This window comes from Manis javanica, chromosome 12 (assembly GCF_040802235.1).
Source record: "Manis javanica isolate MJ-LG chromosome 12, MJ_LKY, whole genome shotgun sequence".
Taxonomy (NCBI): Eukaryota; Metazoa; Chordata; class Mammalia; order Pholidota; family Manidae; genus Manis; species Manis javanica.
The window spans coordinates 57,275,276-57,419,454 of record NC_133167.1 but is presented as its reverse complement, the minus strand read 5'-3'; the positions used below and the strand labels follow the sequence as shown (position 1 = coordinate 57,419,454).

General features: G+C 41.0%; 1 long non-coding RNA gene and 1 pseudogene across 1 annotated transcript; both read right to left on the bottom strand.

Annotated features, from left to right (window-relative positions):
- Nucleotides 1–48,895: 48,895 nt before the first annotated feature.
- On the bottom strand, nt 48,896–65,743 carry LOC140844832 (uncharacterized). The gene is made up of 3 exons (XR_012123329.1): nt 65,355–65,743; nt 58,613–58,754; nt 48,896–48,981 (listed from the first exon to the last, which is right to left on the bottom strand). It is a non-coding gene; the product is annotated as an uncharacterized lncRNA (long non-coding RNA).
- A 7,395-nt stretch (nt 65,744–73,138) lies between these two features.
- Nucleotides 73,139–104,334, bottom strand: LOC108401356 (tissue alpha-L-fucosidase pseudogene; annotated as a pseudogene).
- Between the last annotated feature and the right edge of the window lie 39,845 nt (nt 104,335–144,179).

The following is a 144,179-nucleotide window of genomic DNA, read 5'->3' as shown; positions in this document are numbered from 1 at the left end:
CACCATGGTTCCCATACATTAGCGTGGTGCCCCAGGGGTCATCTGGAGGGCTCCTTCAAAAGGCACATTCCTGGGCTCCATCCCCAGGATTTCTGGTCCATTAAGTCTATGGTGGGGCCCAAGAACTTGTATTTCTTGCTAGTCCCCAGGCCACACTGGCCTGGAACCCCACTTTGTGAATCAGTGCACTACATCAGGCACCAGCAACTGCTGCTCAGGCATGGACAGCTCATCGATGCTTTCAAAATGGGTCACTAGCAGCCACTCCTGTGGGCATGTTCCAAAGCTGGATCAAGCAGCTTTTATGATCTGTAAGATCTTCATTTTCAACTTCTTTAAGTGACAGTTTGGTGACCAAAAAAAGGAAGTCCTGTTGCAATGAGTGTTTCTTCTCAGCACCATAAATTATTTCCATTCCCCATAGGCCTGCAGCTACTATTTGAAATTGTCATCATCAATTCATTCCTCTCCCTTAAGCACAGTCACCTAGAAGAGACAGATCTGCCTGCTACTTTACAAGAATTCCCCCAAAGCTGTGTCTGGGCTACCACCATCCAGGCTTCTGGGGAACATTCCTCTTGCCTCTGCCTTCACCACGTAGTCTAGATCAGAGGGATCAAGCCCTCACTACACTTTGATCACCAGAACTGGATGTTGGGTGGACACGGGACCCAAATGAACCCATCTAAATCCTCCCCAGGACTTCTGTTTGGAGCTGAGAGATAAGAGCCCTTTCCTCCCTGGGAATGAGAACATGAGCTTCTGTGCAGTGAAGAACCTATAGGCAGTGGGGGAAATCAAGACCCCCTTTGTAGGGGAAGAGAGAAGAGATGAGAGGCAGTCGTCCCCAGTTACCTCTGCCCTTCTTGATCACAGGAGCCTTAAATTCCCCTCTGCCTTAGCTAGCTCAAGCAGGTTGCTGCCACTTGGAATCAAACGAGTCTTGTCTAATGCTCCCTTTAGGTGCAAATGCTGTGGGAAACAGAGAGCATGGGCACAATTCTAACAACTTCACTGAGGAGAACAGAGTAGATGGAGGACCCTGTGAGAAGCCCTGGCAGTAGGAACCCTTGGGAGCTAAGTTCACTCAGGGAACAGTGAGGAGTGAGATGGGAGGCCCGGATAGCCCAGTGAACGCTCACCGTATACCAGGTGCTTTGCTGTGTGATGAAGCGTTCCATTCAGTCTGGCATGATTAGGTAACATAGATAAGGAAAATGAGGTACAGAGAGGTGAAATGCATTTCCCAAGGTCACATAACTTGTGAATAAGTGGCAAAGCCATGATTCAAACAAACTTCTTTCTGATTCTAAGTTGTTCATTCCTCACCACTGCCCTATGGCATGGATGTCATATGTGACGTGCATGACCTGGCCCAGAAGCAGAGGCCGCAACAGAGAAGGGTGAGGTTATAGGGGCAAGCAAGCAAACATTTCCCAGCTTTGCCAAGGAGGATCCCAGGGACTGAGATCACAGGCTCTTTCAGTGATCCAGGAGCAATTTTGAGGGGTCAGGTAAGTTTCTTAAAACTCGTATAATTCAGGAATCCAAGTTCAGTTCTGAAGAATATCAGAAATAAAGCATACCACAGTGAGGCTCTGTTTATATATAGAAATTTACATTTATATTCTTTCAAGTGGTTCACCCAGAGGTGGAATAATGAACTTCCTTGTTTTTGCTGTTTATGTTATCAATGTGTCCCACATGTCCGTGGTCAAGATACCCTACATAACTCTTTCAATCAAACATCAATAATTCTCGCTCCATTAATTTGAGTTCTTCCTATAACAGACAATATCTGTTTAATCTTTATTTAGCAAAAAGTATGACATTTCTTATTTTGTCAATTACTGGGTCTTCCTCTCAAGTAAAGAGAAAGTAGTTTAAAGAAGTATAGCTTTTTCAAACAAAGACTCAGAAATTAAGGATTTCTTCATGACACTTTCACCGCTGTACCCAGCAACCAAGTCTTGTGTGTTAAACAAGTTTATGTTTAAGAGACATTAATATGTGGGAAAGCCTCATGTGAATAAAACCTTTTTCATGAATGTCCTCATTTAATCTATTAATACTCATTTATGTCTTCATTTATAATATAAACAGCACTTAAAAATAATAAAACTCCATTTCTTTGAAAAGCATTCTGTAACTGAAACTTTTTTCCAAGTGGTGACTTTTCCCTGTCAGTAAATATGTCAGGCTTCACTCTATATCACTTTATATATATAATGCTGTATTGAAATCAATCAGATGGTTTGGAAATAAGTCTTGCCTAAATTAATTAGACATGTGCTTCCCTAACTTGCCTCTGAGCTGATTCAGCAGGTCTTGTTTCAAACCTTGGAAGCTGTACCCAGGGGATTGTAATATGAACAGTCCACACTTCGAGAAAAGCAGAATTAGATGATGCCGAATTCCTTATTTCCTTTGGCATGAGTCTGAATTAGGTCTAAATAATATAACATGGGTAAAAGTGTGTATTTACATCAACCCATATGTGAACATATGTGTAGTTGGCAGGTACCATGTACTATAATTAGAGGCTTAGAGAAAAATTTCTTTGTAAAGAGGTACAATTCCTTCATACAGAGAGAATTTATGATGATTTTTCTCATTCTTACTCATTTTTTTCAAGGTGAGATTTAATTTTCCATGACAATCATTTCATCAAATGGCACACACTCACAAACACTTAATTTTCCTTTGAAAAATCCAATATGCTGTTCACCTCCAGGGTCTTTTCTCTGCAGTGGAATGATTTGTATAATTTCACACTTTAGCTGCATTCTTTGAATTCTTATTGATGATTGTGCATGATTTGTTATGAGGACAAACACACATCAATAGGTGCGTTGAGTGCTACAAATTATAAATATAAACAAAATAAAACAACCGTCTGTCTCTGCTAGTGTGTCTAGCAAGCACATTTTATAGACACTTTTCTGACCTTGAAAATGAAGCTAAGTTTTAATCAGTTATTCAATCATTTTGAGACAGATTTGAATATAGCCTTTGTTTAACTTATTAATTTTGAGAGCATAATATTCCAATTACATAAAAACATTTTAAAAGACCACTGCATCTTGCTCTCTGATTTTCAAAGTGTACAACTGCTACAGTAGGAGGTTATTAATACCTCTTTGCTAATTCACAAACTTGCTCATTTTCCCCTGACGGCCAATAACCTCTTGGTTTTTAACAAAGCTTTAATGAACAAATTTGGGAGCACTGTGGTATTCTAAGAGGAAAGGTTTACAAAATGCACCACAAGACATTTACTAGTAGGCAGTATATATTATCATTAGTAATTAAAATTACATTACTTTTGTCAAAGTGAATGAAAAAGTGAGTCGTGTGGTGTGGTACTCTTGTCTTTTATCATGTTTGTTTCTCAGCTGCCTATCACAGTGTTCCATGGGGTCTCCCACTGCACTTTCTGCTGGTCTAGTAGCAGTGTTAGAGAGCAACATAAAAGAGTATGATAAATTCATCCCTTGTTTTATGCACCAGGGATCCACTGTGCAAATTCTTGTAAACTTCAGTGGGTCTCTCCATTGTCATTAGTGAATATGCAGAGTTAGGCTTTCCTTATCACTTTAGAAAGATGTTTTAATTTCTACTCTTTACTTCTCCTTTCCATTTCTGATACACATACACCTCCATGGTTCACAAAATTTTCTTCCTGAAATAGATGGTAATGAAAGGGGGCAAAGAATGTGTTAACCAGTCTTTGCATTCTGTAATCACACTGTTACATTTATTCAACCAACACCTATTGAGGTACCTACCATGTGCAAAATGCTGTGCAGGCCATAAGAAGAGAAGATTTAAATCAATAAGGTAGTTCTTACCCTCTAGGAATTCACATTCTATTTGCAGAAACCAATGCATAAACAAATTAATTAAAACAGAATGTGGCAAATACCATGATATACACACATGGCCCGTACACAGAACCCACACAGGATACTCACAGGACATGCACAGGACACATACAGGACACACACAGGATGCACAGAGGACACATAGAGGACCCACACAAGACATTCACAGGACATGCACAGGACCCACACAGGACATGCACAAGATCCACCCAGGCCATGCACAGGACACACACAGGATATACACACAGGACACACACAGGACACTCACAGGATGCACACAGGATACACACATAGGACAAGCACAGGACACACACAGGACCCATACAGGACCCACACAGGACCCACACAAGACACGCACAGGACACACACATAGGACACTCACAGGATACACACACAGGACAAGCACAGGACACACACAGGACCCACACAAGACATGCACAGGACACACACACAGGACACTCACAGGATACATGCACAGGACACACACAGGACACTCATAGGACATGCACAGGACACACACAGGACAAGCCCAGAACACACACACAGGATACACACACAGGAAAAGCACAGGACACACACAGGACATACAGGACCCATACAGGACAATACAGGACCCACACAAGACACGCACAGGACACACACACAGGACACTCACAGGATACACACACAGGGTACACACACAGGACACGCACAGGACATGCACAGGATATGCACAGGACATGCACAGGGCCTACACAAGACCCACACAGGACATGCACAGGACACACACAGGACATGCACAGGATACACCCAGGACATGCACAGGACACACACAGGACACACACAGGATACACACAGGACATGCACAGGAGACACACACAGGACAAGCCCAGAACACACACAGGACCCGTACAGGACACACACAGGACACACACAGGCACACACAGGACACACACAGGACATGCACAAGACACATATAGGACACACACAGGACACATACAGGACATTCACAGGACACGCACAGGCACACACAGGACACACATAGGACATGCACAGGACATGCACAAGACATGCACAGGATATGCACAGGACATACACACAGGACCTACATGGGACCCGCACAAGACACACACAGGACACACACAGGATACACACAGGACACACAGTGCTAAGGGGGCATGGGGAGCAGCTGACTCAGAGGATGTCTGTCCTCAGGGCCCAACAGCCACTGAGTTGAGACTTGAAGCACAAGCAGAGAACAAAGAACAGAGGGCATTCCAAGGGGAGGGGAGCATGGCATGTGGCATCGGGGTGAGCCGGATCCAGAGGCTGCGTGTGAAAGGAGAGGGAGAGAGACTGTGTTTGAGTGTGGGGAAAGCTCCATGTTATGGACTGAACTGTGTTCCCCCCAAATTCACTTGTTGAAGCTCCAGTCCCCAGTGTGACTGGTTTTGGAGGTAGGGTCCTTATGTAGGTAATTAAGGTTAAATGAGGTCATAAAGATGGGGCCCTAATCTGATAGAGCTAGTGTCTTTATAAGAAGAGGAAGCAATGCCCGAATTCCCTCTCCTCAAACACACAAAGAATATGTCACGTGAGGGCGCAGTGAGATGCCCACCACCTCCTGGCCATGAGAAGAGGCCACAGAATGAGACCTGACCTGCTGTCACCTTGAACTCGGACTTCCCAACAACCAGCACTGTGAGAAAATTGACTTCTACTGCTCCAGCCCCCCAGTCGATGGTATTTTGTTACAGCATCCCAAGCTGACACAGTTAAAAGGGCTTTGCCTGCAGTGCTGTGGAGTTTGGAGTAAAAGTGATAGATGGCTGCTTAGCAGAGGGCGTCATGATCAAGATCTGAGCTTTTGGAAGACTTTCTGTGTTGGCAGTAGGGAGGGCAGGTGAGAGGGAAGATAGATTGAGGCCATGAAGTATGTGAGGAGCAGAAGCAGGACAGATCAAAGAGCCCTCCCCCAGGAGCCAGGAGGGGCCTGCGCTTTAGTCCAGCTCTTCCACTCTCAGCTCCTTGGCCTTGGGGTGGCCACCTCACCCTTCTGGGTCCCTGCTTCCACTCCATAAGATGCGGAGAGTTGACTCAAGGGTGGTCCCTGTGGCCTCCAGCAGACACCTTTCTGTGCAAGCCCTCTTTCCTTCGTGGCACGGTTCGGATCTCACAGTCCTGTGTCACAGCTAGAGCCAAGCGGACCAACGCGGTCACCTCGCTCAGATGGGCCAAGTCTGGCTTCTTCTGGGTATTAGAACCACGTAATACTGGTAGCTGAGGAAATTTTTAAATTCTACTCCTGCTTCCCCAGAGTAGCCCTGTCCTCCCTCTTTCTGACACTGGATCATTCTATTTTTCCTTGGTTCTTCTTGAGTTCTTGCCCAAATGGGTCTACATTTTCTTTCCTTAGGCTATCTTAAGTCGATTCCCATTACTGATCATCCAAACTGAGTGAACATTCGAAGAGTCTGAGGCAACGGCGTGTCGCACGCTTGTCGGAGGTCTCGGGCCAGCCGCGTGGGCCAGGGGCTGGTCGGTGCGGGAGCGAGGCCGGGGCACTGTGCGGTGCTGAGGCCCCCTGCAGGACTTCTCCACCATCCGCTGACGTGGCCTCTGTTTCCATGATAGCAGTCAGGCCTGCGGATAGGAATGTCTCCACAGGGTCACTGTCAGAAATGGTCTCTGATTAGCAGAATCACTAGTTATTCATCTATTGGAAGCTACAGATACTTTTGAACGGGGAAGATTTTGAGGAAAGAGAGAGTTGAGAAATACCTGGATCAAAAAAATCAACAGGCCAGAAGTGAGAGTCCAGGGCTGGCGAGAGTGGTGGGGTCCTCGTGACGCGGGCGTCCGGGAAGGCTGCCCCGCAGGGGGACGTCCGAGGCCCACTGCAGCGTCGCACTGCAGGTCAGCCTGGGGCCTGTACGAAGTTCTGCGAGAGTCCCGGTGGGCTCTCCCTCAGGCTCTCCATGTCCTTCCCAGGCAGAAGGGGCAGGGGAGCCCTCTAGAAAACCCAGCTGAGCAGATGTAGGAGGGGCCCGGGAACGTCAGAGACTCAGTTCCTAATGGGGCTCTGCCACTTACCGCCTCGAGGGCTTTAGCCAAGCTCCTTAACCTCCTGAACTCCAATTCTATTTCTCACAGGGTGGCTGTGAGCAGAAATTAAGTAAGATGCTGTATAAAAAGATGTTTTAAGATTAATGATACCAAAAAAAGAAAAAAGATGTTTTAGTAAATGTTCACATTAAAAGAGAAGAAAAATATCTATAGCTACCAAACTGAAATATTTTTCACTGGCAAAAACCTTCATTAAGATGCTGTTAAGTGCATGTGAATTAAGATGTTTATATAACACAGATTTTTTACATTTTATGTTTGGCTCCAAAATGTAATTTCAAGAATGCATCTGGAAATAGGCATGATTTCTCAGAAAAGCCTTTGTACTCCTACACTATCATTTTATGTCTCTGCCTATTGGCATTTTATTGGTTTTTTAAGCAAGGTGCTTCTGGAAACCCAGAGCATGTGTTAGAATTCATCACCTGCTGTGTGCTCTGAAGCAGATGGTGACCTCTCTGTGCTGCAGTCGTCATGTCTGAAAATGACCTCAAGGCTACTGCCTTATCTTCTGGGTTCTCTGTGGGAAATAATTAATAAAAGTGATAATTAAACATTCTTCTGTCAATCAAGTACTAAGCAGTTCTATTATATATACATATTAACATTATGGTTTTATATATATATGGTACAATTAAAATTTATATACATGGTACATTTTACATATATATAGTATAATTAAAATTTTGAATCACCTGAGAAATAGACACCTCCTTATCTGAGCTGATTAAAAATGTATGCCAACAGAAGAGAGAAGCACGCTGCATGTTACTCATTAACTTGGTTCCAGGAGCAGGAGAATGGACTGTTTACACACATGTGTGAGTTCATGTGAGATACAGACACCTATTTTCATTTAAAGATTATACTGTATGCAGTAGATGACCTTAAAATCACGGTCAATCTAATGCTTTTGACTTACAATTTTCTATAGTTTGTAGATGTTTAAGGAGAAGTTCCCTGACAAAAATAGGAATTACTTATTTGTAAAGAGCAGTTGCATGCTGGAGCTGTTGCCAGATGCCCGTCAGGACCCCAGTGCTCTTGGTCAGTTGGCAAGCCACATCCACCCAGGGCCTCAAAGCTTTGCCTGGCATTGTGTTGGTCAGAAACACTAATGGCAACAGCCATCCAGGCCCTGCAAGGCTGCTGGTTGGGCCTGTGGTGCCTGCACCACTCCTTACCAAATCCTAGAACACACCCTCCACCTTTCTCTGATGTTCACATTCACAGAGGTGGGCATCGGCCATGGGCAGCACTTCATATGCACTCTTTAGAACAAAGAGACAGTCTTGAGTAACTCAAAGCATGTCAGGATACAGAGGCATTGCTGAGTCAGTAATTCCATGTCTCTGTTCATCTAATAAAGGCCGTAGAGTCTAGTAGAAAAAGCTAGGCTTCACTTTTCAAATGGACCTCAGTGCACATCCTAACATGGTCACTAACTCCACTCATTTGCTCTGTGATTGGGAGCAAACTGCTAAGTCTTTCTGAGCCTCAGTTTCTTAACCAAGAAGACAGATAGTTGGAAACACAGTTGTATTAAATAAAATGCCTGGCCTAACTTAAGGGATTTAAATGTTTGCTTTCTCCTTCATTATAAAACCTTGGTTTTTTTTCAGGGTTAGGTAAATTTGTTTAAGTTAGTTCTTTCCATGAAACAAGTGACATTAACCACAATAAAACATTCTCCTTTATTCACTGGACAGAGACTCACCGAAAGACAATGAAAGCATATTTGGGGGATGATACTTGCCAAGACACTTTGATGTTTTTGTTGTGCAAGAGCAAAGCCAGATGGAAGCGATGAAATGGCTAAGCTGGGCGCAAAAATATGAGATGGAGGTATGTTTTCCACTAGTTTTTACCCACTGAAATATTCTGCATCCTCCCCAAATTGCAGAAGAAGAGTGCTTCTACTCAAAGTCTACAGATCACAGACCCCAAAAGGCCTTTAGCAAAACCTGATTTAGAATAAAAGGTAGAAATGGGTCAGAGCATCTGCTTTGGAGGCCTCGGATAACACTCTTGCTTATCGAGACTTGATTAGATGTGATGCCAGAAACACATGAAAAGGGCTCTCCCCTCTGACCTTCCCACCATAATATTTGGAAAAGAGAGGACTTAGGGCACTTTAGGAGGGGTCTGGAAGAGAGGTTAATGCACCTAAGTTCAGTTCCACACACATTTATCAAACCCATCCCTAGCACCAGACATGCTGGGAGCCAGGGTGGAATTAGGAACATCACAGAGACCAGAAGGCTCTTAGCCTCTGGAGCCAGAACTGCTCCAGAGTACCAGGCACTGGGTAAATTCACATTCACATGTTTGATGTGCACATTACTTTCTCTTTAAATGTTGCAAAATGTAACCACAAACAATATAGGTATTTTAATTTTTTTGTTTTTATATGCACGAGCTCATGGTGCTCTAGAGATTGTATAAAACATAATAGCAAATTTGAATTCAGTATTGCATCAGATCTGAGACCTCAGTTGTCCAATTTTAAAATAGTCCAGGGTATGTGATAAATCATGCTGCAGAGGATGATACATAATAGAAATGCCTAATATCTAAATCAAGAGACTGATTTGAAGATTAAATGGAACAATTCATGGGAAACACCCATCAGTGCCTGGCCCATTGTGGGTTCTTGATTCACATTGGGTGTCATCAAGATTTGTATCAAATCAGTGTATGGTTGTTCCAAACAGGCCAGCAAGATCATAAATATAATTAGGCAACAATTGATAAAATTTTGGAAACACTTGGCTGGAAGGGATTTTGAAAGTGCATCCAGTCTCTCCTTATAGCTAACCTAAATTTGTCTGCCTTACTCGTAAGCCCAGTTTTCTTGCCCTGTATAAGCATGTTCAGGGCAAATCAACTTTTGATTTTGTTCTTAATACGTGCTTAAAATCAGAGTTACACAGAGTATTATTTCTTTATTTTTTAAATAAGCTGCACGTGTTATCCAGGGAGAGATGTTTTTCCTTCAACTTCACAGTCAAACTTCAAACAGAAAGTGTTCTTATTGAAAGACTGGCCAGATGCAGGTATATATCTCTGGGAGTTGTCCTGGTTTCTTTTTAAATTAAGCAATGAATATACTTCTTGACGTGCACACACAAGATTTGTGGCAAAAACACCTTTCTTTCATGTAACTGATTTTCCTTTAATCCCAAACTTAATGTATATCATTCTTGATGCATAATCTCAAATGGGCTTTGAACTAGTGAATGCTAACTTTGAATAATGAAGAAAGAAATGACAGTTTGTAGCTGGGTTCAGGATACATGGGGTTGAGGGGCAATGGCACTATAACTATTCACCTTTCACCTTGGCTCAAGCAGGTAAAGTACTAAAGGGAAGTGATTAGTAAGAGGTGACAATAAGTTAAAACCCAGAGGTCCAGTATTCCCAACGCATTAGCATTCCTTGGTTTGCAAAGCAGTGTTTAATATAAAAAACCATCACCAAGACAGAAAAACTGCTATAGTTATATCACAGCACACTGAGTTGCAAACCTTTTAATGAAAGACATAATTCTTGGATTGTCTACATCATACTATATTCTCATGCAAAAACACTTTAATGCCTGGTATAAATTACTTCAGACTTTCTTAGCATGTATTGCATTTTTTAATCATGGGTGTTTGATGCTATTTTCCATTTGGAGTCCAGGAGAGCAATAGCCAAATAAAGCCAGATGAGTTCCACACCTGCAGCCTCCCCTTCTCTCCTGCTCCAACCCTGCCCCCATCTCTTCCTCCTCACCTCTCCACTACCTGCCCCACCACGGCCCCCAGTTCTAAGACAACTATAGTTCCTCCTGGTGCATCCTTCGTTAGAAGGTACAATCTGTGCTCCATCAGAAAAGTGAACAAATGCAGCTTTTCCCTGGACAGGACGTCAGAGAGGGGTCATCAGAATGTTCCAGCCCACCCTGGCAGGATTCGTTAGGATGCTCACAAAGAGCCTCTCCATACCCATCCACCTTCTGAGAAAGTCATCACTAAAGGATTTCTAAAATATTCAGTTAAAATGCCGGGCCCAGAGTACCTGCACAGAATGTGTGAGCTGCCCACCAGCCCCAACTCTGTGGCTGTGGCCATCCCGCTAAAACACCAGTGAGAGCAAGCTTTTTTTGGCATGTGCCCCCTATCTTCCACTTCTCCCTCTAGGGCCGAATTAGTCATCACATATACGCCTGTACCCCTGTCCATATACCTTTACTATAACAAGGGTTGCAGTGGCCATAGTTGGTGCACAGTGTCTTCTTTGACAACCTGCAGCGCATCTAGGGCCCAGACTCATCCCCTGAGACCCCCAAGGCATAACATGGGGCTGGTGTGTAGTAGCAGGTGCCCAAAGTTTGCTGAATAAATAAATGATATGTTTTATGGAAAAAGATGTCAGACTTCTACACTGCCATTTAAGTCATACATATTTCCATTCACAGTTTCCAAATTGTGTAATGAAAGTAGGAAATACTCTGTGATGGTGACAGAATTCTGTATTCTGCAATCTGGAAAATATGTAATGATAGCAAAAACAACAACTGTGTTTATACATTTTTAATTCAGGAGTTTGGTGACATGGCTGCATTTGAGGGTTTTTGGGGGGGAGGGGAGTAAAAATGTAATATATCCTCTGCAGGATTTCCCTCTTCTCTCTGATGGAAAATAAATGCAACTTTTACTTAGTTATCCATAACCTTTGCAGGACTCTGTTTTCAGCTGGTTCTTCCTATCTAGGTTCATGGTCTAAACAGGGGGTTGGTCCAAGGTTAGCTAAAGCACTGGATGAGATGAGTGTTGGCATCTGTTCCTGTGACTATTGATTCTGGGCTCATGCCAGGTCCCTGGAGACTGGAAAGATTCCCTGTCTGAGGCTACTTGGCTACACAAACCCTTCCTCCAGCCCTTGCCAACTAAAACACAGTAGGAGCAAATGTTGTGTGGCAACTGGCTATAAACACAACAGTTGGAATGCTTCAGAAAGAAGTTTGGATTTCCTGGTTAAGTGTATTCAATGTTAAAACAACAATAACTGTGTTAAAAACCCATTTGGGGGTTGTTAGAATGCCTTACCCGCTGATTCTCATTATTGCTCCTAGCGGCTCATTGGATGCTCTAATGTCTCTGAGTAGTGTTTCCTTAGGGATTATCTGAGAAGCTATGTCTACACAGACTGGGTAAAGTGAAAAAAATGGGTTTAAAAATAGACCCTCAAATAAGGCAAATGCAATGTTTGTTAAACCAATATCTTACCCGTCAGAGTAGAATAGTGAAAGGGGGTAAAAGGTAAAATAGTGCGAAGGGAGAAAAGATGCAGGCTCCTCTTTGGCTGTGACTCTCACAAGCTCTGAGACCACAGGTCAGTTGTGCCCCTGGCCCCTGGTTTTTTCATCTGTAGAGTGGGTAGGTCACTCTTGGAAATCCCTGAACTGTCTTCTAGCATTGAAGTGAGTGGGCATTGTTGCTCTCTGATATTTACCAAACATCCTTAGCTCAGCATGTTTGCTGTTTGAGTAAAGAGCAAACACTCTTAGTTTTTAAGTCACGTCATTGGTGTTCACATGAGGACAGAGAACCTCATGAACTGTTACCCAGGCACTACCTAGTAGGGAAGGACACCTGCTACGAGTTGAACTGGGTCCCCTCAAAAGAGATGTTGAAGTTCTAACCTCCATTCTGAGGAATATTACCTATTTGGAAATAGGGTCTTTACAGATGTAAGCAAGTTAAGATGAGGTCATAAGGGTGCACCCTAACTCACTGTACTAGTGTCCTCATAAAATGGGGAAGTTTGGATGCAGATATAAAAGAGGATATGTGAAGAGAGCAAATGGAACACTGTGTGAAGACGGAGGCAGAAACTACGCTGCCACATCCGGGGCGCCCAGATGCTGGAAGGGACAGAGAGAGACCCTTCCCCCACAGGTTTCAGAGGCCATGTCCCCTGCCAACACTTTGATCTCAGACTTCCAGCCTCCAGAGCTGTGAGACAATAAATCTCTGTTGTTCCATGCCACCCAGTTGAGGTGCTTTATTATAGCAACCCTAGGAAACAAATACAGACCCCCATCAAATCTCCTGAGCCCTGGCTTGGTCTGACTTCTTTACAGGGGGAAATGGATATTTTGCCTAGTGTGTGCATTATTTGGCATCTGGCAGATGAAACAGTAGACGAGAAATAAGAAGAGAAGAGGAGAAAAAGAGGAAGAAGAAATAAATATTAAAGTGTAACTTGTTACAAAAGTGGAGATGGCTGGATCCAGGCTGATTCTTTACTCATACACACAGGTACAGCCTAAGGGCTAAAGAATTTCTGTGAGAAAAGCCTTTGCTCTGACCGCCCTGGCAGGGTAAGGCCAGTTGTGCACAGACACAGCTGAATGAGACTGGCCAGGACCTGACTTCAAACTTGCCCACTGGGCCAGGACAGATGTCAGGGCAAAAGGCCACCTGTCGATGCTGCCCGTGGAGGCTCGGGAGGCTGGCAAACTTGGATCTGGGAGACTCTCATGTTAGTCAGTCTAGGGGGCAGGGGTGGGTACAGGCAGCGCTCACATCAGCAGTAACCCTTTCACCAACCTACATGCCTCAACTCACTTTTCTCACAAGATCTCTAAAAACAGGTATGATGATTAATTCTCACCTTACAAGAGAACAATTTACCTAAAAATTAAAGTTAAACAATTTACCTAAAGACCTGTGGCCAGTAAGGAATGGAGCTAAGATTCAAATTCTGGTTTATTTGCCTCCAACTCCTGGGCCCTTAGCCACTAGGTCATGGGCCTCCCTAGAGAGGTTATCTGGTCACACGTAGTTCAGAGGCCACTGAAATCTAAGGGTGCATCATATGTGCCATCATTGATCAAACCTCCAACCGAAATCTTTTGACTAAATCAAGATGACTCATGTAGAGATAAAACCTCATAATAGTGAACAGTATGGATTGTTTTCCATACTGTCAGAGACTTCTGTCCTTATGTACTTATTAAATACTTTAATGTTTAATGCTTATTAAATGTCCATTGTGAACATAGGATACACCATGACCACACACTAGCATTCCTCAGGGTTTCTGTACTGGGGAACAAAATAGGAACAATTCTCTGTGGTCAAGCAGTGATCTTGAAAGATTAGATATTATTCTTATTCTACTCTTATCCATACACCATTGGATATGAAGGAGCATTTCCCAGATACAATTCAGATTTATGGGTAACATAAATCCAATTATTTCAAAATAAGATTTGCCTTTATCAGCTGGCTGGCTCTTTAGCATTCTTAACTCTTTATCTATGTTTACCCTATCAACCCCATTTGGTAAACACTATCCAAGCACACTCTCAAACACACTGCCCTTTAGAAATCAATGTAAATGTAATTCTACCAACCTCAACTAAGCTAATAAGATCTGAAAGGTCATAATGATACCAGACATGCTATGAATAACAGCTGTAAATGCAGCTCATGATTGATTCAACCAATGACAATGAAGGTCTTGGGGAAAATGAGCACTTCAACTTTCTCATCTATCCTAGTATGTTCTAAAGCATGTTTATCATCTATCCTAGTATGTTTAAATTTGGGATTGGCTCTTAGGCTCATTGTGTTATCACTAAATGTACTAGTGGAGTCAGCAGAAGGAAAAGAAATGATAAAAGTAGAGGAATTGATTTCATTGCTGAATCCAGGACGATCTCATTCTTCTGTCACAGAAAAACCCTAAATCATCAGTGTGCATGTTTTACCTACTCCCTTCAAACACGTCTGTATTACTTTCATAGGGCTGCCATAACAGAGTTCTGCAAACTGAGTGGCTTAAAGCAGAGGAAATGTACTGTCTCGCTGTTGTAGAGGCCAGAAATCCAAAGCCAAGGTGTTGGTAGAATTGATTCCCTCTGAAGAACCTAAGACAGGATCTGTTCTATGCCTGTCTCCTAGAATCAGGCAGATCCTGGTGTTCCTTGTCGTGTAGATGCATCTTACCAATCCTATGTCTCTGTCTTCACACAGCCGTATTCTTCTAAGAACATGAGTCATGCTGGATTGGGGTCCACCCTACAACAACATGACCTCACCTTAACTAGTTGCATCTGCAATGACCTGATTTCTAAATAAAGTCACATTCTGTGGTGCTGGGGGTTAGAACGCAACATATCTTTTGAAGGGAGCACAGTTCAACCCATTGTATCATCAGGTGGTAACATTAGAGTTCATAGCACTACAGCTGTCAGGTTATATATCAGACCAATTGTTCACCAAAACTATATTACAGAATACAAAGGTTTTAATGATAAACACATAATTTAACTTTCTTGTATTTTTACTTTTTAAGTTATAAAATAAACATAAAAAAGAATACATATAATGTAGGTATAAAGTAAAAAAGAGTAATAAAATGACTATCAGTGTACCTGTCAAAGAAACAGGATATTGCCAATAAAATTGAAGCCCTCATTTGTCTCCACCTAATCTTACTGCACTTCTTTCTTGGTGAGCAAGATGGACTAGGTCCTGCCCTCATGCAATGTACATTTCAGTTGAGGAAGACAGACAACACAAAAATGAAAAACAAAATAACTGATAAGGAAAATGCTATGCAAAGCAGTAATGTATGGTGATGTGACAGAAAGTAACTAAATGGCTACTTGGGAGTGGAAGGTTAGGCAGGGCTTCCTTGGTGTGGTGACATTTAAGCTGATATCTGGTTGAAAAGGAGTCAGTCACATGATGATAAGGAAGAAAAGCACCCAGGAGACGGCATGAGAAAGTACAATGGCCAGGAGGTAAAATAATCTTGGCAAGTGAAAAGCCAGGTGACTGGGACTTAGTAGGCAAAGACGTGATAGTCACAGTTAAGGATGTGCTTTAAAACAGGGAGTGAAGAATTTAGATTTTGTTCTCAGCAGTGAGATACTACCTGGAGATTTTAAGCAAGGATGTAGTATAACCTGATTTATATTTCAAAAGGTAATTATGGGCACTACATGACAGGGGCAGAGTAGCAGTAGGGAAACTATCAGGATGAGACTGGTAGCAGTAGAGATGGACACAGGACTGATTGGGAGGTTGCTTCGGGCTTAATGCACTGGATGTGGGGGATGAGGGAAAGAGAAAATGATGCTAATGTATTTGACTTGAGCAACTGAATGGATTGTGGTGCTTTTTAATGAGCTAGGAAAGCTTTGTGGAGAAGCAAATTTGGGGATGTTTAAATCACAAGTTTTCTTATGTTAAGTTTGAAAGACAATCATCTGAAGATTTTACTGGGCAGTTTGCTATACAAGTCCTTGAATCTTTGTTAAAAACTAGTTACATTCCTCATGAAATACAATCAACTCTACATTAGTCAGGGCACATTCTCTCTTTGGTAAATTTCCTCAGCCATTTACTTGTAGCCTTCTTTCCCTTTGTTTCCTGCTCATTAAGTACTCTATCATTCACCAAATATTTTCTAATATTTATTGTGTGCATGAGCACAATGCTGGCATCTAACATACTGTACACATAAGTGACTCTCTGCAAATGTGTATACAAGAATGAATGAATGAATGAAATGAATGAATGAGTGAGTGAATGAATGAATGAGTAAATGGATAAATATAATGCTCAGGTTATCTTGATGCTTATGTCTTCAAGGACTGGCTAGTCTGCTACAGAAAATAATATGTATACTTTTAATAACCAAAATATAAAGTAAAAAGTGATGAGCTGACATGGAAGTTGCTAATAAAAAATTGTGGGAGTTCAGAAGAAGATATGGAATTCAGAAAATGTGGTATATTTACAGGATAGAATGCTATTCAGTAATGAGAATGAAGAAATTAAAACTATATGCAACAATGTCAATAAATTCCACAAATATGATAATGAGCAAAATAAGCCCTACAAAAGAATGTGCACTGTATGATTCCATTTATGTAGTTTAAGAAAGACAAAAGTCGTCTATGGTGTCATAAATCAGGATAAATGTTTGGCTACCCTGTGCAAGAGGGTTGTGACTAGTAGGCAGCGTGAAGGGAATTCTGAGATTCTGGTTCATTCTGTTTCTTGGGTTTTACTTATATTTGTTCTCTTCACAAAAATTCACCTGCATGTACACTTAGGATTTGTGCATATTTTTACTGTACTGTATGTCAAGAACTGTGAAGGCTATGAGATTTACCCTTTTTGCAATCCCTCCACAGTTTTATAGATGCTAGCAGAAGACACGATATTCCTGGATCAGAGACAAAGGAACTGATTACTCATAGCACAGCAAGCAGCATCAGCTTTATGTTTATTCTGGTTTTCCTTGCTCCCCTTCCTCAAAGTTACATAGGGGAGGCTCAGATGGATACTGCACATTTGATGGGTTTATGTCAACTGAGTCATGCCAAGCTTGCAGAACTCCAACCTTACATAATAGGACACAAGCAAACCTGCCTCCTGTTAGCCATAGAAAAACAATCTTTGTTATACTGGACAGCAGACAAAACTGTCCTCTGCCTTGGGAGGGAGACATTATCTTTCAAGACTGCTCTCTACACAATCATCCCTGAAACGAGAGGCAGGAACAAGAGCTATCAGTGCTGCTCTGCCCATAAGACGTGCAGAAACATGAGAGACCCCAGAGGGTTCTCACACATGCAGCATACTTCAACAAAAGGCTGACATTTACAAGTATGTGGTCTTTTAGCTAGGTCTTATTTGGGCACGATGAGATTGAGGGAAAATGACTTTTATGTCAGGAACAGAGGACAGCTGAGTTTGAGTAGAGCACAGGCTTGTCCCTACTTAAAAGTTCTTTCAACTTGGGAAGGTAAGTAAAATGAAACTCAAATAGCCAGTTTTACTCTTTTTTACTGCCCGGATAAAGGTTTATAGAAGGGAAGAAAATCACATTGAAGAATGAAACAAGACTTTAAGGAGTCATCTATGGATCTCATTTATCCTTTTCCCTCCCCCTCACCATGCGAGAGTTTGGATTATTTAGAGTTGAGATTTAGAAAATATTTCCATCATGATATGTGAACAGTTCAGTAGATTTTATTTTGAAAATGAAATAAGAAATACAGAAAATAATAAACTCAAATGCCTTCAAAAGTTTTTTATTTCCATAATTGAAAATTTTAAACCAAAATTATATTGGTCCTAATTAACTTTACTTTGAGAGACAAATCTCTACATTTCTCCTGTCTTATTTACAATAAATCTAGATGACCCAATAGCATTTTAGCAGAAATGTAATATACTTAATGTTTAACGTTTTCTTAACATTATCTCTCTGAAACATCCATTTTTATGCTCCCTAGGTAAGCGCGTGGAAGTGAATATTAAAATCCCATAATCATATTTTGGTGCTGATGCTGCATTTTCACATTTTATGATCTATCTTGAGCTATTTGATTGAACAGCAGTCTGCTGTTTAATCAAGAGCCATGTGTTATTCTATATAAATGTACGGTATTATAAAAGCAAATGTAAAATTAATTTCAGGATATATATGTTTAATTACATAGCCTCATGTTACATATCTGAATCAAATTGTGCATTACCTCTTAATAGCTTGAAAAAGTTTGGAATTAATTTAAGCAATGAAGTTGAGATCTTTTTAAGGAGCCTTTTCTCAGATCCTAACTCAGTTCATGAAGTTGGGTCCTTTGTAGTTTTTCCAATTTAGCCCTTCAGATGGGGAAGTAAAGGATATGGCATTTATTGAATGTTTGTTTTGCACCAAACAATGGAATAGATGGTTTACATATATCACCTCATTTTAAAGCCTAACAAAATTTTATGAGGTGAGTGTAATTGTTCCCATTTTATACACGAACAAACAAATCAAGAGGAATTACTTGAGGTCCTACCATGAGTGGTCTAGAATCAGGGTCTGAATCCATAGCTGTATGTCTCCATAGTAAAACTATTTTTTTAACAGAGACTTGCATGTGGGTAGGGGGAAAAAAGAGACTAGAAGGATGAATGTGTACTGTTATGTTAGCAGTGGTGGGATTCTTTATTTCACTATCCTGTATTTTCTGAATTTCTGGTAATGTATAAGTATATATACTTATTTAAAAGTAGTATAAGACTTCAAATGGCTTTGAGAAGTCCTTCAGATTGAAACTACCAATGACAAGGGCTCCCATGAGCAGTAGTCACATAATGTCTCCGGACGAGGGAAGGGTGAGTCAGGTGCTCTTCTGAAAGCCTGAGCTCTGAGGCTAGTGCTGGGCCCCTGATGATCACAGGGTGACAGTGTGCCTTCCACAGAGACCTCAAGGGCCAAGTTCGGTCTTACAGATAACCAATTCAGGGTGATTTCCATTCCAGGAAATATTCTAGTGGGTGAACCTTGGATGGCTTGATCATCACAAGGTCATGTAAGCAAAAGTTAATTCCTGCCTACTTACCACCACTTAAAAAAAATTGCTCTAATAGCTTATGGGAATCATGGAGTTGTTTCACTTACCTCTCTAATAAAGGAGGGCCTTAATGTTTATTTAATAATGAGCCCTTTACTTTGTATGCAGCCTTTCAGCAGTTTGGATCAAGAATTGAGTCGACATTCCACCTCCCCCAAATGTATCATTTTCTTTAAGATTTCTGAAGCCAATTGTCCATCTGAAGGTATTGGAATGGAATGATCAGCTAGCAGGGTCCAGTAGACTCTGTGCTGCGCCACCCAGATTCCTCCTTTGGACCCAGGCGTCATTACCCACAGCTGCTGGGAGTGTGACCAGCCGGCAGCTCAAGGTTGAGACCCTCCTCAGGAATTGCCCTTGGCCAAAGAAGCTGCCCTGCCCAAGTTTACCTGCATTTCTAGGGACACCCCACATCTAATGCCTGGACTATAAGTGGGTACAAAGCCCAGCACCCTTGCTCCCTACCTTAGGGCATCTTTGAAAGGCCATCCCATCTCCACATCTCCCTATAGGATCATCTGAGACTCCTGTTGCAAGCTCATCACAGTTCAGCATCCCCTTCAATCCAATCCTCCTGCAGCCGACGCCTTGTAGTGCGGCTCTTCACAGCACTCACCAATGAGCCCTCTTCATATGAATGCTGTCTCTGACTCTGGTTCTCGGAGAACCGGACCTAAGACCCACTTCCATTTTCTGTGGCCTCCACACCACCATTCTCCCCCAGGTAAGTTCTAGAAGAAGTAACATCCAAAGGTGAATGTCAGAATACCTATACCAGGTAGATCCCAGGGTAGATCTTGCTCCTTGGAGGAACCAAGGAAGGAGTCTCAGAGACTAACCCAGCAAGTTTGCTCAGGAAGGATCTCTGAACCTTGCTTTCCAAACCCTGGGGTCAAGAGCTGTACTGCCTGTTAGCTACTCACTGCCAAGTCTCTGTAGGGTACAAATGAAGTGAGCACCGGTGTTAACCTTAGCTCCAACACCGCTGACCTCTGGCCTTCAGAGGCCATGGGGTACACTGACAGATAAGAGTTGCGAGTCCTCTGTGCTCATCATAAACTGCAACAGCAGTGGTAAAAGAGAGAGAGGTCTCTATGAGGGAGCTTTGGTGGCCCTCTGTGATCCAACACCTGACTTTCAGGCTGGGGTTCACCATGAATCCCAAACAAGGAATTATGCAAATGAAGTAGACCCTCCCTGCTCTGGGTTTGGTGACTAGATAACTTGGCATCCTCTCTTGGATTTACAAACACTACCATGAAGCCCACAAAAGCTGACAAAGTCAGGAGGATAAGACAGACTCAGAGGACACCACAGAAAAATTGTGTTATCTCTTTGTAACAACTCTTTATGAAAAACACACTGGAACAGTTGCAGCAGGACAACTTGACCAACAGAGACTGAGGGATTTAATCATCCACATGGGGAAACGTTTTCTTTACCATCAGAGTGAGCTATTTACCTCAGTATTACAATGATTGTTACACCTTTTGTAGATGCTCCGCCCACCCCAGAACTCTGCCTAGATGAGATCAGCCAACCACCAGCCACAATAATGCCAATGATTGATTGACTTAAGTGGAAAAAGACTACAGGAGAAAAATCTTTAATTATCATATGAATGGTGGGTTCCTACCCTGCTAAACTTGTTCTATTTCTCAGATATAATTTCCTCACTTCAGCATTCAAAAAGAATCTACAGTATGAAATAATTTTATTTCAACCAGTAAATTAATCTAGTTTCATAGAGATAAACTGTATATTGAACTTCTCTGTTAGGCAGGATGTAGTACTGCTCAAAATTCAACCATTAAAATAATATGTTTAATGATCTAAGTAGTCGACCAGTAAGTAACCCTTGCTGTTAACATTATTTTGTTAAAATTGAAGTAAAATTGTAAAACTCCCTAGGTTGCCCTCTTGCCTTGACTCAAAGCCAAATTTAATGTTTAATTACAATAACAATTCTTGGCTTATATTTTCTGATACAATCCCTCTTCCTTTCCACCCCATCTTCATCCTATCTCCCCAATACACAGCAACTGCATAATTTTTTGAAAATGTTTTTTGAGGGTTTACTCTGGTAAAAAACAGAAAACCAAGAAATATTCTGGAAACCATAACTGCTTCTGCTTATTGGTCCAATATTTTTTAAGGCTGACATGGGAGAGGCAGATCTTTCAAAACCAAGAAGATGTCCAAAATTATGATTCACAATTATTACCAAGAATTTGATGATGAGTGGTTAAATATGGATTATATACTCATCATCGAAGGAAAACAGTCTCATCAATATGGAATCCATTTTCCCAAACTGAACAGATCTCTGCTCAGACAGTTCCATCAGAAAAATAGTGTCTTAAATCTTCTTTGAACTACTGAGCTTAAATCAAATTTAGATATACAAGATTTCATTTTACATAACCTATATTTAAAGCTTCTATTGAGTCTTCAAAATGATTTGCTACAATGTGTGTGTTTTTGGTGTGAGTCCAACTTTTTAAGCTGTCTAGAGTTTCAGTGATAGAAGTTCACATTAACTTAAATAATATGCCAGCACTGAGCACTCTCAGGCTAGTTATCGATGTTCTCTATGTCTTCAATATATTCAGATAGGCTGAACTGAATCTTTATAAAAACTGACATTAATTGGTATGATTCCCTATATCAATACCTCAATCAGTTCTAAAATATCCTTCCATAGTCTGTGTAGGTTAGAATCTGAGATGGAATGTATATGTCAAGATAGCAGGAGCTCTGATGTGGCAAAATTATAACCCTGGAGTCCCAGTTACTTAGTTAATAAAGTCTCATTTATCACTCATGCTAAGTCTCAAAGCAAGTCAGCTAATTCTTCAGGGTAGCTGCCCTCAATGCTACGCACAGAGATTCAGCTTTTTCGTATCTTATAGCTTCATTATCTCAATGCATACCTTCCTATGTATCATAGCAGGAGAAAAGATGGCCTGAGAGTTACACACTGACACTCGAATGCTTCAGCCCAAGAGTGACTCTTGTTCATGGCCCATTGCCCAGATCTAATCACAATGGGAGCACATGGATATTCAGTGAACAGCATATGCCTCTGATTCTGGGAGTGTTCAGCATTCGAGGGAGTGTGTAAACTTGTTACATCTGATTATGCGAAAATGTAGTTTCTATCAATGTCACTGTTTTTAAATAAGGTCTTGTTTAATGAGACGTATTTGAATGAATATATAGTATCCATGAATATAACTATATATATAAAAGCAGAACATAACTTTATAAGTGATTCTTGTTTGATTATTAAGATCACTTTTTAGTAAAAGCATTGTTATATTGTTTGAGTGATAAGGGTCAAAGACACACCCTAAGTAGGTAAGAAGTAGGGTTTCCCTTGAAGAAGAGGTTATTCAAGGTGCCAGATGCCAGGATTCTAGCAGTCTTCTGAGGGGGAAGTAAACCTCTCCCCTCCAAAGGGAAGCTAGGTTTGAAAGGCATAGCTCAGGGAGGCGATAGGTGAGAATGTTCTCAAGGTAGGTGAGGCGATCAGGAGACTATCTCCAGCATGTCAGGAGGAAGGATGGGCAATACGCACACTAAGGGGTAGGAAGCAAGGTTTTTGGGCAAAGGACCATTCGAGAGTACTGACTGACCCTTTAGAATATAAGAACATAAGAATGAGGGGTAGGACTAGAATAGGGCCTGGGACTTTGCTCACTACCTCAGTGCTTGGAGAAGTCAGTCTCAGAAATCTTGGGGGAACCAAGGACTTTGTTTGCCTTTGAGCTGACTTTTAGAAAGGAAGCAGAAAATCTTGTCCATCTAGATGAAGACTGAAATGAAGGAAGTAAGAAGACCTCAGTGGAAGGTTATACTCTGGTAGACAAAGTCAGGGTTCAAGTTATTGGGTGTTATGTTTGATACCCCAGCAGGGCAGAAGGAGGGAAGATGAGTCAGGGGAAATGGACAGTAGCTGGATCATAGAGTCAATGTAGAGTCACTGTGGGATTCATGTCAGGACAACACATGAATAGATTTTCATCTTTGAAACATCAGCTGGGAAACTACTGCAGTCTAGAGTGAATGATTTGAGAAATTGTGCCAGTGGTGGGAATAGAGAGGAAATATTTGGAGATAGGAGCTACAGGACTTGGTGGGATACAGAAGGTTGGAGAGTTGTAAGTGAATCACAATGACTTCCAGCTTCCAGGCTTGGGACACTGGGTGTGACAGGGCCATATCACTGGGAGAGAGAAGCAGGCTGAGTGTGAAGAAGGTAACAGGACACTTCTGTGTGTGGTAAATTTGAGCTATTTATGGCATAGGACAGATACTCAGTAATTATCCTCTGGATATGTGAAGTCCTTATTCCTTCAGAAAGACAAGTAATGACTATTTCCCAATGTATGTACCCCACAGAGAAAGATGGCATAAGGTCTTTTGAGTAGTGTCATTTATCTATTAGAAATTAAGATAATAAGGGCTCAACTTTTATTCAAAGTTGTCCTCCACTAAAAGTTAGAGGCATTCATCATTACTCAGATCTTGATGCAATGTTCTGCCCATTGGGTTAGACTTCTTGGTTCTGCTTGAATCATTGCTGAGTTTCCTAGATCCTGTGGACTGTGTGCCTATACCAGCATCTAGAAGCTGGCTTTAACAACTACGACACCCCTCCAGTGAAAAGGTCTTCTGCTTGTTCTCAGCCAGCTTCTCATCTACCCCACCTAAGTCTTGCAGCCGTGATAGTCATCTGATTGGCTTCCTGCAGCAATGATAGAGCCACCGCCTCTGGGTGTTCATAGGCAATTACTGCGTGGTTGCAAATCACTCTTACTATGGTAATGTTCTTCAATTACACTAGGACTAAAAATAGATATTCTCCTCCCCCAAATTTTAATGAGATACTTAATTTAGTGCTTGACATATGAAAATTATTCAGTCAAGATTTGTTGAATGAATACATATATTATAAATAAAATGAATGGGAAGCCATTAGAAAAATAAACCTCTTAATACTCTGTAGATTCACCTTGTGCTCACACACTTGTGATTTCTCAATAGCCCCCACACCAATGACACATACATCTTACCACAAATTCAGTGGTGAATACAATTTTCACTAATAACTGACTAGAAAAATACTAGACTCACCACATACCTACAGCCTGAGAGTTCCACATACACTTTTCAAAGCAAAGGGGCAGGCAAATCCATGGTCTTTGTGACTCAGTTTCCCAAAAGTATAATAAAACACCTTTTTGCAGACATGGAAAGCATAGCATGAAAAGGACCAGCATGTTTTTAATTGGAAACATTCAGATTTACTCTTAATTTAATTCAGCTGCCCAGCAGCCATCATTAGATATGTATCATGATGTATCTTCAATACTATCTATTTTCATAAATGCAAACTTTCCTGGATGTATCCTGACATTTTAAAATATGTCCTATTGTCCTTTTCTGTGCAGTAGACCAAGCATAGAGTGTTCACTCCTATATCATTGTCACCGTACTATCATACCAGATGGCTACTTCATCACAGAATCAAGAATCAGGGATAATTTATGCTGTTTCTTGCTATAGAATGTGAAAATAGGAAGCATTTGCTGCACATATACTCATAAAGAGCAGCCTGACCCAGCAGTAGCTGCCTCATCGAGAGCATTTGGCGCAATGGCTCCACTGTTTTGAAGAACGAGATTTCGTTCCACAGAGCCCAGAGCTCCCAGGTCACAGAGCTGATGTTTCATCTAGTAACCAGATTAAGCCTAGAGTGCCTCTTTGTTAAGGAAAACAAGTTGCCATAAAACAGTTCTAAAATGGGAAAGATTGTATCCGAATCCTCTATTGTTTCGTATTCAAGGATTTCTCCCCTTCATAGGAAAAAAATGACCAATGTTGGCTTAATATTCAGAGCGGTTGTTTTTGTGTCTGTGACCATTACATGTTAGAAACAGAAGTGCTATTTATCCTCAGCCTGCTGAAGAGAACAGTGGAAATTTCTCTTTATTGGTCTATAAATAAGCAAAGTCTGAACACCCCGTTTATTGGGAGAAGAGCCACAGCAAGTCATTGCACTTACCAACGGGCCATTGGGATTCCGTCATTCAGTATTTCCATAAGCATGCAGATGAAGACAAAGACAAAAGATTGTCCTCTCAAACTATCAAACATATTTAACCTGAGGACCAACTAGTATTCCCTAGGTGAAGGAAAAATGCAAATACAGTCATACCATTTCTGGCTAACAGGTGTTATTGTTCAGGAGAAGCTAGGTGAATCAGTAAAGTACCATTTGACACAAGCTTGGAACTGACAAATTAAATGGCCATGGTTCCTTTGTTGTACAATCACATATTATCAACAAAGAAATGTAGGGCTTTGGGGCTTTATCCACATAGTACCGAAATCGACTGGTTAATTCAGTAAAACAAAAATGAATACTCTAGACCAAAGATCTGGTTGCATTAATTTTTTTAAATGTCAATTATTTGTGGCTGTGAACATGCAGGAAGACATTGAAAATGTCTCAATTATATGGGTAATATAATCCATCCTTTGTATTTGGATCTGTTTGATTCGTTCATGTGTATTAACTGTTTCAAATTAGATATCCTCTGAAAACAGCTACACTAGTTGTGCAGGCAAAATTAAAAGGCTGTCAGTATGAAAACCGAGAGCCAACAGAAAGCTTAACAAATTGGAAACAACAACAGGCAATACTCATGCCCCCTTTCCAAGAAGGGAACAGTATCTGCTTGTTCTCTGTACATGTTTGATGCTTATACTCATATTAATGAGATACCTCTTCCATCAATATCTTGGGTTATTACCAGTGTCTGGGAGAAATTTTATTGGCTGCTGCAGCTCATTGAGAATTAATTGATATGACACACTCTACATGAACTTGGAAAAAAGTCTATCCTGTGAGTGATTTAATTCATTTTATGTTAATTATAAATTATGCCAGAAAATAGTATTATGAGTGGACTTGTTTCTAACTCTGGGACCACATGTGTGAGCATTTTGTACTTCAGACATCCTGGATACCCTGACTTTGGCTGACTGGTTAACACCTTAGGAAAGGCATTAATTTGGCATCCTCACCACTATTTGCAATGTGGCATGTTCTTAAACAAATTAGGCCAGGAGGAGGCAGCAAAATGGCCCACTTGTCTTTGTTTGTAATTTAACCAACATTATGAGAGACAACCTCCAAATTAGATAATTAAAAATTTAACTCACACTTTGTCTCTGTTAAATAATCTCCTAAGTGTTTAATAAAATTGAAAAGGAAGAGGATGGGGGGACCTTCTGCCAAATCAAACAGAAAATGAAAGATGACTTTAGAAAGAGAATCTACAGAGTTACTGGCTGCACATTAAGGCTGCATCCTGAAGAATTCTTTATTTTCATTTCCTGTTCAATACCGCTGATGAGTAGATTCCTCTTGATTCTCCCTCTCAGTGAGCGTGCACTAGTACTTTTATTAAAAGAAGTCCGTCAGAACGTGGTTGTTGGTATGCAGGAGCAGTGTCTCACATAATGGGGGATGGCATTTCTTTCCACTCGTGCTGCTCTGCTGGTTCTAATAGCAACCTGGAGCTCAATTCCCTCCTCAAGAACATTGCATTTCATGTGGAATGTCAATTATTAAAATGCAGTGTCCCGTGTCTTAACTTCTCACTAGATGAATTCATTTGCAAAACTTGCTAATTTATGCAAACGATCCTTAACCTGTAACTGCCTGGAAACTATTTTATCCTCTCTGGCTTCTGGCAGCATAGAACCTAGCTTCAGGAAGGAAATCCATTAATGCAGAATTTTCCAGTTCTGTTATCATTATACTGGTTATTGAGTTGTTAAAAAGAAAACAAAACTCCACCACCCACAGATAAAAATGTGTTATTAAGTGGAAGCCAGCAGAGAGCTGGAGCTCAAAAATCCAGAGTTTAAATTAAAGAGAGACCAGGATGAGAGGCTCTGTACTGCTTATACCAGCACCCTGAGTAATGTTAGAAGCTAATGACCTCTTGTCTGGAAGAAACTAACTGGCTAATAACCCACGAAGGGTCTATAAGCTACTGACTGAGACAGATACAGACAGTAGTCAGAAGAGAGATTTCTTCCTGAGAGTAAAAACCAAACTGGCCTGGGTTTTAGTAAATAGAAAGTACAAAAGGAACTGTACACAATTTTTAAATTATGGCCATGGTCTTATGTAAGACAAGGCAGCAAAAAAGGGATGTTTGTTAAGAAGAGGATTGCTCTGGGTGTGTGTGTGTGTGTGTGTGCGCGCGCGCGCGCACATGTTCAAATATGGGGGACACAAGTAGGCTGAGATTTTCTGTGTCTGCATGTGTTGTCCCACAGCTACTCTATACATCAGACCTGGAGGTGTACCTCTGAATGGGTTGGAGTTTGTACATTCTTATACCAATGGCACCATATTTTCATCAAGTCTTCTGAAAAGAGATGACAGTTTTTGCCACCACCAACCCCACTGCACAGTCTCTTTTTAGGACCAGTGTTAAAAAGGAGCTTTTGCAAACTTCAGAGCTGCTTTGTCTTTTCCTTTTTTTGAAGTCAGGAGAAGGATTCAGATTCCTGATTCCTGGCCTGGCTTCTGGATCCACACGAAACAAATACATCACATAGTTTTTAGTTAGTGTTCTTTGTTCTGGCAAATTTCCAAAAGCCATTGGATGGTTGAGCAGACTGGACTGGATTAACCAGAGAGATTTGACCAGGAAAGCAAACAGTCACTGTGTGTGTGTGTGTGTGTGTGTGTGTGTGTGTGTGTGTGAGAGAGAGAGAGAGAGAGAGAGAGAGAGAGAGAGAGAGAGAGAGAGAGAGAGAGAGAGAGAGAGAGAGAGAGAGAGAGAGAGAGAGAGAGAGAGAGAGAGAGAGATGCACAGGGGAGCTCTAGTCTGCACACCCAGCCCAGACTATTGATCCAGAACCTACCCAGCCAGGAGCCCTTCTGGACTCCACATCACACAGACCACCCTCCCCTGTCCTCTGGGCTTTCTTCCTCTTGGCCTCTGACATACCTGAATCTGTGCTACGTATGCCTTGTCACAAGCTGTCCTTGTAAGCTACTCTTCTGACAGCTGGGGGTTTTTTTCCTCTTTCAAGTAGACCAATAGTTGCAGAGTTGGTAGGGGGCATTTGTTGTGGATATTGAAATGGATTCCTTCAAATCCACAATGGATTCCCAAATTAAAGAGAAAAGAAAAATCTGCCATTGGAAAAATGGACAATTACCACTTCAAGGACTTGGTCCAAACTCCAGAAGGATGACACAAGCATATGTGCTTAAGCACTCACCTTGCTCCTGTTCTTTTCAGAACCATGTCTCTTTAAATCTACTGAGAAAGCTATTCCTTCTGGCCCACAGGATGCCAAAATGACTTGATGATTTATTTATGCAGCACTTGGCAGCCCATGGTCCAGACTGTGATTGAAGCTGAATTTTATGAGCCTTCCCCTAGTGAGTATATTTTAAATTATATTAAAAATATATTTTTTGAAAGCCTCAGTCACGTTTGGCCCAGCCTCACGCCCTTCAGAATGACAGTGATAGCAATAAGAAATTAATACTGCTAAGGACCGAGCTGGTGAAATTTTTATTGTGAGAGATTAGAAAAGTGTTATGTTTTCATTTGGAAAAGGAAAAAAAGGTATTCAGACCTAAATGCTTTAGTGACATCGGTGTGACCTGTTCTATTTGTGCCGATTCATCTCTTCACTCAACAGTTTATTGGGCTTCTGTTTTGTTCCAGGAAGTATTCAAGGCCTTAGGGATGGTGGTGAAACAGACAAACAGTGCCCCCGCTCTCCTGGGGCAGACATACCAGAGGAGGGATGGATGATAAACAGGTAAATAAGTACTGTAGGTGAACAAAATGGTTTCAAATCACAATAATAATAAGTCCCAGGTAATAAAGAGGGACTCTGAGCTGAGACTTGCATGAGGTGCAGTAGTTTACCTGTCCGTGTGAGAGGGTAGTGTCTCTAATGTCAAATCAGAACAGTAGGGGATCTGGCAAAACAATATCCTGAACAATTTAAATCTGCAAAATTCAGGGCAAAAGAGAAATGTATTGTCAAACTCCAGTGAAGGCTGTAGACCAAGAAACAGGAGTTGGAAGAGACAAAAGTGGTCAGGCAGCACAGTTCTAGAAGTGGCTTTGTAGTCTGGCACTGTGGATTTAAACTCTTCATAATCAGTGTTTAAGTGTGGTAAGGAGGCTCAAGTTTACAAGGTCTGAAATAAAGCTGGGGGTGGGGGCAGGGTTTTTATCAATAAGTAATAAAAAGTGACATGGCAAGAATAAGAGCTTAAAATCATCATCAGTCCTTACTGGGAATTATTAATAGTAATGTCTCATACTTGCATGCCATTTTAGTATTTTAGAGTATGAATCATATTTTTTATGTCCTTTGATTTCCATGACAATACCATAGGTATTACAATCTTCACTGAAGAACTAAGTCACAGAAAAGTCAGCTTAAAAATTTAGATACTTTTCTCTCTACCATTACTCATAAATGTATTCACTCATAAATGCACATACTTCACAGTTTCAAAGGAGGCATTCTTTGAGATTATATTGCACACTGCCCCTGCAGCTAGCTGCAGATGAAAACTTCCAATAATGTATTGTTTTGTTCCTAGTTTTATCCATTTCTATATGGAGTTTTTAAACTGAAGTTATATCTTCTAAGTGTAAAACCAACCACTTAAATAAGCAAATTGGTAGGGAAAATGCTCAAGTTGGTCCTCTCTACCAAACAGGCTCTTTGAAGCCATGATTTGCCGTGGAGTCAAGTAGACTGGGACTCAAGTTCAAAAACTTCATCTGTCAGCAATAGCTGACACAGTGGAGATAGCTTTTTCTTCACTTAATACTGAAAAGTGGAGGTCAAAGGGAAGCCTAGGATTTTGTCTAAGTCTAGTACAGAAAGTAGCAGAAGCCTTGTTAATCTTTAAAACCATAGCCAAAAACAGTCACTAAAGCCAAGACTCATGCATGAACACTTACAGGGAAGACTTTTACTTTAGAACTATTGGCTAAGGAATGAAAAATTAATAATTCAAATTAAAGTCACTAAATCATATTAACATCTCTTTTTGGTAAATAAAGATCTTCTCTCAAAACAAAATTTCAAGGAATTTGTCACTTATAAAGGAATAGATGTATTATTAGCATGTCACATTGAGTACCAAAGCATTATAATTAATTTATTGGGTACTAATAATGTACAGTATCACATAGAACATGAAATTAGACACTTTCCTGCCCACTGAGTGCCCAATTAGACACACCTCAACACTCTCAAGCTCAAGTGAATCTATCACCAGTAAACCTCCTAGTGATCACCTTTAAAAAAAGAATTCATTATTTTAACTTCTCCACAAAATAGCCTTCAGTGCCCAAGCCTATTAAGTGAGATTGCTTTATGAGAGAACTATGGTGTGTCAGTGTGTATTTCTTTTAAGTTACTCAAGCATAAATTTGAATTAGGATTACAATAATTTTGTTGTCCAAAAGTGTTGAGGGAGAAAGTTTGAGCTAAGAGGTGTCCCTTCCTAACTGTCATGTACCCACCTACACGCTCTATTGAGCTGACTGTTGGGGAAAATGTGGGTATGGTCAGACCTCATTTCTTGAGAATGTGGAAGAACACTCCTGCTCTGTTCCAGTCAGGGCCCTCCTGCTGCTCCTTCAGGTGGTGACAAATAGATTCTGGATTCCATGTTTGCCATAACTCACACTCAGGAGCAATCTTGGGTGGGCAGGTTCATCTACAATCCAGAGGAGAGCTCCTCTGTTGGTGAGTGTCTGGATCTCCCAGGACATCATAAAAGATGATCTCATAGAGCCAATCCTTTGGTTCTTCTTCTGGCCTCTGGGACTATACTGAACCTTTCTCATCCCTCTCCTACGAAATGGCTAGCTTCCTTGGTTGTTCTAGAAGATTCTAAGTCAAAGCTCCAGGGGAACTGTGAGTCTTAAGCAGGTGATAGTATAGTATTGATGGGACAGTCTCCCTTGAAATCAGCTAGAACTGGATTTGAATCTGTCTTAACCACTCTCTGTGTGAATTTAGGCAGTGATTACTCTTTGAGCTTCAATCTCTTTATTTATAAAATGAGAATGGCTATGCCCACTTTACAAGACATTGGAGGATTCAGTGAGGAAAGAGCCCAGCACTGAGCCATCTAGTAAGTCCTCAAAATTGTGAGCTCCCTTTCCCCGCAACTCTCAAGTACATCGCCTTATAAATATACCTCAATCTCATATATCATATCAAGTCACAGATGTATAAAGTGGATTTTATGCCTCAGTTTCATCTGGCTGCACATTTCATCTGAAATTTCTAAGTACTTCACTGGGAGAGTGAAATCTTCTAATGTCACCCTTGGATTTCTTACTCTAGAGCCATTATACAAATGGAACAATGTAGAACAGTATTAACTTCTATAGGATTGAATAGGATTTAAATAGGATTTAAAGATGACCTCATCTAATCACAGGGCATATGGCATAATGGGGGATGGGGCCACCATGTATTACCCTCCAAAGTGATACTAAATTCCATTTTACAGTTAGGACTTAGGATCTTTGTCATGCTAAAGTGAGTTTAAAAAGTAAAACATTAAGACAGTTGCTGAGATCTGTTGCTAACACTAAGGAAGGTAATCAAGTTGATTTGATTCTTTTTTTTTTTTTCCATCAAGGGCAGCCTTGTCACTGTCACAGGGACAAGAATTTGGTCCTTTTTCATTAATGTGATTTCTTAGGGGCAGGACTCTGGATGGACTCTGGAGTTCCTGTAATGCAGTCTATTTCCCTAACAGTTATCCAGAGTGTTGTTACTTCAAGAGTCATACAGTGGTGTGGAGGGAGTTACAGGTAATCCCTTCTTCTGAACTAGCTTGAAATAAAAATTAAATGGGCCTCGCGCATTTGTGAATTGCAGTGTTTCACTGGGGCCATGGAACACTAAGCGAGGCCCAGAAACAGGGTGTTAATTCAACCCTAATCATTTAATTCCACTCTGTTATGCGCCGTATTTATCGCCCTCCTGGATCTGTTTTCTATGGCCTGATAAAGAGACAGTGGTGCTCTGAAGCTCAGTCAGGGACCATTTTATTTATATCATTAGTTAGTCCAATAAAAGCACTGGCTTCAGATTCCTGCTGTTATTTTCTGTTTTGTAGCCTGTCATTAACTATGAAAATGCTGATGGGGTTCTCAGCTTCTGGGCTAGAGCTGCTATGCAGTTGAATGGGGGGCTTGTAAGGAGAGGGGATGGTCAGGACCAGACTGACTGTAGAAAAGTCAAGTTTGCTGTAACCAGATATAAACTGACTGGGAGTGAACTCAGGTTTTAGCAGAAAATGTGCACTTTCCTTTGTTAAGTGTGTCCGTGTTGTGAAAACGATTGATAGACATTTTAAAGGTGTGATTTAGACCCTTTTAAGCCGTGATTCTATTTGTGAACTGGACAAGTTTTTAAAAAATTTATTAATCCCAAACTGGCTGCAGTTCTCTCCAAAATGAAAATAGTTCTAATTTCACACAAAAGGAAATGGAATGCAGCCCTACAATTGTGCACATCAAGCAAAGAAGTGATGAAAACAAATAAAAAATGCAATAGGATCACACTCCAGATGCTCTTTCTAAAAATAATTTTAACTGCATAGGTTAACTGATTAATTGATTATTTTCCTAACAGACTGTAAAGTCTGTAAAGAGGCGCAGAATGAAATGATAGTGGGAAACAGATTTATAGAGGTCACCTGAATTAATGATATGGCAGTCAGAAGATAACACAGGTGCACTGACGCAACATGCTGTGTAATTACCAGTATTTCCCATGGAGTTTGTGTGTAGTTAGCCATGTAATAACAGACATTATTTCATAGTAGATATGCAATTAGCTCATGCCATCGGTGTGCAGTACCCAAATGAAGCAAATTATTATTGTTGTTTTAACACTAAAAGATGAGGACATTTTGAGAAACTCTTTATTAGATAGACCACTTTTTAAAGTCTGTCTAAAGCATACATTCAGCAATTAAATGTGAAAAGTATTAATAGTCATGGCTTTTGTATCTATGCAGGTAGGTACATGTTTGGAGCAATTAGCACTGAAGAAAGTTGTTTTTGAGGAATGTGACTGAAATTACATGAGCAAATCTGTTTGGAAGGGTAAAAATCAATAACCAAAAGTTATCTCACCCTCATTGAAAGATAAGAAATGAATATTCATTTATTTTGCCAACAAGATTTGCTGGTCACTTTCTATGAGAGATAAATAGCACAAGATTTGGGTCACAGCTCTAAGCACTGAGGAGGGCCTAATGAACCCCCAAATCTTGCCAGTTCTGACATGGAAGAAGGAGGTGGCAGAAATTTCCACAACCCCAAAAGCCATGTGAAGTGAATGAAATGAACTATCTGCCTAATTCTCCTCTATCTCTCAAGATATACCCTTGAATAGAGGACCATCATTATTAGAGTATTTGCTAAGTCCTCATCTGCTCTGCCGTAAAGAGTGACCTTCAGCACTGGGAGGACAGATAGGAGGACTGTGCTGATGTATGGGGACATCTGATCAACAGTAACAACACTCAATACTTTAGAATTTCTGAATCACTTTCGTACACATTTCAGCTTTGACATTCATAACAAACTTGTGGAGTAGGTAGGCCAGGTATCTATCTCCATTTTACAGATGTGGTAACTGAGTTTTCAAAGAGCTCATGTGGCTGGCCTAAGGTCACTTGTTGAGAAAATGGTAGAGTGAAGTGTTTCCATAGGCAAACGATGTACTGAAAATGACTTTCATGAGCATCAGTCTAGTAGTATGCAAGAAAAAGTAGCTATTGTTGGCAAAGACACAGTTATGAGACCACAGCAATTGTCCAAACTTAAGGAAGAAATTAATATTGCTCAAGAGAGTATACACCACAAGGATTTAATAATTCTCTGGCGAACTAGAAAACCATGTTCAAATGTTCTGAAGTATTTAAATAATCAGTCACAGCTGCTCCTGTTCTTAGCAATAGCTCCAAATTAAGCTTGGCTCTCAATGCATGTGAAAAGCAAAATTAGACAATTGTCTAAAATCTGGGACAATGCCCTAACTTAATAGGTGTTCAATAAATTTTTCTTAGAATTTTGATGGAAATATTATCCATATCAATCAAGAAAAATCATGTTTCTCTAGGCATCTAGCTTTTTCAGATATCAATACTTTCACTAAAAGATGATTTATAGATGTAGAGTAAATGAATGCTAAATTTGGAGGCAAATAGGTGATTTTTTTTCTTATGAGCTGAGTGACCTCAAATAGGATAATAGGAGTAAAAGAATAAGTTCAGTGTTTTGAACTAAGTGTAGAATTTTTATTATTGAGAATTCCATAAAACTTTGGTGTTCACTAAGGGTCACAATTTCAATTAACTGAACCACATGGCCTTAAGATTAAGTAAGTTCTCTTAGTCCTGGATGACTTTAGACTAATCATGAACTAAGATAAATGAGCTTTTAGAGATCCCTGATTCATCAGTGTGCATGCTGCATTAGCTGGTAAACCTGGTGAGCAGGTGCCTTAACATCTCTGGGCCTTGGTTTTCTCATCTGGGAAAAGGGGATGATAGTAGAAGGGCACGCTCTCCCAGATAAATACACAATTGTTAGTCATGATTCATTCCTAAATCTGCTGTGTGTCGCTGCACCCTGTAGTGCCAAGAACCCCCCGATGCCTCCTGGGCCACCTTCCAGTCTTTGCTCAGTGCACTAAAGGTTAACTGTCCAGAGTTCCACCTAATCCTACTCAGTGCCCTAATTCTGGCTACGTGAATAGCCTGTTGCAGGCCAAGGTGGTAATGAATGTTAATGTATTTATTTACCATCCTTTCCAGACACCTTGTTTGCATCTTAACAGGACATAAAAGCCTTAAGCCAAACAGTGAAATTGGTATTGATTTTAGGTTCTTCAGTTGGATAGTGAGGAAGATTCTGGAGGAGAGAGAAGCAAGGGGGGCCCATCACCCCTACACGTCAGGCCGACTTTGGGGAGAGCCTAACTTCCTGGCAGTCCCTCAGAAGCTCCACAATCAACACCCAATGTTGTGGCTGCTCCAGCCATAAGCCCATTTCCCTGCCAAGGCTGCTCCTATATACCAGGAACAGTTTTCTAGTTGATAAAATGTGCTGCTGTCCTTTTCACATTCAGCAAATGTGAAGAATGCCTTCACTGGGTTCAGCTTCTATGCCTCCTATGCATTTTACAGCAAAGGGCTGCATCCTGACAGTCTCACGTTCCAGCTGCAATGAAAGCCTGCTGGGTCCTTCTCCTGCAGATTAAACACAGGCATCTGGTCCACAGCCACGCTGCTTCCCATTGCTGGAGAAGAGAGCTGCTCTGCAACCCTGCAAGATGGGAGCTTTCCACTCAAACCAACTGTGGCACTCTCATTTCCTTCAGCCCTGGCGCCTACCTACAGCTGTGCTTACTGAAGTGGGACTGTAATTTGCTACAGCATGCCAGAGTATTAATAGACAATTATTTATTGCAAATATGAACCATTTATACTGTTTACTGGCTGACACAATGTAAAATTTTGATCCAAATGTTAATGTGTCCATGACATTGCATAATTCTGTTCCATGCCACGGTTTTTCTCTTCTAAATGAATCGAATTTGCAGTACAAGGAAATGGCATTTTTAATGGATGAATGATTTACAGCCTCAAACTTATAAGGCTATTATTTGTGTAACTAAGGGAGAATTGACTAATTGCAATAACACAGCAAATTAGACAAATTTAAGGTTGTACTAGGAATAAATTCATAGGGAGAATATGAAAATAACTCAGAGTTCTTAAAGGGTAACTGAATAAATCTCACTTTAGCTGTACAGGACAATTGTATTCTGGGGGGAGATCAGGTAAAGTTGAGGCCAAACAGACTTATAAATATTCAATTGAGTAGAACAGATAAAAATTACCTCTTCATAAAGAACCATATGTGTATAGGAGAGCATACTTCCAATTCTCCAAATGTTTACTGAAATCACCTACACAAATGTTTTCAGCAGTTGGGTGAAAACAAAGAGCTTTATAGCTATGTGGTTTTCATGAAAAAGACACCAATTTTAGTATATTTACCTTCTATTTGTTGAGCATGCAACACAAGGCCAGGGAAGAATGATTTCCTAATGGGGATCTTCATGATTTTTCAAAATAAAAGTGTGTATCAGCGAAAATAGTATGTATTTCTTTCTGGGGTATTTCTCTTAGGTTGTTTATATCGATTCCTGTTATTCTGTTACCTCTGCCTGCAGAGAGATTGTTAAGATAAAAAGTGCCTCAAGGCAGCTCTAATTAAATCCCTGAGAACCACACTGGGCTACCTGAACACAAGGGCATCCAAAGTGAAGACTCCTCAGTGCTTTAGTCCGGGTAGCTCCCAAAATCAATGATGAGAAAAAACGGATTTTGGGGGTGCTCTAAGAATAACAGTAACATATTGTGTGTCCTTCCAAATTACATATAAAACGGCCCTCTCTTCTCCAGAAAAGAGACCCTCGCTCTCCCTGGCTGAGGCAATCTCGGCCTTGGGTTTCTTGCCTGTCGCTGCCACCAGTCTCGCTCCCTGCCAGGGTGCCCTCCACAACCTTAGATCATTTTTCTAAGCTCTGTGCTTGTCTTACTTCTCCTGCTGAAAACCGTCGCCAGAATGGTCGGGACGAAGTACAGACACGGGAGCACGGTGCTCTTGGTCCTCCTGATCCCTACAGCCCAGGCCTCTCCGCCATCTCTCCCGCTGGCCTGTGTCTGCCCCCACATCCCGAAGCAGCCCCCTTACCCTCCATGTGAACCCTAAGCTCCAGATGACTTGTGATCCTTGGAACAGCCCCGTGCTCATCTCTAACTGGGGGCCCTGCCCGCTCTCTGCTTGGCACTCACTGACACCCCAGGCGTGGTTTCCCGTGACATCTCCTGGAGCCTTGGTTGAGCCCTGAGCTGGCCAGCTGCCCCTGCTTCCCCATCACAGCATTTCCACTCTCAGGTGGGAGCCCCGGGGCTTTAACCACCCTCACTGGATGGGAAGCTCCTGGAGAGCATGACTTGCCTTCTTTACTGGACTTGGCCACAGAGTAAACACTCAGCAAATATACGAGGAATGAATGAAATGCCTACTGAATATCTACTTTGTCTCAGGCACTGAACACAAACATGGCTTGCCCGTGCCCCCTCCTCAAATAGACTGACTTACGATTAAGTAGGGGCGGCATGAGAAACCCCGAAATAACAAAGCAGAATATGACAAGGGCCAAGAAAGGCAAGAATGACTTAGGGTTGCTGAAAATTGAGATTCATGCTTTAAAAATCATTATCTTCTCTTTTTTCTCTTTCACTCACTCTGAAATCAAATAGGCCTGAAATTACATCTTCATTCACCCACTTTGTAATGATGTGACCTTGGACGACTGACTTCACCAAAGCCTCAATTTCCTCATCTGTAAAATGTACATAATAATGTTTACCTTACTGGGTGTTATGAAGATTAAGTGAGGTTGTGCAAAGGGCCAGTGCACCGAAAAGACTCAGCAAATAGTGCTGGGAATACTATTTCAAAAGGATGTGCTCCTTGTCCTCAGAGGCCTGCTCCACTGTACTTGAGGTTGCATTATTCAGCATCTCATATTTCACCTATTGGGAGGATATCTTACAGTAGGAGCTTTATCTACATAGGGCCAACAGCTTGTTTTCAAAGTAAAACACAATATACTCAGTTCCTTCCAATACTGAATGCCAGGTAATACTTGGAAGGGCTGCCTTGCCACTAAAAGACTTTAATTCCAGTCTCTTTAAAATGTGTGAAGTACTCCAGGACAGAATCCATTGCTTACATTCTGCAGGTAGTCAAAGCCCTTTTGTTGAATCTGAATTGGAGAACTCAAAAAATATGATTTATTTATTCAGCACTTATTTACTGAGTTCCTGCATGGACCTCCTAGCTGTGTCCATATTGCCTTCCACAGACTTCTCTCTAGAGTAGAGAAATATCAGGAGGAAATAGAGGGCAGTAACCAATTGCAGCCATGTAGACAATGGTGGTGTAACCATTAACTGTAACTGGATCAGACTTCAGTTTTAATTGTTCTGCCCTGTCAAGTTGAAGGAGCAAACACCACCCCTGGGACTTACATGGAAATGAAAGCCAGACTCCCGTCTGCCATGTTAGTAGTGAAATCAGAGGTACACAGTGGTCAAGAATATGGATTGCAAAACTAGACAGACCTATACAGCTGTGTGGTTATGTACAAATCACTTAATCTTTTTAAACTCCAGATTCTTCAGCCATTTCATGGGGATTAAAAACCTACTCTGGGAGATTGCTTTGTGGGTCAATTGAGATAATGCACATAAAACACTTAACACAGTAAGAACTCAATGCTTGGATATTTTTTGTTGTCATTTTGAACATAAGTCATGGAATCTGTGGCATTTTAAAGTACATCAAGTTAAGGACACTTGTTTGAGAGAGAAGATTTTTACATTATTTTTACCATTTGAATGCTCCACCCATAATCAGCGGGAACTATAACCTTGTCTTTTTCCAAACTGCCAAAAAACGGGGCAGTTGAACACACATGAAACAAGACCAATAGACCTCAGGGTCCTTACTACATCAATGCAGATAGAAATTTCACATTACTTATAATCAGCTACCATCTTCAGTACATGTGACATTACTTAGTCTTGTTTTCTTTGTGATCAAGCAAAATTGGAATGCAGAAATATTTTTTTTAAAAAGAAACATTTTTTAGGCTCCTTCTCAGAGAAGCTAGGAGAGCAGCTGGGCTCAGGCCTCTGCCTTCAGAAAGAGCCTCAAATTTGTTTTTGAGAATTTTTTCTAACCTGCAACCACAAAGACACATTGACAGGTTCGAAGGAAAACACATCAGACAGATTTCAACCTGGGTCCCCATATAGGATCACAAGGCTTGCAGCACACTATTAAGAAGTGTTATTTATACATCATTTAAATATCTTTGGACTAACACAATCATCTTGTTCAAGGCTTTATATTTGTTAATTTTATTAATTGAAAATATGACCCAAGTTTTGTAACTGTTTAGATATGTGTTCACTTTTTAATACTCAGAACCTCTAAAAACAGAAGTAGCCTGAAGTCACTGCCTTGATAGGTAGGGATTACACCCTTTCTAAGTCACTCCTCTGTTAATGTTTGATCAACAGAGAGAAACTACCCCCTTTTCCTATTAAGCATATTTATTTTACTTTCATATCTCATTCAAGAGAAGCCATAAGCAGGAATATATTGGTTAAGAGCCAGTTTTTAATTGTGTCCAATGGAAGAATTCCTTGGGAGTTGTATAGGGCTGTATCACTGATTAACATCAAGAGGAATTCAGATTTTATACTATTTGTTCTAAACTAGAACATTTTACTTATTATTCATAATACATGTTGAAAGTAGACTCCAAAATGGCTCATTTGGAGCCTTTTTGTGTTTGCCCGCTAATGCACATTAATGCCGGTACACATTCTGCATTACATATCCATAAAATGCATTTGCATAATATTGAAATTATAATCCCAAATGTGTAGTAAAAACCTTTATGAAAAATTGTTACTGCTCAGCTACTATACAGTGACTAATTTTTAATCTTTAGCATCTCTGCTGCGAGTAAAGATGGGGTATTCTTTAAATAAAAATCTCAGAAGTAGGAGCCTGAAAATTAACTCTCTCTTCTTTTCTAAACAGGGTATTTTAGGTGGAGGAATATAATACCTGAAGTGTTCAACCGTTGCCTTCATGGTGATTCTGGCCTTTGTGAACTGTCTTGACTTTTCAGATTAGGTTGAGAAGTGTCTCTAATTTACCTGCCTTTTATCAGCTGTGGGAGGAGGGTCTCTTCCTAGTCAGTGAAGAAGCCTTCTAGAAAAGAATGAAGTATCTGAGGTGGCAAATATTTCAGCAGAGAACACCACTGGCAAATATTATAACAAAGAACCCTCATAATAATTCAGTGAGGGGCTATATATCCCTTATGATGAAACAGACTAGAGAGGTTAAACACTTGCTGGGGTCTCTCATCTCACAGAGGTAGACCCATATCGGTTAACTCCCATAGTCCAATGGCTGCACCCAACAATAATTTAATTATGGATGTTTGAGTCTTCAAATGGTTCTACAACTATGTTCTCAAACAATTTTCAGAGAATTCTAGATGAGACTTTTCCAAATCAATATCACTGAGTTACATTTCTACCAGGCTTTATTAACACTGATCTTACTAAAGGGAACCCCAAAGGTTGGGCCAAATGCTCACCTTGTGCCCAGTGGGGCCCAGAGAGTGGCCCTGCATTTCCTCTATGGAACTGGTCCTCTCTTGGCCGTTGGCTCCTCTGACCTTTTCCCATGGTCCTTGGCAGAAGCTTTCCTCCTGGGCAACCTCAAGGAGTTCTACTCAATTCACATTTGCACAGTGACCACATTGTGAAGCAAGGACGTGTTCTCTGCTGCCCTTACAGCAGCTCTCCCTCCTTCATCCTCATTCTCTTTTCTGAAATTTAAAACTGCAGGAAGAAGAGAAAGCCAAAGTCCCACAGCCCTGTCTCTGCTGGGTGGCCACCTTCTACTAGTGGCTTCCTGACAAGGGCAAGGGAGAACCAGAATTAAAACAGAATAAACCCCTTACTGTAGTTGGGGCATTCGGGTCTGGAGAAAAGGTCTCTTACTTTCCTAGTCATTTATTTTAGTTTAGTTTATTTAATTCCAATAGATAGTACATAGAAATTCAAAATACTAATAGTTTAAAGTTATTCTTTATACTGTGGAAAGTAAGTAAGTCTCTCTTTTATTTCTTAAAACAAACAGTAGCATATTATACATATTCTGCACCTCATGTTTTTCATTCATTAGGCTCTTAGAGATCCTTTTTAGAGGGACATCTAGAGCTGCCTCTTTTAACACATATATGCTTTAACTTATTTACTCAGTCTTCTTTTGATGGATATTTGTTTCCAGTCATTTGCTATTACAAACACTGATGGACTAAATCACTAATTCATAGACCATTTTGAAACATGTGACTAGATCTGTAAGATAAAGTCCCAGAAATGTAATTGCAGGAACACATGGTATGTGTGCTTTTAATTTTGGTAGATTTTGAAAATTTCCACTATAGAGATTGCACCCATTTGCACACTCCCCTCTCCTGCAACCCACCACCAACAATGCATGAGGGTGCCTTAGCTTGTTAACCTTTTTGATCAGGAGTTTCTGGTAAGCAATCTGAGAGGTGATGGATTCAGAGGAGGGCTGGACAGAGGCCTGGCTTGGAACGTGGCAGCTGGACTGATAGCCTTTCCCAGGTAAATCAGAGAATGAGAAAGACTGGAAATCTCTTGATGAGCCCATTCTACTCATTTCAAACTACTCTGAAATAAAGTCAAACATATGGGTCTCCCGTCTGTTGCTAAAAATTTCCAGGAGGTAAATTCCACAGCCTTCTTGAGTAAACTATTTGTACTTCTCACAACTCTGTGAAAGTCAGGACATTTTTCCTTATGTCTAATATAAATCTTCCCCGCATACATCCACTTGTGAAAAAGATGTGCTAACATTTCCCCAAAGCAGTGCAAGTTTGGCCAGCTAGACAACATCATGCTATCATTTCATGTCTAAAGTATGTATCTTCCTTTTTCTTTTCATAGCATACGTCCCCTAAATCATTTTAGAAACCTTTGATGCATACACAAGGGATAGCATGAGTGTTTTTTTAATCCCCTATTTAACTTAGCTGTGGTGTTTATGGAGACTCTGTGTGAGATACGTGTGTGTGTACTTTAAAATTTTGCTTTGCTCTCTTGTTTTCTTCCTCTCCTATATACTAATCATAAAATTATGATGTTGCTTAACATATAGCTTTCTTAACACTTCTGATATCACTTCTGAACAAGACAATGTTGCTGTGACTAAAAGGCACATAGGTTATTTCTGAGTGCATCACTCTTCTGTGTAGATACAATAACTATTTTAGAAACATTTGGCATCCAAAAAATCCCAGCATTGTGCAAATTAAAACATCTGCTTATACTTTGACACCCTCATTCTTCAAAGGTTAGCTGGATTTGTGGTTCCTTTGTTCAACAAGACTGCTTTTGGAGCCCGAAGATGCACATTTAATTATTGGGAAGATATGTTCGACAGAGCTGTGGGGGCAGGGCAGGGGCAATTACCCTTCATATTCAGACCAGCATTAACATTTTTATAGAATGAGATTGCCTGAGAGTCAAAGAAGGGGGAAACTCCAGGAAAATAAATATGAATCTATTTGGTCACTGGTCTTCTTTTACTGATTTACAAGACACCAACCACCAACTCCTTGCTCTGCTGCCAGGAACTCATCAGTTTGCTCTCCAACTGGCCTTTCTGATTTCTGCTGAGGTTAAAGACAGCAAAGTAAACTCTGCTTCCAACAATAAATAACAGAGGGAGTTATTCTTTCCATTCAAACAGACTTTAGATCACAGCAGACAACTGCAACCAGGTGCATTCAGCTACATTTGTCATTGCCACCAATGCAAAACATGTAAAGCATCTGCAGCACACGGGTCTCTATCCAGCCTTTTTTCACCTTAAATACTCTTCCATCCCCATCTGTAGGTGAGCCCTTGTCATCTAACACCGTAAGGAAGGGCGGCGGTGCCTGGAGCAATAACGGCAGCTCCTGATTGGTTTGTTTATTTACACAGGTCATCGGTCCCAGGTAGCAGATTGTACACGGGGCGTCTTTCCATATCTGAGGCCAAAGACTGGTAATCTCGCTGGGCAATGCCTAGGAATACATGTGAGGGGGCAGCGGTGGCCAGGAAGCCAGCTCATCACCAGCCTACCCCTCCGCCACTCCCGGCCCCCTCTTGCCTTTTCCCAACGGATCTGCGTTGGGCTGGGAAGGAAGGGAGAGGAGGTGGGGGGGTGGGGTGCGGGGATGCAACACGAGCCCAAGAGGGATTCTGGTGAGGCAGGAACCAGCAGGTGAACAATGACTCCTTTGGAAACCTGCAGCAGGGTGTGTGTTATTCGCGTGTCAGGGACCCTTTGTTAGAGTGGCTCTCCCAGCTGTGTGGGCACAGTGGAGGGGAGGCTGGTCTGAGGCAGTAGATGAATTCCCACAGAGAGCAGAGTTACTTCCTCTCTAATTTGTGCCCAAGTTGAGGGAAGGCGCCCTCTCCGGGGACCTACTGCAGAAAAGCTGCATGGTTCTGAGATTTATTTTCCTTCTGCCAAGTATATTATTTCTAAATTTGCCTTTTCAAGATCTTGCAAATTCCCTTGAAAAATGAAGTAACAATTTAATGAAAACAACAGCGAAACAAAAGCCGCATTGATGAGGGACAGAGGTAAGGTTGGGTTTGAAATGAGTGGCAAACCTCCTAATGAGGTGTGCAGCTCTCTATATTAAGCAATTTCTCTGTGGTACTTTTCCAGATGTGATGGAATACATTTATTTTTGTGCTCATCTGAAATGAAATAATACAAATGAGATACTAAAAAAATATCATTACGTGCAGAAGTAGGCGAAGAATTTAGAATCCCAATTCTGCAAGTTAACAGCTGTGTGTGAAGCAATTGAAAACGGCTCCGAGTCGGCAGGTTGCCCGGGAACCTCTGTCAAGCACGTATGGACCAGTGATGGTCCACGTGTGAATCCTGAATGTTGATAGTTCAAGTCTACTTTATTTTAGGCAAAAATAAATAGCTCGTAGTAAGAAGTCTGCTCTACCGAAAGTGTGCAGTACGGCTGAATACAGCCAGTGCGGTAGTGCAATAAAATGGGATGAGTTTTAAACTACCAGATGGTACCCTGTACAGTGCCTGAAATAAAATGGAGAATTAGGGTGCCCTAAGGTGTGCACAGGAAAGACAATTACATGAAATAAATGGTCCTCAGGCCTACAGGATGCTCAAGTATGCTACACAGGAGACAAATAGTACATCTGGTGAACAGATTTTATCACACACTGGAAAGCCATAAAGCACGCCATTGAATATTGGATCTCCATCTCACAGTGACATTTTACCTGTGTTGGTATTCAGTGCTGTTTATTTTAAAAGGTGCTGTAATCTCAATGATGTGTTTTAAAAGCCTCCTTAACATTGTTTTCTACTTTGTACCATTTTTGCGGGGACAGATTGATGCAACACAATGAGATTTTGTGGACAAACAGTCGCTCTGGTCACAGGAGATCACATTTTTATTTCATTTATCTCATTGCTGATGTGATTTTAGTAAAAGGATTATACTTGTCAGCACTCCCTGTTTGGGAAAATGCCAACATATTTTTAATGCTAGTTCCCACATCTCCATTTCATTGTCTGTAACCTCACTACACTTTCCCTTCCCCCACCCCACCCTGTTTCTTAATGTTCAAAGAAAAAGCAATTTTAGGTGGTCAGAGTTTGGGAGGAGACTTGGTGGTATGGAGCCCTTTCCTATTTCTTCCTCCACAAATGCAAATTTGCTTTCTGTTTGAAAATTGTGTGTTCCTTTTCTATTGTAAAAAAGACTGAGGAACACGTAACATTCATTATTGTTTTAAGAGTTGCTATAATAAAATCCTCTCAGTACTTAAAGCTAGTTTTAGTGTCCCTCCTAGGATTCATTCTAGCTTTGATAATTGGGTAATTGCATCCCCTCCCCCACCAATAAATATTTTCACCCAATTAAGTTTAAAACTCTAATAAATTTTAAGGAATTATAGTCTAAAAATTCATATCCTAGAACCCATATTAAGTATGAATATTTATCTTAAACCATGGAGCAGAGCAGCCTGCTTATATGCTTCTACAGCTTCTGCACAGCATCCTAGCTCCCGAGAGCTGCCACTGGCAGCATGGCTTCCCTGAGTGCCTGGTGTGAGTTCCAGGACCTGGGGAAAACTGGTGCCCCTCACGGCCTGTGTGGATTTCAGACGAGCCATCTTCCATTTCCATGTGCCAGTCCTTCTTTGTTTGCAGACAATATCATTCAACCATTCACTCATTCATTCATTTATTCATTTGTTCATTTATTCATTTGCTTATTCTTTCATTCTTTTGTTCTAAGTTCTAACCGCAGTGTTAGGAGCGACTCCAGGCTTGGAGTGGAGGCTGAGGCTGGAGGAGCCCCCAGGACTGCCCGCGTGGCTGTTTACACAGAGCTCACCGTCCACTCTCTCCCATTTGCTCCACAAACCAATGTGTCCTGCTCAGCTTTCCAGGGCTTTATCACAAGTCAAGCCCTCTGTTGCACAAGAGCATATACTCAGTGCTAAAGGGCAGCCAAGTGACACAGTGCACTGACGACACTGTTCAGACTTCAGATGTGTGATAAATGCACAGGAGTTCCTAGTCCAGGAATTCACATTGCAGGCTCCAGCCCACTAGAGACACACAAAACTCCTGTTCTCTTCTTAACAAAACAGGAATCCAATCACAGCCCCCAAAGCCAGGAGTTTTTGGTAACAGTAAAGCCTGGGGCCTTAGAGCCAGCAGCAAGGATGAAAGGGCAAAGAAGGGGAGAAGGGAAAGGGCAGGAGAGACTTAGTGCGGCTGCAGCCAGAGGGGGCTGCGGGACACCGACCACGAGGGGCAGAGAGAGCCAGAGGAGAAACGCAGGAGGCCCAGCTGGCGGTGAGGCAGGGACGGACCCTGGACTCGGGGGACACGTGAACCCTGGGACACGGCTGGGCATCCACCTCGTCTTCCCACCACTGCCACTTTCCTCAGACCTGCTGCCTCCTTTCGTCTACTCCTCCTAAGCCAGCCGGGTTCTGTCATGCCACCCCAAAAGCCCAGTGTATCTCCTGCTCCACTTCCGTCAAGGCTTAGCCATCTCTGTCCCATTCCTGCTGAAGTGCACGGTGGCACTGGGTGCCCAGGCAGCTGTACTTCAGATCAAAAGCAGTAAAAGAACAATGACTTCCTAACACAAAGGCAGTGCTGCTGAATCTCCAGGGTACCTGGTTTTAGGTGCTAAATTCTATTAAGGAAGACTCTGCCGGTGATAATACAAACTTGGTGGAAAAGTTGTAAGATATTTAGAAAAACTTTAGTTTCTAAAGCTATATATAAATTTCACAAATTTCTGAGGACATCAATAGGGAAGTTGTTTTTAAAAATTCAGGATTCTGATGCCTTAAAAAATCAGAATCTAGTAACCTTTGCTCTTCAAATACCTTTTCAGGCAAGCAATCTTCTAGGTGGAAGATTGGTAGTAGAAATTGAGGTTTACAAAGGAAACACCCTTAATTATGAATTTCAGCAGCTGAGCTGGAGCTAAAACCAGCCTGATATTTGGCTTGTTACAGATATCCTATGCAGCACTGACCAAGATGAGGGTGATAATACTTCATGTTTTACTCACTCTCAAAGATTTCATTTGGGGAAATAAAAGCAATGCATTTATGAAAACAGTCTATTTAAGGAAAGGACAGGAAAAAAAGTCAGAGAACAATTTGCAGGGGATCTCTTTTATGTCTGGATTCCACTTTTACCGTATTCAGATTTTTAATCAGCTTCATGTAAGCAGTAGTTAACTTGCAGGCAAGGATAAGGAGATGATGTGGATGGTTATACGTTTCCGGGAAGCTAGGAGGGAAAAGTGAGCAGAGGTAGGACTTGTCATAAAGTACGTATGTTTGTTTCAGGGCTGTTTCTCCAAGGGCAGATTGAGCTACTTGCTCCCGCCCATTAGCGTGTCACCTGCCTGAGCGCGGGGTTAGTTGAAGGGATCAGACCTTGATTAGCCAAGGTTGCAGGAAAACTCCCCTACCTCACCCCCCAGCAGATGGCAGTAGCCTGAGCAGGTGTGGAGAAAGGTTGTTTCCGTGGCCTCCATCGCTAGAAGCTCTGTCAGGGAGGCTGTCTGGGACTCAGTGGACTAGATGCAAGACGTCGGCATCTCTGTCCTGCACTGCTGCCCCAGCCCTCGGTGAGCGCACCCGGCCTCACAGCACGAGGCTGTGCCCTGTGTCACATACACCCGAGGGCAGCCGTCTGATGCCTGCTGCAGCCATTCTCTAGCCGTGTAACCTGGGCCAAGTCATTTCACCTCTTCAAACCTCAGTTCTCCACTGTATAAAGTGGCACGAAATTAGTACTACTTTCCTCATAAAACTATAATGAGGAATAGGTGAGATAATCCAGATAAAGTGCAAATGGCCTGGCTCATAGTAAGAGCTCAATACTTCTTAGCTATTCTTAAAAATAATTCTGTATATAAAGATAAATAAATTAGAGGTGTGGAGAGAAGAAAAGGGAAATGATGCTTTTTTGGGGGCAATGTAGGACAGCATCTGAAAACAAATACAAGAAAAAAAATCTTAGAGGATGGCACAGTAGGGGTGGGGAACACGAGGGTGGCGAGGAATAGAATTAGATTGGACCCACTCTTCACCTGATGTTGCAGAGCTCTCCTTCATTAAGGAGCCTCATCCAAAGAGTGGGAGAGGAGATCAGAACCCACTCTGGAAGCTGGCTTGGAGACAATAAGCAATAAGAACTGCAGGCAATTTACCCGGTAGTTGTTGGATGTGGCAAGAGCTGGGTCACAGCTACCATGGTAGGTGCGGATATAAAGACAGAGGAAGTGGGGAGATGGGTCCTGAGAGTAAATGTTGGCTATTAGGAAGGAAACCAAAGTGAGCACAACTTCAGGCTGTCAGCACAGGGATGTTGCCAATGCTGTGTTGCAGGTCGTAGAGACGAGGGGATCTGCAGGGCTCAGCACAAGCATGACAGTGGTACAAATGGAAGGCTTTATACTTGTAAGAAATCGGTGACACTGAGGAGCAGGAGGAATCTCTTCAGAAGGGCTGGAATGAATATAAATGGCAACAGATGCTAGCATTCAGGGTTTTTTTTAAGGTGACAGAATAGAATGCATTTTAATTTGCAGGGAAAATAAGAAACACAAAAATGAAAATGAAAACATGAGACTTGCATTGACCCAGAGACGATTCCAAAATGCTCTAAAGAAAGAAAGAATTGAAAAGAGAGCTGATGTGCCAGAATGCACCAACAGTAATGTTAGACAAAGCAGAAATGAAATCAGACTGAAGAAGCATTTTGATGCCAATCCCATTAACAACCAAATCTTACATTTATAAGGCTTTGAGATCAGCTAACTTTTCAATGCTGGATAGAAGAATGATAAGAAATGGAATTTCTTTATGTATAAAAGAGAGAAACTAGCAATGCATGAGAACAATCTCCATAAATAAAACACACATGCATATTTTCATAATTTCATGTTGAAAAAGACTTCTCTTTTCTCACCACCCTTTCTCACCTTACTGTCTTGAGTTCTGTCCTTTTGACTCCATTAACTCTCCTCTTTCAAAGATCAATTGCCAAATCCATGTACCTGAGTCCATATACTCATTTATTCAGTGCATGTTTACCCAGCATCAGCTACATATAGGGCCCTGTGCCAGACATTGGGTGACTTGATCGCTGCCTTCATGGAGTTGACCATCTGGGGAAAAGGCAGATGCACACAGATAAGCAATATAAAATAAGACAGAAGATAAATAGAATGAGTTCTGTAAAAACAATACTGTGAGGATATGGCATAGGAATCAGGAGCTATGAATTTTCATTGGGTGGACTGAAGGGACTTCATGGAGTTTAGGGTCTCAACAATAAGATCAGGAAGAATACTCTCAGCAGAGACCAGGAGTGAACTGAGATGTTTCCAGGAAATGACAGGAAGTGGGGAGGCCAGGAGAGTGGAAGAAGCATCTTCCAAATGTGGGAGGCTGAGTGTGCCATATGGTCAGCTTTACATATTACAAAGACGTTGTTCCCAACAATGTGGGCAGACAGACAGACAAATGGTCCCAGGGAGAGATGATGACGGCCAGAGCTGAGGCTGTGGCAAAAGGAATGGAAAGGAGGGCATCGGGTTTGAGAGACACTGTGGAGATAGAATCAATAAGACCGAATGACCTGCTGGGTGTGGGAGGTGAGGGAGAGGTTGAAACCCAGGATTCTTGTCACAGTTCTCATCCTCTTTAACCTTTCTTTCCCACATGACACGGCCTACTACTCCTAGCTTCTTGAGGCTTTCTTCTGTTTCTTTTAATGAGGCAGCACTACCCTGCATCTCCTTCAGGTCATGAGCAAAAATTTAATAAATGACCTTCAGTAAGAAATTCAGCTTTTCATTCTAACACTCATTTTTCTAAAAAAATTGATTTATGAGACTCAGGTCAAGTTTGAGTTAAGTGATAGGTCCAGACAATGAGACTTATCTGCGAAACTGAGTTCCATCCTCCAGGGAGAAGAAAAGGGGGAAGAGACTGGATTGCAGGTGTGTACAGATGTGAGCCTAGAGAACTGAAATACTCCTAAGGCTGTCTTGGCTGGAGAACTTAATGTGTCATACCAGCAGGCAAAAATAGTTTAAAGTTCATTTCCAAGATAGTGAGTTTTAAATAGAGATATGATTTGGAATGGTTGACATATAAATCTTCTTCCCAAGCTTCAACATGAAACATGAGTTTGATCCAACAGACAGCAATGAGTCTTTAACAGCTGTAATGACCCATCACGTCAGTGGGAATTTATGGATTTACAGAGTCTTCAGATATCTGGATCTTGTACAAGCATGATAAAAGCCCTCTGAATTTTTTGCACAAATAAATGAATGCTTAGTTAGCTGTGTTTCTTAAATTAAATGACTCAGCCATTGTTCACTTGTTGTTAAATACCCAGGGGTCCTAGTCCACATTTTGGAATAATGTGAGGTAGAATTTATGTTGGAAGAACAAAGTAGTTTGAGAGCTGTAGGAAATCACTAACTTCTATTTTTGTTTTGTACACTGCTAAGTTAATAAGAAATATGCTGCTGAATAGAAGGTTTTATGACAGGCATTTCTCAGGTTATATCTCTAATAATAAACAGGAGTGATAGGAGCAAAATAGCCTTGTATTTAAAAAACTGATTTGGGACATAGTTCAATAATCTGAGGAACTAAACATTTGGTAGTTTCCTTTTAGTTAAAAGGACTTACAGGCTAATGATTTTCTACATGAATATCTTGCCTGTACAACCATTGACCCAAGTAGTTCAAGGATGTGATTGCCTTCTCATAAGCCCTCTTTGTAAGAAGAAAAATTAGTAGTTATTCTCTGTATCTTCATGAAATGCATGTGTAATGATAAGGTGTTAAAGTACTCCCTTCCATTCAATGTTTGAAGCACAGTATTTCACAAATAAATTGTTGTAAATACAGCTTTTTGACAAGCAGCTTGTCCTAGAACAGTCAGCTCTGCCAGAGGACATGCAGGCTCCCCGCCCCTTCTGTGTGCCAGAGGTCAAGGTGCTTTGGCTCAACTCAACACCAGAGGGATGAGGTTTTCTGATTTGCAGGTAAATCTTGGCCCAAAGGGATCATTTCTTTAAACAAACAAACAAAAAGAAATGCTTTCCCAGTCTACACTTTTTGTGAGATCCATATTGAGAAAGGGTTGGATATAATGTTTCTTTCCTGGTTCTGAGTCTTGACTTGGGAACATGTCATGTAATTGTGGCCCCGTCCAGAGCAGAGGCAGAGGGCCTGAAGAGGGCAGCCACACCATTGCCGCTGCTGTCGGCTTCCGTGCCGCCTCCCAGATCCTCAAGGGGGACGCAGACTTCTCCAGTGCGTGATATGGGGACTAGGAGATTTAAAAAAGGATGAGAGGAACAGAAGGGGCTTTACCTTCCACCTCTGACAAAGTGACTGGCTGTCAAGTCAAGCCCTCCTATATTTGAAGAGGAAGTCCTTGCTTTCCCTGTCAAGTAAAAACTCACTTTTTCTAAAGAACCTGAAGATGAGCAGCCTCAACTTCTATTTATACATGATTTAAGTGACTATTTAGAGAACAACAAAGTTCCGTATGTAATGGAGGGTCTCTTAGGAACCATATAGAATGCCCACCAGATAGCACGAGCAAGCATCCAGAGAGAAGTGGAAGGCTGGACATTAGAGGCTCTGGGGCCTTGGAGATGATGATTCGGTTCAAAAGGAAAAGGGAATCAATCGAAAAAGTTGAGACCCAAGTCTCTTTGGGAAGTTGCAGAATCAACTTTAGGGATTGAACAACTTTCAGGCATATAAATCCATAAACATTTTCTTGATGGTAAACACATTTGATCTCCAGGAAAGAGGGGAAGCTCATGTATTTCCTTCCTCAAGCTTTCTCCAATCCAGATCATGGGGTGCACTCTTAGAGGGTGTGGGGAAAAGTCCTCCCTGAGTTTCCCAGCCTCTTCGTAGCACTGCCTCTAGTGTGGGACCACCAACTACACCTGGATTCAGGGCTCAAGGGATGGGCAATGGCGTGCCTAGGTCTCAGGGTTCCCCTTTTGGTTCTGACCACTAGGCTTACTTGGATAAGCAATGGCACCGGCAGAGACCACTGAGCAGAGAAGGAGCATGTAAACAGAGATATGTTTTAGGAAGATCATTCTGGCAACAGTGTGGAGGAATGAATTACAGCAGGAAAACGATGATTGCAGGGAACATAGTTGTAATTTTTCATATACTTCAAGTGAGAATTTGGAGGACAGTGGTAATTACACCAGCCCACTCATGACTGCAGTTAGTGGTACTGAGAGCAACCGTGGGCCCCACAAACCTCCACAGGACCCCAGACCATGTCACACCTGCCTCAGTGGCCTCTGTATCTATGCCTAATTTCTCCCAGGAGATCCTCCACATTTTCCTCAGACATGAGTCTACATGTCATAAGCATGTCTGCTTCTATAGGTTTTAATGTACATTCCTTACTATGAGACACTTGTGGTGAATTTATGGTTTTTGCACAGGGCCATTTCCTCATCCTACTCAATAACTAAACCCAGCAAGATTTTCTCTACTTCTATCACCGTTAACTTCTGATCACAAGCAAGGTGGTGCTGGGACAGGCCCATAGTAACAGCGCAGCAAACAGCTTCTTTCTTTCATGGTGAAAAGGGGACACTACAGCAAAGATCAGTGTGGACTCACATGTTAATAATAATAATAAAATCATTAGTACAGTTTTTGTACTTTGTCCTGAGTGCTTACTGTATATTAGACTCTGGGCTGTGCTTTTTATGTTTTTTGTCATTTGATTTTCACAACAACCCTATGAAGTGGATACTGTTAGTATTCTTATTAAGCAAGGAGAAAACCAAGGCTTAAATAGAGTTTAGGAAACCTTAAATATAACTTAAGCATATACAGTATTATATGTTACTTATATATCAATAATACTGTGAAACATGCAGTATACTACACACACACACACACACACAAAGAAACCTTAAAGTTCCACAGGCAGTCAGTGGCAGAACAGGGGTTCAAATCCTTGTCTGTCTTGGTCCTGAGCTCAAGCTCAGTGACCTTGTGCCATGAAGAATATTGGTACCTCCTCTTTTTCTGCACAGATGCTAAATCTATTTCTCTTACAACCCCATGAGGTAAAGTCAAACTAAACCAAACTGCAGGCATTTCTTCCAGTCTAATTTCATACAGAAAGAGTCTGGACCAAATTACAAGAGACTCTCTTAGATTTAATCCAGCACCTGGGATCTGGATCTTGGCAGAAAGGGATTTATCGAAGGACCCAGACCAGAGGAGACCCACTACAGCATGGGACCGACCCAGGTCCTGTGAGGAAGGGTCAGAGGGAGGAGTGTCCCTCCTTCCAGGGCTGGTGACTAGACTTGTCCTAGTCTTCCTGGCCCAGATAAGTTTTGTCCCTATTTAATAAAACTTGTGAGGTAGCAAACAGTCTTGGCTCAGGAGGTTTTATACCTGGACAACAATGATGTCATATAAACTCCAAGACCACTGGGTGGTCATACCTGCTAAGGGAACTGGTCAATCAGCCAGGGCTCCAAGATTAAGGCTTTCCTTGCCACAGGGAATTGTCAGCAAAAAAACCCTACTCATTCCCAAATGGAGAAGCTATTTCTGGTCATCAGTTAAGAGTGCATAACAAAGAACCTCTAAAAAGTCTGATGGCATAGAGAAAGTAAACAAAAGATTAATATCCAACATTTATATGCAAGCAATATATCATTAATGATCATTATAGAGAGCTTGCTCAGTTCAAATGAGGTTCCAGAAGACTGGAAGCATTTCACTGTAGCACCAGTATTTATAATAGCCACCCTGGGGAACAGCAGGCCCATCAGCTTGACAGAGCTAATATGCAAGGTAATGGGAATAAGTAGAGGTGAAATGGAGCCACACGGACACTGAATTGTCTTGGGAGCCAAACTCTGTGCAAATAATTAGAGACTGCCTGTTATTTAGCAGAATGGAGAGGACATTCCTCAGACACCTTAGGTCACATTTTAACTTCCCATTTGAAACTGGCACATCATGTTGCCCTGCTGCTTAAAATCACAGCAAAGAACACTCATTGCAATTGACAGAGGACAGATTCTGTTGAGAATTGAGGATTACGTTCACTTGAGACAAACCTTAATAGGGTGAATGTGCCAGAAGCAGTAGGAGCTTGGAGAAGAAGAGGGTGGTCTGGCTTGTCGTCCCAGTCCCAAGAGAGTAGCTTAACCTACCCTTTTATTACAAAATGTGGAGAACACTGCTGAACCTCCTGTCTTACAGTTTGGGTAAAATAGAACAGAAGAGCCTATTTGAAAGTGCTTTGTAGCATGTAAGACAGGAGAGGGAAAGCAAATGGCTCAGCGAGCCAAGTGGCAGGCCTGGAGGCCAGAAGGGCACAGTGGAGATTTATAAACTGGCCCTTTGGCTCTAGCCCAGCGTTTCCTTGAAGCAATGCAGGCCCCCATTGCAGATACTCTCATTTTAAAGCAAAATTCAAAATAGCTTTTTTTTTTTAATGTGTGAGAAATTTCTCAATTTTAAAATACAGCAAAACAAGTGTCTAAAACTCTTTACATGCAGACTGCACCTTGTTTATGGGCTATTAGTCTACAACCACTCCCAAATGGATCATATGGTATAAAAGCAATTAGAAATGTTATTAGTTGGTAATAATAATTGTTAACACCTATACAATACTTACTACATACCAGATACTCTTATAAAAGCTCTAGAAAGTAGTCCTGAGAAGACAAGATGAGCCATTATTTCATAATCTTAATTTTACCCAATGTAGAAACTGGGTGAGGTTATCACTGACTAAAGCTAACTGAATTTTATGAAAGTCTTATGTTTTTTCAATTCAGCAGAAAGTGTGATGTAGAAGCCCCCTGCTGTCAACTTTTCTTAACAAAACCCTTTGTTAAGACCATTCCAAGCAAGTATTTTTCTCAGAGCATGGTTAATTGTAGATATTGTCTGTAAAAAAGAACGGAGAATTTGTCCACACTTCCTACATTTAAATTTAAGTTTAAGTAAATTTGTCCTACATGTATTTTCTTTAGCTAACCCCGACCCATGGAGTTAAAGAACTGAATAAGGTTGACAATTCACTTTTATTTAACTGGACAAAGCAGGGAGTGGCCAGGGAAGGCAAGTTCTTAGCTTGACTTAGAGATCAGAACTAAATGTGAAGTGGAAAAGCTAAGCTGTACAATGTCAGTCCTGGGCCAACTTCAAACACAAAGACACTGAGTACCGAGGTGGCACAAATACAAAGTCACTGAGTACCGAGGTGGCACAATAATGTTTCATCTCCTTATTACTGTGAATTAAAGTCTCCACCAGAAGTCTTTTGTCCTGATAAATACTATCTAGAGGGGCTCTTCAAAGTTTAAGAAAGGTATTTCTAGGAAGATCTATTAAGAGAGAGGAGAGGACCTCTATTGGAGAGAAGGCCTCTCAGTCTATGAGTAGTCAAATGACCAGGTGACTATCTGAATGATGGATGAAATATGGCTTGTTTGTCCCTGTCTCCTTCTCCCTTAGTCGACCTTTGTCAATATTTTTGCTTATTAACATGACTGCCAGAGAGTACATGAAGAGAATTGAAAAGCCATGTTACTTTTGGGACAATTAGCAGAAAATGATCATTTGTTGTGATTATTAGAAAAGGACTGATGATGGAAGAAATTTCCAATAATCTAAGATCCCTTTGAATGTGGGAAATATTGTTTCCCAGTCTGAGTTTGTGTTCCTACCCCTCCCAGCACTCCCATTTCCCATACTGATGTTTGCCCAGCCCAGCCTTTTCCAGCATTCTCTTGAAGTGCAGAGACGAAGGCCTCCCAGGCGATAGAAGGCAGTTAAAAATATCAGAAGGCTGGCAAAGGAAGAGCATAGTGAAGGGAAGTGAGAAATGGAATCTTACCAAGGGTCAGTGTGTGGTGCTTCAATGATTCCGGTGCACGCCAGTGATGTACTTGGGCAGCAGAGAAAACAAAGTGGGCAGCCAGACCCAGAGGAGCCTCAGTTCACCTCCCCCCAGTCCCACGTGAAGCATGGGGTCTGTGTCCCTTCTCTTCCCGTCACAGGCCAAGTGTTTCCCTAAGGAACCAGGGAATTAGAACAGGATGTGTGTAACCCCCAAGGGAATCTGAAACAAAAGCAAAACAAGAAAAGAAACTTCCCTTCACGTGCCCTTCACCTAAAGGGCATTCATTCTGAGAAGCAGAGAGAGTTCTCTTTAAATGGCGTTTCCGTGGCCTGTGAGAGGGAACTGTTCAGTGAATTCTCAGAAGCAATGACAAAAGAAGAGTCTTGGGATTATGACAGCTTGTAGGTATCTGTGATATTAATCATGAAAAAGGATATGGGTACCATTAGAAAATTCCCAAGAATAGGTTGTACTGGGACAGAGAGGCAAATGGTATTGATTTCCTGAAAAGGAGCCACATGCCTCTCCTCTGCATCCCTCAAAATGTACTGTAGGTCTTCAACCCTTTATAACACATTCAACTGTGCGAGTATTCACAGAGCTTTGGTATGTGCCTAGCACTGTGCTAGATGTTTCTCTGAGTGGCAAGAGAAGGTTGTTGTTTTTTAAATTAAGCAAAGGCATCATGTTGGGAATGGAGCTAGTGGGATCAGTAGTGATTTGCATGATGCTCAATCTTCAAGGGGGATTTATGTTCTGGTCCTCAACTTGAGACAGGAGAATCATCTTCTGTGCACATTCCAGAAGTGGGTATCTCAGAGAGTGAGGGTGTTGAAGGCATCCCAGGTCTCACAGAAGTGACAGGGCTTTCAGACAACTTGAAACCCATTGCAGGCACAAACCTGATGCTCTGTGGAGAACTAGACCCAAGCGAACTTGGAACTGTTTTGCAAGTACCAAGTTTCATGCAACTTCCAGTGGATCTGGAATGAGGAATAGAGGTGGACCAAGAGCAAAATGAGCTGAGTCGGGAAAGGGGAAAATAGATTCAGAATGAAAAAGCAGAGTTCTTTGATGGGCTGAGGAACTGACACATGGAAAATGTAATGCATTATTGACAAACACGTATGCTGGCTGCAAAAATAATTAACACAAGCAGAAAAGAAATAGGAATGAAATGGAGCAGAAAGACTTTGAAAGATCGTGAAGTGGCCGCTGAAATTGCCAAGCTAATGTCAGAGAGATGATTAAAATTTTCCAATAGAACAGGTGAATAGGTAGTTAGGAGAGTGTGATGCAAACCAAGAGAGAGTGGATCATTATATGAATCTGCACTGAGGTGCTAATCAGCATTTTATGTACAACTTTGCAGTGCACAGTTTAGCAGATGGAAGAAGCTCTTAAAAGCTGATAGCTAAACCGAGTCGGACTGCCTTTCTATTCCATAATAACCATCCTGGAATGGATACTTGCTCCAAGTGAGCACTGCAGGACCAGTTCTCAGAATAGAATTCCAGACATATCGATATGCTCACAACATGAAGATATCTGCAAGAATCTCCAGCCAAGGGAGAGAAAGAGGAAGAAACAGGAGGTTTCTGTCTGCCTCAACAGAGGCTCCTGGATGAGCAGGCTCTAAACAGATAAGCTAGAGGTTCAGTCATCAGAATCCAAAGTCTCAAAGTAAAGATGGAATGGCAACAAGGAGAAATGCTTCTGCAGGCCAAACTGTATGCATGCACGCAGTCACGCACACACACATTCTTGCAGAAACTGTATTGCTGCAATAACAAAAAACAATTAGATGGTGGATTGTGGGTATGTTAAAAGTGAATAATTCTTCATGATCAGAATGACTTTTTCGCTCATTCAACAGAAAAAGACTCTTACTTTTTATTTGTTGGCAAAGCCAAATTAGAAAAAATATATATCTTTACGACCATAGGAGACAAATGAGTGATACCAAATATCACTAAAAATGCTATTAATCTACAGTGATATAAAATTACCATCTCAGCACAAAGAAAGCCTATATAATCTGAATTTCTCTAGCATCATAAAAACGAATGAGAAGCGAAATTGAGAGTAAGTATGCTTTTGAGATGCTGTTAAGAGTTACATGCATTGTTAACAAATGTGGCTAGACAGGCTGGTGATTTACCTTGAGAAACAAATTTACAGAGACAGAAAATTTCCAAATGGGACTAACTCATTGCTCTTCTCCTAGGTTGATGACACCATTGAGGCTGTTATTCTCTTTTCTTAGATATTTAAGTGTGGCCGATTAGCCATTGGTTTTATGGGTTATTTCCCTCTGTTTTCATCTGCTGGTTTTCTGCACATTACAGAAATCAAAAGTACCTTTGGGTGGGGTGAGGGTGCAGCAAAGGAGAGAATACACGTCAGGGGTTTCTTCTTCCTGTACAGAAGAGGACAAGTGACCCCACTGGGTGACCCATGAGGAACATCAAGCACTGCTGCCCCCCGTTGCTTGGGGATCCTCCCCTGATCTGAGCAAGACCAGTCCTCTGTGAGTCTCCCATCAGCTCTTGCCCCGCCTGGGGGAACATCAGACCAGTTCCTGGGTGGGAGAGCTGGGAGAGGATGCTGGCCAGGTCGGTATCTGCCAGGAACTAGAGGGCAGCAGCACTGGGCTATGGACCAGGTAGGAGGACCTAATGAGGACATGGAGGGAAGACTAGCTAAGGTAAAAAGATAGAGAACTGGGAATAGGAAGGAAGAGTGTTTCTACTCCTTCCATGCATAAAGAAGAGAAAAGGAGACTCACCCCACCACCACCAACACCGCTGTGGGAAATTTAGAAAGGGACACATGACAGTTCTCACCTGGGCTCACGGGTGGTGTGGGAACAGCGTATAAAGGCAGCAAAGCTTTACCAGGATGCTACCAGGAACCTCGGTTTGCTGAGAGCCAGAGGGAAGTGCAAGGAGTGATAATGACGGCTTTTCCCTTTTTGTCGGCCACCTCCTGCAAAGGTTTTAACATCTATATTGTAATATTATATACAGGACATCCTGTGAAAAGAGGAGGGGCTCTTATTTAGAATTCCATTTTACTGATGGGAAAATAGGATCACAGAGCACTACAGCCTCCTGCCCAGGGGCACATAATTAGAACAAGGTTAATCTAGAAATAAAAATCATTCCAGTCCATTTTCTTCTTTCCATGAAATTGAACCAGGTTCTGATTCCTAACATCCCCATCAGCAGAGACACCAGCCAGGAGAACACAGGGATGCTAGGCATGGCCTTTTGTGTCCCAGCAGAAGTTCCAGGGACAGATCCTAGATTGTGGCTTTTGAAGCTTAACTCAGGGGACAATTTTTAAGAAAAAGATGATTGCAAAATCAGGCATGAACACGAAAATTAGTTTGAATGAGTAAAAAAACTGCATCAAATCAGAAATTTTATAAAACTGACAATATCACAAATTTCAAAAAAAATTCCATAAAAATAGCTATATTTTTATTAATTATCTGATACAGTTCTATAATGCTGTGTTTTATATATTTTTGGCCTTCATACTCTTCAATCACCTCTTTCTATGATAACAGTTTGTAATATTTTCTAGAATGAGGATAGACAAGTAATTCAGTTGCTGATGATTCCAACATGCAACTTTCACTTCACCCTCAAACAGGCAATGCCAAATTTATAAGTTCTTCATCTGCTTCCTGCTTGAGAGGTGTTACTTACCAGAAACCACAACATTTGGAGACGGTAGACCTCTGATCCTTCTGGGGAGCCCACCACCCCATACCCAGTCCCAGGTCCTCCCCTGCCCGTCCCTTACCAGGCCTGATCTGGGGAAAGGGGTCAAGATGCCCCAGGGGGCCAAGAAGCCCAGGTCAAAGTGGTAATAAGCAATGCCTGGTTCAGACACTTCTCATTGAAAGCAAAGATGGGTCAGGATGCTAAAGGTGACCACAAAAAGAAGCTGTCATTAGGGGCCACGTGGATGGAAAGGTTGTGCCCAGCCAGCAGCCCAGGCCTGCCGCAGCAAGGACAGTGATGACCTCAGGCTGAGGCAACTCTCTTTGGCTCTGAGCTCCGACAACTGCTTTCTCCTGTGGACAGCATCTGAGCTTTGGAAAACACCTTGAATTTTCATCTTCTCCAGCCACACTGTGACTCTGTCTCTAGCTGGCTCTGGCCACATTATGAAAGAGAAGGCTCCTCTTCAGGACATCACTTCTCCCTGGAGCATTTCCTGTTCTTGGAATGAAAGTGCCATGGAAAATCACAGGTAGGGTATTTATGGTAATAAGTCTTGAAGTTCAAAGGAGACTACAAATATCTAAATATTAAAGGAGACTATCCATCATAAGCTGCCAAATTTTGATCCATCTTGTTAGAAGACTGAATTATCTTCCTATTCTCTCTATAGCTAATATCACAAAATTGTTATATGAGAGTCAATCAAAGAGTATGCAGCCAGGAAAGTGTAGAAAAAAAGTAGTGGTGTGGCCCCCTCACCAGCCCTGGAGCCAGAGGAGATGCCCCATCACTGATGTGCCGGACCCTGTGGGGACTTGCTCTTGGCTTCTGGGTAGAGCTCATGAAAAAATGTTTCCCTTTTGTATAAATGCCTGGAAACTGCTTAAGGTGCCCCATACCTTAGGTGAATGAGTTTAGATCAGAAATATTTAAAACAAAATTCCTCAAGATTTTAAGGAAACTACCTGCCACTGTGGGATTCCATGAATAGAGCAGGAAAGATGTGATGTTGGAGAATTTCTCTTCAGTTAAGCCGAGAAATAGACATATCCATTACATGTCTGTCTAAAGTCAACACCAGTTCTGAGCTTAGGAGGTTTTGATCATCTACAAGCTGTATGACCCATAACAAATTTCATAACCTTTTTATTAGTCCTAGTTTCTTCACCAGTCAGAATGGGGATGATGCTATAGTTATACTTAGCTCAAAGGACGTGAAAGCACCTATCACAGTGCCCTACATATGGTGCTTAATAAATGTTATTTCTTTCCTATGGCTTTACAATACAGGCTCATGAATTTTTACAGGCAGTTTTCTATGGTGTCTTTCATCTTTACCAAATGCTCCATGTATGCAGCTTGAGTTCCTGCTGGAACCCAAGAGACCCCATTGTTTTTAAGGCCTCACTAATTCCTTTGCTTTATCTTCTTCACCCAAAGACCAGACCCTGAACTCTTGCTTTCACCATATAGTGCCTGTTTTGTGTGATGTTGACACTAATTCTTAGAACAAATGAACTGAGAATGTTAGATCATTTTGTCATATGGCTTTTGTTGTTCAGTCTTCCTAGAAAGACTGGTTACACATCTCAGAGGGCAGTATGAAGCATCATGATATGTACCTACAACTTTTTCTCCTACTCAGACTTCTAGGCTGCACATATTAGAAATGCCTCTTAGAAGTGCCTGTAAGCAGAAGTCGTGCAGTTACATATTCAGTGGTCTGCGCTAGAGGGGCCCATGTCTGAGCAAGATAGCACATGATCAGTAACTCTGAAGCCTTTCTTCTGAAATGGATGCTTCAGTACTTCTAAGTTTTCTGAAATCCAGTGATGTACTTTTTTGAACCTCTTCCTAAAGTGTGTTGATTGTAGGGTCTACAGTAGAGCTTTTATCTGCTCTTCGCTGCTAAATGTACCTGTTTTGTTTTTTTGTTTTTTGTTTTAATTCTCTATCTGCTTTAACAGGGACAGGGGGCTGGGGAGAAGGCAGGTAAGTTAGGATTCTTGCTCAAAACAAGCTGATTAAAAAGTAATCATTGGAAAGTGCTTCTCAGATCCTTGGCCTCACCCTCAATCTTGAGAAAGTTGTTTTCAAAGGTGAAAAGAGTTGACTAGAAATCAATGGGCAGGCCTATTGTGATATAAAAGTGATCGACATGGGCACAGTCCATATCAGCAGTGCCTTCTGAGTGCAACGGGAAAGGGCACTAAGTCATGGCTTCCTTCAAATTGATCTGTGTTCCCAAACTCAGAGGAACAAAGAAAATGCTTTCAGGGATTTTTAACTTGAGCAAACAGGCTATGGCATTAGCACAGCACCTTGAATTCGATAGGATCAAGGCACTAGCTCAATTTCCCTGGATAATAAATGTTTTGGTCATAAAGCCATATCTAATTCCATTATCTGTGTAAGACATACAAGTAACTCTGGTTTGTAGCAAGACCATTTTGTATTAAGGTTATTCAAAAATCTCTTGTCAATCACTAAGATGTATCCTCATAATAAATAAATAAATCCTTCTCTTGGCAATAGAATAAATGAACTGTTAAAAATAATTTGCAATTGGACCTTAGAAATAATTTAATCTAATCCAGTCATTTTACATGGGAGAAGTGAGGCCCAAGTTGCCCACATAATTTGGTCAAAAAAAGTAAATAGCAAACCAGCATTAATGTCCAGGCATTCTGATGTCTACCTGCAATCAGGACATGAAAGGAAAATAATTGTACACCACATTGGAAGGGAACTTAAGGACATCTACACGCTAGGTGAAAACATTTATTATATTTTCTTTATATTTCATTACTATGATAATAAAAATGCAGAGCATTAGAGATGTGTAGTAAATATTGAATTTGTATAAAGACTCAAAATATAAGCTTTTCCAAAAATTTTAATGAGAAAGTTGAGCTTACTTCCATGCACATAACTGTTTTATGCAAAGTTTTATGTTTGAAATGGCTACAAGCAAGTCCTGATCAAGTCTTTTTAATGATCTCTTCAAATTCTTGATAGTCACCATTGATGAGAAACTTTGTTTGCACAATTAGGTGATAAAAAATTTAATGCCATTTTTTACAGCCATTCAAAAATTTACAACAGTTGAAATTATCTTTAAGGAATCTAAGAGCTCTTCTTTTTTATTTTCTTTGACTGATATAAATGTTAAAATTTCTTTTGATAATGGAAATGGATTTTAAATCCAGCCAAATTTTTTATTCCAAGTGTTTCAAACAAAAGATGCTTGGACAAGAATGTGCACCCAGTGCTTGAGCCATTGCCCTGTCACTTGCATGGACTCCATTAAAAGGAGTCCTGTGCAAACAGGCATAAGTAGCCAGTTGATCTGAAGAGCTACAGGGCTGCCTTCTGAGCTCTGTCTTGCAGGAGTCCCATCTGGGCTCCCCACCTCCCTCTCTCCTTCTTTCAACCCCTGCTTGGACTGCACAGCCAGTTCCTCGGGCCCCTGGAACAAGGAGTCTTTAGTGCCTCTGCAGCCCTTTGCCCACAGTGGGCAGCACTGTGCTCTGAGGCAGCCTGCTAAGATAGATAACTGAAGAGCAGCTTCTTGACAGTGTTCTGCATTGCAGACAAACTCATAGTATTGACCATCCATGGGGAGTGTGAGGCATGTCCACAGAGCTCCTCAGGCTGTTCTTGACAAGTCCTGGACTGACAACCAGCTCAGGACCTCAGTTACTCCAAGCCCCAGGGGCTAAGAGCTCAATAGTTCACAACACACCTGTAACCTCTTTAGCATTTAGTACAGTCACCAGGAATCCCAGACAGACAAAAATGACTGTCCTAGGTTACAGGCCAGGACCAGAGCAAGATTGCCCACCATTTAGTCTGCATTCTCTCATCTTTCCATGGTGCTTCTCCATTAATAATCTGGCCAACATACCATTCTCAAGGATGAAGATCATGTGTTCTCAGTTTTACTAATGCACCAGCAAATGTGGTAGTTTTACTTCTTGTGTCTAATAAATGGTGGTTCCAGAAATTCATGTAATTAGTATCCAACTAAAACTTTATTTTGCAAATAAGTTAATAATACTAAACCCTATTATACCCACAGTGAGAGCACAGAGGTACTATTGCTCTCTTACTACAAATGGTAAAAAGGAGTGAGACTAGCACTACAGACCACTCTAAAAGCAAACATCACTATTAAAAAGTAAAATCAAGCAAGTTCTTTTATCAGTTTTTCACCCAAACTCCACTCATTAGCTGACTTTGCATATGCTTCATGAATTTCAATTCCCCTGGGCCGAGCAGTTTATGTTATAAAGAGAGCTGCAGCCTATACTAAAAATGCCCTTCTTCTATCTTTCTTTTAAAAGAGAAAAATGTGTTTTTCAGTGCCTGGTAAGAAGTGCTGAATGGACAGCCCTGGTGGCCTGTTTATACTGTGAGCAACTGTGGCACAAGTCAGCACCGAAGTTCTGATTTCTGCCTGAAACAATGTTGTGCTGCAGAGATTCCCTCTGGGGGTCACGGGGTGATGTTTCCTTGCCTTGATGTACATGCCCAAGAGCAGCTTTAGTGCCTCCAGTGCTGCCAAGGAGAGTGGATAGTGAGGTGGAGGGATGGGTACGATGCCATCATACCTTGTCCTAACCTATTAATAGCCCACATTAGAGTCTTGCCTATGAACAAAGCCACTTGTTAAGTACTATCTGCTAAGTTTATGAACTAAGGACTAGGTACTAAGTCTATGTACTAAGCTCAGGATAGAATAATAATAAATACTTGAACATTTCCTATATGCCAGGCATGAAGTCAAATGTGTTACATGCTTTATCTAATTAAGCCTTACCATGATCCAATTGAAGACCCCTAGTTACCATATTTAATGCAAGTACCTTTTTTCTTCATCTCAGCTTCTTGTTTGCTTTCTCATAATACTCATACTTTTTTATTTCATTGTTCATTTTCTTTTTTTTTCATTTTCATTTTCAATTTCTTTATTCATTTTTGGACTTTTTTCTCTTTTTTGGCTGCCTCCCTCACTAGAATGTTATGCTCCATGAGGCTAGAGGTTTTGCATCTTTTGTTTCCCTGCCTTGCAGAGTACCTGGACACACAGTATCATTTCAGTAAGTGTTAGATGAATGAATGAATGAATGAATGAGCAAATGCATAAAATCAAGATGAAGATATTAAGTGCTTTGCCCAAGGTCACAGAGCTAATGAGTGACAGAGCTGGGATTGAGTGTCCACGCACTTCAGTACATCTGTAGTCTCCTAAATATTGATAATGCTGTTGGGAATTTGAGATGTAGACACAGAAAGCTATCCAGAGGATTTGGAGGTTCTGCCTCTGAGAGAAAAACTATTTTCTCAGGGGAAGTCTGGAAGATACACTTCCTATTTGAGAACTTGGTAGATTCTTAGTTGAGTGTTTCTTGGGATTTCTGTTAGATATACTGATCACTAACCACACTACCCTTCTTACTCATCTTTTTATTTTTCTTTGTGTTATTATTATCCTAAAGTGATGCAGTGGAATTTCCACAGAGGCAGTATCTTAGTGACACTTTTCTTCAGTACAACTGGGTCGTCTGTCTGTGCAAATACACAATTGAAGAGAGAACCTCCACTACCCCAGCATCACCAAGATAATTTTGTGGATATTGACAATGGGAACTGGGCCAACTAGACCTTTCAACCACATGTATAACATAGCTGGAATGTCTCTGAGGCCACATGTGCATTTAAACGAGATCCCATTAATATTATTAACTCAAAGTTCTTTTTCTTAGCCCTACCCTGTTCTTATCTCCCTGCTAAGTTCTCCCAGTATAGTCCTTGGAGCCCCAGGGAGTGTTTCTCCTAGCTCACCCACCTGTCAGGAAGGTTCCCCAAGCAGCGCCACACCTTCCCCTCCTGCTCTGGATCCTCGACGCATGACATCATGACGTGGCTGGAAGGAACCTCACGGCGCCAACAGTGGACGGGGCCCGTGATGTGAGCGCGGCATCTGTGACACGGGCAACACCTCCCTGACCCACCGGTCTGCAGGGGGCCAGGGCTGTCCGGCTTCTCGGACGAGGGGGCCAGATGGCCCTCACCCTGCTTCTATGCTGCACTTCCGTGTGCACAAGGGGGCCGCTCTGGGGTCCAGATGGCCAAATCTTTCATGAAAGCAGCTCCTTCAGTTTCTCTCCATCAGGTAATAGTCCAGACTAGGAAATCAGTTGCAGACAAGAGCCAGACCATGTCTTCCATTCTCCATGTCCATGTACCCCCCTCTCCAAGTAATGTAAAACAAAGCAAAACACATAAGGAAGCTGCCACCACCACCAGCCCCACCCACACACTCCAAAACCCAGCGCTTTCATGGATATCAGCTCACAAAAGTTGTACCCAGACTAGCCACTGGGGCATATATATATACATATATATATATCTAGGAGACCCAGAATAGTGTCCCCTGTTCCATAGGCAGCCACATTCTGATCCTTGATCTGTATTCGACAAGAGCATCATGCTATCATGCACCACAGGTGTGCTCTGTATGGTAGCCCCCATCATTCACACAGGATAGCTCTATACCAGCCTGCTAGGGACTCCACCGTTCTGCTCCCACTGTGCCCTGTAAACACTGTACAATGCACATTCCTTGCCTTAAGCCTCTACTTGCTTTGTCAGCAGTTCTGCTAGTGTCAGTTAGCTACAGTCACAATCATGTTATACAACAAGCCACCCCCAATATCAGTGAAAAGAACAATCATTTATCCTCACTCACACATTTGCATTTGGCTGGTCCAGCCTTGGTTCAGCCGGCCTTGATTTCAAGTACAGATTGGGTCCAGATCTGTTCTGCATGTTTTTGTTTTTTTCACCCTCTTTAGACCACCAGGCTAGCCTCAGCATTTCCTTCTCATGGCAAAAGTCCAGGAAGGGCCAGCTCAACTGCACAAACACGTTTACAATCTCTGTCATGTTTGCTAGTACCGCATTGGGCAAAACAAGTCATATGGCCAATTCCAATGGGCAGGAATTGGGGGCAGGATGAATATTGCTGAATAATCATCTAATATGCCCCACACCAAATAGAAATTTACAGGGACAGTAAACCTTCAATCAGGATATAATCAAGATTTTGCTTGAGACAGTCTGCTCTTAGAAGTTTATGTAAAAGAATACATACAGGTCTCACATTGTACAAGTATTTCACATCAAAGCATTACTACTTGGCTTCTTGGTCCATTACCAACTGATCTTTTTTGAAACAGTCATGATTTGCCCAGTGAGAGACCCTGGTTTCCAGAACCAATGCAGCCTTGTTTAAAGAAATCATTCCTTTCTCTGAATTATTCCATGCTGTTTGAATTGCCTAGACTCCAGAACATTGTGTTTACTTTCTCTCCCTACCCCACCCCATTTCCAACTCTTCTGTGTTCAGACTACTCTCTGCCCCAGAATACTTCTGGAGAAGTCTGTGATGGCTTTGCAGACTCAAAGGAAGAAGAAACAGAGGTCCTTTCCTAACACCCTCCTCCTTCCAGCTCAGATTATTTGAGTGTGTGTGTGTGTGTGTGTGTGTACAAATATATAATGTGTGTTTGTGATATACCATGTTCTTGTAATTGGTGCTGTTCCAGCACTATGCCTGGGCCCCCCTTGCCTCTACTGTTTGGCATTGGCTTTGGTCTGAAATAGTCACATAGAAACTTTCTTTCACAGAGACAAAGACATAGTGTTTAATCACATGTTTAATTCTTCTTCAAAGTCAATATTTGCAGAAAACATAAGCACAGCATGATATTGCCTTGGAGTTGTTAATTAATCCCTTCCAAGGCTTCCTTTCTTTAAGGTCCTTTTTCATTTTCAGCTCGTCATTAGTTCTGTAGTGGGCTGCGTGCCTGTTTGTGTGAGTGTATTATCTTATTGCTCCAGAGCCTGGTAAGGACTATGGTGAGTCTTTTATTCTGGATTAAGTCATACAGACCTCCACTGTTCCCTCCTGTTCCATAATAAGTAAGAATGGTAAGAGCGACTTAACTCAGTGTCCCTGGGAAACAGAGACCACCCACAGCTGCCTGAGAAAAGCAAGGATGGCGCCTACGGAAACTCCAACTTAGAGGATAGGATGTTTGTCCCTGTTTAGAAAGCTAAAACATCACTAGGAAGTAAATAGGTCTTTGATACCCCTTTCACATATGAATGCAAAGAAGGCACATAGAGAGATGAAATGGCAAATACGAGTTGCACTGTGAATTGGTGGGAGCCCTGAGGACCCTGAGTCTCTCCTGCTCAACTAATTGAAATCCTCTGAGACTCGGCATCATAGATCTTTCATTATGCAATCCCCCGTTTAGATGGCTTTTAGACGGAAGGAGTAGAACTGAGAAAATATCAGAAAAGTTGTTCTGTAAGGGAAAGGTGAGTCACTTGCAGTCTCCTAACAACTTTCCATTCCTCCTTCCTAGAGGTTTCAGCAATTTTAACCACAAATCCTCTGGGCCATTGATTTTCCAACCCACCCACTGCAGCATGGGCCCGAGAATTTCCTTTTTTGTGTGTCTGTTTATAAGATTGCCTCTGCAGTCTGCGGACCTCCGAAAAATGTAACATTGCATTCCTTCAAATATTAGGGCTTTACTTTATTTTATTTATATTTCCAAATAAGTAAAGTCCGAGTATCTTAGCATGGAGTCATTAAGTGCCAAAATATTAACCGAGTAAAGTGGCTCATGGAACTTGGGACAATTATGACTTCTTGAAAAGCTGAAAAAAAGAACTTTTGAGTCAAGGCCATTCAGTAAGCTCATGTTAAATGAGAATTAGATTAAATTTAATAAAACCTTCTTGCTGGTCAAAGTAAAAAACAATTTAGAACCCAATGAAAATTACCTAAAAGTCATTCAAACGGGCTTCTCTGGTCAAAGGTCTTAGTAGGTCTCTGCCTATGACTGGAAGTCAAAGCATCTAATGTCCATTACCTCTTGAGTCCTCTTTATTCCCCATCCTCACAGCCTGCCTGCTTCCAGTTTCTCTGTGCCAACACATCTGTTAATGTCCCAAGCGGCTTCCTTTACAGCCGCGTGATCATCTATGTATTATTAACTAACCACAAATTAAAGTCATTACTTGGTGCTTAATTTTATGTAACATTTCTTTGTAATGTGTACAAAAGAAATTTGTTTTTACAGGAGTTTGGTAAATAGCATGTGCCATGATTCATTGGAGAATATAATAGGTCTGCTGGTTTGAAATTGAATTTGGTGCAACAATTTTCCCTAAAAACAATTTCTTAAATGACATTTCAAGGTGGGTGAGCCTTTAAAATAAAAGCAAGCATTCTGCATCCTGCCCTGTGTCAGATTGATCTGTGGGTTTTCCTTGCTAACAGACTCACTTTTCTGTTTCTTAAATCTATAGGCACTCTAAGGAACTGCAAAGTTCGAAGAGCTATTTTACATCCTTTTTGAAACACGGCAGAGTGAAATGAATACACTAACAAAGACATCCTGAAGTACTTAGAGGCCAGTTACAGTTTGGTGCGGTTCACCAGCCTCCAGCTACAGGCAGTCTTTCTCTTTTCCATACACACCAAGTACCCTCCTGCGGCAAGGTCTGGGCACTGTTCCTTCTGCCTGGACATCTCCCTGCATGGGCCTTCATGTGGCCCAAATCTTTCCAAAGACTTTTCTGACCATCCAAGCTGAGGAATCTCCCTGCTCAGTCCCTATCACGTGACTGCCCAGGCCCATATCTTAGTCACAGGACAAATCACTCTCTGCTACTATCTGGCTCTGCACTTGCTAATTGTTTTTCCTCTATCTCCTCCTATAGAAGGTAAATCCTTGAGAGCAAAAACTTGTCTGCCTTGTCCTCACTGTTTCTTCAACACCTAGAACAATGCCTGGCACATTGGTAGGTGCTTAATAAATCTTTAGGATAGGAATGAATGAATTTCACTGCCCTCACAAGCACTTACAAATAATCATGCTCCCAATAGAGAGAGAGCATAATTGGGTTTTGTTTTTGTTTTAAGAGGTGGGCAACCAACAAAAACAAAATTTGTTATAAAAGTTTTCTTGAAGAAAGAGAAATTCAGTATTTATTAGCAAGGCATGAGATGCATTGAAGAAAATGAATAATTAAAATGTGAACAAAGTAAATTCTGGGAAGGACAGGAATAAAGGTTGTAACTATTTGCTTAGTTTGCACAAACACCAAATACCAGCTGAGCAGTCAGACCTTCAATCAGTTGGTACCTTCTGTTGTTTAATCCCAACAACCAGTTTGAACAGTTCCTGTTAAAATGACTTAATCAACTCACTGTCTGTGCTAATAATAAATGAAAAGATTCTTCAACTTTTCATATACTTAAACCAGGATTCATAGGGCTGATAGTGTTTCACTGTATGGAGATATGAGGGAGAGACACAAGAGTGTGCAGTAATATAACAGAGTTTCTGACAGAGAATAAAAATGGAAGAGATATAAATTTCCATGTTAAGAGTCACACTATATTTAAGTTTTATCCTCAAAATACACCAAAGTCTCTCTTTCTCTCCAGATTCCTGTGTATTTTAAAGCTCTGTTGCAATTCAGTGTGAAGTCATATCAAACCAATGGTACTGGCCTCGAAATAATAATTAGATTTGTTAGTGTGTTCTCAAAATGTTTATTTTCTGATTTTCTCAATGTGCTTAGAGTGAACAGAGTCTAGGTGGCTTGGTGTAAAATGAATTACAACTTCCTTAGGTTCAAATCCTATCTCTGCCATTTACTAACTGTGAACTTCTAGGGGTGCACATTGCCATTAGGTTAGCCATTGCTTATAGGCTTTTTCAGTGGACGTAACTAGAAGATGGGTATTTCTAAACATAAAATATGTTATGAATTAGTATTGCTACCTTAGATTTATTTTCAGAACTATAGGAGTTTTACTTAATCTCATTGATGTTACATTTCTATCTGCTCTCACCCAAGCTGGAAATCCCAGTTTTCGATGACACCAATATATATACATTTTTGCTGTATTCCATACTTCATACACAACAGTTTCAGAACACCAACACCAATCAATAGTTACAAATAAAAACCAGTTAGAAGATATAATGAAAGAAAAGGTTACATGTCTAATGGCTAAAATCAAAATAAAATACTCTGTAAATTTAATAAGAAATGTTCAAAATTTATATGAGGAAAATTATAAACACTCATGGAGATACAAAATTAAACAGTTGGAAAGATGATCTATGTTCATAGGAAAACTCAACATTATAAAGATCTTAGTTCTTTCTATGTTTATTTAAACATGTAATGCAAGTTCAGTAAAAATGCCATCAAGTTTTTTCCTAGAGCTAGGTGAATTGATTAGATAGTATGTTCGGAAGAATAAACATGCAAGATAGCCAGGAAACTTCTCGAAAAGAAGATAAATGATGTAATATTAAGACATATCATAAACCTTTATAATTAAACACTTTGGTATTAATTAATGAATAGACAAATGGAAAAACTGGAAAGAACAGAAATAGACCTAAATGCATATAGAAATTAAGTGTATGATAAAAGTGGCATCCCTAATTAATGAGGAAAAGATGGACTTTTTAGTAAGTTCAGATATGCAAAGAGGTAAAATTGAAGCCATTCTTTGTGCCGTATACCAGGACAAATTTTAAATGGGTGGGAAACTTACATGTAAAAGATAACATATAAAATATTAGGGAAAAATTTGGGGTGAAATACTCTATAACCTGGCATGGGGGTAACTCTTTAAATTACAACTTAAAACCCAGAAGTAGTAAGTAAAAAGATTAATATGTAGTGCTTTCCATTTAATTCACCTGACCAGATTTGTTGATGTGAAAACAGACTCAGAGAAAGAAATTAAGTAGATACTTAAAATTAAGCATCTTGAGATGAGATTTGTGCTCATTTGTGCAGGTCAGATAGCTTGAGATATTTGAGGTAAGGAGGGAGGACCCTTCTTGGTCCTCCCAAACTATACTGCGCCATCCTGAGCCAAGTGGTAGTATCAACTCTGTCTCCATGTGCCCTGGGGGTGTGCCATAGGGAGGAAGAATGGGGCAGGGAGGAGTGTGTGTATGCAGCACCTCTAACTGCACTCCACACCCGCCTCATCTCTGGGATGCCTACCATTCTTCTCGTCCCAGACCCAATGCTACCTCCTCCATGGGGCCCAGTTCAGCCCAGTAAAAGCATGGTCAGCTGGTCGGCTTGGAGGAACCCTGATTGTGTCTCCATAGACTATTTCCCAACAAAAGACACTAACCCTCTTAGAAAGATGGCTGATTCCAGGTCTAAGGCAGGAAGTGTATTAAGTCTGGAATATCTTATCATACCAGGTAACAAGGAAGCTATAAAATAGTACCAAAATTCTGTCCAAAGGATTTAGCCAAAGATGGGGTCATTTGAGCATCAATAGGACGATAAATGGAACGGACTGAAACATACCAAGTATCTTTAAATCTGTTCAGTTCAGTATGATACCGAAAAAACAAACTCACTAATCACCTTTAGAAGATACTAGGGAACCAAACCATTGTGTTAAAAAACTGATCTCAGAGTAACCAAAGAGTCAAGAGGAAGTTTCTCTTTACAGAACTTTTCCAGCTAATAAATGAATAAAGAATGTTAGAATTAGGACATCAACATTTTGCAACCTCCTAACGAATTAATGGGTCTGGACAATGACCACCAATGGCTGCTCTCATCGCCGCCAAAGAGATACAATCAGATATTATGTACCTACTAAAAATAGTGCAAAACACTACACAGGAAATACTCTTGACAAAATGATTGAAACCGAATCTAATCAAGCCTCTAGATCTAACAACCAGTTTACAACTTGTACTAGCAGAGGAACACATCAAACAGGGATACAATCAGCACGATCCAGACTGTCCCAGACAACAGCCAGTTTCTTCAACAATAAGAATAATAAAAAATTTGCAAGGGGGAACAAAAAGAGTGAGAAAGAAATGGTAGAAGAACCTATAAATTTTTTGGCATGCAAATTTATTTATTTGATCATATTTCAAAAGACAGGGTAGAATCACTGTAAACAGACTAAACTTCAGAGCTCATTGGTTTGCTTTAGAACTTGTGAAGAGTTGAACGTTAGCAGCCGAACAAGTCTTTTCCTTCCCCTCCAGGATTTCCTGCACTTGGCTGTGTGTGTGCTCGTGCATTGTGGGGGTGCAGATGGCTTGAGGGATGGGAGGGGAGGTTGGTGACAACTGATGCTAAATAAATAGCACATGGTTGAGCTTGCCAAACTCTTTCCACTACCTCCCATAGGCAACAGGGTGACTTGGCTCATTCTCTCCCTAGAATCTTTGAGTAAGCAACTGAGCTGATCAAACAGAGAATGGACATAAATTTTCACTGTAGTTGATTTCCAAGGGTAGGAATGGATGAACTCAGAGCTTAATTGTTCAGTTTCTTCTTTTGCTGACTAGAAGGAGATATGCTAGCAATGGAGCTCAGATACTTGGTCTACTGATATACCCACGTAATGCACTCAGTCCTGTGATTAAAATGTGTTGGAAAAACCATCTCTGTGTTTATTACAATGACAGTACGACACATGGAAAATCAAAGTAACAAACAAGAGAGTGGCCCTTTTCTCTTGAACTTCAATAATCAGCTTACAGTCCAAGCAAACTCAACTGGGGGAGCTGAGGACGAGGTCAGAGAAATGAGACCTTTCTCTGGATCTGTGGACCAGTTCAGACCTTCCTGGATTCTCAGCATCTTTACTTTTGTAGTCAGGTCAGTTACGGGGGATTGAAGGTCTAAGATGCCATGTTGTGACCAGGACAGTAAAATAGCATAAGTAGCCGATCCTTCTGAGGTATACCGTAGATCCTGTGCTCTTTTCCAATTGCACCCTCTATGGTTCAGATGCACAGATAGCCTTTGCTCTAATGACCAGCCCCTTCCCAGTAGCAAGAAGCCTTTATTGGAAGATGGGAACAGTCAGTTCATCTTTAGTTGATCCAATGTTGAGAAGATAGTTGTCTCCCAAACTTACTGTCTGAACCAGTTTGAAATGATTTTATATTCATTTACAACGTCAGACAGGGCCTTGTCCCAATCATAGTCACAGGATTCCTGTTGATGGTGACCCCGTATCCCATTTGTGATCTAGCAACCTGCCTGTCTTGAATATATTCTGATGGTTGTAGTATCTACCATAGTAACAGCAATGGAAGTTCTGATCCCACTGGTCGTTTGCTACTACTTCATCCTTGACAGGATTATCATTGTAGAGTCAGGAAAGAAAACTTGTGGAGTTACAATAACTATCAGGACATTCTTATTCCCCATCAGACCAAATCAGAACAGAGTCTGATTGTTAGCAGGGTCATATAGCTCTGGCATCATTTTCACAATGACGAAATGGTGTGTTTTGAAGCCATTTTTTCCTATCAAGTGGGTGGAGTACATGGACTACTTCTAAGAGTGAGTGATAGAGTCTATAGTATATGCTCCTCTTCCAGAAACTGTTCACAATTCAACTCATCCAAACACGGTGGGGCCTCAGGTCCTTGGAGTCCCAGCTCCAGGGCACAGGACTCAGCCAGTTTGTGAAGCCTTCTCCGGACTTCCTATTAGCCCCACAGCCTGAAGGAGGTCAGCCCACTTGAACGGACAGAAGCGGTGTGCAGTAAACTATGGCCCCAAGTCAGTGCTGCTGAAACCTGGTAGGTAGTTGTCACTCCTGAAGTGTTGGTACTGGGCCAGCTGCTCACCCTTCCAGTGTCACCAGAACCACTCCCTGTCTCAGGCAGGCACCGAGAACATGCCCCAGGGCACTAATGTCCCGAACTTTGCCTCATCAAACTAGTCCAAAATTGAGACTTGGCCTTTCTGGGGTGAGGCAGTGCCCACTCGGCTGCTCCCAGCACCAGCTGTTCACCCATGACCCCATCTCAGGAGCCCCAACATCTGTCAATTAAAGGAGACTTTTAACTCACCCATTCTAATGAACGGACCTTATTTGGAACCTGACTCAAACAAAGCATTTTTTTATGTTTTGTTTGGTTTTAAGGGAAAAGGACCAGTAGAGTGTTGATGTGAGTAGCTGAGATCTTCTGCAGCAATCAGAAAGAACTGTGAGCTTTAGGGTGGAGCAACTGGGGAGGGGAAAGTACAGGCCAGGCAGCCGGGGATGCAGAGCCTTCCCCACGGTGGTAGTTGGCACAATGTCCTTTATCTTTTGTCTCCAGTTTGCCCCTCAGAGAAATAGTTTGGTTTGAATAGAATCTTAGGGGTCCAGAAGAAGATTAGCTATATTAAACAGTGCCCTCCAATTCAACTGGAGATAAAATAACAACAGAAAAAGGAGACATATCTCCAAATCCATCTCCTATTTTCAGTTATGTTTTATGGAGAACTTATGTCATTCACAAAAGAGATGTAGTTTCCCCAGGGGAGACAGCAGGTATACATTTTCTCTCAAGGTTATTTAACTGCTGTCAGGAAGATTAACAAAACAAAATGCTGGCAATATGAAGTATAGATAATTTTAAAGTTGTTTATATAGTTGATTACACTATATAATACAATGTGTTTACTTGCCATAAACCTTCCTATCACAGACTGTTTCCACACCTGTGTATCTGCACTAAACAGCCCACCACTTAGCTGTGCATAAATTCCTGGCTGAGAGAATGGCCAACATCCTGCAGAAAGTAGTTTTTCTTGGTGGCTTCTCAGTCAATGCACCAGCTTCACACTATTGAAGCTGGGGCCTGAGGCCTGCTGACCTTTAACATCCCCTGCTTTGATGAAAGCCCTTTGAAATTCATTTAAAAAACAGAAACAAAAAACAGTATGGAATGACAGGCCTTGAGGTTCCTTACTGTCCCTTACAACATTGCACTCAAAGTGAGGCCCGTTATCTATAATCTGTTGGTTATTGTTCAGAGATGAGACAAGTACAGAATTGAGAGGAAGCATTTAGAACTATTAAGAGCCATTTGGCAGCAAAGTTTATGTCTGTTGAATCTAATAAAAAATGGGATTTGAATTTTGTGTGTTGGTTTTTTATTCCATTTTAAGTTATTTTTATTGCACTTTACAAAATATCAGCTGTGACAGATAGGAAGTAGAGAATGGGTCCTGATCCTTCACCACACCTAGTTTAAGCACTGCTTTAGAGTGATGACCCCCCATGCATTCTACATTCCAAGGCTTCACCCTAACACTCTGACAGTTCCCAAGGGGTGGCCAATGGCAAAATGTGAACCTACAAAGATGGTCTCCCAAAAAGGTCAGTTATAGATTAGGAGCAAACATCTAATCTACCCACATGCGTTAGTTAGGCCTGTGACAGCAGTGGGTAGATCTCATGAAACCAGCCTAGCTGACCCCTGGTCACAGCACAACCCTTAGGCTTCTCAATAGTAGTAGTAGTAGAAGCAGCTAAGACCTACACAGGACTTACAACGCAGATACTGTCCTAATGCTTGACTTACACCAAGTAACAAATGACTTTTCTCTCTTTGGAGTGATACATGTACATCTATTCATACCTATACATGTACACAGAGAAGTGGTAGCATCTAGTCTGTTTGCAGTGATTCCTTGTATAGACATGAAATGTACTAATGACTGATTTCTCTCATTCTGGTATTTCAAGACATTATGTCAAATATACTAGAGACAAAAATTAAAGAATGGAAATATAATACCCAGGAAATGAGAGTTTTGTGTTCATATATTGGTCATAGAGCATAGCTGAAAAATATTTAATACCTAGTTTGAGCACTGTTTTAGAGTGATGAAACAGTATTCAATTTGGGAAAATACGGATACTTTGAACCATGTTTTCATTTTTTTTGTTGTTGCATTTGAAAATTTTCAGGCATGGCACAGAGATTTAAAAAATATATGGAAGAGGCAAAGACAACATAACAAAATTTGTGCCTAGCATGGAGACATTATCCAGGACCAACTCTTCCATCTACTAGTTTTCTCCCACCAAATAGGTTGTAAGACTGAGGAGAATTTCAGATATTTCTGTACTCCTTGCCCAAATATCAAGGTTTAATAAATGTTCAAATTTTATGAAGTTTGTATCTAAGAAGCACAGTCTATTTGCCATCTAAGAATGAACCTTCTAAGACGAACGTAAGGGCAGCTGTTTTCTGCCCCTCCAGTGTCTCTATAGTAACCAGAGCTACCCCATGGCTATTGGCAGCCAGATTCCCTACTTGGCTTTGGAGTGATCAAAGAAGGTTAATTACACACAGAGTTTCTGTAGAGGGGCATTAAGGAATTCACCCAAGAGAAACATCAATAGGGGGAAAACTAGCTCCTGTCTGGTCTTTCTGTAGCATTTGTCCCTGGGGGGACAAGCTGGGGCTCCATCCTGTGGGGGCAATAGATGGTCCTTGCAGGCAGGGAGGTGTTTTCTCCCAACTAACTAAAATCTCTTCTTCCCACCCATTTAAAATCCAGTAGTAAATGGTAGTGCTAAAGCCCAATCAATTGATATTCACTGGAAGCCCATAGCATTCCAGAGCTGACTCCTGCCCCTCATTAACCATGAATATCGAGAGACTTTTCTCCACATTGACTCTGTGTGCCCTTCAAAGTGAAGCCTGCTGTCGGCCTCCTCCTAGAGGTGAGCCTGAGAAGGAGAGGGAGGCCAAGGCAACCCGGCCCAAAGCGCCAGGTGGGGTAGTGGGAAGTCAAGAGAAGGACATCTGCTACCTAGTGGGGAAGTTTTCAGGAGAGAAAGTCCAACTAGTTTCTAGTCCAACTAGTATTATTTCTAATGTCTCAGTAATAATGAGAAGTAGAGTAATTCCTCATAAAATGCCTTCAAAAAATTGTTATTTGCCTTCCCAACAAAGTTCTGAGATAGCTATTAATATCTCCATTTTACAGATGGGGATATCAAAATTCAGGAAAAATAAGTCCTTGGCCACTGTGGTCATACCTGTCAGAGGAGAGTCGCACCTTGATTGTCCTGTGCCTTTGAGCTCAGTGCTCTCTGACTACCACAGCTGCCTTTATGGACTTTCCTTGGACTTTTTTCTTCAGTGTTCACAGGCATCTCAAATTAAATACACCCCAAACTGAACTACTGATTATTCCTCCAAATATTTTCTTTCTCTCAACTTCTGTCTAAAAAGTCTGGGACTGATCTTTAATATCCTGTTTTCTCTCTTTCCCAAACCCAGTCCATCGCCAAGTCACAGCAATTTTACCTCCAAAACACCCTTCTTGCTACTTCTAGCTCCACTGTCTGGTTTAAGTGCTCCAGAAATTTACTTGTTAAATGCATGTTGAAGTAGAATGTGTCCATGTGAAGTGAGCTAGATATCCTCTTAAAAATAAGATTTTGAGAGGTTTCCTCAAAAGAAAATAAGGAAAACTCGAAGCTTTTGGGTTAACCATATTTGCTTGGATATATTGGTTAATATTAGTTGTAGTCATGGTAGTATCTCAAATTTGTATTTTAACTCCTCTAAATACAACTGAAATCCTTTCTGGAACAAAGCAGTGTTTAAATTAAATGCATTGTAGTTGAACGACAAAAGGAACTAGATGGTTTATCTAGTTGCTTTAGATGGATTATCTAGTTTTCTTCTCACAATCAGACTCTTAAAGATAGGCAAACAAAGGTTCTTATAACTTTACAGATTGAAAACTGAGTATAGAGAGGCAAAGTGATTTGTCCAGGGTCACACAACCAACACTAAACGCCGGAATACCCATGCCCACATAGGTATTTTTTCCCAGCAGGCTTTGCTTAACCTCTCTGATGCATCCTGTCCTCATATTTTAATGCTAAGACAACCCAAACAATGAAAAGCAAATCTAGGAAATTCACTGATTTGCAGAACCCTGTGACACACACACTACGGCCCAGGGACCACAGCTCCTCTTCTGTGATTTTTGGCCTAGAGAGTGTGTGTGTGTGTACTCCAGAAAGTCAAAAGCAAAGAACGTAGTAAGAATTTTTCTTAAAAGACAAAAGTATTAAAAATAACTATAGCTACAGTAATTTGTTCATGAATAAATAATATAAAAAGAGGTAGATTTTGACATCAAAAGCACAAAATGGTAGGAGTGAAAAGGAAGAGTTTTGTACACAATCAAAGTTTGGTTGCTGGCATAAATTATACTGTTATATCTATAAGATATTTTATATAAGCCTCATGATAACCACAAAGCAAAAACCTACAGCAGTCACAAAAGATAAAAAGAAGGGAATCAAGCATACCACTATGGAAGATCATTAGTTCAAAAGGAAGGCAGCAAGAAAGGAAGAAAGGAACAGTGGAACTGCAAAGCAGCCAGAAAACAAAAAGATTGCATTGTAAGTCGTTACCTATCAATAATTATTCTAATGTAAATGGATTAAATTTTCCAGTCAAAAGACATAGAGTAGCTGAATGGATAAAAAGCAAAACCTAACCACACGCTGCCTACAAGAGATAATGTTCATACTACACCAAACCATCTATAGATTCAATGCAATCCCTATCAAAGTTCTACTCATATTTTTCAAGAAATAGAAAAAATAATCCTAAAGTTTGTGTGGAACCACAAAAGATCCTGTACAGCCAAAGCAATATTGAAAAAAAAAAAAGAACAAAGAGGGAGTGACCATACTTCCTGATTTCAAACTATATTACAAAGATATAGTAATCAAAACAATACGGTGCTGCATTATAAACAGACACACAGACCAGTGGAATAGAATAGAAACCCCAGAAATAAATGCTTGTATATTAACTAATTTTGGTTAACTAATGTTTGACAAAGGAGCCAAGAATGCTCAGTTGGAAAAGGATGGTCTCTTTAATAAGTGGTGTTAGGAAAACTAGAAAACCACATGAAGAAGCATGAAATTCAGTTTCTATCTTATACAATACACAAAACTTAACTCAAAAATGAATTAAACATTTGAACATAAGACCTGAAACCATAAAGCTCCTAGAAAAAAACAGAGGGGAAAAGTTCCTTGAAGGTGGTTTTGTCAATGAATTTTTGGATATAACATGAAAAGATAAGCAACAAATGTAAAAATTAATAGTGGGACTACATCAAACTGAAAACGCTTCTGAACAGCAAAAGCAGCAATCAACAAAGTTAAAATACTACCTATGAAATAGGAGAAAATATTTGCAAATCATATATCTGATAAGGGGTCAATATCTAAAATATATAAAGAACTCATATAATTCAACAGCAAAATAGCAATCCAATTAAAAAATGGGCAGAGGACTTGAATAGACATTTTTTCCAAGATAGACAGATGACTAACAGCACATGAAAAGATGCTCAACATCACTAATCATTAGGGAAATGCAAATCAAAACCACAATGAGGTATCAGCTCACACCTGTTAGAATGGCTATTATGAAAAAGATGAGAGATAACGAGTGTTGGTGAGGATATGGGAAGAGGGAATATTTATGCACTATTGGTGAAAATGTAAATGGGTAAGACACTACGGAAAACAATAGAAGTGGTTCTTAAAAAATTAAAAATAAAACTACCATGTGATTCACTAATCCCACTTCTGGGTACATACCCAGAGAAAAGAAAACAGGATCTCAAAGAGACATCTGTACTCCTATGTTCACTGCAGCATTATTCACAATAGTGAAGACACAGAAACAACCTAAGCGTCCATCAAAGGATGCATATGTAAAGAAGATATGGCACCTCACACCGGTTAGGATGGCCACCATACAAAAGACAAGAAACAACAAATGCGGGAGAGGATGCAGAGAAAAGGGAATCCTCCTACACTGTTGGAAGGAATGTAAATTGGTGCAACTTCTGTGGAAACCATCATAAGATGGTGTATCATTGAAACTTTAATAAAAAGAAAAGAAGATATGACATAAATAATTCAGCCAAGAGAAGGAAGAAAATCCTGGATTTGAAATAGTGTGGATGGACCTTGAAAGCACTATATAAGTGTGATAAGTCAGACAGAGAAAAACAAATACTGTGTGATAAGTGGAATCTTAAAAAAAGTCAGATTCATAGCAACAGCGTTGAATGGTGGTTACTAGGGGCTAGGGGTGGGGTAAATGAGGAGATGTTAGTAAAAGGTAGAAACTTTCAGTTACAGGATAAATAAGTTTAGGGATCTAATGTCCAGCATGGTGATTATAGTTAACAATATTGTATTATATACTTGAAAGTTGCTAAAGGGAGTGGATCTTAAATGTTCACATCATAAAAAAGAAATGGCAATTATGAAAAGTGATGGAGATGTTAGCTAACACTACGGTGGTAATCATTTCCCAGTATATAAAGTATATCATAGCAACATATTGTATATCAAATTTACATACTGTTATATGTCAGTTGTATCTCAGTAAAGCTGGGGGAAAACATTTTTTTTCTTTATTGGTAAAATGACAATTCTGCAGAGGGAAAGATCCCACAATGACACATTTCTGTGATACTCTCTTGCATACTGGTTCTTTTTGTACTAGAAACAAATGCTTCATTGATTGTTAATATTGCTGATTTCCTCTCTTCAAAATATTCTACCCAATGGTTGCTTTTTCTATGGTCCTTCTTGGAATCAGAAGCCGTATATTCTGAAGAAATTCAAGTAGCAATCTCAAGGAACTTTTTTTTTTAACTTACCATTTTATATAGATTGGACTGGGTCAGTACAAAATGCAATCTTTTTTGTTATCTCTCTGTAGCCTACCTAGGCAAAGTTTTTTTCCCCTCCAATTCCATGTTGCTGAAAAATTTACCATGAGCTTCCCAAAAGCTAGGTCTTCATGCTGAAGTGCATTAGTACACTCCTAGAAGTGCAAAGATAATGTGTTAAAAAAAAAAAAGCTGTCAGCGATGCAGATGAAAATGAATGTTAGAGCAATTCCTGGGCAGCAGAGGGAGACTCCAATGTTTACACAATCCCAGCATGCATACATGGCTTCTTCTATATTTTCCTTCTAAAACTCATCTGGCTTTGCTCAAGAGCTCAAATGCAGTGAATTCTAGGCAGCACCTAATATTTATTCATGCCATTGTTTAGAGCATCTTTGCAGATCTTGCCAAGGTCTCTCGTTGAATATGTTTATCCAGCTGCATGGCAAAAACTAATACACAGTCATCATTTTACTCAGTCACCTACTCAATATTTTCTTCTATGATTAAATTAACTCATAAATATTACACTTTTAATGCCAGGAAGCCATGGTTTATCCAGCCAGTTGAATACTTGTTTGTCCATTTTCTAATGTTGCTGGGCACTCAGTCATTTCATTATAGAGTTTGAAATAATGAAAATCATTGCATTTACTTAACATGCACAATAAACAGAGCAGAATCCTTCCATGAGTTCCTTTATTATGCAGTGCAAGGATGTAGAAGAAATTTTGTACGAAGCACTGAAGACCTGTAGGGACTGTGCTGGAAATGATTTTGGTGTGTTTAAGCAAATCTGCTCTGATTGCTTAATGCAAAGGCCAGAAATTCTGGCACAATTTCTTTTTCAACCGTGGAGGGTTTCAAATAAACACACATGTCTTGGTCTTGCTTGTACTTGATTCATTACCAGACTGTGCTCATGAACCCTGTAGGCTATTTCCATGTACTGTCACATTTTTTTGAGACTTCTTCATCTAAACATCCACCCTTAGTCTGGTTTTTCACAGCAGCCTACAGAAGGCCTTACACATTCATCTCCATGGTACAAGGACTGCAGTTTAAGGGCAAGAATCTGCCTTTCCCCTCCAGTGCGAGCCCTGGTGACAGCAGCAACTTATGCAGCTATAGATACCTGGCCCTGCAGGCAAGAGCCAGATACCACAGGACTCTTCTCAAATCACCTTCTGAATCAAATATTTATAGCTGGCACTACAGGACAATTAGCTTTTCTGGAATTATATCCAAACTTGCGCCATCATCCTGGGAATAGCCTTGGTTAGCAATTGCTCATAATGTCAGTGCTTTTGGAAACTTTTTACAGTCATCTTACTGTTTTTATTTCAAAAATAAAACTTAAAAGAGCTTGAAAAGTGGGTTTTTAGATGATCACGCAATGGCCTGATTTCAGCGGTTTCAGTTCTGTGCTTTTTACTTTATTTGCACCCACTGAAATAACCAAAATTAATCCATATCTGAACAAAGACTGTGGATACAAATGAGCCCTAACTTCCTCGACTACTCGGTGCAGTGCACTAGCTGAAGCGTTTAGAATGCGTTGGCCCTGGGAGGCAGAGAAGTTAGAGCAAACAACATATGGGCTTTAAAATTTGCAACTATCCAAGAGAGAGCAGGAAAGCTATTTTCATTTTACTTGTTCTTTTTTTTTCTCCAGAAGATGAATTATTTCTCATCCCATTTTATTTTCATCTTCAGAACTGGATCGTGAAAGAGCCGGGTCGATTTAAAACTACTGGTGAGTTTACAGCCCTGCCCAATGATTACCTAATGCATTTGTGTCATCTGCTTTCCTTGTTGCATGAAAACACACTAAGGAAATGTGTAAGTCCACTGAATTGTTCCCAATTCTTTTATTCACCTTTCAGCATGCTAGTTCCTTCCCGTGGCATTGATATCATTATGCATTTGTCAAAGATAGGCTGTCACTTTAGGGCCTCTATTATGTGTAAGAATTGGCAGCAAATTTTGCCACTGGGATTTGCTTATATCCTCTGTATGTTATTGTACTTCTTTGGCATTCAGCAAATTCCGTACACCCACTTCTTTGATGTTTGTTCCAGCCCCTAAATGTGGAAACAATGACTGAAATTTTGGATCAAAGGATCCTGCTGATGGCTGGCAACATATTACTCTGGTAATTCACTAGAATAGAGAATACCTTCTCCCTCTTCTCCACCTAAAATCTAAACCAATAATTGCCTAAGAACAACTCTGGCTTTCCCAATGCAAAGGCACAGGATGAAGTTACAAAAAACAACTAGAAGGTTTTGGGAAAAAAGAAATAGACCAAATTAGATGGTGAAATTGAAGTTCCTGGTCATTTCTAGCTTTTAGAGTAAGCTAACTACCCGATTGGTTTGCCCATTTCTTGTTACTGGTCTGGTTTGGTCTAACACTTCTACTGAGGCAGGTTTTCTTCAGGTTTGGAAAAGTCTCCAGATCTAATTTCTCTATAATGTCGGCTGTACAACAACAGGCCAGCATGTTTTTAAATGACTTTTTAGAAGAAGAGTTAAAGGGTTCGTGAATTAAGGAACTATAAAAGTAATTGAAAGGCAAAACAAACAAAACAAAACAGAGCTCCCAAAATTTCAATAAGTTACTTTTGCAAACTAGAATTAGCTGTCTGTAACACATTTTCAGTGTTTGTTTTTGCTTTACTCCTGGAGTGCCAGTGTAAATAATTACTTCATTCAATTTATTTCACAGGTCAACTTTGACTCATAAAAACATTAAAGCAGGTAACCCCCCACCCCCACCCCAGGGATGTTGGGAAGACAGATGAGCAAATAGATATGAAACTCTTGTGAGCTCTTTGAGGAGAGAAAAAGCACTTTATAAATCCAGAATATTGTACGGTTATGTTTCCACTTCACTCCGCTTGGTGTCCAGAATGTGCTAGTTATAATTAATATACAATGTTGGGAATCATTATAAAAGTACCATGCTCCTTTTAAGGAGAGTGAAAAAGGTAATTGTGTTTGGAGAATCTCATCCTGTGTAAATTGGAAGAATTCCCAGGAGAATGCTGTAATTGAGAACTGGGCTGACTGCACTCAATGGAGAAGAGAGTCATCTTAGCATGATAGCCTGTGTTCAATCAAAAGGCAGAGCACCAAGGAGGTACCATGGCAGCCCTTAAAATGCCAGTTTCAGATTGCCTAAGTGGGACGTTTTTACTGCCAGACGTATGCAACAGTGACATCCAGTGGTTACAGAGACAATTACAAGTATATCTCATAAAATAGAAAATCAGTTTTATACTATAATCAAATATTCTATATTGTCAAATGTCTACATTCTTTATCTGGCCACAGTGCAAGTCAATAACTCAGGTTGGATGCCCAATAAAGTAAAATGCACTCTGTTTATTTACTAAGCAGTTCCCAAGATCCGTTGTTCTGTTATTGTTATTTTATTGCTTTTTAATTTTACTCAAATTTTAGTGGATCTGTTCTCTAAGGGTCCCTCTGACCCACCTAAGCACACTTATGTGTTTTTGCAGCTTAAATGAAACTGTGTACATACTGTACACACAGCAGAACTGGAAACAGCACTGAATGCCACTGGTAAATCCTCCAGGGAAGGCATCTGTGACTCTATTCTTACAGAATTGCTCTAAGTTAAGATTTTTTCCAAGTCATTGAAGAAGAGAAAGAAGGAGTGGAAAGAGAAAGAAAAAAAAAGGAAAATTAGGAAGAGGAAGAAGGAAGGAAGACAGGGAGGGAAGAAGGAGAAGAAAGGGCAGGACTACTCATTGATCTTTAATAAGTTTTGGCAATAGGTCCATTAATGTGGTGATATACCTAAAGAGGGAATTCAAAGAGATATTAGCCTCAAAAAAAAAAACTTCTTTTAAATTGCATTCCTTCAACTGCCTGGCAATTAACTAAGATTTAAAAAATCATTTTCATTAAAAAAATTCCAAGAACAGCTGCTGCTTCTTTAGAGTACCTAGTAGAGTGCCATTTGTAAGAGAATGCTTAAAAAGTGTCCACCTCCCCATGTTGGGGAAGAACTCTCAACAGTAGCCTGTTAGGTCACCTTGACCTGTAAATTATTTATGTCCATGTCAAAAATGAGCCCATCAGGTGACTGCTTCCCAGCTTCCCAGGTGGCACCCCTTCAGAGAAACTGTATCTCATGGCAAGCTGTTCCTCAATCTCACTCCCTCATCTTGGGGATTTTCCCTTCAACTGCCTGTCTCTTTAAAATTCTTAAGATGGGAAGAACTTTAAATCATGCTTTCACTTCCTCCTTATTAGAGGAGGAGAAAAAAATCAAACAAAACATCTACCCAAATCCAATAAGAAAATCAAGACATAACTCCACAAAAAGTTCCAAATGCCATTTAGCTATTATATCCCCACTGTACCCCGAGGGTAGAGATGAAAGAACATCACGGAAACTGTATTGCATTGAAGGAGCATGTGTGCAGGAAACCTGTGATTTACATTAGGCAAGGACTACTAGGACAAGAGATGGAGATGGTCTCCACTAGGAAAGCACTCCTATTTGTGTCAGGCAGAGTTAGAGAAGACGTGTGCTGAAACAGAGCAGGTAACTCTGCAGCCTTTTGCCAGGTTTGTTTGCTTTATGAGGCTTTTGAACTGCAAACTGGATTATCCAGATTCTGGAGCCGAAGAATGCTGCCGTCCTATCACTGCTCTCACAGGATCTCCACTGAAAGATTCCTCTGGTTTCTTGCTTCTCTGAGTCAGTCTAGCAGCAAGGCTTTGTACAGAGGGAGTAACTGGAAAATTAGCATGTCCATGTCTCACTTCTCCTTTCAGTGCTGCAGCAGTCTGGCTGGCTAGCTCTTATCTTAAGCACCCTGGAACCCTGATTAGATGAAATCTGGAGTCAAGCCCCGGAACCCTCCAGAGTGAAGGCAGAACTTCCCCTTGACATGCCAGGGCCTCATGCACCAAGATAGCTTTGGCCACCGCATTACCACCTCCTGCCAGTCTGAGGAGCAAGAGGCTGGCATGAGGAATCAGTTCCCTACTTTTCTTCCCAAAGAAAAACCTGCCTTGCAAAGCTTTCTTCAGTGTTTCAGGACCACAAAAGCAGTTATGTGATTGCATATCCCCTCCTGGTTTACAGCTTTGGGTGTAGTTTTACTGCAGAATATAATCCAATAATCCATTTAATTTCTTTACAGAGATGTTTTATATATATATACAGGTGGCATTTGGATAGAATCACATGCCATAAACCTGTCTGCTCCTATCCGGGTTCAGAATACAGAAAAAGAATCTGTTTTACAGACATTCCAGAATTTTTACATGGTCAATTGGCTGGTTTTGTATTCTGGAACATATCAGAGCATCTGCAGGAAAATATATATATAAATTCTATAAAATGGTGGCAGGATTTCTGATTTACTGATAGTGCTGGTTTGAATTTTCACAAAAATATTTAGCTCTAGGACAATGCATTAGGCGTATTCTTAAAGGTAAATAACTGCAGCCAATAAAAGTTCTGCCTATAAAGGGTCCCATCTCCTACTAGTTTTCTGCACTGAGAATTACTACCAGTATAATCATGGCTCCCTGCACACTAATATTTCCTCTGATACAGTATGATCAATGTTGTGGAAAAACATTTATTATATTTCTTCTAGCTACTTAAAGGCATTACTGAATTATGGGCATCGCAAAACGAATCCACTGTGCATTTTTTCTTTATGTGACGTTTTTACAATCTTCATTTTCTGCTTTGCAGCCACTGAGCTATAGAGATCCACACTTTGTCCCTCTTACAACTGCCACTGGGGCCACCCTCTCCTTTCTGCTTTATTACATCTGAAATGCACTTCATATGATAACATTCCTTTTCATTCTGTGCCAGACTCTTATTTGAAAGGAAGAAGTTATGAAAGGAATTGAACAATCAGTGTTGTTAATAATAGATAATAATCTCCTTCTTTAACAAAGGTGATGAAGTTTAGACTGAGAAAAGGACAAGGGGAGGAGATGATATTTTACAGAATCATTCCAGAAGAGCTGATGGACTCTGAATGGGTGTGAGTTTTGCGGTTTTGACATTTAACAATTTTATGAACATCTTTGCTTATTATGCACCTTAATCCACAGGATCTGCAGCGGGAGAAGGTGTCCAGCTAACAGCCCTTGTCTCAGGCCCTGACAGAGGATGAATCAATTAGCAAGAGAAGCAATGATGCAAATGCTCCAGGGTCACTCGGGATGCTGTTTGCCTTTCTGATAGAGAAAGCACACCATAAATAACATCACACCTCAGGAAATCATTCCGGGAGGGCCCAGATGCCGGCGGGGCTGCTGCTGCGGACGGAAGGAATCATTTGCTTATTGTGTGTATTTCCCTCATCTCAGTCAATGGAGGATTTGTAGTAAAATCAAAGTATTTAAAAGGAGGACAGTATGTGGTAATGGAGGCACGCTTAGTAATTTTTTTAGTACCAGAACGTGATTTATGACCCAGAGTTACAGCCAACTTTATTACAAAAATGACTTCACCCATAATAACCTTATTCAGGGCTCCCTGGAGAATGATGCAGTACCCAACAGCATTATAACCTAGCAAATGTTCACAAACAATTCCTGTTTCAGTCTCATTTCTGCCTCCCCTACCCAGAAGCAGGCTTCCCCTTTCCCCCCCAGGCAAGGTTTTGTGCCCTTTCTGTGGGGATTTGCCTGGATCAGGCATTTATAAGCCAGGCCACATCTCAGTCCAAATCTTGGCCCTGAGGAATAATGAGCAGAAGACACCCACTCACCCTCTATTTCCTCCCTGCAGAACCACCTGTCTCCTGCACCCCCACCTACTCCTGCAGAGCTCAGCCCCCACCACCTGGAAGGGGCTCACTGAAGCTCCTCCCTGCTTCTAATTGCCATGGTAACCACTGGCTGCCGTAAAACTGCCAGGGCTGGGTGTGCACGCAGGGTCCCCTGGGCGTACCAGGATCCAGGAACTAGCCCTCCATCTTATTAAACTCTGGTGTCAGTTCCCAGCAACTGTTTTAAATTTACACCCTCAGAGTGGCTTAGAGGGATTACATGTCCATTTGCATTAAAACAGTTTTCTGTCATTAAACTGCCATACAATAAGCTTCCTTGGGACAAATTAATAAGCTCTAAATATCATCAAGTAGAAGTTCACTTCACCAAGACTGCCAGTAAGGGGGGCAGAAGGAAGTGGCTGCTCAGACATCTTAGCCCAGGAGAAGTATAAGTGCCAGCTAAGAAGGGGTTCTTGTCCTGTTTCTTCGCTGTGAGACAAGTGGTTCTGATTAAGGGCTGATCTGGGCGGGTTGGTGGCATTCTCCCGACTCACCCGAATCCTGCTTCATTTCTTATTCCCTACTCCAAATATGCCTTTACCCTTAACTTCAGCTGATGGGCCACTGGCCCCTGTACTCTGTGATGGGCCGTGTCTCCATCTCACTTGCTTTACCTTGTGGTCTCTGTCCTTGAGGAACTTGTGTGCATCTGAGTCGCCCAGGAACAACATGCACTCAGCACCGGACCACACGTAGCTGGAGGAAGTGCTCTGCATTCTGAAATGCCTGGACAGTTGTTACAGGACTATCTGGGCCATCAGTGAGGGGCCCAGACCCTAGGACTCTAGTTCTGAGCAGGAGCACCTTACTTGGGTCATCTAGAAGTAGAACAGGAACAGGGAACAGTTAAGGCTGGATTGTCCCTGCTCACAAGGCTTGCCAACAAGCGCCCTTAAAAATATATATGTGTGTCTACGTAGAAATAATTTTTTTCAAAAACAAGTAGAACTCCCAAACCTTCTTCTACATAAAAGAGGAGGTAAGACTGGCTGCTAGACAGGCATCCTGATCCACAGAAACTATGAGCTCATTTCTGGGTAGTCTTAACAGGGGACAGTAATGTATTATTGAGACACTGCTATATTTAGGAATGACAAGATGGGCATTATTAATAGATTAGTTGACATTAAGGCAATTACCCCTACCCTTATTACAGTTTGTGGAATCACAGAGAAAATATTGGCTGAGGCCTTTTTTTCCCTAGAGTTACCCAATGATACAGCATTTTATTTCATGCTAGATCCCAGCTTTGACATTAGATACTTAGCCATAGAATGATTCCAGTAAATCATTATAAATGCATTATAATAAAGATGTTATGAGCTATCAGATATTAACCCTCAACCCCTAAAGAGAGATAAATAGTCCAGTTGCACGATTCCCACTTTTGTTTCATAAGAAATAAGCTTTTGCAAAGAGCAACTGACTAATGAATTATAAAATGGTGTGTTGAGCTCAGATAATTAAACAATGCATTTTAGTGTCTAGTGCAGGATGAACACTAAATCATACACAAATAAACAGAGAAAAAACCTAAACCTCTAGCCCAATTCCTACTTTTGAATTACATTAAAAGTTGGCCTACAATCCAGAAATGGGTCAACTCTTTTCTCATCTGATTAGAAGGGCATATCAGTATAAGATCAAGACACAGCAGGTAAACTAAATCAGGAGTCAGAACAAGAACTTTGGAGGGGCTGATTTCAGATAATCCACAAGGTTATTTTTTTTTTTTTGAGAGGGCATCTCTCATATTTATTGATCAAATGGTTGTTAACAACAATAAAATTCTGTATATGGGACTCAATGCACAATCATTAATCAACCCCAAGCCTAATTCTCAACAGTCTCCAATCTTCTGAAGCATAATGAACAAGTTCTTACATGGTGAACAAGTTCTTACATAGTGAATAAGTTCTTACATGGTGAACGGTGCAAGGGCAGTCATATCACAGAAACTTTCGGTTTTGATCACGCATCATGAACTATAAACAATCAAGTCAGATATGATTACTCATTTGATTTTTATACTTGATTTATATGTGAATCCCACATTTCTCTCTTATTTTTTTTAAATAAAATGCTGAAGTGGTAGGTAGATGCAAGATAAAGGCAGAAAACATAATTTAGTGCTGTAAGAGGGCAAATGTAGATGATAAGGTCTGTGCCTATAGACTAAGTATTAATCCAAGCTAGACAAGGGCAACAAAACATCCACGGATGCAGAAGATTTCTCTCAAAACACGGGGGGTGAGGTTCTAAGCCTCACCTCTGTTGATCCCCAATTTCTCACCTGATGGCCCCCCTGTGACTGTGCCTGTCTTAGGTTGTTCCTCCCTTGAGGAATCTTACCCATCTCTGGCTAACCAGCCATCTTCCAGGGCCATACAGGGAAATGTAAAGTTGGTAAGTGAGAGAGAAGCAATATTCTTTGAAAAGGTTAGCTTTTTACTTCTTTGCAGATTTATGCCCTGTGGCTTCTATGCCCAGCACTTGTCTTGAGGTATCTTTACCACTTGGAAGAATTATGACACTCTGTAATTTTCTATATGAGGCACGAATTCTACTAAAGGGTTGTAATTAGGAAGGAAGAAGAAAAGCTACAGAAGTAGCAGACGGAAGAAAACATGGGATGATTATTTCTTTGACATAATTTCTTGTAGAGTAACATAAGCATGTATAGGTCACAAGATTATTTTAATGGAAATTTTACACAGAGATTACTTTTCTTCCCTGAGTTTTTAATGGGACAAAAAATCTAGAAGGGACTGAAGGCTTTCACTTTTCCTTATACTTTTCTATTTTATCTCTGAACTCGTAGTAAAACATATTCATGGGCGGGGAAGGGGCTAAAAAACTGAGGTACTGATGGTGGTCTTGGCCTCTGTAGTGCTGGAAAGACAAATGGGAGGTGGAGGAGTGGGGAGGCGGGGTTGGGCTCGCACCTTTGTCCTCAGGTACGTTACCATGCCTGGCAGCGCTCCACCTACTGGTTAACTTTGAATAACTAAGAACCTTTCCCTTCCAGCAGCCCATATATGGGACTGGTTTGGCATTGTCTGGCCTTTCTGGCATGTCCCGGATTTGTCACAAAATTGGAAGCTGCACTTAAACACATTCTGAATGTGTTTTGATCTTCCAACCCTCAAACACGTGGTGACCACTTTGAGGCAGTCTTTAGTTTCCTGGTCAAAGCACAACACTAATGACTGCATGGCCAAATCAGAATGGCCCGGACTTTGTGTGGGCAATGACCACCTGTGCTGGTAGCAGAGCTTCCCCAGGACACCTGGCACATCTTTTTTTTTTTTCTCGCCAGTCCTCTCCTGTGCTCCAGTCAGGCTGGCACACACAGCCCAGGTCCTTCTCCACTTCCCTGGGCAGCCCAGCGCCCACTGCAACTGATCTTATCTTTCTAGGGCTTCTTTTCTTCAAATGTAAGATGAGGGCAATAATAATGCCTACCCAATGTGTGAACATTGAATGAGATCAGTTATATAAAGGTCTATCTATATAAAGTACCTATTATGGAGGAAGCCCACAATTAAATGATACCTATTTTTATTTTAGTTAGCTTGTATTTTTGTCTCTTGCTTCTTCTCTCTTCTGTCTTTACATCTCCCACATCTCTCTCTCTCTCCCCTCTCTCTCAACACACATGCACACACACACACACACATGCATGCACACACATTTGCAAGTCCCTGAAAACAGAAGCTCTGAGCTATTCTCTCAAGTATACTCGTCAGGGTCTAGCGCAGTGTTTTGCTTAAGATAGATGCCATAGACGCCTGCTACCCTGAACAATGTTAATAACAGCTGCTAGTAACAGTTAACACTTTCTGACCACTTAGTACGAGCTAGGCACTATACTAAGTACCACGAATTCATTTAGTTGTTTCAACAAGCCTATGAGACAAGTACTATGTTCATCCCCACTTTATGGGAAACTGAAGTTTAAAGATGTTATATAACTTGTTCAAGGTCACACCTGTTCATAAGCAGGCACCCAAGATGCAAACCCAGAATTGGCCTAGATTTGAAGTCTCAGCTCTTAATTGCCATTGTGCTGGGCTGATCTGGTCAGTTTTCTCCTCTTCTAGATTGGGCTCCAAAACAAGAGATCAGTCATGAGCACAGACCCACTCTTAGATGGATGACATGTAGGACCTTGATCTTTTGCATTCCAGGTGGTCCAGAAGAGACCACCGAATGTAGTTCACAGCTGCCCAAAAGCCACTTGTCTGAAAACCCCCAGGCCATTATAAAACCATCCAAAAAGACTTTATAATTGAACACCCCATACAATTAATTTCACTTTAAGACAATGTGTCTGAGGGAGGTGATACACTTGGTTATGTATTCAGGTTGGTGGCTACAATAGATGGAGTTGTCCTGTCATCCTGGACACCCCGGCTCACTGGCAGCCTCACTCCATCACACGGTCATAGGCAAGGGATGGGCTCCCAATCTTGGCTCAGAACAGCTGTGCTGCCTAATGGCCAAGCCTCACAAACCCCAGGCCTCCCTTAATCAAAGAAGAAAAGTAAGAAATATTCCAACTGTAGGATGAATTATCTTAGTATTTCAAGATGGACATTTTATTGGATAAAAGAAAAGGCATGGGTTTATTTAAAATGCTGCCTTCAAGTACAAGGATCTGTGGAAGAGGTTGCATAAGGTGATAATGGATTTTTGTAACCAGAGAGACACACTTAAAAAACAGCAACCAGAGCAGCTAAGACTGAGGTCTGTTGGTACAGAACACAGCTTAGCAATTTGTTCTACACTTGGCCCTCAGGTACTGCAGCCAGGAATTTGGGATCTTCCACAGTCTTCATTTCAAACCTGCTGATGCTGAGTGCTGTGGTAGACACTACAAGGGTCACCAAGTCAGGAAACCTCTCCTTCCAGGCATATGGAGGCTGCATGGCTTGGCTCCTTTGCAGTTTATGTAGGCTGTCTGAACTGCCTGTTGTGAGCAGAGATACTGTACGTCACTTCCAGGCTGAAGCGTTTGATTATCGGTGGCAGACTCTCCAGCTCACTCCTTCCTGGCAGAAGTGATCTTGAAAACATGCTAAGATGACAGTACCCAATGTCCTGGATTCCTGAATGACTTGGTGGAGCTGAGTCTTCCACAGGCCCATGTTGGAGGTATAGCATCAGTAAGAAATAAACTTTTGCTGTATTAAGCCACTGACATTTGGAGGTCATTTATTACAACAAAACCAAGCCAAAACTGACTAATCCAGAAGTTGAGTTGCTCAGAAAATACAGTCTTTCTTTCTAATTCATAAGACCCTTATCTTTTTTCAATAGCTTTATTTATTCATTCAGTAGTTTACACATTTTTTTCATCATTTTGGTACACTCTCAAATGCCAAAAATTGCCAAATGACCCTGAACTGGACAGAGTGATGGTTTTCCTTCATCCCTTGATAAATATTGCTACTGAAATAAGTGGGGAAGACAGAAGATGATAAGCTTGGCCTTTTAGAAATAACATGGCATAGTGTGATGGTGAAAAAAAAGAAAGTAAAAAAGAAAAAGAAAAAAGAATGAAAGATAAAGAATGAAAGGTAAAGAAATACAGAAAAGACAAAAAAAAAAGTAGAGAAAAGAAAGCAACATAAAAGATGGTCAATTTGTTTCAAGTTAGCTATAGCCAATTGCTCGCAGCTAAGTTTCCCTCCAAAGGCATCTCCGGGATATCCTAGACACTCAGCACCAATACATGTGCCCAGCATGCCAGGGTTCTCAAGAAATTTTGGTTGAAAGGGTAAATAAAGGAATGATTGAATCTTCATTTTATAATCTTGGAAGCATATATTACTTAAACTAGTCTGTGACTTAGATAGTCATAGACTAAATCACATAGTCTATGACTTAGTCTGTGACTTACATAGTCATAGACTAAATCACACATTTGAAAGGCAGTACAAGAAGTGACAGGGGACCTAGAAATAATTGAATTTCAATAGCTCTTCATATCCTTTAAGGCCTGAGTCCTTGAAAAGAGCAACTATGAGGTCAGAGCAATTATTCTTTGTCCTAGAAACAGGACATCACTGATGACTCAGAGTCATCTGTATAAGATAGTGTTTCAAATAAACTGGGTAGAAATGTCCCTGTTTTGCTTGCCTCTGTTTGGGCTGAACTGAGGGTGCAGTCAGTACTGATGTATCTATGGTGGCGGGGAGTGAAGTTAGGGGCACTGAATAAAATACGCTGAATAATTTACTTTTGCAAAATTTCAAATGCGGCAAGGGGTAGCCATATACCAGTGGGATAAGATGGCTGAGCTATGAGTCATTCCACTGCCGATGGCAATTGGGAACCTCCCATAGGATATTCACCTGGTTGTGGAGTAATTCATTTTTCCAGAGATACACAAAAGCATTGTGGCAAGGCTGCCCCCATTCAAGGATGCTCACAAGTGAAATCAATATAAGTTGGTTCTAAAAATATGGAAGGAAGTTAGCTTTTCTCCTAGGGGAAAGTAGGCATCAAGAGTCTCTTGTCTGTGGGTTTGTGTGTGTGCACGTGCTCACTCAAATTCAAGAAAAGTTCAGGGGTGCAGGCTTGAGATGAAACCAGAAACCAGAAAGCTGCTGCATGGCAGGCTGAAGAACAAGGACTACAACCTGGTGTGGGCAGGAGAAATGTACCACCCAGTAGGAGGGCATCTTTGTGGATCACATGGTAATAGCAGAAGTGTTGCCTGTCCCAGCTGAAGTTTTAAAGAAAAGAAAGATCTCTTGGGGTGAATATCTCTTGGGGATGAACACAAACCCTTCATCCAAATTCAAACTAATCAACTTCCACCTCTCATCTCAAGCTACATTCCTGTCCCATTTCTTATCACAGGAACAAGCACTCTTCTTGTTTCCTTGGGTAAACTACACAAAATCATGAGCTTCCCTTCTTCATTTTTCCCTTCATTCAATCTCTTCCCCTTTAAAGTGTTTCTTGGATTCATTCTTCTCTTCTCCCTGCCTGGGCATCTATCTAGCTGGTTCACCAAATTCTCTATTGCTGCCTTTCTACAGGAACTATAAGACCCACGCACAAATAATGAAATGCTGTCCCATAAAGCAAGTCAAAAATGGTAAGTGTTATAGTAACAATGTCCCTAAAGTCCTAGATTTCCCAGGCAGTTCAGATTTCATGTAATTTTATTGTTTTCAATAAAGTCAATTTGTTAAGTGCATATGTTGAAAGATAAAAATTTTAAATATCACCTAATTTTTTTTCTCGAGCATTTTTTGCCCTTTCACCTTTCTCCTCCTCTATTCAAGCAGCTGATGTGTTTCTGTTCTTTAACTCAAAGAAGGGATTAAACTTCATAAAACAGAAAAAGAGTTCTTTTTCTGACTTGAATATTTCAAAAACATAACCCCTTAGGGAAATAAAGACATTATTATTACATCAGAGGCAAAAGAGCTGGGAGCAGACATGAATACAATCTAGTTCCACCTCTTTCTCTTTACCTCTCACCAAAGAAAAGACCCCAGGATTGCTGGAGGGGGGAGAATTGGAAAGAAGCTACGTAAGCAGAGATGCTGAGGGCCCATATCCACAAAGACAGGACTCGCTTCTCATTAGCTGGCTTTGGATGTGATCAGGTTGCAAAATCCCCATAGCCATTTATGGGAGTAGAGAAGGAGGGAGAAGATCGAAAAATTAGTGTCTTTGCTTGGGAGGTTAATTCTGCTGCATTTGGTAAAATTAAAAAGCTGGAGAAATTTTTACACACACATATATAAAGCGACCTGTATTAAAATGGTTATTGTAGCATTACTTCTAATAGAAAAAAACATCCAGCAACCTAAATGTCCAGTAACAGAAGAGAGAATAAACAGAATGTGAAATTGTGATTAGACTACTGACCATTTCTATTACTAGTTACTATTGGACTATTATATAGCAATTGAAAGGAATGGGTAAGACCATAGGAAGAAACTGCAGAGGAATTTAGACCTCAGAATCCAACTGTCTAATAAACTTTATGATAAAAATATAAGTGCATCATTTTACAGATGAGAAGAAATGGGGGTCTGGAGGTTAAATGGTTTCTTAAAATCAGGTTGTTTAGGCTTCCAACCTAGTCTTTTGTCCATGAGGTCATCTGACACCCCGAGCTGCCTGGCATAGTTCTCAGTCTATTCTAGGAAGCGTAGGTTTCCCCTGTGACCTCCGAGCACACCTAACACAAAAGAACAAGGGGGCCGAAGGGGAAGAGGAAGAAGAGCAGAAAGAGAAGGTGTCCTGGTCATTGAGACGACAGTCCAGATGAAGAGCGCACTCACAGCAGGAAAGCCACACAAGCTTCCTAAGTATTACATTTCTCTTACTTCTCATATCACAGCTAAGGGGTCTCCTGATCCTCTCTGCAACTCCATTTTGTTACCAGCAAAGCAAGCAATTCAGCGAGAAGGAATTATACTGATCCCTTAAGTTCAAAATACTATCCTTGCAACAAATCACCTCTTAGCTAGACAGTCTAAGCTGTCTGGATTTCACAGTTGAAATCTACACCCATAATATAATTTTTCACCCACTATTCCCAAATCTTTTGTCTACACCCTAACATTTTCTGCTGGTTGGTCAAATTTAGAGACCATATCTGATACTTCTTTTCCAAGATGATGTTTAATTCCCAAAACTCCTATAAACATATGGGAAGAATCTTTTACGTGAGCTTTCAAGATAGGCACTAAATAAAAATCTCAACATTATATGGCAATCCAGGCATTTTTCAAAGATGGCAATCCAGGCATTTTTCAAAGATTGGGAGCCCACTGTCAGTGAGATGGCCTTGGCTCTGTCACTGTGAAAGCCTGAGGTGGGAGTAGCCGTGTCCTCACTCGGGCGCCGACCTCCCGGCACGGTCTGGTGGGCTGAACGGGAGTGGGAGTCCAGAACTCCACATCAAGTAGTAATTGAGTAACTGAATTGGGCTGTGACATTGGAAGAAACTGTTCCACCTCTAGGCTTTTCTGCAAAGGAAGAAAAAGCTGTAAAGAGAAAAGGTTCTCTGAAAAGCACACCATGTTCTGAGGGGCAAATGCTGCAGTCATTAAGGAAGCCAAAGGACACTCAGCTTCTCAGCCATGAGCATGTCATTCTGGGTGTCCCCACCTACGCTGCCAGGGGCAGGGTTTCAGAGTGTCACAGCCAGGCCATCAGAAACACAGCAACTCTCTTTCACACAAATGGCTCAAATTCACTTTTCACTTTTAAAGTAACACACTTTTTGTAATTATTAATGGTATATTCATACAACCACCCATGAGTGAAGGGCATTTCCCTCTCCCACATCTTTAATGGAAGTAATTAATGAGGTGTTAGAAATTAACAACAATTAACAGTGCATAGGAACAAGCGCAGAAGTTCAGAGACTCCCAAGAAATGTGATGTTTAGCTTTTCAGGTAGAATCTTGCCATTTCAAGGAGGAGGACACCAGAAGAATTTTCCTGTTAAAGACCTTGCCACTGTATTGACTTTTCAAATGTGGAATAACACAAATGATGGCTTTAGTAGTGTTACATCTTAACAGTGTAGATTTCTCTCATGAACTATAAGAATTCCAAACCTCAGAATGCCTCTCTTGGGCATAAATATGACTGTTCCTCCAGAACATGGGCCCAAACACCATCATTCTTTTAAGATTAAGCATGTTAATAGAAGGAACTAAACTACCTGGCACTTCTATCGACCTTATTCATTTTGCTGAAGAAGCAAAATAGTGTTACATTTTTGGCTTAGTGTTAATAAGCATTGTCAGATATGTAAAGCTGACTTGTAAGTTAGCAATTGCTTGCCATTTTTAGATTGTATTAGATTCTAGTGGATTTCTGGAAATAACTGCCACTTTGAATAATATACATAAACATAATATACATAAACCATATAAATGATAGATGTTCATGTGTATATGTTTGTTTAACTAGAGGATCTCTTCAAGTATTACTGCTACGTATAAGTAAATTAATAAGTAAACTTTCTTAACTTTATCTACCTAATAGATGAGTGCCAAAGAACATTACTTTGAGGTTTGGGTCTCCCATCCTCACAATATACATATTTTCCCATTTTATATAACACAACCAAAAGTCCTTGAGCTGAAGTCTCACATATACCCCAATGTTGAAAATAAAGTCAGAGACAGTGAGTCAAGCACAAGTATACAAATTGGTGTCCTCACCAAGGATACCCTATTAGAGAACAGGCATGGGATATATATTCTGCTTCTACCTACCAAGTAATTATAATTATAATTGCATTACCTGTAATTAGAAACATAATTAATTATATTCCTGCAGTGCTTTAGAGCTTACAAAGTACATTCACATACATTAATTATTTAACCTCATCAGTATCTGTCCTGATATCCTGTATATCATACCTGTACATACCCTGTAAGCAGGCATGGCAGAAAAAACACAGAGGGCTTTTCACTAAGGTCAAATATGTTCCTCCAGGAGGCCACTTCCTCTCTCATGATTATCTCCTTAAAGAAAATTTATGCTGAAAGTGAGAAAAGAACCCAATTTCTAGAGGCAATGATCCAAGCAACTTCCAAACCAGCACAAGCAGTTTTCAGAGAAGGAATGGCTGGAATGTGTGATAGCGGGTACCCGGCACACCTCAGCGCTCTGGTTTGGCGAGGCAGGTAGAGTCAGTTGGCAGGCCCTGAGCCTCAGTCCGTGTTTTAGTGGGTAAGAGTCATTCACAAAATGACAAACTTTGGAAGCAAATACCTCTTGCACATTTAGGATGTGCATGTTGTTGGGAATGCAGAGAGAGAGTCTGAGCTCTAAAGTTTGAGAACCCCTGTCTTAAAAGAAGAGGCATTTGAGCAAAGTCAAAGAGGGACTAATGAACTTCCAGGAGGTGGCCCTTTAAAACTGGTGGGTTTCAGGCACCTAGAGAGGAGTAGCAGGTACTTCAAGGGTAGAGACAGTGAGAACAGAGGCCTGATCCAGAATGTAGTCTGGGAACAGCAAGGACTTCCAAAGGCCAGCAGCTAGAATGGCTAAAGAGTTGTTGGAAATCAATTTCCAAGTAAGAATAGTAGTAATAACAGTTTACACCGAGTCCTTATTATATGCAATTGGATTTCTAGAAGCTTTATTTACAGGAATTCTCTTTTTCTATTCTCACAACAACCCTATTTAGAAAAAAGTGTTATTAGGTGATCTCCATTTAAACAGGAGGAAAATGGAGGCTTGGAGAACGTAAACTGCTCACACGACCTGGGCTTGAATGTTCAAAGCAATGAGGACACAGACGGAGGTTTAAGCTTGGTAGCACCAAGATCACAGCCTGACTTTAGGGCTATTTGGGAACCATACAGAGGTGACTGTCACCCAGACTGTCAGAAAGAAGACCAGTTCTGTGGCTATAACCCAGGAAAGAGGGGGGAGAGAGCAAGGACTGGAATTGGAGCAAGGGAATGAAAAGGAAGGGGCAGATTCCAGACAGTACTGGATCCAAGGAGCAGGACCTGGCAAGAGGTGAGATGGAGGGGGCAAAGGAGAGGCTGGAGTCCAAAACCATCCCAGGAGCTGAGTCTGGGAGGAAACGGGGGTTAATAACCAAAGGAGAGAGCTCCAGTGGTCACAACACACACAGCCCCCTCTTCTTCACATTGAATTTTATTTATCCATACTTCTATACTAAATACTGTTCTAAGAGTTTTACACAGTTCAGTTCACTTAATTTTTACAACTACCTTAAGAGGTCATCACTATTATCCTTCCCAATCTACAGATGAGGAAATTGAGACACGGAGTAACTTGCCTGGTATGGGCAGCCCTTCTTATTCTACTCTCTGGACATAATAATAGCACAGGCATCTTCTCAGTGATTGGGGTATTTGTCCTCAAAAGAATTCAAATAGTTTTCTTTCAAACTTGGAAGCAAATGTAGAGCAGCAGGTTAACTACTGCAGTAGTTCACAAACTTTTGTATGTACCAGGATTTCCTGTGGAGCTTCACACATATTCTAGCGCTGGAGCTCCAGACCCTGAGATCAGAATTCTGTTGGCCTGGGCGCAGCTTCTACTGTTTGTTGTTTAAAGCTTTCCCAGGTGCTTAGCATGCAGGCAGCTCTGAGACTTCTGAGGTACCCAGTCGATAAGCATGTACTGCTGACCTATGACGTGGAGGTGCTGTGCTCCACACGTGGTGGGTCCAAGGATGGGCAAGATGCTGCGCTGGTCCTCGGAGTTGGTATCTTCCAGGATCTGCCTGAGACTAAGAAAGAAGATGGAAACAATCTGGGGGAGCAGAGTATTCATGGTAAATTCAGCCAACAACCCAGAATTAATCCTTGGAGCCTGCTAAGAGAATCAGGGAGGACTCAAGAAGGACAGTGTTTATACTTAATAAAGCAGATAAGGAACCAGTCAGATTGCTGGGTAAAGTTACGCTTCCCCTTCAGAGGTCAACTAGTGTAGACCAATTTGTCAGCTTCTGTCTTCCTTCTCTGCAAGAGCAGCTCTGAATGGTTTACATATCCAGGCCTAGGTCAGGCCCTGGCGCCTACACCATTGACGGTGGGGCATGTTTCTCTCTTGGCCAATGGGAAAAGAAGGAAAACATTTCAGCAGCTGCTAAATCCCAGTGTCTTTATTTGAACTTCCCTGGACCAGGCAAGTTAGTGGTATTTATGGCTTAAAAGAATTTCCATCTGTAAGCTTATCTTCTTGTTAAAAATCAGCCATTCCCTATCCAAAACAGTCAAAGACAATAAATCAATACTTAAGAAGGAAAGACTTATCTCTGCATATAGGAATCTCTATGGTTGCTAACATACTATTTTTCTTTTAGTAAGGAGGCATTATAAGAGGTCAAATGATCAGCAGCAGGAGTGAGTTTCCCTTCGACTGGATATACAGAAGGCATGGAAATGAGATCAGATGTTGTCCAAGCTAAGGGAGGAAGAACTAGGCTAACATTTCCCGATGAATTCCAGGGCCTTGTCAGGGCTTCACCTCTCCCAAATGATGCACATTGGTGCTGCTGCTCTTCTTGACTGATTCTGCCAGTTGATGACTATCCTCTCCAATCTGGTTCCTTTGTCTTTCACAGAAACAGAGGTGTCAAAATAAGAAAGTCTCACTTCTGCACACAGAACGGATGTACAGTTCTGTCATTGCCACTGAGGGAATGACAGCACAGTTTGGTGGCAGTCAACTGGTGCAATAAGCTGCTAGTACTTTATCAAAGTATAAAAAAATTACTATTTAATGCCCACTGACTCCAAAATCTCCTCTTCTGAGAGGACTCTGCACCCTTCCTATCCACGCCTGGACCCAATCCTTCTACCCTAACACACAAGTTGTTCCCACTCCACGCCCTCATTATATAACATGAGTTGGGGTGTCATTTTACCACTGTTCAAGGTCAACCTTACTCATAGGTACAAGAGAAAGAGTCCATATAAGTAGAAGGCCTTTTACTACCAAATATGTATACTGATCAAGTTGTCACATTATCTGAAATGATTTCCTTTCTGATAATTTCTGAATAATCTTTGGAAATTTTTTCTTTTGGAAAAATTTAGGAGGATTATTCACTTTCTCAGAACATCATTTAAAACACATATAATCTTGGTTTGGGTTCCACATCTCAGACCACTTTCTATTATTTATTCCCCATGTACAGCAATTTTTCCAATAATAAATAATAGTAATAATATACACACACAGAATAGAATTGGAAACCTGCAAGTCATGTTCACTGAAAGTATTGATTCTTGTCAAGCACTGTCCCATGTGGGCAGATTGGCCCTTAACCTCTGGTGTTAGAAGTGGCTGCTTTTCTAGGAGTGCTCTTGGAATCGTCCGCAGTACAGAGCAGGCTGAGGAGTCAGGAAGAGAGGAATGAGCTGTCATCGGCAGACGTTTGTTCCAGAGGAAATCAAGCATTCACACAGGGTTGCTTTCTTTCACAAAGGGAAATGCATGTTGCTTAGAACCCTCCAGAGCTCCAAGGGAAATGTGTATGATTCTTTTCCCCTGACAAAGTTTTCTCCCACCCTCTCCCCTTTCCTTGGGAAATTGACAAGATACAGAAAAGTTAAACTCTCACATTCATACTTCCCAGAGATAACAACTGCTAACATCTGGTCATATTTTCCTCCAGAGTTTGCTTTTTTTCATATATACTTGAGATTCCAAACTCTGTCCTCTTCAACCAGTCCCCTCCCACATGCCCAAGGGTAACCACTTTCCTGAGCTGGATGTGGGCCCTTCCAGTCTATTAAAAGTATATGGGTTTTATACATTTATGCATGCCACAAGTAATAGGTAGTATTACTTTCTATATTTGTCTTGTTATTTAATAAATGGCATCATTCTTTATAGTGTTTGCAACTGGCTTCTTTTTTCCTATTTAACATGAGGTTTTGGAGATCTATCCATGTTGACGTATATAGATCTAGTTCATCCCTTTTTGCTGTGTATATATCACATTTCAAATCCACTCCTGATGGATATTTACGTTCTTTCTGGAGTTTTTCACTATTTTCTACAATGCTGCAACAAACATTCCTGTACATGTCCCTTTGTACACACATGGGGTTTTTGCAGGAAGCATACTCAATAATGGAATCTACTGGCCTAGGGTATGCACAATTTCTGTTTTACTACAGTATTGCCAAAAGATTCCCAAAGGACTATACTGATTTACATTCCCACCAGCAGATGTGATGGGACCATTTCCCCATATGCTGGCCAAACCATGATATTATTGGATGTTAATTTTTTTCTAATTTGATAGTTAAAAAATAATGGCTAAGTACTGGTTTTATTTATCATTTAGAAATTATTACTATCTTCTTATTAGTAAGTTTACCTATCTTTTCACAAGTTTATTTGCAGTAATAGTTTTATCATAACCTTTGTTTATTTTTCCATTAGATTATTGTTTGCTTATTACAACTTTGCTAGGATTCTGTACCCTGGATAGTAGTCTTTCCCATATTACATGCATTGTAAATAAGTATTTTCTTATTTTGAATTGGTAATATACTCACAAAGTAAAACATTACAAAGAGTTATAAAGCTATTCCCCTTCCTCTTTTAGTTTGCCTTCCTGGAGAAAAGTGTTCTAGTGTACCGCTCCAGAGAGTTCTGTACATATGCAAAAAGTGGTTTATATGTTCCTCTACAGTTACTTTTTATAAATTTGTAAGATAGCATAATATTAGTTCTGCATCTTGCTTTTTCACTTAGAAATAGCTTAAAGATCATTCTCTGTTAGTTTATATTTCTTTTCTTTCCTTTTTTTTGGCTCCAGATTTTTCTCTGGTATTGATGGGTCTGGATCTCTAACAGTTTCCTATGATTGACAGTTAGGTTACTTATAATTTTTTGTTATTGAAAATGGTGCTTCAGTGACTACTCTTACACATATATTATTTCATACATATATAAATACCTATAGGATAAATTCTCAGAAGTGGAAGTACTAAGTTGAAATTTGTACCTTTTTTAAAAATAGGTATTACCAAATTTTTCCCTGTAAAGACCATACCAATTCACACCCCCACCAGCAATGTTTGTGTCACTTGTCTTTTTAAAAGATTAGCATAATAGTAACAGATAATTTTTATTAAGTGCCTATTGTAGGCCAGACATAGTCTTAAATCCATTACATCTATTTTTAAGAAAGCATTATGGAAATGTCAAACGCAAATACAAGAAAAGAAGTTAATGAACTTCCATTTACCCTTCACCCAGCTTTGATAATTAAGAACATGGCAATCTTTTATCTACACACCCATCCCCATTTTCTTCTCCACACACCTGCTGGATTATTTTAAAGGAAATACCAGGTATTGTAGCATTTCATTCATAAATATTTCAGTAGTATCTCTCAGAGATAAAGATTTTTTTTAAAGTAACCACAGTGTCATTACCATGCCATAAACACTAACAATAACTTTTTATGATCACTTAATAACCAGTCACTACACAAATTTCCCAGTTGACCCACAAACATCCTTTTACAAGATGGTTTCTTTGAATCAGAATCCAAACAAGATCTGCACCTTTCATTTGGCTGCTGTATCTCTTCAACCTCTTTTCATCCCTAACAGCCCTCCTCCCTTATTTTCTCACCATTTATTTATTAAAGAAAAGTGTCAGGGGGTTAAAAGGTTCAAACTTTTAGTTATAAAATAAATAAGTCCTGGAGATATAATGTACAGCATGGTGACTATAGTTAATTCTGCATTACATATTTGCAGTTGCTAATAGAGTATATCTTAAAAGTTCTGATCACAAGAAAAAAGAATTGTAACTGTGTGGTGACTAGACTTACTGTGGTCATCGTTTTACAATATAAACAAACATCAAATCATTATGTTGCACCCCTGAAACTAATATAAGTATGCCCATTATATCTCAAATTTTTTAAAGTTATTTGTTCTGTTCAATTTTAGTTTAACATTGTTTATAAACAGTTTCATTTGTTTATTCATTTGTTTTTTTGCCATATAAAAGAGTTAAATTTTGCTATGGTCAAATTAAGAACCTCTTCCTCTATAGTGTCTGTTTTTTGGATCTTGTTAAAGAAAACCTTCCCTACACCAGAGATTTTTTTTCCACATAGTTTTAGACTTATGTGTTTTACTTTTTAGGCCTTTAATCTATCTGGAAGTTATATTTGTGCATGGAATAAAGTAGGAATCTCATTTTATTTTTTTCCATGGGGTGGGCTCATTTTCTACCCTTTCTTCGTTGATTTGCAATGTTACCACTGACAGAAACTAAATTGTAGCATATGCATAGCTCCATTTACAGGCTCTCTCTCCTGTTTCATTTATCTATTTGATATATTGATCCTACTCTAATATCACACAGTTTTAATGACTATAGCTTTGCAGTAGTTAGGACAAATGTTTTCGAAATTTTTAATATGCAATAAAAATCAGGCTAATCAGAGCCATGATATGTCCAAACAACAATGGACTTTGGTTTAGGGGGGAAATGACATTTTAAAGGCTGTTGGAACGGAAGTGGGAGGCCAGGTAGTGCTAACAGATAAAATTTTAAAGTTAGATTTACTTTGTTAGGAAAGTTTTCATGTAGTTCTTGTACAAGTACAGTACCGTGACAATGTCTTCTGAGGTCTCAAAAGATTTTATTATTTCCTCACCTTCTTGTCTCCCTCTGTCCCCCTCCACCTGGGTTGGCACAAGGAAGTGGAGAGAGAAAGCTCATGAATCCAGGAGGTAGGTGAGGGTAAACACACAAATCTTTGGTTTACAGAGTAAGAAAAAGAGGCCCAGAAGCAGAAGAAGGTCAAGCCACAAGTCACAGGACTCTTGCTATTTGCTGTCCTGCCAACTACTAAACTTAGTAGATTTAAATGCTTCAAAGATCCAATAGCTGACGGGTCATGATTAATTCATCAGATACCTACTATCTGACCAGTTTTGAAACTGAGGGATGGCAGTAGTGAATGTACCGATCAGCAATTAGATGAGAAAAGAGTGTTCTTGCTACAAGGAAAGAACATGCAGAGCCCCAGCAGCAGACCCGTCTTAGCTTGTACCCTGCCTAGGTGTGAGCACCACTCCACAAAAGCAAACACTGCTTACTTCTCCCCAAGGCTCCAAAGACCTTTGCACATCTTAGTAAGGCTAATTAAATAACGTTTTGATGGAAAGCATAAATAGGTCCAGAATCAAGGAAAATACCTTAGTAAAAATTAATGCAGGGCACAGCAAAGCATCTGAAATGTGGTTTTTATATGTTGTGCAGAGAAAAAGATCTGTTTGAGTTTTCTAATCTCTAATTTGGTGAAACCCAAAAGATAACAGGCAATCTCACAACCAAGATGGGCAAAAGGGATTCTGTCTCTGTGGAAACATTAAGAGGAACCAAAGTAGAAAATCAACTAATATTATATTTTCTACATGATATAGACTGAAGAGTGGTGCTGCCAGTGATCCCTCAGTGCAGGGAAGTAAGACTTCCATCTGGCAGCATAAGACCAATGGATAGGACTCTTAATCATTCATCCAACAAATACTGCTCTCTACCCATTCTGAAGAATCCATCCCAGACAAGGCATACATGTGCTGTGTCTTTCATGGGATTTCCATTCTAGAACTGAAAAGGGAAATAACAAGTATAAAATAAATGGCAAGCTGCAATGCCTGGATGAAGGACACAAACAAAGGCCTGAGACAGACACCAAACACAGAGAACCTATGTCAGGTAGTGGATAGCTTATCCAAGGAGCAACATTCACACTGAGACATAAGGGAGGCAAAGGATCTGGCTAAGCAAAGACCAGGGGGAAGAAGTTCCAGGCAGGTGAACGGGCCCTGCAATGGGCAGAAGCTTGGCTGGTGGGGGAGCTGAGACAAGAACAGCAAGAAGGGGGCCTGGTGAATGGACTGAGGGCTCAGGGGTAGGACGCAGCAGCTGGAGACGGGCCCCAGACAGGCGTGGAGGGCCTTGTGGGCAAAGGTAATTCATTCACACTTTTATCCAAAAAGCAACAGAAACCCCTGGGCAGTTCTTAAGCAGGAGAGTGACACAATCTGATTTACATGTTACAAAAATGTACGTACTATGTGAAAAATGGATAAGAGAGCAGATGTTTAAGTGAAAAGAGATGGTGGTGGACTACGGTGGGAAAGTGAAGAGACAGAAGAATGAGAAGATTGAATCTGGAAGTGGATTCAACTAGACCTGTTGGCAGATTGTACTGAGAGGCTGAGGGAAAGGATGAAATCCAAGACAACCTTTAGGTTCTTTGTTTCAGCAGCTGGGTGGGGAAAGGCCCCTTTCACTTACCAGTACGGTGATTTAGGCAGACCGGACAAGAGAGGGCATGACATGTTTGGACACGTTAAATTTGTGGGTATATGACTCAGAAATTCAGAGAAGTTTGCTCTGGAGATAAAATTTGGGAGTTGTCAGAATACGGAAGATACTGAACATGGGGAGGAATGAGATCATCTAAAGAGCGAGTTTAGAGATGGACTAGAAGAGGGACCAGAATCAAAGTCTGAGAAGAAGCATTATTCGAGGTGAGGACAACAGCTGAGGGAGGAGCTCATGCCATGGCCCATGACGGAAGGGGACAAACAGCAGAGTGTGTTGTCATGGAAACCAAGGAGGAGAGCGTGTCAAGGAAGATGGAGGGAATGAACAACGAGAACATACTTGAGCCCAGCTCTCAGCAGCCAGGATCTCAGAAGGCTCCTGCTCCTCCCTGTGGCCTATGCACTAGAAGTTCAAAGATTCACTGTTCAAAAGGATTTGACGGCCAGAGGCCTCAGTGCTGCCCGTCAGGGGGTCACTAGCTTTGAGGGCAAACTCTGATGGAGCCCATCATGGGAGACCGGGAACTGAGCACCTCAGCCCCACGTCACTGTAACAGCTTCTCACTGGCTGTCTTGTATTCAGACTTCCTAAGTCTTGTATTATACACTAGTTCAAGATTATTCCTTGAAATATTGCTCAAAATCAGTGTCTCATTTTCCAGAAAAACTTGCTATTATCTATTCAAATTTTAAATGTCCATTCCCTCTGACCTGGTACTTTTACTTCTAGGTGTCTTATAAAAAGTAAGATAAATGACCAAGAATATTCAAATTTACAGTTTTGTTTGTAACAGTAAAAGAATGAAACAATTTAAATGTGCACTTGGAGGTGATGAATATTAAAGTATAATATATCAATACAGTTGAATGTTATGTAGCCATTGGGAAAAAAATATGTAGTCTTTTTAGATGTGCTGATACGGAAAGGTGACCAGGATACGTTGTGTCACTGCGTGTGCTTGCCTCTTCTTGCCTTCTAACAGAACTCGGTTTTCGCTCTGGTCTCCACCCTGCCCCAGGGCAGCCCATGTGACTCAGGTGTTAGCCAATCTGTGCACTCCTCTAGAAACCTGAAATTTTTTGTGACGATCCTCTTCAAATCTGTTCTCAATTCCGTAACCAAAGATATTTTTAAAAACTAATCACTTCATCTTCTTTTCCTTGCCCTTGGAATAAAGATGTTAATCTTGTACAAAGGTCTGTAAGGCCTTGCATGACCTGACCATTGGCTGATCCAGCATCATCACTCTCTTGCTTGTTTCCCAGTCATGCTGCCCTTCTTTATGTTCCTAGAATTATGTTTCTTCCTGCCATAGGCCCTTTGAATGTGATTTTCTCCTTGTCATCATCTTTCAGATAGCTCAAATGTCACTTTTTCAGGGGAGACTTCCTGACCACTCAAGCTAGATTAGATACATGTTTTTTTTCTTTAAGCTCAAAAGCATTGTGTTCTTTTCCCTCTTAACCCTTATGTGTACAGTCATGCATTCACTGTGCAATATTTGATAAATAGCCATCGCCCTCACCCAACTCCAAAACTCAGAGAAGGACTATGCCCCAGATTTTATCTGTAGCACCCCATAGAGTACCTGGGAGATGCTCCATAATTTTGACTAAATTAATGAATCTGGAACTGTGTCTTACACATAGTAGGAGATCCATTAATAATCACTGAATCAAAATGATTTGGAGACAGATTTTAATTTGTTCTGTTAATTTTGATCAAATCAATTAGGTGATCTTAAGATTTAAACATAATACATTCCTCCATCCATTAGTAAATCCTATCAACTCAACCTCTAAAACACATTCCCTCCTCCTTATCTCCACCACCACCATTCTAATTCAAACCATCAGCTCTTACCTAGACTGTTGCAAAAGCCTCCCAACTGGATCCTACCCCCAGCTGCATCCCTCTGTAGTCATTTCCCAAGAGGCAGATAAGATAACCGGTTAAGTAAATCAGATCATATCAAACTCCTACTTAAAAACTACCATCACTTCCTTACACATTTAGAAATATACCTGAGGTACAATTCAAATTTCTTATCCTGGCCTTTTCTACCTCTTGAAAACTTCTTTGACGTATCATAACGCTTCTTAGAAACTGCCTCCACTCTCCAACACACCGTCATTTCTTCTGCTCCTCCGATACACCAATCTTCCCCATTTCAGGGCTTGTACTAGCTAGTACCTTTGTTAACAATGCCCTTTCTGCACAGCCATCCCTGACCACCTGTCTTGCCAATGGGTTTCAACCCTGGGCAAGTTCACTTTGGATTCAGTGTGACCAAAGAAATTGACAGCAAAACGTTTTTTGGGGTGAAAGGGTTTATTACCTGGCTTGTTCTCCCAGCGGTAGGTCAAGCACTAGCGTCTCTGCCTCTGCCCAGAGCACTGGGCCAAGCTCTCTATATAGCGCAACAATAGCCTATTGCCTAAAGTTGTGGAAGTAGCAGCCCAGCAACAGGCCAGTTTAAGTTCATCATCAGGTGGTTTAAGTTCAGTGAGGATCCTGCCCATAGGAACCCCAACTTCCCCACACTCCACCCCTCCAGGATTCTTGCCTTACAATCTACATGCTCTCAATCTTCTGTAATGGTCCCTGTGCAAGAAAGCTGGAGCACTGTAACCAGATTCCACAACAGCAACAGAGGATAACAACAACTTAGAGATAATAAAAATTAAGATACAGCAAGATTTTGATACAGGTAACAAAAATTATAATAATCATCAAGTCAGAGGAGGCTCCTAATAACAAAAATTATAATAATCCTCAAACCAGAGGAAGTTCGCAATCCACAAAGACTTTAGGGGCAATAACACACGTGTTTTAATGCCACCAACTTAGGCAAATCTTGTCCATCAGGTAGGATGCATGCAAGAGAGTGGTCCTGTGATAGGACTGTAGCAGGAAGGGGGTTCCTTCCAGGTCTAGTATACCATACTGTTACTCCTTTCCCTGGTAAGATGCTCCTACCTTCCAGCTGTTCAGGATATACTACTGTGACCTTTGGCAGCCACTCTGTTGTTATTCCAGGGATACACAGGAGGCCAGCTTCCAGGCCTTTTCCCCAAGGTGCCAGGAGAGCCAGCCATCGTTGGTCCATGTGTCGAAAGGTCCAAGGCCACGTCCACTCAATGGAGTCTCCGGGGTTCAGTGCAGTTGGTGCTGGCAGCAAGATGTTATTCTGGTGGCCGAACCTCAGCTTCAGTGATTCTTCCTTGGTTTGTACTTGCAGTTATACAGGGGAGGCAGCCAAATGTATTAACATGTCTACAGGGCTCAGGAATCCCTTTCAGGGTCTCATTCAAACGCCGTAGCACGGTCCATAAGCAGACTGACCATCTCCGCAGACTATTGGCATCTGACTTTAGTCCAGATTTTAACAAGCCATTGTGCCTCTCTATCATGCCTGCTGTGGGAGGACTCTATGGCACATGAAACTTCCATTTGATACCCAGCTGTTGCACCCATTCTTGCAGTGTATGTCCAGTAAAATGGGTGCCATGATCACTCTCAATTACCAGTGGTTGGCCATAGGCAGCAAAGAGACCCTCCAGGCCTCTTTTGGTCACCTGCTGGTCTGCACAACAAGTAGGAAAAGCAAGCAGAAGCCCAGTAGCTGTGTCCACACAAGTCATGGCATACTGATATCCTTCTGACACAGGTAGAGGCCAAAAATAGTCTATCTGCCACCTGACAAGGGGTATAGGCCCCTTGGCTATTGTCCCATGTTGCTGTGGAACTCAGTGTAAGTCCCTTTTGGAGCACACGACACACTCTTGCCAGGCTCTACTAACTTCTTCAAAGGTCAAAGGCAAGCCCCACCAACGGGCTACAGCCCACATTGTCTTTTGCCCCACATGCAACAAACGCTGATGTAGTCATTGGGCTACATCAGAGGCAGGCTTTCCTTCTAGCCAACGTATCTGGGTCAATTTATCTGCTTCATCATTTCCTGGGGATGCCAGTGGCAAATGACCTGTCACACGGTATACTGTAATTATTTCAGTCTGATCACAGGCCTGTAAGTCTTGCCACAATTCTTGTCCCCAAAGGGGTTGGTAACCAAACAGCCAGTTGGCATGGTACCAGGTTGGTAGCCACAGGGTCCAGCCCCGATAGACAGCCCAGCTGTCAGTGCCGACAACTATAGGGAAGGGCTCCTAGCTGATCACAAGCCACACAGCCCACAACTCTGCCCATTGGCTGCTCTTCCCCTCACCATCTTCCATCCATATTGTCTCAGTCTTAGGATGGAAAGCTATGGCCCTCCATTTTGGGGGCTGCCCATGGCTGGAGCCATCTGTGTACCATGCATCTTCGGGCATAGGGGCTCTTCCTCCTGATAGGGACTCTCTGCTACTAATGGTTCAAAAGCAAGTTCTTCCTGCTTTTCACTTGTATATGTCACCGGCCCCAATAAGCGTTGGAGTTCTTCACTCAAGGGGCTACTAGAGAGGGCACTACACTGCTGTAGGTAAGCACCCCACTTGGCTAGTGTGGGTGTTTGTGCCACACCACTCCTTGGCTTTTGGGTCCAGTCTCGTACCCACCACAAGATGAGATAGGTAGTTATTACCTTTATCAGGGCCATTCCAGTGATAGGTTCTGTAGCCAGCAAGGTGTGATACATGGCAGCCAGTTGTTTTTCTACCAAAGTGTACTGTACCTCTGCCTCTTTCCAGAGTTGTGACCAGAATCCAACGGGTTGGTGAGTTTGTTCAAGCCACTGCCAGAGACCTCAGCCATAACCACCTTCAGTCACATGAACATCCAGCTCACAAGGTCTTGATGGGTCTCTCACACTCAAGCCCTGCATGGCCTTGACTGCCTGTTTTGCTGCAGTAAAGGCAGATGCACATGTCTCATCCCAGTCCCACCTGATGCCCTTTCGTACCAAGCAGTATAAGGGCTTCAGAATTGGTGCCAAGTGCAGGATAAAAGCTCTCCAGTAGCCTAGAAGTCCCATAAACTCTTGTAGCAATGCTATAGTTGTAGGGGTAGGAAAGGCCTGGACTTTATCTATAACTGCTTCTGGTGTAACTTTGGTCTTACCCGACCAGACGACCCCCAAAAATTTAACAGACAAACCAGGTCCCTGACCCTTGGTACTGTTCACAGTCCATCCTTTCTCCTATAGATGTTGCAGCAATCTAGGTGTTGCACCTTCTAGATCTGAAGAGAATCAGACATCAGCAAAAAATGGTACAGCCGCACCATTGGCGCTTTCTCTCATGTAGCCAAGTCCTGAGCTACAAGTCCAAGAAAGATGGTGGGGCTGTGGCTCCTCCATTTCTGAACCTGTTATCACCTTTCTCTCCCCTCCCCTGAGTGCCTCCTCTGCTACAACCTTTACCTTTTCTACTGTGCCTCAGAGCAATGCTAGATCAGTCTTTAGAAGGTCTCTTACCTTCACCTCAATGCTTTGCAGCTGATGTTCTCGTGCCACCATTTCTTGGGTTTCTTCTGTAGACCTTTTCAATACTGTGAGACACAGCCAACCCACAGTCCCTGCTGCCTCATGGGCACTCTGTCTTTTAAAGGATCTATTTACTATACCAAGGGCCACCCCTACTGCCTCAGGTATCACCTCCACTTACCTCCAGTTCTGGGGTGGGGTCCAGTCTTCTAGAAGACAAGCCACCTCAGACCACATACTCATTGGGAGACAACCCACTGTCTCCCCATTCACAGGGGCAGCCCACTGAAGCACCCCTCCCATAAGGGCAGCCTGTCTTTTCCCTTGGTCAACAATGAATCCTGCCGGCTATGCCAATTGTCTTTCCAATGGATTTCAGCCCCAGGCAAGTTCACTATGGATTCAATGTGACCAAAGAAATTGATAGCAAAACGTTCTTTGGGGTGAAAGGGTTTATTACCTGGCTTGTTCTCCCGGAGTAGGTTAAGCACTAGCATCTCTGCCTCCACCCAAAGCACTGGGCCAAGCTCTCTATACAGCACAATAATAGCTTATTGCCTAAAGGTGTGGAAGCGGTAGCCTAGCAACAGGCCAGTTACATCATCAGGTGGTTTAAGTTCAGTGAGGATCCTGGCCATAGGAACCCCAACTTCCCCACACCACCCAATGTATAATAACCATCCAGTGTGTCACATCACTCTGTCACAATCTCCCTGGCACTTCTCTTTACTTGACATTTTTCTTGTTTATTTCTTCATCTGCCTTCTTTACTGCTATATTCCCCATATTTAAAACAGTGCCAGACCCCTAAGTGGTGGTTAATAAACATCTACTTTAATTCCTTACAAGTTTATTTACAGCACGACTACTTCACTGAAAGTACTCTTCAGATGCCTCCAGAAATAGCGTTTCATTCTAATCCTGAACCTTCCCTAACCTCTGCTACATAAGCCTCCTTTTCCCCTGTGATATGTCTCTCCCATTGCCCAGCTGTCTGCTCCTTCTCTCTCCCTTTGAATGGCTTCTCCCATTCTCACACTTAGCACATCTTTCATGGTGTCTTTCTGAAGGTTTCAGGCCCAGGCAAGTTCACTATAGAGTCAATGAGACTGAGGAATGACAATGGTATGTTCCTGTTGTAAAAGGGCTTATTACCCAGCTTTGTTCTCCTGGAGATAGGTTGAGAACTAGAATTATGTCTGCATTCAACAGTCTGCAGGTCTGTATTCATCCTCCATCTCTGCCTCCACCCAGAGCACTGGGCAGAGCTCTTTATATAGTGACTCAATCAATAATAGCTTATTGCCAACAGGTGTGGGGGTAGTAGCCTAGCAGCAGGCCAGTTACATCATCAACTAGTTTAGGTTCAGGTGAGGATCCTGGCCATAGGAACTTCAATTTTCCACAAACCAGGGAAAATTGGAAGAAATGTTAATGGGCATCTGGTCCAAATGCCTGGGACTCTGTCTCCTGTTCCAGAAAATCTTGCATAACTCTGCAGAATGAATCCACATTATTTTTCCTTCCCTTCCATTTTTTTCCTCTGTTAAAGAACTTTCAGCATCACTGCCTCAAATACATGACCCCCAGCCCAGCAGTTTAAAGTCTCCATCAGTAGTGCTACACCTGACTATCCCAAAGGAGGGCTCCCTCTGCAGAGGTCAGGTGAGCCTCATCTGCATGTCCACCTGTGTTTCTAGTCCTTCTTCCTTGTATGATCATGCCATTGTCTCAGCCCAAAATGATTTCCTCTTTCTTCTCTGCTAGGAAATGTGTGATAATTCCCTCAAGAAAGACTCTTTTTTTTTTCCATTTAACTTTTACTTTTATTAAACACATTGGTAGAAGAGAAATTATGGAGTAACAGCAGAGAAACAGTGTTTAAGAAGTTACTCTTGACTGACGTTCATTTGCAGAGTAAGGTAAAATGTCTCTTGAGGCTTAGGGAAATTCATTGGAAATATGTGATTCAATTTTCAAATGTATTTTTGGCAAAGCTTTCAAGAACTTGCATAACTAGTTGTGGATAAAGTGAAGGTTCCCATGGCCAGGATTCTCACCTGGCCCTGGTTGGCTAGCTCAGTACACACATGTGGGCAATACATCCTTATTGACTCTATATAAAGTGGTCCGCCCAGTGCACTGGGCAACATGGTGGCACAGGTGCAAGGCTGCAAGAGAGCAGAGACAAGACTGGAGTGGTGGCAGCACAGAGGACAGAGACTGAGATGGCTGCAGGGGCAGAGAGGCCTAGAGGCAGAGACTGGCTTGCTGCATGCAGACTCGCTCTGAGTGAACAAGATTCTAGTTATTGACCTACCATCATGGGAATAAAGTTGGGTATAAACCCCTTTCACCCCGAGAACATTCCAGTGTCATTCCTTGGTCTGACTCCATAGTAAACTTGCCTGGGGCTAAAACCCATTGGCCAAACAATTGGTGATAGACAGCAGGATTCATTATTGACCAAGGAAAAGAACAGGCTGCCCTCTTAGGAGGAGTGTTTCAGTGGGCTGCGCCTATGGATGGAGAGACATTCGAGTGTCCCCCAGTGGACATGTGGTCTGATGTGGCTTGTCTCCTAGAGAAGTGGGCCACACCCCTAGACTGGGAAGGGTGGAGGCAACACTGGAGGCAGTAAAGTTGGCCCTCAGCAAAATAGGGAACTCCTTAGAGAAACAGAGTGTCCATGAAGCCACAGGAATGGTGGGGAGTTTTCTTCTCACAATATTGAGAAAGGCTGTAAGGGAGAAAGATGCCCTCCTGCAGGAAACACGAGAAGAGGCAGCACAAGAATATGAGCTGTGAGGTACCATCAAGGAGGTAAAAATTTTCTGGTGACTGAAATGGTGTCACTATAAGGTGCCATGGAAATGGTAAAGGAGGTCATGGTAGCCCAAGAGGAAGCAGCATGAGAAGGAGCAGCAGCCTCAGAAGGAGCAGCACAATCAGAAGCAGCATGAGAGTGCAGGCTGCCAGGTGCCGTGAGGCAGGTGAAGGATGTAGTGGAGCCATCACCCCAGAAATGGAGGAGTGGAGGTTTGATGAACAGGTGGGGGTAGAGGCCCTGCCGGTGCAGAGGCATCAGCCCCTCCTCGGTTGAGATTCCACCTGGTTGAAAGTTGGTGGAGAGCCCAAAAGAAAATAGACACAGCAACCGCAGGTTCCTCCAGGAGAGGTGCAGCCTCCTCCCCAGGTTGTGGAGCCCTCCATGTTCCACTCCTATCTTCAGGCTCAAGCACAAAAGGAAATATGTTCTGCTTCTCGAAGGAAGAATTTAAAGGGCCCTGTGAAGGTCACAAGGACCTAGATGTGGGTTGATTTGAAAAGGCAGGAGCAGACGGAAAGAAACTGAATGACTGGAGCTGTGGCAACAATTGAGACCAGAGCAGCAGTTCTGGCTGCTGAGGATGAAGCAGAAGCCAGAGATAAAGCAATAAGATCAGCCTGTGTGTCTGCACGACTTTCTGCTGGAGAGGCTGGAGAAAGTGGGTATTGTAAGGCCCAGCCTTGTCCTTTTGGTTAACTCATTTGAGTAGAACTGGTTTGACTACAGCCAGGATGACCACTTGGTGGCAATGGATCTCCTCAGGCTTGAGGGTTATTATAATTTGTTGTTATTTTTGTTATTTGTATATTGTCATAGCCTCTGTTGTTATTGTGGAATTTGGTTACAGTGTTCCTGCTTCCTTGCACAGGGACCATGGCAGAGTATTGAGGGTACATAGATTGAGAGGCAAGAATCCTGGAGGGGTGGAGTGTGGATAAAATGAAGGTTCCTATGGCCAGGATTCACACCTGGCCCTGGTTGGCTAACTCAGTACACACGTGTGGGCAATACATCATTATTGACTCCTTGTAAAGAGCTCTGTCCAGTGCTCTGGGCAACATGGTGACACAGCTGCAAGGCTGCAGGAGAGCAGAGACGAGATTGGAGTGCCGGCAGCACTGCGGACAGAAACTGAGATGTTTGCGGGGATAGAAAGACCCAGGGGCAGAGACCTGCTTGCTGCATGCAGACTCACTCTGAGTGGATGGGATTCTAGTGATTGACCTGCCACTGTGGGAATAAAGTTGGGTATAACCCTTTCACCCCAAGAACGTTCTATTGCCATTCCTTGGTCTCATTGAATCCATAGTGAACTTATCTGGGACTGAAACCCATTGGCAAGACACTAATAAACACCTAGAAGATAGTTTCTAGCTTTATAAGATTGAACTGTGCCAAGAATCTTTACAATAAGCAGGACATTTATATTAAATAACAATATTCATTGGTGTTGCGGGGAAAATTGAAGTTCCTATGGCCAGGATCCTCACCTAAACCTAAACTACTTGTGATGTAATTGACCTGCTGCTAGGCTACTGCTTCCACACTTGTAGGCAATAAGCCATTATTGACTGAGTCACTAAAGAGCTCTGCCCAGTGCTCTGGGCAGAGACAGAGACAGAGGAAGATTACAAACCCTCAGACTATTGGATGCAGACGTAATTCTAGTGCTCAACCTAACTCCAGGAGAACAAAGCTGGGTAATAAACCCTTTTACAACAGGAACGTTCCATTTTCATTCCTTGGTCTACTGAATCCACAGTGAATTGCCCAAGGCTTAAACTCATTGTCAAGACAGGTGTCATCAATCCTGTAATGCTGTCCCCTTTCTGGTCTCCTAGGGAATGTGTGATAATTCCCTCCAAAGACTTTCTTAACTAAGAGGGCTGCTCTTTTTACTTTAAGTTTTTTGATAACTCAGCCAAAAAAAAAATCAAATGTCTGGCTCCATACTGATAGTGTATCATTTTCCAGTTGTTCTGAGTATTAACATCTTCTCTCCCTATGGAGAAAAGGAGCCATGTATTTCTTTTGCCCACTTCCACCCACCCAGTGTGTCAAGTACACAGAAAACAGTAAACACTTTTTGGTATTCATTAAACAAGTAATATTCTACCAGTGGACACCTTGTCAAACAGTAGCCCAAACTGTACTTTGTGCTGAGAAGCAAAAACAGATGATTTTAAAGGAGAAGGAAGAGAAGAAGGAAAAGAAGTAGTACTAGTAGTAGTAGGACTAGTAGTAGCAGCAGCAGCAGTAGTAGTAGTAGTAGTAGTAATGTTGGGAAAGGGAGACCAAGAGAAATTGAATATTAGCAGTGAAACAAGGGAAGTAATTTCCTAAAAGAGCAGGCATGATTGCTGTAATTGAAGAAGAAAGACCTTAGTAGTTTCCTAAAAGAGCAGGCATGAGTGCTGTAATTGAAGAAGAAAGACCTGAACACCAGAGATGTGCTCATTCAACACCGGAAAGATGAGTTAGAAGAGCTGCCTGTGGAGAAAATGAAGGTCCTGTGGCCAGGATTCTCACCTGGCCCTGGTCAGCTGGCTCAGCACACATGTGTGGGCAATACGTTGTTACTGACTCTCTATAAAGAGCTCCACTGAGTGCTCTGGGCAACACAGTGGCATGGCTGCAAGGCTGCAGGAGAGCAGAGGCTGTAGTGGTGGCTGAGGAGAGAGACTGAGATGGCTGCAGGGACAGAGGCCCAGAGGCAGAGACAGGCTTGCTGCATGATCTGAGTGGGATTCTAGCGATTAACCTGCCACCATGGGAATAAAGTTGAGTCTTATTGAATCCATAGTGAACTTGCCCAGGGCTGAAACCCACGGGCAAGACACTGCCCCAAATATTTATTTCCCAAGTGATGTATTATGCGATAAAAACCTTGTAATATGTTATAGTTGTACCTTTGACATATCATTTAGCCCACTGTTGCATTGTCTGGATTTCTCTTGGTTTGCCTCTGTCTGCCTTTGGCTATCAGAAAAGAACTGAAAAGAGAGCAGAAACAGAGCCTTATAAGGGTTTGATGTGGAGGGCAAAGTCTTTCTGCAGATTTATGCTGAAAATTTACAGTAGCTTAAGAAGAATTGCAAAACTGAACAGTGCAGTATCAAAGTTATTCCTTAGAGACAGATCACTCTGAAGTCTGGCTCCAAGTGGTCTTCCTGCTTAAGCCTCCGGGTCAAATGATGGCACATGAATGTATCATTAGAAATCGGAGATAGGGCATTTTACTCTTGCAAATGTTTCCAGACAGGTAACTTTGACTGCAGGCAACTCTTCAGTACAGAGCAGAACTAAGCCCTGTGCAGAACCTCACTCTGACCCCAGAAAAGGAAGGTGGCCAGTGCCTAACTGGGCCAGCAGAGGGTTCTGTGAAGGGAGCTTCAGAACATTCTGACTCAGTGAATTCAGATCAGGAGTGGAGAAACAGGGTCTCCATGCCCTTCGTATCCTGTTAACCCACAGAACCCAATGGGCAGGTTATTCAAAAGCAATTAGCATTGCTGATGAAGCTCCTAACTTGCACCTTACCATCTTTCACAGTAAAAGTATTTTAAAAATTTTAACAGAACACACAGTTTCTTCACTTCAGTACTACGCTGTTAGCTCATTTTTAAAAAAGTCCATTATGATCTCTTAATGTTTTTCTTCCGTGCTTGCACAGAGCCAGCTCAGCTACATCTCATATTTGGCAAGTTTAATGAGTCTTCTCTTATCATTCTTTTCCATCATTAACATTATTCTTGAAACATTTAAGCAAGAGTGGGCTCAGCCCAATCGTCATAAAACTCACCTTCCTCTGCCTTCAGGGGCATGCTGACCCAGTCTCGGGGTAACCATTCTGGCCTGTTAGCTAGTTGAACACCCATCCAATGGTGGTGTGGTCTACATAGCATCTTTCTCTCCAGATTACTGATGATTGCGGCATGTGGAAGAGCAGCAAAACCAGGGTACAACAGAAGTAGAGCACATCATCTGCTTTCTCTCAATCCATGAGGTATGCCCCCCATAGTCCTAGATCCACAGTAGCTGCAAAATACTTTCTGACTGCTATCCTATTATCTGAAACATCGTGCTGTTACTTTGCTGAGTTTAGAATAAAGGCCTCCTTGCATTTGTTAGGCCTTTTAATTCTCTCTCTGGCAATTTACTTTAGCATTCTCTTTAATGTCTTCTTATGAAACAATCTCACCACATATTCCATATCTCAATCTCATCCTCACATGATTCAAAATTCCTCCTTCCTCTTGTCTCCTTCTCCAGTCTAGTCCCAGAATGAACACAGAGCAGATTTAAATGCTAGGCTATTTCTTTTCCATGTTCTCTTTACCCAGCCACTTGGCAAATGCACTGCCTGGCTTTCCCCCTAGGATCATTCCTTTATGATTAAATAATCACATTCCTCACCATCAGGCTTAGGGAGGTATGGTGGGATGCAAAGTGTCTGACTCAGCCTTTCCCACAAATTTGAGAAGTGAATCTAGAGAGTTCTGTTATTCTTTAACAGATGTCTTTGAAAAGAAAAAGATGGAGAGAGAGCAGATGTTCTGGGTCCATCTGACAAAGTTGATCTTTCAGTCAGGTGTGGAGCCAGACAGATCCACAGCGGAGCAGGCAGCCATGACATAACAACGCAATCTAAAACTTTCACCCCAAGAATTGATAAACTGGGTGTTTCCCTTCTTAAAAAAACTTTTGCTTTGATGTGGGTGTAACAACAGCAGTGGGGTTCTATACCTCAGAGCAAGAATCTAACTTTTGTCTAAAGTTAGGAGCTCCATTAGGGGACAAGAGATGAAAACAGATTCTAGGTTACAAAATTCTACTGATCTTGCATGAAATCCATGGGAACACTTTAGCTTCTCAATCCATTTAAGATTGAAATGACAAGGCATAAACTCTAAAAAATGTAACTGAGGGAAAAGCAAATTAGCTTATTAAAAACCCTTTCTTATTAACACTAATAACAATTAATTACAAACATTTATTCTGATTTATGGACACCTGCTAAGCATCAACAACACAGACCTACCTCTCCAATTATTTAGTGATACAATGGCACATTCATTTTGCTCAGAGGAGTCAAGACTTTTCTAATTTCCTGTGTAGCCACCTTCAGCTCTGTGTATATCTTCATAGTTTAAATTACCACCAGGCCTCAAACATATTTGCCTGGTTTTGAAAGCAGCAGGAGGTGCTTTTTGAAGTTTCTGAAATGCATACACATGCATACATGCATATGCTCACACACACACAGAGGTTACTCAATCCGCAGACAACATGATAAAATCCCTTTTGTGCAAAAGTTTTAAGGACTTAATATCACTCAGCTGTATAAAACTTTTTTCTCCTGTTATTTTAATGATCTATCACAATTAGACATGTTTCTTATTTATAACACTGTTTTGGCAACAACAAAGCAATGTGGGATAAGTGATGACCAAAATGACTTTAAAAGTCAGCGTAGGACATATTTTCTGCTATTAGTCTTTACCAATGTCAAGTATAAAATTTAAATTAACATGCACTTCCCTTATTGGAATGACTTCAGCACTTTTCCAGCCTTCCATTGATTTCTATTTACTTTGGCAGCCACAGGCAAGAACATATTTCTGTGCCTGAAGAAGCAACCTAAGACTTCACGAGGGTGTATAGATGTGAATGTCATGATGAAATGTTGCTGCAAGGTTATTCTAAGAATTAACATAATACAGGAGGAACACTATTTATGTAGTGTTCCTGCAGGCCTTAACTTCCCGTTAGTGTTGTACTAAAGCAGTCTCCTGACCGTATTTCTCACATTAACAACTGTTCTATAGTACTTTAACCTAGTAATAAATATCATGTCAAAGCCATTTTAAAACTAAACAGCTTACCTGCAAACATGTCATATGCCAGATATTCCCAACCAGAGGTAACTTTGACCCTATATTAGCTCATGGGGAAGAAACCAGTGCTTCTACTAAGTCACAAAGTCATAATAGCAATTGGCATGTACAAGCATACCTCACTTTATTGTACTTCACAGATAGTTTTGCTTTTTTTGTTTTTTTTTTTAACAAATTGATGGATTGTAGCAACCCTACTCAAGTGTGTCAGCCCCATTGTTCCAACAGCATTTGCTCACTTTGTGTCTCTGTCACATAGGTAATTCTCATATTTGAAACTTTGTCATTATTATTATATTCATTATGATGATCTGGGATCAGTGATCTTTGATGTTACTACTGTAATCATTTTGGGGCACCATGAACCACGCCCATATAAGACAGTGAGCTGAATGGATACATGTGTGTGTGCTGACTGCTCCACCAGCCAGCCTTCTGCCCCCTCTCCCTCTCCTCAGGCCTCTGATTCCCTGAGACACAATATTGAAATTAGGCCAGTTAATAACCCTACAATGGCCTCTATGTGTTCAAGTGAAAGGAAGACTTTTATGTCTTTCACTTTAAATCAAAAGCTAGAAATGATTAAGCTTAGTGAGGAGGCATGTTGAAAGCTGAGATAGGCTGAAAGCCAGGCCTTGTACCAAACATTCAGCCAAGTTTTGAATGCAAAGTAAAAGTTCTTGAAATCTAAAAGTGCTGCCCCAGTAAATGAACGACAAGACAGCAAAACAGCATTATTGCTAATATAGAGAGAGTATGAATGGTCTAGAGAGGAAATCAAACCAGCCACAAGATTCCTTTCAGCCAAAGCCTAATCCAGAGCAAGGCCCTAACTCTCTTAGTTGTATGAAGGCTGAGAGAGGCAGAGAAGCTGCAGTAGCAAAGTTGGAAGCTAGCAGAGGCTGGTTCATGAGGCTTATGGAAAGAAGCCACCTCCAAAACCTAAAAGTGCAAGGGGAAGCAGCAAGTGCTGATGGAGAAGCTGCAGCAGGTTATTCAGAAGATCTAGCTGAGATAATGAGTGAAGGTGGTTACATTAAACAACAGGTTTTCAATGTAGATGGAACAGCCTTCTTTTGAAAGAAGATGCCATCTAGGACTTTCATAGCTAGAGAAGAGAAGTCAGTGCCTGACTTCAAAGCTTCAAAGGACAGGCTGACTCTTGTATTAGGGAGTAATAATGCAGCTTGTGACTTTATGTTGTAGCCAATGCTCATTGACCATTCTGAAAATCCTAGGGCCTAGGATTATACTAAATCTACTTTGACTATGGTCTATAAATGGAACAACAAAGCCTGAATGACAGCACATCTGTTTACACTGTGGTTTACTGAATATTCTAAAACTTTTCATTTTGAAAGTAGTTCTACTGTGATTAATATTATCAAAGAGCATCACATGCTACAGAAAAATTATGTGACAGTAAGAGTCAACTGATGCAGCAAACTTAATTGCTATCTTATTTTAGGAAATTGTTATAGCCACCCCAGTCTTTAGGAAGCAGCACCCTGATCAGTCAGCAGCCATCAACACAGAAGCAAGATCCTTCACCAGGAAAACAAATTATGACTCCTGAAAGCTCAGATGATGGTTAGCACTTTTTTAGCAATAAAATACTTTTAATGAAAGTATGTACCTTGTTTTCTTAGACATAATGCTATTGCTCAGTTAATAGACTACAGTATAGAGTAACAATTTTTATATCTACTGGGAAACCAAGAAATTCATCTGACTCACTTTATTGCAATGGTCTAGAACCAAGCGGGCAATATTTCTGAAATAGGCCTGTATGAGGGCTTAGTCTTCATCAGAAATACCAATAATAAATATTTCTGTGATCCAAGTTGACTAAAAAAAGGTATAAAAATCTACAAAAAGACCAAAACAAGCTTTGTCTCGTTTTATTTGTTTGCTTGTTTTTAGTTCTTTTAAGCGGTTTGCCTCGGGTTTCTCAGAGTTGAAAAGCCAATGGGATGAAGGTGATCAGGAGATGCTCCCTTTGGTTTTTCTCGTCTTCACCTTATCACCTGCAATAAAAATCGAATGATGGCCTAGTCAATTTATCTACTTCTGCCAAGGTAACTAGGCAGAAGTGTGAGTTTCCACATTTTTCTTGAACGCTATCTTTTATTTCCTGGCATTTCAAACATTTGCCAACACTGAGTGACTCCACTGGCTTTATCAGTGATGTAGAAATAAAGTTCAACTAATTTTTTTTTAAGTGAAATCAACCATAGAGGACTACAGATGACATTTTCTCACTCTCCTTATAAACATAAGAAGTCTTTGTTAATCCAGTGTCAACCTCAAACCCTTCTTCCAAGTCTGGAGGCGACAGCAGGAAACAGCCGTGATGGGGGGTAAGAGGACCCAGAGGCGGCACGGACCCCAGGCTGAAAGCTGGTTGAGAGCCGGGTATGCTGACAGGCAGCAGGCGGTGCATTCAGCTGCAGCTCAGTCAGAGCACCCAAATTAACACTCCCTCTGGTGCGGGGAGAGGGTAACATCAGCTCTGTAATGGCCTCAGACAGTCAAGACCTCTGTTTTAGGTCATATCACAATCACTGGGTGACCAGGCCAGGTAACTGGTAGCAGCTGTGGGGCCATGTGCACAATAACCCTAGATGTGCTGCCCCTTCAGATCCACCAGCACAGGTACCCTCCACCCCGGACCTGGGATAAATCCATTTCTAGGTGCAAATGTCACTTCTCAGAAACTCAAAGCTGCTTTTGAATGATACTATGTACTTACTTTTCACCGCTTTGAAAAATTGGCTGATGATACTCATTGAAAAAAAATTAGCCTGTCCCATACAGAAGTGGACAATTCCTAATAAGGAAGTTTCTAGAGCAGGAAACATCTCACAGTGTCTCCTGCTGTTTCCATACGCAACTGCTCTAGTGGTCTAATCTAAGCTACCACACTAGTGGTCTGCCAGCAGGCGTTATTCAGCTAGGGCCTTACCCTGACTCCCCTTTACTCTCTCTCAGCCATTTAACAAACCTGTCTTGGTTCTATGTGTCAGATGCTAGGAAGAAGCCGTCAGCGATTCTGACTGGGTCTTTCACTCACTGAGCTCCTAAGACAAGGGACAGTTATTTACTGTGAGCTGGGGGGAATGGCAGGAAAAGAGAACAAAAACAGTATTCATGGTGACGATGGTGGTTCCTGAGGCATCCACAAAGAGGCCACCCTTCCTCTAAGGCCAACTTTCAAACGGAAAAAAAGGACTTTTGAACCACTCTGACTAAAAAGGAATGTGTAGTCTTTCAATTCCAGATATGATTTCTACCTATATCTTTGGAAGTTTTCAAGGCTAAAAAGTAAATCTAAAAGTGAATTTCCACCACCTTAGAATATAAGCAATGACTGAATTTTGTTAGGTCCTACATCATTATCAATTTCTGTATGAGTTGCATTCCTTCAGAATGTATGTATCCATTAAACAGATGTCATAGTAGCATTTAGTTTATTTCTTTGGCAATAACTTATTTAGGCATCCCTGTGTACCAGGCACTGTTCTAGGCTACTAGTTTTAGTTCTGTAAATACTCATTGGAAATCTGTGAGAGAGATTATCCCCATTCACAGATGAGGAAATTAAACACTGAAAAGTTAAGTAAATTCCACAGGGCCACACAATAGGTGGGAGTGGCAACTTGCACACAATCCTTTCTCAGCTCTGTGGACATCCGTTTGTCAGGGAAGTCTCTAAGAATGATGGTCTGAACAACCCATCCTCATCCCCAAGCTTCCCCCTTCTTTGCTGCCTACTGGAAGTGCTACTGCCTGGACTCTGTGTCCAGGGCACAATCTGTTCAATGCCAGAAGAAGCAGATCTTCCACATGGGGACACCTGCAGACCCCTGAAACCAGGGAAGGAAGAGACAAAGTAGAGTGTACCCCTGTTGCTCCTTGACCTTAGGCTTGCAGGAGGAGAATCTTGGTCAAACGAGATCTCAGAGGAAAACAAGATCTAATAATAAAAGCTTTAACAGGTGCCAGGCAGAACCTTCCCCACACAATCTGCAAGAATCATTGCTCCAGGGCTCTGTTACTGGACAGAGCAGGCAATTGGCAGAAGGGTGCAAATGGGTTCACACCACCTCAGCAGTCAAATGCCAGGGTCCTTTTGACAGCTCCCTCTCTACACCAGATCACACAGAGGGGTGAGGTTTTGACTAAGAAAGGGCAAGCACTGGTTTCTTTTCCAGGAGTCTAGCTGTAATGTGTAACCTTAACTGTGTCAGTGTGAGAGATACCATCAAATTCCAAGCATTTGATAAAGAACTGCCTTTGCAACGCAGGCAGTAGGCATTTGCTCTTGCACCATGAAATTAACCACCTACAATTAACAGAAAGAATCAACTGCCAGAGACAAAACACAGGTTAAAGCTATTTTCAAGAGTGAGTTCCCCGACACAAAGTGCTCAAGCATCACTTGGCTCAGATGTTACAGAGAGAATTCAGACAAGTAGGCGGTTTACATTAGTGATAGTTTCCAAACCTAGATGTTCACCGTTGTCTCCTAGAGAACTTTGGAAAAAAATACATACTGCCAGGCTCAATGCCATATGATCAGATTCATTAAGTTTGGAGTGAGACTTAAGGAGTCTGTAATTTTCATAAAAGTTGCAGCTATTCTAGTACCCCACCCACTCAGATTTGGGAATCTTTGGACAGGATAACCTTCATGAATTCTTTAAACTGGAGAGGCTATGATATCTTGCCAAGTCCGTGAGTCTCACCTACCACATTTTTTCAGGTAGAAAAGTGCTGGTGTAGATTGCTTACCTTTGGGGAATGGTTTTTACCCCCAACAGTACAGTAGTTTGCATTTTTGTTGATGTTTTCCCCCCAAAAGCATGCGGGAATGAATCATTATTGAAACAATTTACTTTCAGTTAGTGCATGAATGCCTTCCCATGATGCTCTGATGCTTTGTTTGTCCTCCTATAAAAATTATTTATGACCCAAGTGTGATCTTTTAAATCAGAATACTTATTCCTGAAATCAAAGCTCTCGCATGCTAATGCAAGTAGAAAGCTTGATAATTTTTCAAAGCCATGTTGAATATTCAAAAGCTGGAACTGAAGGAAAGGAGTTAACATTAATTAATATTTGAAGCAGTAAAATAAAAGCAACAGTGAAGCTAATTTTGCAGGACAATTAATCATGAGTCTTGCTAATTACACATGGGATTTTGCAAATGATTTTTTTCTCAGGTAGCAAAGGAAAAATGATAATCCGCTACCCGTCAAAATCATTGGCTTCTCACCAATGTCCCCAGCAAGAGCAATTAGTGGGAACAGCAGAGCCCTAGTAATTGCATGTCAAGAGAGGAGACTGTGAGGATTTTAATTGCTCTAAATAAAGACCACTTGCTCATATGTACACCTGATTGTCCAAAACAACTCTGCAAGCTGGAGCAAGCATGCCACCACTTCCAGGTGCCCACATAAAAATAACTCTGTGGAAGCAGTATTCTCCCAGCAAACCATGCAGTGTTTGAAAGAAAATATCAATATGCATTCCCATTCTGAACTGCAGTGTTATCACTTGAATATAAGAACTGAAAAAAAAAGAAATCACCCACTTGGGAAAATATGCATATTCTTTATATTTGCCAAATATTTATTACTGACATTTTTTTGAAGAACTTTAACTATATACAGGGTGCTGAGGGCTTCAAATTTACTGAATTTTAGGATCACCAATAAAATGTTTTTAACAAGACATCTCAAGAGGGCATAAAATTAAAAATTACCATATTCATGAGTATAAGCCTCTAAGATTGCAATGCTATAAACTGGATGTTTATAATTTGCTTGTGGCTTTCTTAATTAAAAACTGGTAATTAGAAACTCAAGTACTATTTTTACACTTCATCTTCTATACTTTGCAAGCTACTGTTACTTTTCAGTTTAATATATGTACACATGGATGCACACAATTGCAAATGATCAATAATATTTAACTGTGTGTCTAAAACCTAAATGATGATGGATACATTTAAATATTGCTTTCCAGGAGATTATTATTCCAATGGCCATGTCCTGGATTAAACGTTGAGTTTAAACAAGACAGCTACCACATTTTGCTCTTCCAAACATGCATCATTTACTCTCATTTTTAAGCTGAACTGCTGAATTATCTTCCAAGTACTGCTGGTATCTATTGTTTGCATGCCCAGCCTTGCATCTTTAAGTACACCATATTGAGGTGCTACCACCCCATACTTCCTGCTATTAGCTTTGTCGGCTGCGTGTTAAGCGTGGTGCGCGTTAAGCATGGAGCAGTAATGTTAGCTTACCATCATATCTTCTTTGCACATTCAAATTTGTGCACACGGTTTACTACACCAGAACTGCTGAAAAGCAATAAGCAGAACGTGGGAGGGCTGCTTCCTTCACTGAATTACCAGCAGATCGCAGGTGTGTATCCAACTCCCAGACGTAATTCAGGTAATAACACTAGCATGGTGATTTAAATGGTTAGCTTTTCCAGGGAAGGCAGTCCTCACAGTCCTATCATTTTGCAGATATTGCTCACAAATGGCAAATTATTTACCCAGCCTCTTCAAGTGATTGTTTTTGATTTTTATTGCGTTTTAAAGCAGATACCTTTGAAGATGGGTATTTTCCTGTAAAGGCACATTATGCCATCCTTAAATTAGAATTTCTTCTTTGGGTTATCAGATTGTGTGTGTGTGTGTGTGTGTGTGTGTGTGTGTGTGTGTGTGTGTGTGTGTGTGCACATATATAATGAGACCTTAATCCAACACCCCACCCACAAACATCAATTTGGGGCCCAAAAAGGATCTGAGTCAGAACAATCATTATTTACTTAGAAGCATTTTACCAAGGCACAAAGAACATGCTGCTATTTTGCTATTTTGGCAGGAAGACTTTTCAGAGGGCCTGGGATGAAATAGGAAAAAAAAGAACCTATGAGTGAAACAAAGTCTACTGGGTAATCCTGGCTACGTCTTAGGCAGCTGTGAAGAGTCTGATACAAATTATAAGACAATTGTTTAGGAAATGCATAGTCTTTATAGACATTACAAAGACAGACTATTACTCTAAACTTCTAAAGAACAAAAGGAGTTAAGTGAAGAATTCACCAAGTGTCTTTCTTGGACTGTAGACCTTCTTTGAGCAGCATCTAGAATGCTCACATGCACATTTTGTTTCCCAGGTTATCTGGCACTAGCATCAGGGGATTGCTAAACTGCTATTTATGTTACTACTCAGTTCTGGGTAAGAGACAGACAAGGAAGCTTTTTGATCAAAAAGTGTAATTTCCCAACATTAAATGTTTATGAAAGAGTGTTGCAGTAATAAGGGGTTAGGTGTGCCAGAAGCTTCCACATTAAGAGCCAAATCACTTCAGTGTGAACTTGGCATCAGCACTCTTAAGTTTCTAGCTACCCATTAAAGGAACAGAGTAGAGCTTGGCTTGACCTTTGCCCCACAAAACCCTCAGACCCTTTTGTGGTTTTTCTTGACTATAAGCATCTGCAGACATGTTGGTAATTTTTAACACCATAGCAGACTTCCATTGTAATGAAGCAGATCTATCGGCCCTTTGATGGAGTTCATGGTGCCACATCAATTAAATGAGGCAGAGAGAGACAGTGAGCAGACTTCCTATCACCCATCATTTGGGAAGAGATCTGCAGTAAAAGAATACATTTTCTGTACACATATCAATTTAGTATCAAAGAAAAAATATACAGACAAGTTACAAAAAGAAAAGAAGAGGAGAACAGGAAAAAAAATGGAGCTGGACAACCCAAAATGGGTCACTCACACCTCTGGATTTCAGCCGCCTCTTTTGGTTTCGAACCGAATCAGTGGTTCCTAATCTGGGTCACCTGGGTCCCCTAGGCCCCCGAGAGGATTCATTGATGGGGTTTGATGATATCCATGAATCCCCTGAAATTATGGACCAAATGTTGTGTGTTTGTATACAGAGACATATTTTTCTGGGTTCAGCTTTATAGCTTTTATGAGATTCTCAAAGAAGGTCATAATCCAGACAAGGATAAAAACTGCTGAAATTAAATTTTTAAAAAACTACTGGAATAAATGGTTGCTCAGACCTCTTCTAATTCTGGTTTTTATAGTAAAGAACTATTTGATAATCCTACTAATAAATGAAGGAGGCTCCAAATGGCTCTTTCATGCCTCAAGCTGCCCAGATCTCAAAATCTTGTTTTAATCGTACAGTTCAACATCAATGCCTTCTGTGGTTGGTATATATCTAGAAATTTGAGATCCCTCAGAAAATACCTGACAAGGTTTCACTTCAGTCTTTGTTGTCTAATGCTCCTTTAATGATGCAGTACTTTTTTGAGCTGTATTAACAGCAATAAAGGAAGAAAAAGGAGGAGATGAGCAGTTTCCTCCACTGCTGGCTGGAATCACTTGACTACCTCAATGGCCTGTGTAATAACAGATCTTTTGTGAGTCAGTAACACTGATGCGATTAATGCCTTTGCTGAAGTTAGCTATATTGTTATGACAGCATTGCAAATTCTGTTTGTCTAGTCAGTTGTTAGAAATGAGCTATGACTGTGGTCTCCACAGGACAGTCTTGCTATGTTCTTTGTTCCTAAGATTTCTTCAGCCTTTATGTCATAGACTTCAAAAGGGCTGCTAAAACCAACATAACACACATCCATGTTCAAAAATAAAGGGAGAGGAAATTCAAAAAGCTAAAGAAAATTGATGAAATCTGTGGGTGGACAGGATACCTGGGATTAGCTGCAACTAGCTCTTCAAACATCTGATAGGATGAAATGAAAGCACACCATGGATTATTCAAAAGAATTAAAGAGCTCTAAGGATGTTTGCTCTGATAGTGGAATTTGAAGGGGAAATCAAGGCAGCTAGAGAGGAGCAGCTAAAGAATAAACCACTTGGATTCTTCAGTGGTAGGTTCTAATTTTTGAAATGTAAACATGGAGGTATCTGTCTCCTGAATTGTTACTTGAAGGGGTGACCTAAAAGGCCCTCATTAGCATTACCACCCTGGGAAGAAGACACAATAAAGAAAACATTCCTCTTGAAAAGATAGGAAAATAGTTTATAGGGAAGATGGGAAAGTGAGGCGTTAGGACAGGAGGATGGACTCATAAGCAGGACACAGTAAGATGTGGTAGAGAGGGATCCTCCCTTCTCTCATTCCGAGCTCTCATGTCTCTGGGGCTAGTCAGTGCTGGCCATGAGCAGTATTTGATTTGATATTCAAATAGAACACTTAGGTACTGCAGGGAAGAACTGTTTAGCATATGATTTAGTACCCTCAAATCCGTATGGTCTAGTACACCCAACATGGAAGAAGATACAAAATGACATTTTCTTGTGCAAAACTGCATGCCCACCCAAAGAAAATAAAGCTATTAGGCTTTTCTTCAAACAGATGATCTCCAAGATGAATTTCCAACAGGGAGAGAAATAGACCACGTGTGCTAAGGCCAAAGCAGCCCTCTCTATAAGTGGGCCCTGAGGTGCTGATGAGCTGCCGGGGGGAGCAGGGCTAGGTTCCTCCCCAGGGAGACTGTGGGCCGCCCACCAAGGCAGGCTCCCCGAGGCTCAGGCCTCCGCTGCCCACCGCTCTCTCTCTCTCTTCCCCAGCAGATGATTTTCCAAGGGCGGTGAGTAAACCCCGGTTGCCTTTAGAGTCACCAGACCCTGAATTTAAATGAAAACATTGTGTAATAACCCCAGAGGGTGATGAAGGGGAGAGAGAAGAAACATCAAAAGTTAGAGCTGTTTGTGCAAAGGAGGGAGAGCCTTTGTCTTTCGTTTCCGAAAGGTATTATCTTCACAAACTCAAGGAACCCCTTTTTTATGCAGTAAAGGAGGTCAGCCTGGGCCAAATCACCATCTTTCCAGCCATTATTCACTCCCCCTCCTCCTGCCCCTTGAACAAAACATACAGCCTTCTCCTTTCCTATGTCAACCTGTCCTTCTTGGGGCCTCCCATCTTAGAAACAGCTGTTTCATATCTCCACCCATATTTCTGTTACTCTTCTCCTTGACTTTTGAAACAAGCCGTTGGCCCATGTTCAAATGGGGAGCACTTAGCATGGGGAAAGGGGAGGAGCAAAAGCCCTCAGGGCACCAAGAAGAAATGGCCAGATCACAGCACCCTCTGGACTTCTGCCAACACCCATCAAGTCCGCAGTTCCAAAAGAAACCTAACCATCGTTGCAATGGAGATTTGAAGGTCAGGATCTAATACCCTCACTTCCCCTTCACAAACTGTAAAACTGGTCAAGGCTCCTCAGCAGGTTATGTGCAAATTTTCACTGGGATATGGAACAAAAAGAGAGACAAATTATTCTCTGCTATAAAAGATACATTTTTCTTTTTCTTTGGCATTTTCTAGGTATTTGATTAAGTTTTCCTATTTTACCACTTCACTCTGCCAGAGATTATATGGCCAGTGAAGTCTTTATAAAGCATTTAAAATAGTGCAGAGCTCTTTGTGGCAATCTAAACAAATTTGCATCCTGTGGGGTAGATATGCAACTAGAAAAAATAACAAAATGTCTTATCAGGGATAAGAAGACTTGCAAGGACCTCAAGCATTTTGTAATTAACACACTTTGAGAAGGAGAGGTAAAAACATCTCAACAGCTAGCACCAAAATTCCTCTTAGGGAGAGTAAGGTTATCTCTGTTTAGAAAAATGCCTTGATAATCTTCAAGGGAGGGGATGGTGAAACCCAGAGGGCCCAGGCTGAGCAGGAGCTAAGGTAGCAAATGGGAATGAAAACTGCTCGTTAGACGAGGGAGAGAGAAGAGAGAAAAGGGAAACCAATGGACCGAGAAGCCAGGAAGAGGCCCTGAGATGGGGCACTTGGAGAGGAAGTAGAGGTGGGGAAAACCGGTAGTGGAGGGGGTACGGAGGGGATCTTAGGAAGTAAATAAATCAATTCAACTTGAAGTTGTTCACTTTGCTATGATGCAAACTCCTCCTATGTCCTTTAAAGTCTCAAGTAATATGTATTAGATTTATTCTGGTAGAAGTCAAGGAAGGGATCCCATCCCATGCCCACATTCTGAGGTGCTGGGGTTAGGATTTCAATATGTGCCTTTGGGGCTGAGGGGGAACATAATTCCTCTATTGTTACATCCAACAATGTAGGTGACCTCAAATGCACCATGCAGAGTGAAAGAAGCCAGACTCAATAGGCTGTGTACTGTGTAATTCTGTTTGTACGATATTCTGGAAAAGCAGAAGTATAAGGACAAATGACAGATCAGAGATTGTAGGAGGCTGAGAGTGGGTAGGGGTTTGACTGCAAAAGGGCAGCATGAGGTGATTAGAAGCCAAAAGGTAATGAAACCAGGAGGTAATTTGACTGTAGTAGTATTCACATCATACGCATTTTTGAAAACATACAGAACATACAATGAGTGTTCTAGCATGTAAATAAAAATTCAATTTTAAAAATATGTAATTAAAAAAATGTTTTAATTTAAAAAGTTTAATTTATTTTTCAAAAAAAAGAATCGTTTTTATTTAATAGTCTATCAATATAGAGAGACAAACTTGTAGAGCAAAAACACTCTTCTTAATATCCCCACACTAAGGCAATTTCAGGTGAGAAAATCATGCTTTCAGAACAGGGTTCATTTTTTTATTTTCAGTGCTTCCTCCTAACATGAATTCATCTAAAGGAGGCAAGGCTTATCCGTTTCCATAACTACCAGGTCTCTAGGGCATGGAGAGCACCCAGCCTGACTCCCACGGTCAGAGAAAGAGCCATCTGTGTGCAATCCCAGTGGGCAGGTGCTTCCTCCTTTCATGAGCCTCTGCTTCTGCTCTTCACGGAGGGAGTGACAGACCCTGAGACTTCTGCTCCTTAATTCCAGGGGCTGCCTTCTCCTTGCATCCTTGTTTTCCTAAGCCCCATTCATCACTAAACCAGAAGCTGTTCTATATTCTTTATTCAGGAAGAAACAATTACTTTGGTCATACTGATATTCATGGTTATTCCTAATAAAATGTTACCAGTTTGTGCAAAGCATTGGTAGTGCCATCTTCTATTTGTATTTCTTTGTTCATTTATGCTTTGTTTACTTCCAAAAAGGGTTTTGGGTGGCATTAGTTCAATATTATTAAATAAGTAAATATATATTGAGTTCCAACCATGTGCCGGGGCTTGAGGCTATGGAATGAAATCATAGTCCCTGCTCTGGGCCCCCACAGTCTAATAGTCAGACGAGGAAAAAGACAGTAATAACACAGCACAGTAAATGGCCATGGTAAAGCCAAACACAGGCTGCTCTGGAACCTCAGAGGAGGGTATGCTCCCTTATGCCAGTCTGGGGACCAGGGTGTTGGAAATATGGGCTGGAGTTAACCAAGCAAAAGAGTGAAAAGGAGTGCAGAAGAGCTGAAATTCTCCAATATGGCTGCAACATACATGGTACAGATGTGAGAGATTGCTTCCTGGATCTGTGGTTTGGTGTCTGTTAGTAGTTTTTAAAGTTTCTTGGCCATTGTTACATCAAAGATTTATTTTGCTCCATTCTTTTTTCTTCTCATACTAATTATGTGTATGTTATACCTTTTCGTATTGCCCCACAATTCTTGGATGTTCTAATTTGTTTCATTCTTTTTTCTCCCAGCATTTCAGTTTGGAAAGTTTCTATTGCTCTACTTTCAAATTCATTGATTCTTTCCTCAACTGTATTAAATCTACTGCTCAGCCCACTTAAGGCTTCATTTCTGTTAGAGGGCTTGATTTCTAGCATTTCCTTCTGATTCTTTCTTTCAGTCTCCATCTCTCAGCTTACATTATCCATCTGTTCTTGCATGTTCTCTGTTTTTTTTATTAGAGGCCTTCATCTGTTAATCAGTTATTTTAAATTCCCTGTCTGATAATTCCAATGTTTACATTGTATCTGAATCTTATTCTGATGATGGATTCGTCTCTTTGGACTGTTTTTTGTTACTTTTTAGCATGCCTTGTAATTTTTTGTTGAAAGCAGACATGTACTGAGTGACAGAAACTGAGGTAAATAGGCCTAAAGTGCAAGAATTTACATTAACCTAGGTAGGAGCTGAGCTGTGTTTAATGTTTGCTGTAGCTATAGATGCCAGAGGCTCCAAATTCTTTTAGTGTCATTGTTTTCTCTATCAACTTTCCTAAATTCTCCTGCAAAGAATCTGTGTCTTACAATCCTTTCAGCTATAATCCACTCATAGTGGAGTCCTGTGGTGTCGCGGTAAGCTGTGGGAGAGGAAGGACATTCTATACTCTTCCAATTTAATCACCATCATTTAGTGGACTTGTGTCTCATGGCTGTGATCCTCACAAGTGTTTCACCAGTGAAGGGGCCTTTTAGCCTTTGTTCCCTGCCTGCCCCCTACTCCCTTCACTAGCTGAAGTATTCCCATTCTATTTCCTTGAGGCCCTACCCCCTGGTGACTATGATTTTTTTTTTCCCTAAGGAAAAATCCCCAGTAAGGCTGGAGGGGCTAGAGTGGAAGGAATTCCCTTCTTCATTGGAATAACTCTCTTTGGCTAAGTCTTCCTCTGGAGTGGGCCTTTATTATGGAAGAAGCTCTGGGTTTATTTCATAATGATTACTCTTCCTCTCCACTGCCAAAGCCACAAGGTGATCTTTTTCAGATATTTATTTTGAGAACTTGGTGGGGCTCATAGAGGTAAAGATAAAGCCCATAAAAGTCTAAAACCCTCAGGCATTTCTCACTGTCACACTCATCCACATCCAACTCCAGCAATTAGTCAAAATTACATTTAAGTAATACTGTCCATTTATGGCTCCAAGGCTTCTGTTTCAGGCAAGCAGATCTCAACTGTCTCTCTGGATTTCAGGGTAGCAGTTAGTCCTATGAACTCAGTTCTCTGATGAGTCCAGGAAAAGTCATTAATTTTCAGCTAATTTAGCTTTCCCTTATTTTAAAAATGAGAGTAGTGACTTCCAGGTTTTTTATATGTTGGAGCTGAGACTGGAAAATTCTCTGTTCATTTTTTAAAATTCCCTTTTATTTTTGTTTTCAGCTTGGATAATTTCTATTGATCTCTGTAAGTTCACTGGCTTTTTACTCTGTCATCACCATGCTACTATTCAGCCCATTCAGTGAGTTTTTCTTTCAGTTACTATGTTTTTCAGCTCTAAAATTTATTTTTGATCCTGTTTTACTCCTTCTATTTCTTTGCTATGACTTTGTTTTTCTATTTATTTAAAAAGTGTTTGTAATTACTTGTTGGAGGGTTTTTATACTAGCTCCTTTAATCTGTCTTTGACATATTATTCTAACATCAATCTCATCTTAAGAGTCAGCATCTGTTGATGAAGTTTTCTGACATAAGCTGAGATTTTTGTCGTTCTTTGAATGCCAAGTAATTTTGGATTTTCCTGAGATATTTTTAGCATTATGTTATGAAATTTTGGGTCTTGTTTAAATGCTATGAGAATGTTGATACTATTGCTTTAAATAGCAATCAATCTCGTTAATTTCAGCTGCAAGTTGCAACCCATTTCCTTGTGGGTTGAGGATTTGATGTCAGTTCAGTTTTCAAAGCTTTAGCAATGCTATTCAGATCCACCCCACATATGGACCACCCAGTGCCCAGGACAGCTGTCTGTCTGTTACTTGATTTCTCAAAGTATTCAGTATGCTGATCAGGGCCAGATCCCCGCAAGCATAGCTCAGGGTGCATCCTGGAACTCAAAAACAATTTTATGGAGGTCGGTTCCCAAAGCTTCTTCCTCCTCATGACCTTTCAAGAGGTTGCTGGTACTGGTAACTCCTGGAAAAGTAATTTCCAGTATTTTCAGTCCTCTGGCCAGAAAACAGAGGCTTTAGTTACTCTAACTGGCAGCACAGCTCTCTTGATCAGAGAAGAAAGTCCCTTTTTCTCCAAGTTTTGACTCTCATACCCCCACTACAATTACAGGATTATCTGAAGACTAGAGTGCAAGATAATGGAGAAAAGATTCATTTTAAAGAAAAACGGTTGATTTCCCCACTCTTTCTAAGTATTAGGAGTTCCCTTTTCTGATATTCAATCCAAACATAGAGGATTTTCCCTGAAGGTCTATCTGCACCATGGGTTTCTGGGTTTCTAGATTTTGGGCTGCATTGAATTCAAGCTGGAAAGAAAAACAACGGCCTGTTTGGTGGCACTTCAACTTCTGGTGTTCTTTTCCAATCTGCCTACTGCTATTCATTTTTCAGAGTCCCCAAGTAACTGCTCTATGCACTCTACCCAGGTTTTGTAACTGCACCCAGTGGGAGAAACAGGGTGTACTTAATCTTAATGAGAACCAGAATTTACTAGATGCTTAATAACTGGATTATTCCCAAGCCTCAGTCTCTTCATCTGTAAAAATGGGAATGACAATGATTTTTATGACTAGAGCCTGTGGCTACCAAGGGAGACAATACTTGTAAAATACCTAATTCTTAGAACATTATAATGTGTCCTACAAATGTTAGCTGCTGTCATTTCTATTAGTTACTGTTGCTGCTAGAGCAGCAGGGCTGAGAGGGGACACAGGAAAGCAATAGAAAGAGGCAAGAGAAGGGCAGCACTGTTAGCAAATGCTAAAAGAATCAAGGAGAGTCTACATTATGTTTCACACTTAAATAGTTTATTTATAGATTTTACATTAAGTCATAACATTTTGAAACTATGTGAATAATAGATCATGCAGCAACTTTAGTTGTAGGTAGCAACAATGTGTTACTGTGTGATTCTCTATACTAAGTACACAAATGGACACTTTAATCTTTCTTTACTGTATTGAAGAAAGATAAAGAGGAGAAAGGCAGTCCTGTCTGTCACCTCCTAGATGCAGACATGGAGTTAATGGAGATGTGTGTAAAGATGAAAAAATTCTTATAGCCTCTCTTTCTGCCTAATTCACTCTTTCTATAAGACAGGTTTACATAGTCACTACCTTTGGTGCAAAATTCATCCATCATGCCCAGAGTCAATTTTTAAGATAAGAATAATAAATATGTCTTTCCTATTTATGTAATGTTTTTAAGTGCTATTTAATATGCTAATAGGGTAGTGCTAATAGATTATAGATGGTGGGTGGTAGTGTTCTAGAAATGAATCTAGACCTTCTACTTCATTCATTCTTAAGGAAAGAAATACCCTTTACATGTCTTTTGGATGTAAAATGGATTTTCCTGGATGCAATTATTACATATAATGTGACTCTCTTTATTAATGTTCACTGCCATATTCACAGACTATATATTCCAGCCAAGAGCATCAAAGCAAAGGAGGGTGACACTCTTCCTACATGTGACAATCAGCTGAGCTTTGATGAACTCTTTAGCTGCGGGTGTTACATAGCAGAATGAATGAGAATTTTTTATTCAGACAGTTAGATTTAAATTCTGGTTCCTCTACTTCTTATGTATTTGTGAACTTTGGTAAATGAATTCTCTAAACCTCAGTGTCCTCCTCTGTAAAAGTTACTAATATTTAGCACAAAGGGCTTCCTTGATGATTAAAAACAACATAGGTAATATATGTATCCTCTGTGCATAAATAAAATGTATAAGACATTAAGAGCACTGCGTGTAAAATGGAGATACATCATTCATTCCCATTTTTAAGGGTTCAGATTATTTTAGCAAATGTTTATAATTGCTTATTCTTCGTGTTTACAATAATCCACCCTGAAGCTCACCTTCCAAAAGAACATCTCAGCGACAAGCAGGCACTTTCATACCTTCTGAAGATCCCTTGAATGCTTCATTAACAGGGGCAGCTCAGTGGAATTCCCTAAAAACAGGGGACCTTGGGCTTCCTTAAACACCTGTCACTGGGACTTAACTAGTAGTAGTCTCTGCCCATGGACCTGTCCCTGAGGAAAACTGCAGGGGGCTTGGGACTGCTCACTCTTGGAGCTCCTATTGTGCCATATCCTGACTCACTCTGTAAAGTGCTGGAAATACCCCTTACATCTGTGGACTCTGAAGAATGAAGACTATAATTAGAGCTACTGTGCACAGGGTGAGCACTTACCTTATGTCAGGACTCTGCTCAGCACTTGCCTAACATTTTCTCAAATAATCTTCCTGGCAACTATATATGCTGGACCACAAATAAGGAACCTGATGCTTAGAACCTTTGAACAGCTTACTCATGGACATACAATTAATGCACTGCAAAGCAGGAATTGAAACCCAGCTCCTACGGACTCTAAAACCCACACCCTTAACCACCACACCACCTAAAGAGTCCTCATTTTCTTACTCATTGGTGGTTGAGTCTCACTAATCAAAACCGAACATTCTGGACCTGTGAGGCATTGATTATATTAGGTCTTCCTATTTCTTATCAACAATTAAGGACCAAAGTTAGTTCATTTAGGCACAATACAGATCAAAATCCATTATAGCGCCAAGGATCTTTCCACATACTTTTGTTGCACTTGAATTTTGTTCACTTAAACAATGGGCCATTCACCTTGAACTTAATTTTTCTTTTCTTAAAACATTTCTAACAGCATTTGTCTGGATGAAATCCTCAGAACACAAAGGAAAAAAGGCAAAGAAACTGACTCCTGCTATTTAAAGGATCAAAGACAGTTCATCCAAAGTATTCTTAGAGGATGACATATTTAGATAAGTGGAATTAACACTGTCCATTTAAATATCGCTTCACAATACATAAAACACTTTTACAACTAGTAGGGAGTGGGGTTTGGTCTATATTATATAATCTCTTTTGTTAGAGAAGACTCAACCTTGAACAGATTGATTTTCCATGTTCACATACTCTTCAAGAGGTCAGTCAGAACTGGAACCTGAATCGTTTGAATCTAAGTCCAGTTTTCTATAAGGTGAACAAGCAGAGGAGGTATTTTTAGGAATGTTAATTTAAGTAGAAATGGTCACTACTGGAGATGTTTGTGTTATAACTTGTACATTTTAGTTGGAATTTGATGTTATCCATTTACTGGTTAAGATAGAAATAGTATCCCTTGTTATCAATACAAAATTACAGTATTGTGGTATTGTGATTATTTTATTTTATAATTCAGGAAAGTTATATACAAATGGTGACTTGTTCATGGAATGATAAAAATGAGTAACATATTTCAGATTAGGACACAGATACCTATCTTGTTATATGGCCACTGACATTTTAAAGCATTTTATTGGCTGAGTATTGGACTGATTCAAAGTTACCATTTCTCTTTTACAGTATCAACTACTTGGCAAATTTTCAAAGCTTTGGCTTTAATCATGGACTATTTTGGAGAGAAATGTATAGCACATGCTATATTAGGTCCTCCTTTCCTATTTTGGAAAAGAAAAGAATCATTTAATATGAATGTGAGCTTTTTATGTACCTAAAAAGTTAAAGAATTACATTGAGTAATGGACTACTGCACGTAAAGATTTACACACTTCAGGTAGAAATGCATTAGACATGTTAATATACCTAAATGCTCAGAATTTAAATATGTTGATTAATTCATCACCTGTTGACAACATTTTATACTCAATGTTAAAGAAAAAATATTTTTTATGAAATGGCCAGTTCTAATAAATATGCCAAATGTGCCTGTAAATAAAAGGCAATAATGTTAGTCAGCACCTTATAAACTCTCTGAATTCAATCTACTCTAAGTGATGTGAGTGCTAAAGAGAAGGGTAATAACACAGTGACAGCAAGAAGAGCTACAGCTACTCAAAGGGGAGATGTTCCCGGCCTGAGGACAGAGGCACATGCATGGTTTGGCTCACCTGTTTTGCTTTCCTGAAGCTGCAATTAATTTTCAAGAGGAAGTCACAAAACATGTATTTGTTCCTGGGTAGAGACCTAAAATTCCCAGCCTTTATCACAGGCTGGGAAAAAAGGTTTCTTTAGTAGAAGCATATTTCCTTTTAAGAGAAAGTTTATGTTTTGACCATTAGGTATAATTTCAAAATGATCTAAATATTTGAAAGCATAGATTGTTATTAGCTTTTAGCTAGTGGGTACTTAATAAATCTAATGAAAAAATCAATAAGATTGGTTCCTGGACTATTTTTCTTTCTAAAACAAATTCTAATGATTCTCCATTCTATGTCATAACCATTACATGACCAAGTAAGTATACAGTGAACAAATATTCCTGTGAAATGAAGTTACAAAAAGAAAGTAAGTGGGGGAGGGGATGAATGTGGTAATGTGAGCAGACTGCATTTCTCAACACTAACTTCATGATATTTTCTTTTAAATCATTCAACTGGATTTCAGGAACTACCCATCTTTTCCCTCTTCAGCTTCACAGCCCTGAATTAAAAAACAAAAGTTTCTTTATCATATACAATGTTTGGTAGGGTTTATCTGGATTTTTTAAAACAAAATTTTCTGTTACCCAGCATCCTTTAATATTCGCATGACAAGAGTAATTGGTGTTTCATAATAATGACCCTGACGTGGTATAAGATTCTGCAGTATCTTATAAAACATTAAATCAGGAATACATTGTGGTATTGTTTTAGAGCTAGGCACATTTTATCATAATTTAAAAGTTATCTGAGTATTGTATACACATTAAAGTTATTTTTCAGGACAGTTAATGCATCAGGCATGCAAGTAATTAACACTTGAACTGTTCGGCAAAGTGGTCCTATCTGGCAAGTCTGATAGACTTGATCTGGGATTGTGGTTCTGTTTTTCATCAGTTGTGTGACCTTAAGCAAGTGATTGCCTTGGTTTTCTTGTCTGTAAAATGGGATTACATTAGAACATGCCCTATAGGGTTGTCGTGAGTGTAGATCATGTGTGAAGAACATTTAGCACAAAGATAGGCATAAGATACACACCCCAAGAGAATAACTGATCTATCATTTCAGGCTTACTGACTATTATGAGAAGATGAGAAAACATTCAAGAAGCTGAGCAAAAATATTTTCAAATGGGCCCAGCACAAGGAGGGTCACTGTGAATTAAACACAGGAAGGAAGGAAGGAAGGAAGGAAGGAAGGAAGGAAGGAAGGAAGGAAGGAAGGAAGGAAGGAAGGAAGGAAGGAAGGAAGGAAGGAAGGAAGGGGAGGGAGGGAGGGAGGGAGGGAGGGAGGGAGGGAGGGAGGGAGGGAGGGAGGGAGGAAGGAAGGAAGGAAGGAAGGGAGGAAGGAAGGAAGGGAGGAAGGGGAGAAAAGAAATTCCTTGATCTCAACCCTAAAATAAGTAAAATACAATGGTTACTCTAAGCAAGAGGATAAATTTCATTCTTCATTATATTACTAAAGAAAGTGGCATTCCATATAAACAAGTGTTTTGTGATGAGTTAAAAAAAAAATAAGAAAGAAAATGCCTACCCCAAATTCACCTACAGCTGCCCAGGTCATTGCAGTATTTGGGGAGGAAAACATGTTGGGGGGGCCGAGGGAGACAGGTCGGGGCTGTGGATTCAGGCCCAAAGCATCACTCACAGAAGCTGCAACTGTGGAGAGACCTGCTCTTGCTTCAGGCTGTTAAGGGAGCAGAAATTCAAGAACCACTGTCACTGTAGCTTTCCACTGGCTTGTTTATTTATCCATCAAGAACCATAAGGACCTTTACTGCATAAAATGCCAAGTGTGGTGGTAATTGACATCAAACGATCCATGTCTACCAACAAATAAAAGACTAAAGTAATAAACATAGAGAGATGAGTGTTTAATGACCTTCAACAAATTTTTATTGTAAGATCCATAACAGTTAACTATATACACTGACATCTCTGGCCTGGAGCAGTCTCCATTTTCAAAGTCAGAGGAAGAGGCCCAAATCCTGCCTTGCTACAGTGGCTCATGAAAACCAGCTTGAGTATATCAGCCTGGAATGGGCTTGCCAAAACTGCCAGGCCCCTGAGACTTCCACCATGCCCATACATTAGAATTTTTCACCTTGAGTACCACCTCTCCACCCCACCCCCCCACACACATTCCTTTAACTCTTTTCATAGGTGGATAAAATACTGTGGCCATCAGATATTTTTCAACCATTTCTTCCCAGAACCAAGACATCCAGATGAAGCATAATAAATACTGTAATTCAGGATGCTCTTAGATTTCTGTAATTCTAACCACTGGTTCAAACATACTCTATAAACCACCTCGCCATAACCTGGACTGAATGGTCGTTTTGCCAGTATGATGAGAAAACCTCAGAATGTTTCTTTGTATATAGATTATTTGTAAACAGAACATAAAACATGAGAAAGCAATAAGTGTCCCTCTGTTAAACATCATAGGCTATGAAATCACCACAATGTAAAGCTAGGACAGTGCAAATACATTAATTTCCTTTTAAGCCCACTGCTGTTCCTTAGGGGCTGTAAGGCTCCATTTAGGTCCATGATCTCTGCGCCAAGGCTTAATTTCATGACTGGATTCGTGACTCTTCACCCAGAGAGAGGGAAACGGTTTCAAAAACTCATCCAGACCCTCAGATGCATGGGGATCCTAAAATAAGGGGGCTGATTGTCTCTCTTCTTGTCATGACCAGTAGCCAATCTTGGCCGGAGACGGAGCTGGTATAACATGCATCAAGCCCCCAGTAGGTGTGGGCTCTGAGGGAAGAACACTTCTTCATGGTATCACTGTAAGATACATGAGTGCTCAATAAACTCTCACCAAATTCAGCTAAAAAAGACACTGAAAAAGGCAAATGGTGATAACTAGTTGTTATTTTCTCCATGATTTCCAAACTATTAGTCAGGTTAGCAAATTTTTTTTAAAGATTTCAGTGGTTATGAATGCAGTTGACAGTGGCAGTGAGGACAGGTACAGGAGGATAGTTTAGAGGAGAAAAAAGCATCTTTGCACCCCAAAACTACAGAATCCCCTTTATAATTATGTGGGTTTGGGTTTCTGCATGACCCAGTTTCTTGTGGCTCACCAGCTCCTGTAAGTGAGGGAAGGCTCCCCACACTCTGCCACCTCACCCCCTTCCCCGTCCTGAAAGCTGGGTGAAACTCCCCGAGCTGTCACGGCTTTTTCTCCGCCCAGAACAAAATGCTTCCCAGCCAACACTCCTCCCGCTGCGTGCTGCCCAAAGCAGTGGCTACATTTCCACAGACCTTAACCGCCCACTTAACACTGGTCTAGGACCAGCCACACAGTCAAATCCAGGGGATCATCAAGCAAAGCCTCTGGTCATTGTGACTAGCCAAGGGAAGGCACTTAACCCAAACAGGCAGCAGAGAGCTCCAGGGCAGTTTTATCTCAAGATAAGAGAGCAAGTATGAGTGCCTCTTTGCCTCTCTTGCAGTGAAATTAAAGATGGAAGTCTAATAGTTGCTGACTAACGTCCAAACTATGTAAAGAGCTATTCCTCAGTAAAAGGGGGTGAAACTGCCATGCAGAAAGAAGCAGAGCAGGACAAGGGGTGGAGAGGGAGGGTGCTTGTGGCATCCAAGTCTCTGGCTCATTTTCCTCCTCCCTATAATCTGATTATATTATATTTCCACCATGCATATATACTAGACATAACTTCAAGAGGATAGTTAATAGCAAAATGTAATAAAATAATTAAGAAGAGATAAGTTGTTTTGAATATTTAATACCTTTGTTGTTACTATAAATTCTTTAATTGCAAATCTACATAATTTAGTCTTTAATGATGGCTCTGTTTAACAATCAGCTTGCAAATTTCCTGATACTTTTAACCATAGGATCTGAATAAGATGGATGGTAAAAGCACATATCAGAGCATGGTAAACTTACTCAGTTGAGGTTTTATGCAAATTTCTCTAATTTTATCTTCAGATAGATATTTTTAATTATTGTAAAGTATCATTATAATCCCACATAACTAAAGGATTTTATTAAGATTGTATATTAATTTTTATCAAGTGATTTTCTGCCTTATGAGATGTATATGGTTTTCCCCTTCATTTTGTTAACAAATTTCCTAATGTTGACCTACTCTTGAATTTCTGAAGCACTCATTACCATCAAATTGTTCTTTTAATACTGAATTTAGCTATAGCATGAGAACTTTCGCAGAACAGGGACAAAAAATATTGATTGATTTACTGTTTAATTGATAGGAAGTGAAAATAAAGGTCACTGATCTTCTCTGTCATTAGGAATTGAAACTGCTGTGATTATTTTGTCCTCTTAGGATAATGAAAAAAACAAAGACCCAAATAAATAAGCTCCAGGAGTAATGAATGCCAA